We start from the raw sequence: 144,179 nt of genomic DNA, 5'->3' as shown, positions 1-144,179 counted from the left end.
GCAGACTGAGGTCTGCCCAGGTCAGTGTGCTCAGGGGCCCTGGGCACTGTGCTGAAACGCAGGGTGGGCCCGAGATCCGGCAATTCCTACAAGATCCAATGCTACGGGTGGGTGTGCCACACTGTGAATGGCAAGCTCAGAGCCTGGGGCTGCCCCCAAACCCTGCGGATCTAGGCCCCTTCCTCTCTGCCAGTGCCCCACCCCCAGCCCACTAAAGGGTGCTGCCTGCTGGAGGGCCTGCAGTGCCCGCCCATCCATCCCCAAGTAGGGGAGTGTTAAGGCTTTGGCTAAGAACCCAGCACGGGGCCTCTCTCCTGCTGAGCCACTTCCCTGGGGCGGCTGCCCTGAGCAACACAGGCTGGCTCAGAGCCCACAGGGCCGGTCCTGCTATGTGGCACCAGAACCTCACAGCCTCAGGCCCACCGCTCAACGGGCCCTCTGGCCAGGCTGGGACCTCCAGAGCCCCCACCTGCCTCCCTGGCCTCATGGGCTCCACACCCCGCCCAGAGCCCCGCAGGAACCCTGGGGCTGCTGCCGCATCTCTGGGGGCTGCCTTGGCTGCCAAGCACTGCCGGGTTGGTTAGAAACCAGGAGCAGAAGCCCCAGGGGGGAGCCGAAGCTGGCTTCCAGGGAGGCCCGCCCTCGGAGCGAGGCCCAAGTCAGTCTCAGCGCGAGAAAGAAGGCCGGTCTCTCCTCATCCGCCCGCCCGCCCGCCCCGCTGTTCTCCCCAGGCTGTGCCCACACACCTGCAGGAATGACAACTGTTCCTGTAGCGGTTCTGTCACTTGTTGGGGACTATAACATTCCCAAGGGGGGCAAGGACAGGGTCTTATGCAACTTTAAAATCCCAGGTTGCCCAGCAAAGTCCCTGGCCTCTGCAGGGGGCTTGGGAACAGTGGCAGAATGGCTCAACATTAAGTCAAGGACCACTCTTGTCTGGGAAAGAAGTAGCTGTGAATGGAGAGGCTGCCCCCTGAATACAGCCCACCCGGGAGACCACCCTGCTGATGTCTCCACCACAGCCCGAAGGTGGGATTTGCCCCAGACTCCCACGAGGCTCAGCAACCTCACGAGAAAGGCAGGGGTGGGCGGAGTCTGTGAGCACAGAACAGATTCAGCACTGAGAGCCTCCAGTTCATCCCTGGGGTGAGACTCGGGCCTGGGGCCCAGGGAGGCGGAACGTGGGGCCGGGAAGGAGCGGTCCTCACTCCAGCCTGCATGGGAAAACCCCCGGGCCACTAGCACCCACCTTGGTTACTTCGTCCCCCACAGTCCCTCACGGGGCAGCTGTTCTCCCGAAGCCTCCTGCCTGCCCAGAGATTAATGGTGAGGTCTCTTCCTCGGCCACCCAGAGCGGGGAAATGAGGGGGACCTTTGGGAGCTACATCGGGCCAGCCCACCCCACCCACAACAACTGTACCGCTGGGCCCAGCAGCACAGGTTCTGCACACATCAGAGCCGGCTGCCCAGCACAGGACGGCTGCCCGGGCCGTCCCAGTGAAACAGACGCCCGTGCCTCTGCGGCCAGCGCCCACCCTCTCCGAGGGGCTCCGTCTGCAGGGGGCCCCTTTCCTGAAGTCTGGGGAACAGCCATGACTGGGTGCCGGTACCCCGTCCCGCGGGTGGTCCAGAGACCAGTACGCGTCCCCTGTGACATGGCAGCACTCCGCAGCTCTCCTCGGCAGCCTGCGGCTTTTTTGGGCTGTGGTTTATATAATTGAACGCTAACCAGGGTTCTTTGAGACACTCTGAGACTGCAAACATTTTGTCAACACCTAATCAAAGAGCAAGTGTTGCGTTCCCCGAAAGATACCCACAAGCAAGGGAGCCAGAGGCCTCTTTGCCGGGAAGCGGTGTCTCCTTGGCTGAGCCTGGGGGTGACCTGCTTGAGGTCCCTGCAAGTGGGTGGCGAGAGAGCGGACACTTGGAGCCAATATCAGAGCCAGGGGACACCAACAGGCCTCATTTCTCCTACAGCATCCAAGCAGGGATTCCCAAACTTTCACATGCCCAGGAATCCGCTGGGACCTTGTTAAAATGCAGGTGCTGATCTGCAGGCCTGGGGCGGGGGGGTTGGACACTCTGAATTTTCAACCCGCTCCCGAGTTGATGACCATGCTGCTTGTTTGGGGGAACATCCTCCCACCCTGGACGGGGGCCTCCGAGCACACACGCAGCAGGGACTGCCTGCAAAGGATATGAATGAACCAGGATCTTCACAGCCGCTCTCCGGATGGGGTGGAAGGGGCTGAGCACATACAAGGCGTTGGTGGCACTGAACCGGAAGATGGTCTTGCCTTTGTTCAGCACGATGAAGGTCTGTGGACAGAGAGCTGCTTTAGGTCGGGGTGGCAGCCCCCGGGGCCCTCATGCAGACAGGTTTGGGGGGCAGCTGTCAGCGCAAAGCCTCAGAGCCCTGGCTCAGGGGTGGGGCGGGGAGGAGAGAGGGTCTGCGGGAGAGTGAGGGATGGGGGACGCAGTGCCTTCCGCAGGTCAGCGGACCCTCACTGGGTCGCCACAGCTGGAGCGGGATGAGGTCAAGTTTAGCAGAATGTCAAGGGCAGATGGGATTTAGTTTATGCACTTTCAGAATTAGGGGCCTCTCCCAATCCTAGCCGAGCTGCTGCCACAGCCAGGACCTAGCTAATGCACCTCCTTCTCCTCCCTTCTCACCCCTACCCCCCACCCCCTCCCTGGTGTGGCTTCCCCCCAGGCACAGGGGAGAGAGAAGACTAAGGGGTGAGGAGTAGGGGTGAGGAAGGGCAGACCCCAGCCCAGCAGAGAGCAGCATCGCCTGGGACTCTGTCTCCCGGAGCCCAGACACACGTCAGCCCCACGCCACGCCACAGCGTCTACCCCGGGGGGAACCGTGAGCAGCCCTGGGGAGACCCTTCCCCGAGTGCCCAGCTGACACTGTCCTGAGTGTTGTGTTGTGGCAGAGCCCCATGCACACGGAGTGGGCATTCAGGCGGCCCTGGGAAGGATCAGCCCATACCCCTCCCAGGCTGTTGGGCCCGCCTGGCTGAGGGGGTGTAGCTCTGGGGGCGCGCTTCGCCCAGGCTGCTGCTGCTGGTGCGACAAGGTCTGTTTAATCTGGGCCGGGCAGCCAAGCTGACCAGATCCACTGGGACCAAAAATGCGGTTGTGGGGCTTGTGTCGCCCTGCAGGGCCGTGGCAGTGTGGCCGGGGGTCAGAAAGGAGAGATGGAAGCTTGGAGACCAGACTCACACCTGGGCCCCAGTTCAAGTATCCCCAGTCCCGGGGTCAGAAGAGTGTCCCTGACTCCTTCCAGGCTCAGCTGTCCCCCGCCCCCATAAGCTTGGCCGGCCCAGCTGGGACCGCGCTGTCCACTGGGTCCCCTGCTGTCACTCCTGCCTGTCCCAGCTCACTCCGACCTTATTGCCACTCTGACTCGCCGCCAGCTGTGGTCTTAACCCCAACCTAATTCCTACTTCCCATCCTGACCAACCCTGAGCTAAGCCCACCAGTCCTGACTGACCCCCAATTCCAGTCTAACTCTGGCCCGAACTGTGGCTCCAGCCACTGACCTTAACCCCCCTGAGTCACCGGAACCGGGAGAAGCAGGACCAGGTTCAAGGTCTCCTCTCCCACCCGCGGGTGCACACGAGGCTGCTCCCCCAGTCACTCGAGCATTCACGTATGGCGCCGACCTGGAACCACACCCACCCTCAGCCCCCTGGTCTCCTAAACGTGCTCTGAGCACAGTCAGGTGCCCTGCAGCACACACACACAGCCCCTACACCTGCCACGACTCCCACCCGCCCTGGAACTCGGATCCCGTCCCCACTCTGCTGCTTCCTCGGCCCTGGCACTGACCGCAGTGATGTCAGCAGCCACTGTCCTCGGTCTCGGTCCCCGGCCTTCTGGGGCAAGGCCTCCCCCAAGTTCAAACCCATTTTCCTCCAGCTGTGAGGCCCGCAGTGAGGGCAGCTGGGTTGGGGAGCAGGCCTCCGCAGGGAGCCCGGTGTGTCTGCGGCCTGGCCCGGTGCGGGGCTGGGCGGTCAGTCTTGAGAAGTGAGGCCAGGGCAGGGGACCCAGGCGGGGACTTTATCTTCTGGATAGAAATGCATCCTGGGAGAGACCCGAACTCACCCTGCCTAGTGGACAAAAGCCACTTCTCCGCTTCCTAGACACTCAGGAGGGACAGAAGCACAGCAAGCCCCTCCCCACCCCTCTCAGATTTCCTGCGGGCTGGCCTGGTCCCCTTGCCAGCCACAAAGCCCAGGAAGCTGCGTCCGAGGTCCCCAGTTCAGGCCACCCTGGCCCAGCCGAGGCCCAGGAAGTTCTCTGAGGCAGGCTGCGGGGGGGCTGCCCCTTGTCCCTAGTTAGGAGAGGGGATCCCATGCTGTGCTTGGGGGCCCAAACCCCAATTCACACGCACCAGACAATCCCCAAAGTAGGCACTCCGCCATGAGGCAAGGTTTTAATCGTGGCTGCCCTCTCTTTCTTTACAACGCCAACCTCTGGGGCCGCACATTTCGGGCCCTTGACTCTGGAACTCCGAAATAAAGGTGATTGGAATCTAGATCGCCAATGACTCACTTCCCTACAGCCCCGAGGAGCTGGCTCCAAACAGCCCAGCGTGGCACCAAGGCCCTCTCCCCGGGCTGCGGTGCAGGCTGGGAGGCTATGTGGAAGGGTGGGCAGGGGGTGGGGGGCCGTCACCTTCTGGGTGCTATAGAAGGGGTCCAGGTCCTCCAGGGGCTCCCCGAGGAGCTCTCGGGGTGGGTTGCCGTAGACGTCCGGCAGCTTTTTGGAGGCCTGCAGGTCCAGCTGGGGCCGGAGAGCCTCCTCCTCGGGCAGTCCGTCCCGGCTCTCCTGCGAGGCGGCCGAGCCTCGGGCCTGCTTCTCCGCCATGCGCTTCTCGATGGCCGCCAGAGACTCTCGGGTGAACCTGTGGAAGGTGCCGGTGCCCCGAGGTAACAGGAAGTCTGCCATCTTCTCATCCTGCTTCTGGGGCCCAGGCTGTCCTCAGGCTGCCTGTGGGGAGGCTGCAAGAGACAAACACCAGGCCTGACGTGGTGCCCAGGGCCAGACCCGCCCGCCGGGGAGTGGCCGCACTGGCGGGCTGACTGAAGAGCAGGTTTGTGAAGATGCTCCCAGACCCCAGGTGTCCGAGTCCCCACAGGCACACCCGGTGGACGCCGGCCAGGGGGAACCCAGAGCCCTGTAGGCTGTGGCGTGTGCATGGGGGCCTGCAGGAGGGTCCCTGCTCCCTTTCCCATCCCAACGAGCAGGTCTGAATGCAAGTGGGCGAGAGTGACGGGGTCACCAAAGCCCCTTCACTCTGCCCCACGCAGCCTAAGAAGAAACACTCGCATCCGTGGATTCCTTAACCAAACACACCTTGAGACACTCTTCACGACTGCGTGACACACTGTGGACGGAGAGGGACACCCCATGGGGCGAGGACAGGGCCCGTCACCTTTTTACCCCAGGTCTCGGGCAGGGCTGGCCCCGAACAAAGGAATGAGGAGCCGAGTGAGGAGGAACACGCAGCCGAGGGGCAAGGGCAAGAGCAGGCACCCGGTGCAAGCCCTCCTCCCACACTCGTCCCTTCTGCAGGTAACCCTGGGGCCCGATGAGGACGATCAGAGGCCTCCTGAGCCAGAGCCCACACTCTGGGCTTCTTCTCCAGGTAGATTCCCCAGCCAGGGTGGTGGGGTCCCAGGGTGGGGGTCACTCTGCTGGTCTCCCCACAGCACCCCGGGCCAGCCTTGGAGAGGGGCATGGACTTCACATGGGGCCTGGGTGTGTCCTGTCTGCCGAAAGAGACCCGGGCGAACCCTGGGGGCTTCTGGGGACAGCTGGGGTTGTCCTCTGGATGTCAGCACCCTGGTGCGCACAGCTGTGGGGGAGGCCTGCCCAGGGTGCCCACAGTGAAACCCCCAGGGCGAGGCACCCCTGCAAAGGTGGGCAATGCTGAGGGTGCATCTCAGGCCTCCACTCGCCCCCCTCCTCCCCAGTCTGACGAACCGGGCCCAATCCCACGGGACAGCAGAACCGGAAAGACCGTGACCACTGATCCACCAGGTCGCCCGGCCGGCATACGCGCGTGACAACAAACTGGGAGAATGCGGCCCCCGGCGGCCCCCAGGGATCCAGGGCCTGGTGTGAACACGCTCTGCCCATGACACAGAGCCCGGGGAATGTGCTGCCGGCTGCCCCACCAAAACAGGATGTGGTCGGCACGGCTCCTGACGAGGACACCGCCGGGGCCGGGAAGCGGCGTCGCTAATTACATCAAACCCGGGGCTGGCCAGGCACCAGCTGGAGAGCGCAGGGCGGGCGGGCACCTGTCGGAGACCGCTGCCAGGGCAGAATCCCTTTCTGTCCACCGGGGGCCAGCTCTGCCTCGATCATACTCCTGCAAAACCTGTCGCCAGTGACCCCAGCGAGCTGCCGCCGCCCTGCACACAGCCTTCCTGGAGCCTGGCCCCAAGCACGGCGGATTGCCACAAATTAGGCGCCTGGCCAGGTGCCAGGTAAACGGCGAGCACACACAGCACGGGCAGGCCTCCAAAGGGCTCTCTGGTCCCCAGGAGGCGCAGGCCGAGGCGGGAGGTTCCAGGACCCCGGCTTTAAGAACCACCCTGCCCCTCGGCCTCTCGCTCGGTCGCGTTCAAGTAAAGTGAAAGAAACATCTTTGTGACAAAGAGCAGGTGCGGGAGTCGGTTCCCTTTTGTAAAAGCACGTCTCTGTCTACCTCCCGTCCGAGTCTGTGACACTCGTCACCAAACGCAAACGGTGATTTCTTTCCTTTGCTGGAGGAAATCTGGGTAAATTCCAACCTTCTTCCTTGTCCTTGTCCTCAGTGCCTGAATAAGGTACGCTGATCTCATATTATTTTTATGAAAACAGTTCATGTCATTATTCTTTTTCTTTAAAAAATAAAAAAGCCAGCCTGGAACGACAGCAGCCCCTTGCAGGGCGACCCTCTCCGCCCCGAGCAATCTCCAGGCCTGTAAGTCAGGAGGCCCCCCGTTTGCTTGCAGTTAATTCCTAAAAATAGTCTCTCCGCCCCTGCCTCACGGTATCTGTCTGCGTCCACACGCCTGCTGGGGTTCTGGAGACAGGCGCGCGCCGTGGACGTGCCGAGGCTCCCTGGCACACACCAGCGTGTGTGTGCACGTGTGTGTGCAAGCTTGCACCTGCATACACATCTGTTCTAGTAAAGGTGTTTTTAAAATTTGTATCGAAACCAACCATTCATGCGGACTGTTGCAGGGATCCTAAGGTTGCAGGCAGGTGGATTTCCACAAACGGAACACACCTGGGACCAGCATCCAGGTGAAGAAATGAATTGCTCCCCGTCCCTCAGATTGGGGGTCCCCTCCCGTCACTAACCAGTTACCCTCCCCCGCCAAGGGCGACCCCTCTGCCGACTGCTAAGAGCAGAGAACCGCTTTGCTTGTCTGTGTAGTTCAGGGGTTCCTAACAGACCTCTCGGAGGGATGGGGAGAGAATTTGGGGGGCAAGGGCCTCTCGTTCTCATTAACCTTTCACTGAAATTCGGCACTCCCTTCCATTAGGAAGGTAGGCAGCAAAAGGGACATGCTTCCCAGTACCCACAGCCAGCAGAGACTGCGGATCGGAGGGAGGTTCCCCTGTCCCACTACGGGTGCGGCAGGTATCTAGAATATCATTAACACTCATTGATACTTCCAAACTGCAGTACTCCTCAGACCTGCTGCCAGGTCTGCTTATTTGATGCATCGATAAGAGGCCCTGATGGAGGGGCCCTGGGTCTTAGGAAGGGTCTTGTCCCACCTGGCCCCCAGCAGAGCACCCAGACCCTTGGGGCTGAGTGGTCTCTGAAACCAGATTCCAGGTGAAGTTCCCTGCTCCTAGCAGCCAGGCAGCCTCGGGTTCCAAAGTAAACCAGCCCAGTGCGTCCACCCTCTGTCTCTGGGCCGCGCAGGCGCCTCAAGGAGGGCGGGCAGGACCCTTTTCTCCCTTGTTTCACACCTGGCCCTGGCCCTGCCCTTCCTGCAGGAGCTCAGGGACCATGCCCTGCCGTGGCTGAGACAGGCTGAGCCCCAGCGGCAAGGTTTCCGGTGGCGCCAGGCTCATGAGGGCTCGGGGTGGCCCGGGGACGCTCCAGGCTCAGGCCCAGCCACACCCCTCAGGCCGAGGAGGTCAAGTCCCTGGTTTCTGGGGAGGAACCACCTCCAGACAGAGAAGACCAACAAGGGGGCCTCTCTGTCTCCAACATGCGAAGGAGCCTGGACTTGATCTGATCCAAAGGCTGCAGCTGCCCTTCCAGATACCAGCACTCCAGAACACTCCTCCCTACGCCCGCCCGGAACGGCTTCTCCATCCGCACTGGCCCTGCAGCTCCCCCCCAGGCCGGGACCACTTCTTCCAGCTGACACCTCTCCCTGGGCCAGTCTTCCCTGTCCTGTCGGCGTCCCCCAAGCTCTAGGGACCACCTACTCTATCCTGTCCCAAGGCCGTCAGCTTCTGGTGAGCGGTGTGTCTCTCCGAAGTTCTGCTGGCTCCCAAGAATTAACAGAAGCAAACTCTCCTTTGCAAACCGGTTCCTCCTGACGTCCTGTCCTCGGGCACTGGCCTCGCCCCCTCCACCCCTGCCATACCTCATGGCCTCCATCCCAGGGCCGCCGCCCTGGGACAGGCCTCCCTGTCGCAGCCGGGACCACGTGGATCCCACTGCCACCCTCATCTTCCCTCTTTCCTTTCACCCCCACCCGCACCCCCACCGACCCCCTGCCTCAGACACCCCCAAACATTTCCGCTGCCCTGTATGATGACAGTCACCTCGTGTTCTCCTCGCCGCCCCACCTCCTCCAGGACCCCTCCTCTAACTGCCCATCCACACTGACTTCCCTCCTCTGGGCCAGGAGGCTGTGCCCTGCCCTCAGCCCTTGACCCCCTCCTGGCCTCCTGCTCTCTGCTGGTTTGTCAGGCGAGCCTGGCCTCCCCCGACAGCCTGAAAGCCTCTCCTGAGGACTCGACTGCCCCGCCACCTGCTTCCGAGTCACTGGCCTGTACGCATGGGTGTTCACACCAGAGCAGTGAGGCCACTGGGGGAGAATATCGACTGTCCACACCGGAAAATGGACCCCCGTGCTGTCTCCTCTTTCCGTCCCTCCCTGAAGGGAGAGTCCCCTGAACACCCGGGGCACACAGCTGGTGCTCAGTCAATGCCGGTTACTACGTCCTGACACGGAGCAGGTCGGCCTGGGTGGCTGTGGGCACCGCAGAGGTGAAGCCACACCCACTCAGGACTTCGCTAGTTTTAGCACTAAAATCCCTGCCTCGGGAGAGACCTTCAGTCCCAGGCACACCAGGGAACCTGGCCATCCCAGGCTCGAGGAGGCACCTGACTCCAGCCCAACCCCTCCTTGCAGCCCCTTCTCACCCACTCCCCTCCCCATCCTGAAAGCAGGTACAGGACTGCGTCCTGGGTCACCTTTGGTATTTTGGTTGCCTTGGAATCAAAGCCTGGAGCCATGTAAATCTATGCAAAGCACCCCGTGGAAGTGGTTCACAGGCTTCCTAGAAAATCTCAGCCAGCTTCCTAGAAGATCTCAGCTGGCTTCCTCTGCAGCCTGCCCCTCTCCTGCCCTGCAGCCTGGGGTGACCTCAGGCCAGGGCCCCGACCACCGCGAGCACTCATTCACCCGTGCCCTGGCCCGGCGGCACTGCTGTCCACTTCACCTTCTGGCAGTGGGTGTGGCCGCTCTTGAGGCAGGGGCTCACCCCACGACAGGGGGTTGGCGGTACGGGCCCAGGAGTGCCTTCAGTTCTTCCTTGAGGAGGACACATTAAAACTAATTAACATCTTGGCTTGTGGACTCATTAATTGAATAATTCATTAAACATTTAATCGGCCTCCACTGTGTAGAGGGCACTACAGATGGCGGGGTAGAACCTTTTCTTCCCAAGGTGATGGACCCCAAATCAACAGATAACAGCAGGGAGATGAGGCAAAGTCACTAGCAGAGACTCTGCCGTGGCCTGTAAGGAAATCTCCATCCGGGCTAGCTGAGCGGCAGGGAGGAAATGCCCTGGGCCCCAGAGCCCAGCCCTGTGTCCAGCTCTGTTCCCCTCCCCGACCCCAGCCCCCTCACACAGCTCCCCATCTGGAAGACTCCTGCTCCTCCATGGGACAGGGAAGTGGTCAGATCCGTGGTCTGGAAGCAAGATGGCTTGGAGATCTGGTTCCTGCCCACTGACTCGCCATGTGTTCTTGGACAAGTTAATTGATGGTTCTCTACCTCAGTTTTCTCATCTGTACAATGGGGTTAATAACAGCCCTTCCCTATTTCGCAGGGTTGTTTCCAGGCATACAGGTATTCGGGCTTGTGCGCGCCAGGCACCCAGGAACGTTCGCTGAATGGCACCTGCGATTGTGGCTGTGGTATCGTCATTATTTTTCCCCTAAGAGATCCAGCTCGGAGAACCCTTCTTTGAAAAGCCCCCATTGCCGTCCTCTCTGCCTGGCTGGCCCCTCCCTCCTCCATGGGCCTGGCATGCCCACGTTGCCACCCAAGCATCATCGCTGGGTACAGCTTACTTCCACTTCCGCCTCTCCCTTTGGCAGTCCCTGAGCTCCCCGAGCACAACCTGGCCCAGCAGAGTTGCCTACAAGGGCCTGGGGAGTGAATGAATGAATGAGTGTCAGATTAACTTCCCCACTGCCCAGCCACTAACCCACACTGTGACACTGGACAACGCCATCCTCCCCTTTCTGTCCCTCAGTTTCCTCAACCAAGAGCCGGGGGTGGGTCATCCCTGCAATCTCAGGTGCTCATTATATGCCGGGGACCGCACTAAGTGTGGGTCACCTTATTTTACTCTTTCACCAGTCCTTCAGAAAGAGGGGCGCTATTATTCCCGTTTTAGGACAGCATGAGATGCTTAGAGGTCACAAGCCCCGGTCTGTCTGCAGCCAGGCCATTGAGCCTAACCACTCACTGCACTGCCTCCCACTTCTGAGGGTACACAGAGCGGAGAAGGAAGGGTCACGCACAGCTCACCTGTGGCCCGCCCACCTGGACCAGGTATGTCAGGGATCCCCGTGGACTTCCCATAAGGCCGGTCCTCCCTCTGTGCACCCTGGCCATGCCTGCGAGTGGGCAGATGCTCCCAGGGAGACCTGGCCGGTTTCCGCCCACACCCAGAGTCGGCAGTTTCCCCGACAGAAACCACTCCCCGGCAGTCTTCTCTCTAGCTCAGGCCCCGCAGAGCTGCCCTGTCCAACCGGGCAGCCACCCAGCGCAGGTGGCTGGTGTGCCCCTGGAACGCGGCTAGAGATGATCCAGAAGTGTGGCTGGGAATCCGCACCGATTCTGAAGGCTTCGTATAATAAAGAATGTCAACTCTTTCAATAACGACGCTTAGATCTTGACTACAATGGAAACTGGTCATGTTTATGATATACTAGACTTATTAAAGAAAGTATGCTAAAAGTAATTTCATCTGGTTCTTTTTACTTTGTAAAATATGGCTACCAAAAATGAAAAATTGCACACACGGCTGGCATTGGTAACCCGCATTGTCTCTCTATTGGATGGCACTGCCACAGAGTTCCAGCCACCAGGCTCTACCGAAACCCTTACAGAACTCCACCTGCTTGGGGACTGGGTGGCCGGCTAGCCTGGAGATGGGGGGAGGCGTGAGAGGGGGACGTGGAGGGCAGGATGGGTTGAAGGAGACTTGTCCTCAGCCGACTAGAAAGTGGCCACCCTGGTTTCTGGCAGTGGCTGTGGGTGGCTCCGCAGCTCAAGCCACAGGTTGGGGTAGTGGGGGGTGGGGGTCGACAGCAGGTTTCAGACCGTCCCTCCCGCCCCGGCAATTATCTGCACAGCCCTGGCTCTCTCGGGGTAAAGGCCTGGACAAAGGCTCAGCGGGGGTGCCAGCTGGTGCTGGTGGCCTGTGCATTCAGGTCTTTGCTCCCAGATCAAAGGCGTGTCCTTGTGCGGGGCCTCAGCTAACAGGGCTCCCTGAAGCTCCACTTCTTTGAAGCTGCACCGACATTAACCCTGCCCAGTCCGGAGCCCCGTCCTCATGGAGGGGTACACCCCGAGGGGGCTTTCCTTCTCTAGTCCCCAGCCCCACCCACAGCAATCTGGAATCACCCCCAGCCCTGCCGGAGGCAAACGCCCACCCCAGAAGCCGGGGATGCCCTCATTTACATACATTTGCATCTCATGAATTCCAACGCTCAGGCTGAAGCCCTGAGAAATTCAGCTGACTGGAAAACCCCTCCCGCCTGCTCTGCCCAAGTGATTTCCCAGGCAGGAATGAAACGGGAGGTGGGGGTCCCTGAGACCAGACCCCCCCCCCAGAGTGGAAGTTGAGGAGAGCGTGCACAGGCGGGGCGGTGGGCACCTTTGGCCTGAGGCCTGGATTCAGCCCAAGACGCCTGCTTTTTCATCCCCCTCCGCTTTCCACAGTAAGGACAGGGGTGGGGGGCTTGGAAGCAGCTCATCCATCTCGCCAAACTCCCCAGGTCGTTCAGGGCCCCCTCCACAGGGCACGCGGCACCCCCATCTCCCCAAGCTTGAGTTTTCCTGTCACCCCCTTCACAGCTTCATGCAGTGGGGATCTGTCATGTGCTGAGTGGCACTGAGCTGTCAGTCAAGAACCGACACGGCCCTGGGCCCTGGGTTTCCGGGGTGTGGACCCAGATGACCGACGGAGGTCTGCCCTGATTCACCGGACATCTGTTCCAAGAGCCTCAGTGGACGCCTGACGGTACCCAGCCCCGTGTATACACTGTGCTCGCTTCTATGCATACATGCTTACGATAACGTTCAGTTTGCAGCTCGGTCACAGTAACAGATGAACGACAATGACTGGTCATAAAATAGGACCGTTACCACAACACGCCGTAATAAAGGTCATTGAACACGGCCTCCCTCTGGCTCTGATGACCGACCTGATACGGTGGCTGCCGCTGAATGACTAATGGGTGGGTGGCACACACAGCCCGGAGACGAGGGACCAAGGTGGGGCAGGGCAGGGCAGGGTGGCTCGGGATTTCATCATGCTACTCATTTTGGCGGGCGATTTAAAACTGACGAATTGCGTACTTCTGGAATTTTCCATTTAGCATTTTCGGACTGCATTTGACTGCAGGTAACGGAAACCAGGGAAAGCGAAACCTTGGGTGAGAGGGACTGCAGGACTCCTCCCAGAAGTGAGAGAGCCGGCTCTGTCACCCAGGGGCACTCCCCCCCCAGACCCGGACCCATCCAAACCCACCCAGGACACACGAGGAACTGGAAAGGTGCCCCACCTCGGTCCAGGAAATGCCCTTCCTGGCACACAGGTGCCCACGAGACAGCAACCAGCATCCTCAGTCTCTTTCTAGCCCGGTTTCTTCCAACTAATTTTAGCACTGATTTTTCAGCACTGATGCCATAGCAACCAGGGTGTTTATGGGGCACCTACTGTGTGCACTGAGGGGGGAGGGATGCCCCCAGAGAAGCCCAAGGGGCCTACTCTACAGGGTTTCTTTGCCCCCCAAGAGGGAGAGGAGCCAACCCACCGATACACAAAGTCGGCGCCACAAGTGTTCACAGCCGGAGGTGCAGCCTTTCTCCCTCCCTGCTCTTTAAACTGGGGTCTGCAATATACACAAGAAAATGCACAGATTTTAGGTGTACAGGGGGGTGAGTTTTAACAATTGTATACACCTGGGTAACTACTCCCCCAGTGAAGACAGTACACATTTCCATCATCCCAGAAAGTTCCCCACAGTCCCCTTCCAATCAACTCTTCTGACTTCTATCACCATGGGTCACTCTTGCCTGTTCCAGAACTCCACATACACGCGACCGTACCGTACAAACTCTCCTGTGCTCCTACTCAACACTACACCCTTGAAACTTTTACTTTGTGTTTGCTGGTGCGTGTCACCTCAGTCACCTGTGCAATGCCCTGCGAACATAATTTACCCATCTGGGGACAAGCCCTTAATTCAATCACAAAGGCGAGGGCTGGAAGGGACCCAAAGTCCAGCCATCTCTGGGCATGATCGGCCCCAGGGGATCCTTCAGGAGTTTTTTCTCTCCTTCCCTCAGACATTTCCTGAAACAGAAGCTCGGCAATTATCCATCTAATAGGCACCCAGGCCCAGCAAGTGAGTGGAGGCTTTCCCCGGGTTTCCAATTTTGCTAGTGGCTGGCTGCTGCGTGGTTTCACTGACAGTCTGGGCTGCGTCTGACCCAGCCCTGGAGGGTCCTGTGCTGAGCGGGCCTCTGTCCCTGGGCCTCCCTGTACCCCTACACGTCCCTTGGGTGGGCTTGGGGCCAGCAAGGAATGGACCCAGGAATGGGATCTTCCCTGGGAATAGGCCCACAGACAGTGGAGGGTGGGCGCCTGGGCTCCGAGGGGGCTTGTTTGGGCCACTTCCCAGCTATTGGCCCCGGGTCGATGAGGCTGGGGCTCTGAGGGCCATGCAGGAGGTATTGACTGAGCTGGGCTGGTCCCTCCCAGGGTCTGATTTTACCCCCCATCTTAGATGGGGGTTTGGGGCACCTCGCAGCCTGGCCCAAGTGGGGGCACCGCTAATGGTGCCCGAGAACCGGTTTGGTGCCTGCAGCCACATTACTGCTCCCTGATCTGCTGTCCCTCTGCAAACTGCCTCTTGGGCCAGGTCCTTCCTCCAAACAGGCCTTCGAGGAATCGATACCCGCCAGAAAGGCATTTACTGCCCTCCCAATGCCAGGAAGAGCCTTTCTACTGCTCAAAATCTATTCCCAGAAAGCATGGGGACTGCCTGGGCAAGACCCGGGTGGGGCCAGGCGACACAGGCCCAGGGCTTAGGGCCGCCCGCATCCCTGTGTGACCTTGAGCCTCTGGGCTGGCCAGCACTGGCCCTCCGCCTCCCAGGGCTCTAAGAGGGGATCAAAAGCCCTTGAGGTGACAACAGCGGAATCTCCAAGCAGGTGAGGGACCTTCCCTGGGACCACGGGGATGCTGTGAGAGCAGCTCCGTCCTTCCACTTGGTGATCTCCCCTGTGGGGACTCAACTTTCCACTGCCTCCCTGGGAGATTTAATCAGGGGAGGAAACTGAAGAGGAGAGGGAGAGAAAGAAGTCCAGCACCAGAGCAGAAACATACTATCCCCACAACAGGACGGCAAACGATCCCTTTCACCTTTCCAAAGCCTGTGCATCTTCCATGGCTTGGCTCCAGTCCCACCTCCTCCAGGCAGCCTCCCCTGACTGCTCTGGGCCACATTGGCCTCCCACCAGGGAGGCTGAGCTCTGGACTCCAATCCTGCATTTTCTCTGTCCTGGTCAGATTCCCTGGCCATGGGGTGAACCTGAGAGGCTCTGAGGGTCCACAGTATTCTGTCTGCTTACTCAGAGTAGTAAGCGGCACGAGGAATGGACAAGAGGGATTGACAAACTGTCCCCCTGGACTCTGGTTTCAACAACCAAAACTGAATTTTCTGCTGGGCTTGGGACACACTGGACACCACCCCACCCCGCACCCGCTGCCCCAAGGAACTGAAGGTGGAGGTGGGGACACAGCCTGTGGGCACCCAGCTCTCCAGCCCAAGTCTATGACTCTGCAGGGACGAGGTGAGGGCGGCCCGGCAGGCAGGGGAGGTGATACGAGTTTCAAAGAATCCATGAGTCAGAGGGCTCCCATGTAATGCCAGCTTCCGTGCCTGCCCCGGCACAGCCTGGCCCTGGACTCCCTCCCCCATCGGAGGGTCTCAGGCCCCAGAAATTGACGTGGGGTCTCTATAAATAGCACCCATTCCATATTGATCATCTTAAAAAGACACGGTATGTTCTAGGCCCACAGAGAGGAGAGTTGTATCTAAATATAGTCTCATCCCCAGGAATCGCTGCCAGCCTGCATTGAGTGGTGTGCATAGCCGAAGGGGCGGTCTGAAGGGGCAGATGACCAAGAAGGTGGGGGTGGAAAGGGAGGTGAGGAACCTCCCCAACCCTACCCCACCTCCTCTGCCCCGGCGTGGCCGCTAACCCTGCCTCGGGAGCTCACCCCTGCCCCAGGGCCTTTGCACGTGCAGCTCCCTCTTTATAAGACATCCTCTCCCGGGGCCTCCTCAAAACGATCCTCTCTTGCTACTTGGGTTGCAGTTCCGTCTCCTCCTTCAGGAAGGTCTCAAGTGAGTCCCGTCTCTCCCTCACGTCATCCTGCTTTACTTCCTTCATCACACCGGTCGCTATCTAAAATTATGTTCTCTCTCTATGTGTTTAGCAGCAGCCAGCCTGTCTTTCCCCAACCGTATGTAGATTCAGGAGGACAGTTATTGTATCTGAATTGTACACCTTCCAGAATCTTCCAGGGCCCAGAGTAGGTGCGGAATGCCCTACCCAGGCTCTCCCCCTCTATCCCATGCTGAACTGTGCCTCAGGGCGGTCTGGGCTGGCAGAAGGAGGGGCACCCAGTCCCAGGCTCACCCCGGAGCCCCAGCCACCACTGCGCTCCCTGCCACGTGCACAGGCTGCGCCTGGCCCCGCCCCCTCCGGTCTCCGCCACTGTGCCTGTAGCCACAGGACTTCCACCGCGGCCCCTCTGCTCCTGGACGCCTGCTCCAGGCGATCTCGTCTTGTCCCCAGACATCCCTTTCTGGAACACTTTCCTCTCCGCAGAGCGAGATCTCCCTCGCCTTGCTGATCCCACCCCCAGCAGGAACCACGGTTCCTGCCACCAAAACCTGCCGCTCAGAAATTCACCGGAAGAGGCGTTTCACCCCAGGCCTCCTGACCGGCCCACTCGCCCCCACGGGCACAGTTTTAACTCGCAGACCTCCGGTCCCTCGCCGTGAGGAACCCGGCACATGCCCCGTCAGCACTGCCCACGGATGTCCTGCATGGACACCCACGTCCTCAGGGTCCACTCCAGGCCCTTCCTACAACCCTCCCTGGACCCCACCCTCTGCCAGCTCCTCTCTATCTGTCTCCTCCCTCTTAAACCATCAAACTCCTTGAAAGAGCTGTCTACACATGCTCTCTCCACGTCCTCACCTCCTGCTCACTCCTCAACCTCTCCAAAACGGACTTCCATTCTCACCAATTCATTCATTCATTCATGCATGCATGCATGCATCCCACAATCGGTTTGTGCTGGGTGCCACATTCTGTCACCCAGACAGAAATTTCTGTTGTCAAAATCACCAGGACCTTCACTGTTGCTCAGAATGGACGATTCTTTTTTAAAATTAAGTGTTGCTTTTCTTTAAAAATTTATCCATGAACTTCTCAGAATCTACCTTTTTAACTCAGCAGAAAGAGACAGGGGACTCCTCTCCTCCGGGACCAGTGCCCTCCTTGCCTCTGTGACACCTCCACTCTGGCTCTCTTCCCACCTCGCTGACCGCTCCTGCCCAGCCTCCTGGCGGACTGCTCCCGCCTCGGTGGTGAGAACGGCTAGAACACGGAGGGCTCTGGACTCCACCCCCTTGTCTCTCCCCATCTTCACCCACTGGGGTCACCTAGGTGCTTTCCAAACTGCTGCTGCCCAGGCCTCGCCTGAATCAAATGAATTAGAATCTCTGGGGTGGAGCCTAGGCATAGGTTTGTTTTGCTTTGTTTTTTTAAAGCTTTCCAAGTGATGCTAATGTCACCAGGATTGAAAGCCACTGACCAGCACTCTTGCCGGACAACCTCACTCACTACGGTGGTTCCAACGACCGGTGTCTGCGGATGATCCCAAGTTCCCACCCCCTGCTCAGGTCTCCTTCCTGAAGGGTGGGCCCTCCTCTCCAGCTGGGCCCTCCCATCCAGCTGGGCCCTCCCCTCCAGCTGACGCTGGATGTGGGCACCCCTCCCTGGATGCGCTCCAGAGTCAAATCAGAACCCTTCCCCGCCGTTCTTCATCAAGACTGCCAACCCAGACCTCACCTGCCCATCGTCCCTGTCCCAGTGTGGCAGGGTGGTAGAGAACCTCACTCAATGAGCAACCTGAGTCAGGGACAGGAGAGGGGCATGCCCCTTAGCAGAGAAGGCAGCTGGAACACCACTTACTTGGGGTAACCTGCCCCTCGTCTTCCACTGTTAAGACTTTTGACAGCACCTCTGGTCTGCACTGGGGAGGTGGCAGAGCACACAGTAGACATGTCGACACCTGGGCTCCAACTCAAGTCCTGCTACTTAGCGAGGTTTGACGGTGAGCAAGTTACTTAAGCTTTCTGGGCTTTCGGTTTCATCAACCTGCAAAATGGTCATTATTATGGTCCCTACCTCCAGGGTTGATGCAAAGATTCAGTGAGAGGAGCCTTACAAAGTGCTTAGTGCTCCGCCTGGTTGGCAGGCAGCACTCAGTGAAAGTTCGCTATTTTTAGTACCATTACTGAGGATAAATTCCCAATTCCTGAGCAGAGCTCACAAAGGCCCCTGGGATTGTGATCTTGGCTGTAGCTGCTGCTCTTCCCCCTCCACCCCCCATCAGTCACACCATGGGGCCTAACGAGTCACCGAAGTAACAATTGTGCTGTTTCACATCTCTGGATACTGCTGGCACATTGCTAGGCCTGATGGCTAGACTGTACCTTCTTCTCCTGGAAAACTCCTATTCATCCTTCAAAACCCAGATGCAAGGTTATGTTTGTTAGATAGATGCCCTTGACTCTCTTGGCCAAAAGTAACCACTCCTCTTTTGAATGGGCCAAGGGGACACGCTTTAATCACGGCATGCTTTCACAGTGACCTTCCCAAAGGTCAGCAGGAATTAGCCTCCTGTGAACCAAACAGAACAGAAGAGAGAATGCGGCTGACCCCGCCCCAGGCTGCCCCCAGGACTCCCTCCTCCTTGGATTGCCTGGGACACCAGTCTCTCCTGTTCCCTTACTCTCAGCTGTCTCTGGTGCTTCTGACCACTCCTCTGAGCTCGAGCTTCATGCTAAGTCAGTCCATGCCGTCATTTTTCCAGGGGACTTGTGATCACCACCCAGAGACCAGGCCGAGCCCTGAGAGGCACAGCAGCTGCCCATGCCACAGCTGGGGCCGGCTCCCCTTCTGCTCAGGTCCTCCTCGGTCAGTCCTAGGTCAGCCTGGCCCTGAGAAGCAGATCTCAAGGAATCTTCACCCTAAGTGGTGCCCCGGATCCACTGACTCTTAGGTGACCTTGTGTAAGTCTTTGATAAGCCCCCAGCCTCAATTTCCCCTGTACAACGTGGTGGTGATGACAGAGTAAGATTAAACATTCAGTGAAGCTTGTTTCAGCACGGAGCTGGAAACCTAGCATGAAATCCGTGTTCCACACTCTGGCCCTCGGCTCCCCACGCTCCTGTGACTGCAGCTTCACTTGAGCCGTTGGCCTGTGCCACCCTCATTCCACCTTCCAGCTCCACCCCTGCGCACCCACCCAATTCTAACGGAAGGAGCTGAGGACAAGGGGGTGGAGTTGAAGGCAGCAGCAAGGGTCTGGGCCACGGTGGCTCCAGCCTCGCTTCTCAGGGTCCCTCTGGATGGTAAATGGGATGGTGGGAATCCTGGAGAGGGCTGAGGCGCTGTGGCATGGTAGGGTCATACAACGCGCCCATCTTTGTGGTGCTGTCCCGGATGGAGGGTCTCAGCAGGAAGCAAGGAGACAGTGGGGGAAGGGAATGCCAGCCCAGGACCCCAAGGGGAGAGGGTTGATCCCACCACCCCAAGCTGGTCTCAAGGCACTAAGGAGAGAAGATTGGCTCCTGCCGCAACCTCGGCTATGGCTTCCTGACCGGGCTCTGCGCTGTCCTCAAACAGGTGTTCCAACGCAGGCGGGCCTAGGGCCAGGGCCTTGTCCCCAGCACTCCCCCACCACCACCACTCCGTACCTCCAGCTCCCACAAGACAAGGCACCTCCATTTCCTCCTAAGGCACCGCCAAAGACGATCAAATAACACAGAGGACAAGAGCCGCCTCCCGTCAGGGCACGTGGATCGCCCGGGTCAGAGCTGGGAGGGCAGAGAGCTGCGCCCCAGTCCCAGCGCACAGAGATCTCCCCTGGTGAGAGCACACGCAGCTCTCTCCGCCTTCAGGGCGCACGGAGACCATATGCCGCCCCATTAGGGCGTCAGAGGGCGCAGAGATCTCTTAGTGGTGGGAGCGTGCGGAGATAGAACACACACACAGATCTCTCTCCCCACTCAGGACGCACAGAGATCTGTCCCTGGTCAGGACGGGCAGAGATCTCGTTCCAGAGGGGGCTCCCCGGGCAGACGGCTCCGCGGGGCCCAGGGAAAGGGGGTGTTTGGCCCCCTCCCCCATTCCCATCCCTGCTCGGTCAGCTCCCTCGCTCTCTGGAACCACACTCATTGCGCGCCTAGTCGCCGCTCTGACCTTGGGGTCTCCGGCCTCGGGAATCCGGGTCCCAATCCCAGACCTTCCCCGAGGCTGCGCCGGGGTCGGCGGGGAAGCCGGGGCCGCGGCTCCCCCTCCCCCGGCCCTCGACAGCGCACTGGGAAACCCGGAAGGAAAGGGAAGGGGAGGGGGCGCGTGGCTATTAGAGATGCCCTCCCCCCGGGGATCCCCTCCAGCCCCGCTGAGCTTCGCCCCTCCTTCTCCCCTGCCCACCCTTAGGGGCAGTGATGGGGGAGGGAGCTGCCGGGCGGACCCGGGTCAGGGAAGGGAGAGCGGAGGGGCTGGAAGCTCCGACCCTCGGGGAGGAAAGTTGGGCGGCGGCAGGCGGAGGGTGCTCGGGCCGGGCCGGGCTGCCGGGCTCAGGGACGCTCGCTCACCTGCTGGTGCCCCAGGCGGGGCCCCGGGATGGGTGGCTGCTGCTCGGCGCGGACTCTGCTCGGCGCGAGGCTCGAGGCACTGGGCGCAGGCTCAGCGGCCCCGGGGTCGCGATCCCTGCATCCCACGGGCGCCACGGCCGTCTCGGCTCCGCCGCTAGTCTCGGGCTCCGGGACTCCGCGGGCGGCGCGGGCTCGGACTGGGGGCGGGGTCGGGGGCGGGCCCCGCCTGGGCTCGGCCTGGGGCTTGGGGCCCCGGGCTGGCTCCGCCCCAGAGCGACGCGCCGGGGCTCCGCACGTGGCGCTCCGCCCGCTCAGAGGGAGAACACCTCGGCTCCCGCCGGGGCGTACACCCCCACACTGACCTGGGGGCGCCCCGCCACAAACAGCCGCCCACGCGACACGGACAGACGCACGCGGACACCGGCACACGGTGGTGTACAGCCACACCGACTTGGGGCTGCTTCGACACAGAGAGCCACCCACGCGGACGCCGACAAACATTGGCCGGAGTACACACACATATCCTCACTGGCTTGGGGACCCTACACCAGACACCCTCCCCCGCAGACACAGGCATACACTAGCACCCTGACACGCACAGACCACGGTGCCGAGACAAACATACCGGACATAGCACACGCGCACACGGACACGGACACACATTGACACACAAACACCCACAGGGACACACAGGCAGGCACATCACTGACACACACTGTCACTGAGGCAGACACTCTCACAAACTCAGTGACACCCGCATGACTCAGAGACACACATCCACTGACACACTGACACAGACACGCACACTCACGTAGAACCACATGCTCCTAGAGACACACGCACAGGTGGGGCGCAAGTCTGCACGATGGTGGACACCTATACTGCCCTGGACACACACGGACACCGCGTGCTGATGGACACCCACTCCCTGACCGGAAGAACCGCACAACCAGCAAACACGGACACCCACACTGAAACACACACTCACACTCACCACATGCAACCCACACGTTGACACGTGGGGACACGTGGCTGACACTGAGACAGACAGACAGCATCTCTCACACTGGGACACGGGATCCAGACACTGACAAACACAATCGCTCACACACCCAGGCTGACCCGTGGGGACACAGACCCGGCAACACAGCTCCTTGTGTAAACGAAACAGGCCACAAGCATCTCTTGCCCACAGAGCAGTAACATCATTGGAAGGGGTGGCAGGCGTCACCTTGCACGGGGTCCGTGGCCCAGAGCATCACAGGAGCACACCCATGCACACACGTGTGCACGCACACGGGACTCCCTTTCCCAGCAGCGTTTTACTTTCTCCTAACACATCTTCAAGGTTCCTGGAAGTAAGGGTTGTTCCTGGAGGGCAAAAGGGCATTGAGTTCTCAGAGGGCACCGCGGTGCTGTATTTGGGAGCTCAGAGGCTGTGGCCTGCCCTCCATTACTGGCATCTTGGAGAGGTCACCAGGGGACCATCCTCCCTTGGGGACCTTGGTGTGTGGAGCTCCAGGGGTCACTTAGTGCCCTGCACGTACACTGAAGAGCTGTCTGTGCTTGTGGGAGAGGCCTGAATGAGGAAGAAAATCAGTCTACAGAGAAGTTCAAGACACAGGACCCTTTCTGGCCCCGCGTCTGGTTGGGTAGCTGGGGGCTGGAGGGATGAACCACCTGCCGGCGGGCCGTTTCTAGCCCCATGGCGGGCCTCAGGTTGGCCACCATCTCCCACTAGCGGCCAAAGTGGGAAGTGCAGGCAATGTGAAATTTTCCGCCCGGGGGCGGGAACGCCTTTCCTCAGTTCACACATCCTAGGTGGGAGGAGAGGGGAGTAAAACTCACGTCCTCCCTGAGGTCTTCTACCACCGGCATCTGGGCTCCAGAATGAAGATTCAAACTTGCAAATGGAGGACATTGGTCCGAGTAGGAGACTGAGCTAGAATGGAGTCTGCTGGGGGTTAGGTGGTCAGTATTAGAGAACCCCGAGCTTCATCTACAGCTAGCAAGGATGGGCTTGTCACAGTCCCCTTCAGTGCTGAGCACTGGGATGTTGCCAGCAGGAGAGGTGGGCTGAGCCCCGCGAGTCTGCGTGCACCCAGATGGAGGAGGAACCAGAGTTCTGATCCCAGGGAGATTCAGCCAACGTATCTGTGGTCTGAGAGAGGCCTCGGGGAGGCAGGAAAGGTCAGTGGGCCTGAGACAGGGCACTTGCTGCAAGGAGCCCTGGTCAAGATCCGGGCGACTTCGTTCTCTTTGCCAGACCCCGTTCAGTGAAAGCAGGGATGTGCACGCAGCAGACTGCTCAGAGAACAGTCAAAGGTTTTTCCAACCAGTGTTTCCTTACTCCACCCTTCCCGCCCTCAGCTGCAGTCGGGCCAGGCCTGGCGTCGTTGTGCACCCATACGAGACTCCTCTGTGGTCCTCCTTTTCTTTCTTCCCCTGCCACCACAACCTACTGCCATGTCGCTCCCCACGCAGGCACCCTCTGTAACAGGTGAAGCAGGCCTTTAAATATGTACGCATCCTTGTAAAGTGTGCACAATTGCTTGTACATACGTGTTTCCTGTTTGTGCTGCCCCAGGCCTTGCCTTTTGCTTTACTTTGAACACACTATAACCTACACATGGAGAAGTGCACAGACCCCAGTGTCCCACTCATGGGTTGTCACTAGGTGAACATGTCCCAATACCCAGCACACAGGTCGAGAAACCAAATGACACCATCACCCCAGAACTCCCCTTCATGCCCTCTTCCTGTCACCACCACTTCCAGGTCTAACTACTACCGTTGCATTGAATTCCCTGTGATAGTTTTGCCTAGTTTTGACATTTATTTAAATGAAACCCTACAGTGTGAACTCTTGCATCTTTCTACCAGCTTTAGTTTCGGCAGATGCATCCATATTGCTTGTGGTTTTCGTTCTTTTGTTCTCATTGCTTTCTAGAATTTCGTTGGGTGAATATACCCTCCTTTATCCACCTATTCTACTGTCCATGGGTGTTTGGTAGTTTTAGTCTGGGGTTATATGAGTAGCACAGGTGTGAACATTCTAGCACAGGAATTTTGGTGAGCGTGTACATGCACTCCTGTCAGACACACGACCTGGGAGTGGGATGCTGGGTCATGGGAGAGAGTGTGTCTGCTTTTTAAAAAATCCTCAGCAGAGGACATTTTTTTTTTTCATTGCTTTGAGAGAGAGAGGAAGGCTAGGTGAGAGAAGAGGGAGAAACATCGTTGTGAGAGAGAAACATTGATTGGCTACCTTTTCATACGTGCCCCAACCAGGAATCAAACCTGCAACCTGGGTGCATGCTCTGACCAGGAATCTGGACCTTTCGGTCCACAAGCACATGCTGCAACCCACTGAGCCACACCAGCCAGGGCGAGAGCGTGTTTGCTTTTAGGAGGCACGGCCTAACAGTTTTCCAAAGTGGTTCTACCAACACACACTCCATCAGCAGTGACCGTGTGAGCATTCTGGTTCATCTGCGTCCTCCAGCACTGGGTATTTTTATCTTGTTCATTTTAGCTACTTGAGTAGGTGTGCCGAGGTTTCACATTGTGCCTTTAATTGGCATTTCCCTGATGACTAATGAAATCGAGCGCTCTGTCATGGTTTATTGGCCACTTGTGCGTATGTGCTTTTCATTTATGGAAATGGGTATTGTTTTAACTTTCATTCTGTTTCTTATCTTTCCCTCTCAACACTCTGCTTTTGAGCGCTGTCCATGTGGTGGTGTAGGCAGATAGTTCTTGGCTTCTGACAGCTGTAAGGTGCTCTGTGGATGCACCCACTGAAATTTATCCATTTCCCTGGATGGATGGCAGGTAGGCCTGAAGCTGGCGAGGCGATGGAAGAGTTGTAACTGGCTTGTGTTTCTGTCTTCTTTACTCTGCTCACTGCTGAGGGGGAGGCAGGTGAAGAAGCAAGCTGAATCTTCGTTCAGAACCATCAACACTCAGGGACTAGCTGTCATAGAAGGCAGCTGTGCAGGTCGGGGCCCAAAGCAGGAGGGCCCGGGAAAAGCTCCCACCAAGACCTGTAGACCCAGAGATGCTCCCTCCGGCTCTGGGAGGGGGCAGCTGGCAGGAGTGAGGGGCCTTAAGGGGATCTAGTGAGCCCCCTGCTTCCCTACCCTTGCTAGGTGCCAGAACGCTGGTGAAGGACTGGGGAATTCCACATTGAGAAAATGACCAGCCCGAGAGAAAAACCCTGTGATCCTGGGTACCCACCCACCACCACTGGAGCTTGCTCCGCATTCATTCCCACCCTCTCGCTCCTTGCCTGTCTTTCCTAGGAACGCCCCGTAAGCAGAGTTATTTGCCTCTCCAGTTTTCCCTGTGCTTTGTGCCAGCCACGTGACTCGATAATGGCCACGAGTCATAAGTACAGCTTTGCTGGGGAAGGGCGGCTTTTGGGGCAGCACTGCTTTCCCAGTCCAAGAGGGCAGGGGCAGCCGGATGTGCTCCCCTCCCTCTTCTCCTTCATTCTGTGCTGCAGGAGGGCACAATGCCTGGCGCTGAGGGTAAAGCGGGGAGGTTTGCTGATGTGGACCCCATGACGATGCGCTGCAGAAACCCCCTTCCTACTTCGCTTCCGCTCTGTAAGAATAAACGAGACGGGATTCTCTGTAACGGCAGCCAGACTGTATGTTGGGTGCGGAGGGATCTGAAAACCCAGGTACTCTTAGCATAAACCGGTTACCAGCCCTCCTGCTCTTAGCCACATCGTCCTCCCCTCTGGCGAAGGAGCCGGGTGCGGAGCCCTGGGAACCGCAGGGTTTTGAGGAGGGCGTCCTTTGCCTTCTCCAGGTGCCTCTGTGGGCACTTTGAACCCAGCCTCCGCTGCTCTGCCAAGGCAGTCACCACTCAAACTTCCAGAAGGTTCTCATCGCATTTGTTGTTGCTTTCTTTTCTACATCCATTTTGGCCCTTGAATGGTTTATGACTTTCAAAATTATGTCACTGTCATTGGATGCAATTTCAAGAGATGTCTTCAAATTTATTATATTTTGAAGAATTTCCCCTTTTTGGATTCTACCCCAGATACTTTTAAGGAGTAAGCGGGTGTGCACCCTCCTGGGTGGTCAGGGTTCTCCCAAAAAGAGACCGTGCTTTATTTTGAATGCTTGAGCAGCTGAGACCCTCTATCCTATGAGGGTTAGAGAAAAAAAGAAAAGAGAAAGAGAGGTGGATTCATGATCAAGGGCAAGGGTATGACCTGATTCCAAAGGGGGATGACCGGCCCTTCATACGTAGACGATGGTCAGGCTAATGCTCGTACTTGAGCCGGGTGCGGGGGGACGGGGGGGCTCTGCTGTCTCCTACCTGTGCCCTCAGCCTTAGTCACAAACACACCCACTCCTTGCCTTTGTCAGCTCCCCAGGAGCCCCAGTCACGCTGGTATGCAAATGAGGGAGAGCCTCTGGATCCTCAAGACTCTTGACTGCCACCTGCTGGGGAGTTGAGAGAAAATAGATATAAGTCTCCGATGACAGGAATGGGCACTATGGCCCAAGGTTGTGTGAAGCACGATAACTGCGCGATAAGTGCGCCAGGCAGCCCGCGTTCTGCCCCCACCCACCCCATCTCCTCCCTAGGAAACGTCGTCCCTTGCCCACCGGCTCTAGCTATGGCAGTGAGCTAGGGAGCTGGGCTTGGAGGGTCGGAAGGTTAGATCAGATTTACCGCCATTGTTCAGGAGACCGTGGGTTAGACATAGAACTTTTCCAGACCTTGCTTAACTCATACATAACGTGGAATAACTATATATTCACCTCGCGGAGGAGTTGAGAGGATCAAATCAAAGGACACTTGGAAATGGAGTACACAGTTTCCAGAACCCGACAGCAGCGCTCATTGAGTCGCAGCCATGCTTTGCCCCTTAGAAACAGACTCTGAGATGGAGATTGGCATGCGGGAAGTCCCCAGGGAGTGCCTGCGGGAGCAGCATCCACACCTGGAAGGATGGGAGGGAGGCAGGGCTGGGCGGAGGGAGAAGGTGTTCTTCATTGCAATTACAACGAAGACCCCCAGCTACGTCCACAGGAAGCTCTGGAGCGGGGTGACCCTTTGGGGTTGTGCCAAATTGAGGCCAGAGGAGAGTGAGCAAGCTTTTCAACTGCTTCAACCAGTCCTTGGCAGCAGGCTGCTCTGCAGGGGGGGATCACCTCCGGTGAGGCAGACCCCTGAGGCTAGGGCAATGCCTTACAGGGGCACAGCTGGGAGCCATCACCAGTCACACTCCCGGCAGCTGGAGGAACCGCAGCATGCACATCCTAGGAAGTGCACTGGGAGGCTCACCACACTGTCCCTTGTAGTCTTGGCTGTGAAGGTGGGGGCAGCGGGTATTCCTGTTGGATGCAACATGGCAGGTATAAGAAGAGCGTCAGAGACGGACTCTGGGCACTGAGGTTGGGGTCTTGCCAATGAAGAAGCACCAGACTGCTCTGGCTGGGGGGCCAGGGGGGGGGGGGACGGTTTCCCAGGCATTGTCTCTTCCATGGAGGGCTTTACCTGCATGCAGCATGTCCCAGCGCAGTCCCTAAGTCCGTATAGGGCAGCCTGCTTTCCCATGTTCCATCGCATTCTATGAAGGACACATGAGCACCCTGAGTTCTGCCACCTGATAATGGTGATGTGGCCGCCCTGTGTCCTGTCATATTTTATATCAGTGCCGTGGTGAAGTTGCGGGAGATTCAGTGTGAGAGCTTCAGAGGCTGCACACTGGGATCCCGGCATCTGAATGCAGCGCGCAGGTGTGTTTCAGAGGGGGGGGAGGGGCAGGTCCAGTGTATCTAATAGTTTATAATTCTGTGAATGTCTTTAGTGGGGCCATGCACTCTCCATTTCTCGTTGGCTTCCACTGTTCCCTGTTGCATTATGCTTATGACCAGTATCTGTGTGGCCCTGCAGGCATGTCAGTTTTTCTCCCCTGGATCAGGGCCAAGTAGCCCCCCCCCCCCGAGGACTCCGGAGCGCCCCACGGGGTCATGTGAGCCAGGACCAGAAGTGGGCAGTTGCAGCGGGAGGGCTGGGAGCGCTGGGCAGGCTGGGGGGTTGCGCTGAGCGAACAGGTCAGGGTCAGGAATGGGGCTGAGACTGGTGGGAAGGACGATGCTGGTTCTCGGGGAGCTGGCGAGCCGTGCTCGGAGCTGGAGACCCCCGCCAGATGGGCACTGAATTCCACCACAGTTTTATTGTTACACCTCGAAGAAGCATTTTTATTGATAAAACACAACCTGGATAAATCTCAAGCGTGTCATCTGAAGTGAAAGGAGCCAGCCTCGAAGATTACATACACTCTATAATTCCACTTATATGACATTCTGGAGAAGGTGAAATTAAAGGGATGGGAAACAGATCAGGCGCTGAGCGTGGAGGGAGGTGTGGGGCTGACCACGAAGCGGGGCATGGGGGAGGGGACAGTGCCGGGTGCCGGGACTGTTCTCTCTCCGCACCGTGATGGTGGTTACATGACTCTGCATTTGCCAGACCTGCTAGAAATGTACAGCAACAGGGATGAATTTTCCTGAATGTAAATTAAAGTATACACACATAAAATTTTCACCAACGGAAGGGAAGGCAGGAGTGGTACTTCCTTCAGGGATGCGTGGGCGTGCGGCGTGTGGGGGTGTGAGTGGGAGAGAAGCAGGAGGTAAGTGCGGAGCTCAGGGAGCCGGGGGGTCAGAGCTGCCATTCTGAGTCCCGGAGCCGTGGAATGGTCCCCGGATGTCAGGTATTCCATCTCCACGCTCTGTGCATGAGCTTGGACTGGAGGCTCCGGTTGCCCAGAAACAGGGGTCGTGGACTTTGAAACGGAAGGCTATTTATTTTTTCGTTTTGTTCTGTGTTGTTTTTCTGGCCCGACATTTCCTCCCCCAGGCTGCTGCGGTGGAGCTAAGGGGAGGGGGCCAGAGACCCAGTCCTCTGGGCTGTCCCCAAGCCTGCCCCTCCCTGACACCCACAGCTTTCTCAAAATGGAAACCTCACAGGTAAGAAAGAAGACTGGGTGTGTGGTCAGCAGCTGCAGTAAACTCCAACCCTAGTGCTGAGCAGGCTGACTGCCAGATTCCTCCGGGTCTCAGTTTCCCCACCTCTAAGAGAAAAGCCTTGGGATGACAAAATCTTTCTCTAACATACTGCAAGAACGTGTAGTAACAGAGGAAGGAGGCCCACAGCCCCTCAGGCACCTGAGGAGCGCCTCTGCCCGGGGCTGCCTCCCTGGTCTCTGCGTCCAAGCATGGACACGGGTCTTGAGCGGCCCTGCCTGGCAAACCGCCTACGCCGCAACCAGCTGCACGCTCCCGAGAGAAGTGGATGAACGAGGGTGCCAGACCTGACAGGAGAATTTAGAAGACTTTGTAGGGAGATTGGTTTCTGTGCTGGGAGTCAATGCTCCGGGCCAGAACATGCTCAGAACTGGCAGCGGCTGACAAAAGCTGCCTCTTGTCTGCAAGTGTATCAGCTTCCGGAGAGAGAAGAGGCAGGGGCTGGAGTGCAGGCTTCTCCAGGGAAGAGTGACAGGAGAACAGAAGAGCCGCCTCCCACTCTCACCGGCTGGGAGCTCCCAGGCTGCGGGGGCGGAGGTGGGCAGCCACTCCGGCCCCTCACTGCTCTGATGGTGGCAGACGTGCCCAGGACAAGGAGTGACCTGCCCAGGGCCCTCGAGTGGCAGCGGTTATTGCCAGGGTTCCAGGGGGAGGCTCTGGGGACCTGGCACCCCAGATGTGCACTGTGGGAGGGCAGAGCTCCCCAGGTCCCCTCTATTGAATGGAGGCGGCCTTACCGTTTCTGGAGGCTGCGGAGAGCTGGATCCCTCTGGCTCTCGTTCTGGGAAAAAAGTGTCGGGACCAGATTGGCCACACTTCCTGGGGAGCTTGGCTTCACCTTGGGATGACACCAGGGTCACACTCTTATCAATAGATCTTTTCAAAGGACTTTAAAAGTGAACACTGGTTGGCTTTTGTACTTTCAGAAGCCCCTACTACTATAAATTGCTCTCACTCATCCCCAGGGGCCAGCCCTCAGCTGAAAGACCTTTCCCTGTAACCCCGAGGCCCCAGCTGGGATGCCTCTCCCAGGCAGGTACATATCCAATAGGAATGCTTTCTCCTACCCAGGCCTCTGGGAGTGACCAGCAGGCAACGGCCCTCCATCACCACAGCAAGGAGGGAAGTAAAGCTGTTGGTGCTTCTGACACCATCCAATCTCCGCTGTGATGGACAGAGTGGGCCGGGCACGTAGCTTCCCCTCGAGCAGCCTCCTAGTGCATATTTCTGTGCCCAGGCCAAAAGGTCAGCAGCTAGATTTCCCAGACTCCTTTGCTGATAGAATTCTAGGTTTGAATTTCTGTGCCAACCATGGGATGTGTCGGCATGAGATGTGAAGAGCAGACGCCAAGTGGGTTGTCCTGTGACTTGCTTTGACCAACCGAATTTAGCAGAGGTGGTGCTGGGTAACTTCTGAGGCTGACCCTTCAGAGGTCCGCAGGTTCTGCCTTCGTTTTTTGGAGCGGTCTCTTGGACGTCCAACACCCAGACAATCACGTTACAAAACAGACAAAAGACACCAGCAGACATTTCACTGAAGCAGGATTTACAGATGGCAAGTAAGGGCATGAAAAGATGTTCAACATCATTAATCCTGAGGGAATTGCAAATTAAGATCATAATGAGATATCATGATGCATCTATTAGAATGGCTAAAATTTAAAAAGTGGTATCACCGAATGCTTACGAGATAGTGGAGAAACGGAATCTCTCGCGCATTGCTGGTGGGAATGCAAAAGGGTGGAGCCGTGCCGGAAAAGAGTTCACAATTTCTCATAAAGGTAAACGCTCACTTTCCACACAGACCGGCAATGGCCTTCGTGTTAGTTCATCTGGGCTGCTGTCATGGCGTGGCGTCGGCTGGGTGGTTTACAATCAACAGCCATTTCTTTCTCATGGTTTTGGAGGCTAGGACAGCCAAGGTCGAGGCGTCGGCAGAATTACAGTCTGGTGAGGACCTGCTTCCCGGTTCCCAGATGCCCGTCTTTGCACTGTGTCCCCCTGGGGGAGGAGCGGGGAGGCAGCTCTCTGGCATCTCTGTAATAAGGACGCTAATCCCATCCATGGGGCCTCTGCCCTAATCACCCCCCAAAGGCCCCACCTCCAAATACTGTCATGCTGGGAGTTAGATTTCCACATATAAATTTGGGGGTGGGAACACACAAATGTTTCATCTATGGTGGCATTCTAGGACATGCATGCCATAGAAATGAAAAGTCATGTCCGTACAAAACCCTGTACATACATGTTCATAGCACCTTTTTTTTTTTTTAATAGCTGAAGACTGAAAACCACCTGGACATCCTTCAGCGGGTCAGTGGTTAAACAGCCGTGGAAAGCTACTCAGCGATAACAAAGAACGAACTGTTGATACGCATGATGACTTGGATGGATCTCAAGGGAATTACAGGGAGTGAAGAAAGCCAATTACATATCAATCAAAGATTACAAACTGCATGATTCTATTTCCGTGGCCCTATTGGAATGACAAAACAAGTGAGACAGAGGGCCCGGAGAGCAGACCTGCGGCTGCCAGGGTGGAGGGGTGCAGGGAGGGGGTGGTGACGGTGCCAGCTCGAGGAAAGGGGTCCTGGTTTTGAGAGTGCCCTGTGCCTTTCCTGTGGTCGTCACACAAATCACCGTAATCAAGAAAACTGCATCAGACAAAACACACACACCCGAGTGCATAAACACCTGGTGAGATCTTAGTAAGATCAGGAGATCATATCAGTGTAAAGCTCCTGGTTGTGATATTGTGTTATAGGTGTGAAGAGTATCCATCAGGGGAAACCGGATGAAGGGCAAACAGGATTTCTCAGAGTGATTTCTTACAATTGCATGCGAAGCTATAATTATCTCACAATAAAAAGTGTTTTTTTTAAAGTGATTCAGAAGAGTCAGACTCTGTGAAGTTTTACCTTAATTATTAGTTTTGCTCACACACTCTATTTCATGTATTCATGGAAGTGACAGAAGCATATAATCCATGTCTAAAAATCTAAAAGAGCCAAAGAACATTTAAGCACGACCCATGGACATAAACAACAGTGTGGGGATTAGTTTAGGGTGGGGCCTGGGTGGGGCTGGGGGAGGGGGGAAGGGAAGAAAAGTGGGAAAACTGTATGAAAAACTGTAACAGCTTAACAATAATCAAAAATAAAATAAATAAATAAATAAAAAATTTAAAATCTAAAACAGCAATAAGTAAAAAAATTCTGAGTGATAGGAAAAAGAGGAATCACGAAAGTACAATTAAAATGCCGATGATTTACCTTTTCGTTATATTAATAAACATGAAGTTTCTGACAACAAGTAAGTGTGGATGGTGATGTGGGTGAACCTTCTACCCTTCTAGTATCATTTGGTTGGAACACTTCGGAGTATGAACAAGTCCTCAGAGTATGTACGTTAAAGAAACTCACATATATGCACAAGAATGTGTATACAAGGTTGTTCTGGGCAGCGCTGTTTTTAATATAAAAATTTGAAACGGCTCATGTTCACCAATTGGCAACGGTTTATTAAATTTGTGGTATATTCATAAGATGAAACTAATTAACAATAAAAATGAAGGATGAGTTCAAAAATAATGTTCAGTGGAAAAGATGTGGAAAAATACATGAAATAATATGCTGTTTGTGAAATTATGCAAAATACCCATGATATCGTATTCTTCATAATATAAATTGATCTAACATAAAGACAAAACCCCAGAAGGAGTATATGCACTCTCAATTTACGATAATGATTGCCTCTGGGAGGGAGGAAAGAGAATGGGATTGGGAAGGGGTGCAAAGGTCACCCAACTCATCTTTAGTGTTGTACATTTTTTCAGGAAGAAAGGAAGAGATCCGAAGCAACTGTGATGTCTAACATTTGTGAGCCACTTACAACACTCTCAGCGTAGATCTGAGCTTTGATTCAGTTTCTCCTCATTCGTAACAACGCTATGATGTAGGTACGATTATCCCTTTTTGCAGATGAGGAAGGTGAGATGTAGCAAGGTTAGATAAGACACCCAAGGCCCCACAGTGGCCAGAGTCTGGCTTTTCTTTTAAGATTTTATTTATTTATTTTTAGAGAGGGAAGGGAGAGAGAAAGAGAGAGAGAAACATCAATGTGTGGTTGCTAGGGGCCATGGCCCGCAACCCAGGCATACGCCCTTACTGGGAATCGAACCTGCGACACTTTGGTTCGCAGCCCAAGCTCAGTCCACTGAGCTACGCCAGCCAGGGCCAGAGTCTTGCTTTGAATCCAGTCAGGTTGGCTCCAGAACCCTGCCCTTCACTACTGACTCAAGGGCTGGCATTGGTTATTCAGAGAAGTGGGTAAATGGGGGGTTGTTTGTGGAATGGTTCTTTGTCCTTTTCCCTATACTTTAAAGTTAGAATAAATATTAAAAACAGAAATTCCATCCCAACCACCCACCCAACCAACCAAACAAACAAACAAGAGGTAAGTGAATGGAGTGAGCCTAGACGCACTTCAGTCAAGCTTTGCTGTGATGGTGTGCAGGGAGAGGGGGTGGCAGGTGAGGAGAGGAGGGAGAAGGGAGTGTGAGTGTTTTAAAATGGGGGGTAGACAACGTATTTGAAGGCTGATGGGAGTGATGGCATTGATGACGAAGGAGAAGGGATGCCTACAGGGCGGGTGACTTCGTATGCGATCTGGGGCAGAAACCAAGTTGATTCTAGCAGAAACCTTTTTTTTCTTCTGTTTTAAGAGGAGGAAATGCAGATGACACGCTCACAGAAGCAAACAGACTCGTCTATTGTGCCAGTGGGAAATTGTCTGATAACTTTATTCTTTCAGTGAAGTATAACAGGATGTTAAATTATAAGTGTTGATTGAGACACCGAAATATAATAGATCTGACATCCTGAAGTGAGGTGCTAGACCGAGAAGCACATTTTTGACTAAATAGTTGTATGACTCTTACTCCACCCACACCGAGGAAAGGAGGAGTAAGCCTGTCAGAACGAAGGTGGAAGGAATTTTGAAGAGGACTCTTTGATGGGAGGTGCTGCCTGAAGGAAGAGACAGTGCACAGAGACCCGTCCCCATCTCCACTGGGGAAGTGTTGTGGGTGGGTGCCTGTCTTTTACATGAATCTCGAACTTGGGGACACCCGTGGATGAGAGATGTAGTGGCTGATGTTTGACCTCTGCCTGGGACTTCAAACAGTTAAAGATGGGCTTCCCGGCTCTGACAGAGACTGACAGACATGGGCTCCCAGAATTTGTCAGGCTGAAATAAAAGATCTGTGAGTGTCATGCATCAGATTGGGTTCTGCGACAGAGAGAAAGAGAGAGACAGAGATAGAGGGAGAGAGGGAGGAGGAGACAGGCAGAGAGGGAGGGAGAAAGGGAATCATCTCTCAGGGCCCCCAGCAGACAGAACCTGGAGGTGGACCACCTCGGGGTTTCTCGGGGCTGTGGAAGGAAGTGAGTGGGCAGATGAGCTGGAGGACAGCATGTTACTCCAAATACAGGAACTGCAGATGAGAGACCTCCAGGAGTGAGGGCTTTTAGATGAACTCACGAAAGCTCCCAGAGAGTCATCTTTAAATGTTGGCCTGGTTCAGAGAGCAGGAGGATTTGCCAGTTTCCTTTGCTCTCCAACCCCCAAACTCTGCATGAGTAAGAGACAGCCTCTAGGAGAGAGGGAGAAGGCAAGCAAGTGAGAAAGCAATCGATGCCCCCTTCCCAGGAGCTGGCAGCCCAGTGTGGCAGGCCTCGACTTAAGGGAGGGGAGGCATCAGACCACCTAATGCAGCTGGAAGCTTTGGCTACTACATAGGACTGACATTCTAACTATCAAACCAACTGTGTTTTGAGATTTAAAGTGACCAGTGGTCTTCTTACTACATAAGAGCAATCAAAAAAGTTATCGGACCATCCAAGATTTCATTTAGAAGTGTTACAACTTCTATTTTGAATAAAATTGGAGGGATGGCGAATGGCAAAAATGAGGTTGCATCATCAAATAGAGAAGAAAGCAAGAGCTGAGAGCATAGGCTGAGCATGAAGGGAGGAAGGAGGCTGGGGCTGGGAGGTTTGGAGATTTGATAAGACAGGAAGAGGCACAAATATATCATTTCGGTGGGTAGGAAAATGAACTTTCTAAAGAAATGCAATAGGATCATTGGACAGTATTTAGAGCCCATCTGAGGTATGGGGTCATGATTATTAACCAATGTCACCCCCATACATCTCATAGTAAAACAATGAGGTTTGTGGTCATGAAACTGGAATGAGCCTGGTGACTGTCGGGAGCAGGAGCAGAGAAAATAGATGTTTGGGCTTAACTGGAGTAGTTCAAGGTTTTCCCAGACATGTGGGATGCAAGCAAGTGATGATGAAGAGGGACCGTGCCATCAAAGTGGGTAAAGGGAGAGTGGGAGTGATGGAAAGTCAAAGGATGGAGGACCTGCAGCATTTGGAGAATTATTTAGGCGGAGGTCACAAGTTAAGTGTACTGGAGAGTTGGCAAAATTACGAGATTGGTGTTGGTAATAGTGATGACAAGGTTCAGGATGCCCGAATGGGTAGTGCATGGAGGGTAGAAGATATGATCATTGGATTGGAGGAACCTGTGTCCTGGTTGAATCACTCTGTGAGGGAGGATAGGCATGGGGCTGGGGCCAGTCATCCAGAGGCTTTGGCATTAATGAATGGCGAAGAATAATCCGTACTCCTACGGCTGATGATACCCCAGAGTTCAACTGGTGGATTAAAAGCAGTAATCCTCAAGGCCAGAACTAAAATGAGTCAAAAAATATGCCAGGGCACAAAATTTTTTTTCTTTTTTTAAATGATTTTATTTATTTATTTTTAGAGAGAGGGGAAGGAAAGGAGAGAAGGAGAAAAACATCAATGTGTGGTTGCCTCTCACACATCCCTTACTGGGGACCTGGCCTGCAACCTAGGCATGTGCCCTGAGTAGGAATTGAACCAGCAACCCTTTGGTTTGGAGGCCCATGCTCAATCCACTGAGCTACAGCAGACAAGGCACCCTGGGTGCAAAATTTAAGAAGGCGCTCACTTTCAGGTTTATGCAAATGTAAGACAAGCACTCGAGAATGAGTTCTTCCCTACATTTATTTCATGCCCAGTTCACTTGGCTCACTCTCGTCCATGCCCTGGTAGACGGTCCTGGGAGGGAAAGCACAGTCCCTGTTAGAGGGAAGGAGGCGAGCCTCCTCCTCCAGGCAAAGGTCAAAATTATTGTGTGGGAGCTTCTTGAATGGGGGTCTTCAGGAGCACAGCTCCACGGAATTGAGGGCAGTCCATGATGCCTGTGGGCAGTCAGGGGGAGGAGGTGCTGCTAGATTTTCAACTAGAAAACAACTTCTGTGGTCCACGATGGCAAAGGATCCTCAGACAATAAGCAGTATACAATATACAGTATAATCAATACAGTGTTGCTGAGTATCTGCTCTGGGGGAGCTCCAGCTGTGGCACCAGGAGGCTCTATGGCAGTGTTCACGCAGAAGCTGCTCTCATCAGTGATGGAAGATGGGGGGGGACAAGAGCTGGGCCATTCTTGCCCAGCGAAGAGTCCTCCACTGGGCAGTCTTTATTCTGAGACTCCCTCACAGCTGCTCTGCAGCCTGAGGCCCTTCCTGCTAGCTCCTGCTCCCCCACATTTATTCCTCATAAATGTTCCCACCAGTCTGTCCCTTGCACATCTAGTTCGGACTTGACATCAATCCTTGGAGGACCAGGATGGACACAGTGGTCCTCTCCCCACCGTGGTAGGGTGTTGTGGGAGAAGTTTGTGTTGGTCTGTGGATTCTCTGCGGGACCAATCTAGGGAGGGATTTGTAGAACTGGTTGCTATAGGGAATGTTTCAACTGGCAGGATACAGACACCTAGAAGTGCTCTCTATCATCCTCAAGGAGCTCCCTGCACAGACAGATTTAGAACTTTGTAAAACATGGTGCAGGCTCTGTCCAAAGAAAGGATAGTGGGTGGGTTAGGTGGATGTTACAGTCCACACAGATGATGCCACTGGAATGAAACCACTGGTTTGACCCCTATTAATTGGTGTTCAGGAGAGAGCCTTGGATGCTCATTGGCATCTTTTATGGGGTGAACAACAAGGGGGAAGCCAGGAAGTTTCTCCCATAGTCCTTTGCTGCTCCGAGTGGCACAAATCAAGCTACTTGTTAACTGATGGCCACTTATCATGTCCCTTGTGCTGGAAAAAGGCGCCGTGACAACTTCTGGGTAAAGTCTCAATTTGGAGTTTCTTGTTGCAAACAGTGACATTCTGAAATAGCCCGATACAATAAAATGATGAAAATGGGGGCCATAGGTGGTTGTGAACTCATCAAGAATCTTATCAGCTTACAAGATGCAGCGAGAAGCTTGTAATTAACGTTTTACTCATCACAGAATAGTTCTGAAGGGGAGGCAAGTGTCCACTTGGTTCCAAAGCAGCTGCCAAGAAAAGCAAATCTCCCACAGTAATTTGAGAGCGTGAAGGGGAGGAGCCTCACCTGCCTCATCAATGAGAAGCAGGTGGGTGATGGGTAGGGAGCTAGGAGCGGAAGATGACAATACCACTTCCGAGTGGGACCCTTTGTGCACCTCCCATCAGGGGAAGTGATCCCTTCCTGCAGACCTTTATCCATCCCGGGGCGTGTATAGCAAGTCTCCAGCTGGGACGACGGGCATGTGGACAGCATGGGAAAACAGCTTCTTCATTCTGACCGGAAGGATATCTGGGAGTTTGTCTTCATTTGTGGTCCCCCAAAGCAGGAGCTGAGACAAGGGTTTGGAAGGCAAAAGTGAAGGAAGAAACAGGGAAAGTTAGCTAAGGAAGGAAGAAACTAAAAAAAAAAATAAAAGAGCTGGTTAGTGCTGTGGGCAACTCGGCATAGGATGGGCTGAGTCATGTAGGGCACAGAAGGTGAGGGGCACTTACTCTCAAGTTTGTGAAAAACTGGCCCTACCACCAGGATTCAGACCGTATAGGGATTCTCTGAGACCCTTGGCTCAGAACTGTTCCCCCAAGGCGTGGGAGGCTAGGGTATATATTTGTCTTCCAACTCCTGTCTCCCATTGGTTGAGGGTTGTCCTCAGGGGTGTCCACATCTGCCCTTCCCCTGGGACCCTTGGGCCACTGTGCCTGTGTGGAGAAAAGCCCGGGGGCTTTGGGGAAAGTTCTAAGACAGAAAAGCAGCAGAGCTGTATTCCAAGTCAGACGAAGCAAGGAATGTGGTGCGGGACACCAGACATATCTGCTACAGAGTCAGAAGGGTAGGATCCGCGCATGGCCTCCCCTCTTGCAGGGTTTTGGGGGAGGTGCCCCCATCCTGTCCACCAGTCAAAGTGCTGGCTGTGTCCAGGGGGGGCCCCTGCATGTGGTAGACGCTCCTTTGCGCTGGATGCACAGTGCGAACCACCCTACACACTGTGGCATGATGGGTCTCAAATCATCTCTCCTATCGTTCTCCCTACTTAAGTGGGCAGAGAGCACACTGGCATCTCCATCAAACTTCCTGATGGGTTCAACAGGGCTGGAATCTTTCCTCCCATTGTATAGACAAGAACAGTTGTTCGGGGAAGGTGTGACATGGGACTGACAGAAGGCCTGAAATCAAACTGGGACCTTCTACCCTCCCATCCAGAGCTTGGTGCAGAGCACCGTATTGCTGAGACTATGAGATGAGCGTTTCCGTGTGGACCATCCGCAGACATTTTCAGCTTCCAAGTGGTTCTGGGGCTCCCTGTTCCAGCTACAAGAAGCATCATCATTCAGCAGGCACACACACATGTGCCTTTATATTGCTTTCTAACGTAATTAAATCTGGAAGCAGGAGCAGCCACATGTTTAATAATCAATTAACTCAGTTCTGGTCAGAATAAAACAAAAGCAAAAAACAAGCTCTCTTCACGCATGCCCCTTTAGAATTTATTATCTTTGTGCACTGAGTCATATTGATTGAGTTTTGGTGGTGGTGTTGGTTCGATGGTCAGAACTGGTGGTCAAGAAAGTCCGTAGCATGAACTTTCTTGCTATGGATTTGATGCCCACAGGCAAATCCTGCCTTTCTCTCCCGGAACTCACTTAGATGATGATTCATCCGGGACTTCTCAGGAAAGCACACTTCAAACGGATTTCCACTTGAGGGAATGTATGAGTAATTTTCCAGAGACAGAGTGCATTGTAGATACTTGGGTCCTAGGAAGCATTTAAGTTTTTTAATTGATTTTGAGAGAGAGAGGAAGGGAGAGGAAGAGGGAAAAACGTTAATCTGTTTTTCTACCTATCCATGAATCCAGTAGTTGTTTCTTGTATGTACCCTGACTAGGGATCGAAACTGCAGCCTTGCCATATCCCAAGGACACTCCAACCAACTGAACTACCCGGCCAGATCCTAGGGAGAGTTTTATTTGGAGGAAAAGGATTTGGACTGGTCACCAGAGACAACCATGGAAGCTGGGCCCCTACTCCATGTTGTGGGGGCTCGATCTGATCAGGTTTAGTGAGTGACTTTTAGTCTATGTGCTTGAGAGACTTAAAAATACATAGTTCAGGTCCCCACTTAGTGGAACTGCCTCCCTAATCTCTCTGTCTCAATGTTAGCCTCTTGTTAATTCCTCACTATGGCCAGAGGGAGCTTTACAAAGCACAAATCCAACTCATAACTTGTAATACTTATTCAGCATTTTGCCTGCCCACCCCACTTCTTCTTTTTAGTAACAATGCCTTAACTTTTGGGGGTGGGGGTGGGGAGTGGTAGGTGGAGGTAATTAACTACAGTCTTGTTGGTGCTTTGGATTAAAATGCCCCTCCTTCTCTCGCTGGAGCTGGGCCAATCAGATGTTCTCTCTTTGGAATTTGACTCCTGACTGGACACTAGAAGGGAACAAAGCTGGAACTGATTGGTTCTAGACTCATGAAGAGATTTTTCTATTGGTGCTGCCTGCCCAGATACCCACCCAGCTTTGGCTGCTGTCCTCGCTGATTGTTCCATTCTCAGCTTCCTCATGGCCTTCCAGTAAATTCCTTTTATGCTGAAACCGGTTTCTGTTTCTTGTAACCATGTAACTCTGGCAGACATAGAAACTGATACCTGGAGTTGGGTGTCATTATTAATGCACCTCAGAGTGTGGCATTGGTCAAGTTGAGATTGGGGGGGGGGACACCAAGAGTCTCCCGTCCCCAGATCTGAATCTGGAAATTTCTGTTATGCTTTTAGCTGTGGCCTTTTGTGCCTGGAGACTCAGATGACCTGCTGCCTGCTGCATCAGCTCAAGGACCTTTGCAGGAAAACCGCTAGGATTTGGAAAGGTGTGGGCTACTTCTTGCAGGCTTAGTACAGGCACACAAAGAAAGACTCACTTTGCCCAGGCTGGCCCCGATGAGAGCAGAAAGGGAGGACTTTTCTGGCTGAGATCTTACAGTCGTGTGCTTTGGAGAGTGGAAAAATAAATTTCCATTCCAAGCTAATATCGGCACAGAAAAGGCAGGGAGGCTGGGAACAATGGTGGGCTGAAGCCAGCTCTTACTGGCTCAAGTCAACTGCATCCATGTCCTCCAATCCTGCCTTGAGGGGGCGTCACACTGCTAGCTTGACATGGGCCATGGCGGGAGCATTAACATCAGCTAAATCAGAAAATGCTATAAATCGGGATTCCCTGCCCCCCTTCTAAATAGCTCATTGTTAAACACTTGCCAATGATTGGAAACAGAGATGGAGGTGAGCGTGGGAGCTGTGGGAAGCCTGACATCCTCCCCTCCCCTTCCCTCTGCCCCAAAGGATCCTGTCTCTGTACTTCCTGTAGGGCAAAGGAGGCACACTCCAATGTGCATGGCTGGGCAATGGCAGACACACAGACACAGGGGCGGTTGAGTTGTGCCTGTATATCTAAGCTAACTGCTTTTCAACACTATTTAGGTACAGTGGCTGGCTGAGGCCAGGTTGCAGGCAATTTGGCTGAGGGGGAAAGGAGGGCAAGACCTCGATTGCTATAAGGCAGTAATATCCAGTCCCAAGTCTAGATTGAAGGGTCATACTCCAACAGGATCTAACATGTTGGTAAAATGAAAGAGATAGAAATCATACCAGTATTGTAAGGGGGTTGTATTGCTAGACAAACATCAGTCTAGGCAAATAATGGCCCGTGAGTGCTCACACCTGAAGACAATTTCCAGTGATGCCAACAGGAAGTGCAATAAGCTGTCTATCCTGCAGAAGGACTCTCTTCCCAGTGCTCCTTTCTCATGAGAAAGTGGGATGGTGGGTGAGGAAATCTCCCAGGAGCAGGATATCCCTTTGCTGTCAGGTCAGGCAGTCCAAGCTCCAGGGACACCGTGAATTGCCACTTCTGAGTGTTGTCTCTCCTTTTCTAAATAGGCATCTTTATGGAAGCTAACATGTTTATGCTATCTATTGTGTAATTGGATGGCTAGCCTTTGGGTACTGAGCCATGAGGAGCTACCCCAGAGGGTGCTAAAGGCTATGGATATGGCTGTTAATCAGATAGATTGGTCAGGGAAGAACTAAAGAAAGGGTGACAGTGAGCTGTGGGGATATGGCAGCTGAGGCAAGAATGCGCCTTGCATGTGTAAAAACAGTGAGGAGGACAGTATGGCTGAAGCACACAGAAGGGGTAGGGGGACATGAGGTCAGAGAAGAGTGAGAGCCAGATTATGTGAAACCATTGTAACGACTCCTACTCAGAGTACCATTGGGCCATGGATGGATTTGGAGCTCTGGCTGCTGTTGGAGAAAAACAGACAGTTGGGGACAAAGGTCAAAATGGGAAAACAAAGGGGAACTATTGAAGTAGATGATGGTGACTTTGATCAAGTTGATGGTGGTCAAGGTGGTGAGCAGTGGTCAAATCCTGGGTTTATTTTGAAAGTAGAGTTGACAGAGTTTGCTGATTCCAACATCCTTGGCTTGGAGCTAGATGCTAACAGTTGGGCAGGGCTCTGGACTGTCTCCTCCTGGGAAAGGGGAGTGCACCTTGGTGTGGGACAGCAACATTATGTCGGGAAGGTACTTGGACATTGCATGTCTAGAAAATAGAATGTGTGTTGATATGGAGCAGCTAAGGGGTGGAATAGAGCGGGTGGCTATTGGTTTAGCCTATTCATCATCCATTCCCTCTTCTTATGATACCAAACTCTTTTATTTAGGAACTGCTCTCAGCTCCTGGCTCCCAGGGTGAGCATGTGATCCGGAAATGGCCAACGTGCTGCACGTTCTGGACACAGTGTTTGCTTAGGGAAAGGAATGTGATATGACCTGGGCTAGTGATATGCCTCGCTGGGAGTTTTCGCTAGAATTATTGGGGAAGACTCAAGGTTTTCTTCAGAGGTTGCAGATGTAAAGGTCTTCCAGAGTAATCTTGCCACCACATGGGGAGAGACTGTCTGAGAACTTACAGAAGGAAGCAGAGCCAAGAGGAGGAGAGATGGTATCCCAATGACACCGTTTGAGCACCTGAATCCAACTGCATCTCTGGGCTTCCTGTTCAGTAGATGAAAACGCTCTCCTTTCTCTTTCCTATACACTAATTTGGGTTGGATTTCTATCACTGGCAACCAGAGCTAATATCCAGTGTATTGAAATCTTTTTGCACTGAATTGTATTATAGAACTGTATCTACAATTGTACTGTAGATAGCTGCTACCTCAAGTGTTCCCCATGCCACTCAGCTGCCCTGGTTCCTCCTTTGGGACTTTCCTTTAGATTTCTGCAGGATCCAACAGCTTCAGTTAGTACCCGGTGCATCCAGGGGGCCTCCAGAAGCTGCTTTAGCAATATAGTCTGTCCTGGTTGGTGCCCTGTTCTAGGCAGGTTGTTCAACATTTTAATATCACCTGTGATACCATCCACGAAAATTCAGAGAGATATAAAACTTTGTTCCCACCATGATTATATTCTACTCACTCCCCACTCCCTGCCATGCTCGCTTCAAAATCATTTGGTTAAATTTCCTCAAGCTCTTCACCCACTCACACATCTTCTGTGTCTATTGCAGTTGCTATTCCTTTCTCTAGAATTTCCTTTTCTGTTACTCTGTGTTGAACTCCTCCTTTTACAACTCAGCTCAGAGAACCAAGTCCAAGACAGAAATGCCACAAGTCAGAGTGCAGATAGTAACTACTTCTATGAAGAGGGTGGAGAATCTAAGCTAAGCCATTAAATTTTTTTAAATTGTGAGACATACACACAGAAAAGCACATTAGATATATATGTTTAGCTCAACCCATAGTTGCGAAGGCAACATTCATAAAGAGAACCACTGAGGTGAGGAATCGGAACATTGCCAAAGACCCAGGCATAAATGCTGCTTTCCCCTAGTGGTAGCCCGTTCCCCAACTTTTATGGTAACCATTCCCTACTTTTCTTTATGCATCCTTAAACAGTATATTTAATTTTGTCTGTCTTTGAGCCTCGTGAAATCATATAGTATATATAGTCTTGTGTCTGGATTCTTTCACTCAATGTTATGTGTCTAAGAATCATCCATAGACTTCTATAAGGCTACATCTATCCATTCTCATTACTGCATAAAATTACATTAAAGAATGTATCATAATTGAATTTATCCTGCTGCTGATGGATATTAGGTTGTTTCTAATTTAGGTTCATTATGAGCAATGTTGATAAGAAACCTTGTACATGTCTCCTAGAGCATGTGTGTATTGATTTCTCTAGGTTTCGTACCTAAAGGTGGAAAACCGGCATCAGAGGAATATGTGTGTTCAATGGTTCTAGTCAAGTTACACTGTTTTCCAATGTGGCTGTGCCAATGCATGCAATCCAGCAGTGTATTGGAGTTCCTGTTGCTTTGCCTTTGCCCATACTTCACAATTGTTAGACTCTCCAAGTTTTGCAAATGTAAGGTGGACCATATAAGTTGCATCAGCAGATGGAAGGTGGTCCATGTGAGGTGAACCAGCTCTAGTTTTGTAATTGTATAAATGGGAAATCGTACAAGTGATCAAATATATATCAAAGAATTGACTTGATCCTTGTCATTACTGCAGGGCATGTCCTAAGAATTCATAGAAGGTCAAGGCTATCTCTAAGACACTTTATGTTCTCTGTTGTCATACAAACTCCTTGCTCTCCTTCATCTTAAGACCTGCCATGTCCCTGTGGCCCATTTACTCCATTTGCTGCCTAAATTCAATGACTCTTTTGGGGCTTAATTCCCAATATCTCTTGTGCTTAGACAAGTGCCTGTCATATGATAGGTACTTAATAACATTTGCAGGTTGAACTAAAGAAAATGTTGGCCATAGCTTTTATCTCCCAGATCATCTTAAGATTCTCAAAATATCTCTTTTCCTTTGATTATACTAATTATGAAGTCCTTGTCCAAGCAGAGCATGAAAACCTTCCTCCTTAAAGTCTATCTGTGAGATTTGGTGGAACAGGCTCTAAAATATATCCCAAAACTGCCAGCTTCAGAAGATTGTTTTCCTCCTCTAAACTGACAGGCACCTCTGCATTCTACAACATGAAATGCAAGGGATCAGAGAGAGTGTCCCTTCTGCCCCCCCCCTCCCTTCCACCAATTTTACAAGTGGGGAAATTAAAGTTCAGAGGTGAGAGAGGTTGGCCCAGGCCAGCTGGGCAGTCAATCAGTGGAGGAGTCAGGATTAGAGTAAACTCTCAGGACAATGCTCCTTCTCCCTTACCCCACCCCCAAGCCTCAAGCTCAAACTTCAAAATATCAGAAACCCTGGAAGTGAAGAAATGATATGACACATCAGTATCACATACTTTAAAAAATGATGCTTTAAGATATAACATTGGTCTTGACATACCTTTAAAAATATTAATTATTTTAATGGCTATCTCAAAGAACTCTGATGACATAGAGCCCAGGAGTTACCCTGGGCTGGAGCAGTTGTCTGCAGTTCTCAACATGCAGCCATGCAAAATCCTAAATAACATTGTCAGTCTCTATGTGGTGTTTCACAGAAGACTACCTTGAACCTTCAGCAATATCCTTGTTGTAGGTCTTTGGGAGTTCTGGTCCTGAGAAGTTTGCTCAATAAATGGAAGCTCTGGTCACGACTGGAATAAAAGGACCAGAGATAATTTCTGGAAAGTGAAGGAATCCATCATCTGACATTAAAATTCAAAAGGAGAGTTGCAGTAAAGATGCGACTTCTGGCGTCTGACTCTTGTTAGTGAATGGGAGCTTCTCCAAAGGCGGGTACCAACTGCATTTCCTTTCCCAGCTCTCACATTGTGATCGGTGACATGCATTGGTGAGGTGGAAGCTGGGTGCCACTTGTAGTGGGAAAGAGTTATCACAGAGCAGCAGGACACATCAGAACTGGGCGTGTCCATGCTGGAGTGTCCTCACTTGGGTGCAGGGGTAGTGGCTTCCTTACTGGTAGCTTCGCCTTCATTTTGTATTGAGCTAGATGTGCTCATGTTGACTTGATCACTGAGGCCTCTAGTGACACTGTCATAGGATGGTGGGAAAGATGTGGCAGATGCAGTTTCAGATTTGTCTGGAAACGCACACTTCTCATTTTCCATGAATGCATCATCTGTGAGTGACACAGCCTCCTCCTCAGCCCTGGGCACACCTGGGGGTTTGGCAATTGTCCAGGAGCGATGCAGCACATAGCTACGGTAGGCCTTTTGAATGACAGTGGCTGAAATGTCTTCTTGCTTCCACCGGAGGGTGGTGGCTATTGGTTCATAAGATGCTTTTGAAAGATTAGTTGCCATAAACTTCTCTTCCATATTTGCCTTCAGAGAATCCAACTCCCCAGATTCTCCCAGAACATTCTTGGTGAAGGCAAAAAGGATGTCCAAACAGTGGATCTTATCTCCAGGGACCAGTGGCAGGTCCATCCGGATTAATATATTCTGATTGGGTTTTGGGATTCGCAAGGGGCCAGAGAGTGTGTCTGCAAAGTCTGAGAGGGCAGAAAAGGTTATAAACTGGGTGGCCTCGGGGTCAAACTTCTCCCAAGTCTCATAGAACATGTCAAAGTCATCCTCACTCAGAGGCTCGGTGCTCTCCTCTGTGGCCACATTGAAGTTCTCTAGAATTACTGCTATGTACATGTTGACCACGATGAGGAAGGAGATGATGATGTAGGTGGTGAAGAAGATGATGCCCACGGCTGGGTTTCCACAGTTCCCCCGGGAGCCATTGCTGTTGGGCAGATTGGGGTCGCAGTAGGGGGGCCCCGTGTTGAGGATGGGGCTGAGGAGACCATCCCAGCCAGCTGACGTGGTGATCTGGAAGAGGCACAGCATGCTGTTGGCGAAGGTCTGGAAGTTGAACATATCATCGATGCCAGCTTCCCACTTGACATTGGGGAAGGTGGCCATGCCGAAGATGGAGTAGATGAACATGACGAGGAAGAGCAGCAGCCCGATGTTGAAGAGGGCAGGCAGGGACATCATGAGGGCAAAGAGCAGCGTGCGGATCCCCTTGGCCGCTCGGATCAGCCTGAGGATGCGGCCAATTCGGGCCAGGCGGATGACTCGGAAGAGCGTTGGGGAGAAGTAACTTTCAAGGGACGTGAGAATTGCAGAAAACACCAGGCCTTTCAAAGAGAGAGGAAATGATCTAATTAGTACTCCCAACCATGAGCCCTGACAGAGTTGGCTGTGATCACACTCCCTTATCTTGGCTCCAGATGAACCTCCACATGAGCAGCTGTATTTAAGGACTCTGAACCCTCTGAGCCTGGCACAGGGGGTGGCATAGAGTAGGGGCTCAGTAAGTGCTCATTGCATAAATCTTCTCTCTCTCTTGAGTAAGGCTCGCCTTTCCCACCATGTTCTTGTTTTTCCTTCTACCCAGAATATTTTCTTAGTCAACCTCCATGGTCAAAACCCTATCTTCTGCAGCATAGTTCAGTTGGAAGGGATTGCACCATATTCCACATGCACACAGTCCTTTGTCTGTTTCTGTTTATGACACAGACTCTGCTCTTCCCTGAGAATTTAGCCTTTGGGTCATGCCTTTTCCTCTACCCTGGTCCTGTTCTCTGTGAAGGCCAGGACCCCCCTGTGATTCATCTCCCTATCTCCTACTGAGAAGACTGACTAAGTTTCTGGCACATGGTCCTGTGGATAATTGTACAGAGCCTGGAATTAATTATAAGGGGGCCTGAGGAGTTTGGCAACTTGCTGACAGCTACAGCAGAATGGCTTTGAATGACCAGCTGTCTGCATAATGGTTTTTATTTGTTTCTTTCCTTTCCAGCTGAGTTTGAACTCCCTGTTAGGGTCTGGAGATGGGGGGTCAGTTACAGCTCCCCACCCCAACTAGGAACAAGGCTGGAAAGATGAAGAATGCATATGTCTTCCTATCTGGTAACTAACTTGAAGATTTGTAAAGCCTGGTTTTGGGGACCCATGGGGCCTATTGGGACTACCAAAGATTATGCAAGGCCGTTAGGTAAGACATGATTCAAAATCTCTTAGGACAAATGGTGAGGTGTGTGGTAGCAAGTTCTCCCTCCTTGCCAGGGTTCCCTCTTCTCCTACTTGCCTTTCATCATATGAACATGGGTAGTCACAATACATGTTAGAAGGAGGAAGAAAATGGGAGGAGACTTGGGAAATAATTATATATATTTTTATTATAAAGCCTTAATGAAAGCCCCTCTCCTAAAATCCACTTTAACTGGGACATTTCCCCATACATAGCATGGGGTACATTGTATATCTATATAATTTCCTAAGATTCTGCCAGCCAACTGGTCTACCTCTACTTTAAGGGAGAATGAGTGTTCATACCTGTAACATTTAGATACTAATACATGTCTTGCTGGTGGGAAGGAAAACAGGAAGAGGGAGGGAGAGCAGAAGGATTGACAGGTAAAATCTGTCTTTCACTTATTTTCTAGCTGTCTCTCTGAGTGATTTCTGCCCAATGACTGGTGTTGCCATGCAGGTCATAGGAACTGGTAATTACAGTATCCACCCACATTACAGAATTGAGTATTTAAGTATATTTTATTTCCATAATGCTGATATGAGAAGTCATATAAGCAAGCTGCCTTCTCTAATATAAAGTCAAAATGGACTTTAGAGTCTGTCACTTTGGAAGGCAAATAAAACAAACCTCCCATAAAACCTAGCAGCAACAAGAAAATAAAACAAAATGAAAAACAAAAATACATTAAACTCCCCTCCCCCTCAAACAACCAAACACAACCCACAGCTGTATTTCAGCACCAGGGTAGGGAGACTGGTTAAGTGCTGCCAAGTTGTACTTAGATACTATTAGCCTTTGACGGTAAATCAATGGAAAATTAAATCTACAACTATGCCCTCATGCAAAAAGTAAACAGGTCATGGTATAATAGGTCAGAATGATTTTATAATGCAATACAAAGTTGGTGTGCTGGGATTTGGCCTTCAGAGGGCCACACTTTGGCTCAACCACACAAAGGTCAGGGATAGTCTCTTGGTTGTTGGTGAGAAACTGCTAGTTCATTAGGACATTAGCCTGGTCTAAATCAGCTCCACCATTTTACCAACTGTATAACTTTGCATAACTTTCTTAATCTCTGAGGCTCAATGTTCAATGTATGAAATAAGGATAATAATATGCCTTTCACAGGGCTACTGTGAAGATTCATAAAGCCCAGCCTAGTGCTCAGAACTCAGCAAGCAGTCAATTATGGCGGCTCCATTTTCCACTTTAGCCTCTCATTCTATTCATTTTCTCTGAACACCTTTGGCCCCACAATACTGTGCCTGTCATTCAACAATATCCAGACTAGACCATAATAACACTGATCTCTTCACATTGATCCCTTGACTTTTCTATCATCATATTCCTTAAGTGGAGAGTTATATAGAGATTTCATTCCAGACCCTTGACTTAAGAATCTCCTTTGAACAATCTCCTCCTTGACTTTCCTCACTCAGTTGGCAACCCACCTCCTTTTCCAAAAACTATTTTGTGACTCACTTCACATCACACCACCCACTCTCTGATTTGAAGATCATAAAAATAAGGCCCCCTGGAAACTCTGTCTCTCTGTAGGAACAATAGTTCCCTCTCAGCCCCCAAAGTTCTGGTGATGGCTGTGTTGCAGTAGGTGCCTGAAGACAGAGAGAGCATGGAGCAGGCCAATGGAACCTCTCCATGTGCCTGAGAGGCCCAGGGCCATTTTAAATCCGCTGCCCTTGGAAGGCAGAAAATACTGGGCTCCTCTAACATATAATGTGCTTTGAAATTTTATTGGTTGTCCCCTTGGTTACAGCTAAAACAACCCCAAGCAGAGGCTGGGCTTCCCCACCACATGTGATACCCACTTACTCCCAATGGAGAGGATGACAACAATGAAGTCAAACACATTCCAGCCGTTGGTGAAGAAGTACTGCCTCAAGGCGAACATCTTCATGACACACTCTCCCGTGAAGACGGCCACAAAGAACTGGTTGATTCTGTTAAGGACTTTTGTCTTTTCTGCACTCTGATCATCCGTCTCCACCATCATGGTGATCATGTTGAGACAGATGAGGACCATGATGATGATGTCAAAAGTTTGTTTGGTCACGATGTCAAAGACGAAGCCCTGGTACTTGTTCTGAAAAATCAAGAGATAATAGGTCAGGGCCTTTTGGCCAACATAAACTAGGCATCTGGAGAGGCTATGTTCTCCATAGATGGGTTTTTGAGGTCTTCCTCTTTTGTCTTCCTCACACTCCGCATCCAAACAGAAGCCAAGCCCTGTCCAAAATCTCATTCTTAGTTAATTCTACCTCATCGCTTCAATTCAAGTCCTCATTGCCTCTCCTGGGCCCATAAAGTCACCAGGCACTTTGTCTATGACCATATTCTTCCCTCCATTTGCCATGCCCTTCCAGCCTGTTTCTTGGCTACCTAAATCCCAATAGTCTTGAGTGATCCATCTTAAACCCTACTTCCTCCAGAGAGTTTTCCCACATCATTCTGTTCCTTCGTGTTCCCACATCCTTTACAGTCAGTCTCCAGTTCTAGCATTTCATGTATGCTTCTCTTCTTCTCTACTAGACAATGATCTTAATATAGAGGCCATATCTTATTTAACTTAGTGTTCCTTCAGTGCCTTGCACAGAGCAAGAGTTCAAGAACTGCTTGCAAAATTATTGATTCAAAGGTAAAGTTAGTGTGATGGTGCAACTTATACTTGCAAATGTTTTCTTTATTCCTGGGGCTGTGCAGATGTCTAAGCAAATGCATGGGGTCAGATCTTGATTGTTTGCATTCTTGGAAAGAGGCAGAATGTCCTGGATAACAAAGAGATCATCTATGCTTGGATTTTTTTTTTAAAAAGCTCCTACTATGGCCCTCTAGTGTTCCCTGAGCTGTTAACATCATACTGTTCTGGGACTGCTTGATCTGAATTCCATTCTCCACCCCTGACCTTCTCCTGAGCCCTGCGGAGCTCACCTGCCTTGATCTGCAAACACCTCCTCTTGTTCAGTGGCTGCCAATTTTTTCCCCACCCCATGTACTCCAGGGCTAGGAGGCAGACCTGAGATCCTTCTTGTCCCCACTGTCACTTCTAGACATTTGCTCCTCCTGTGTCTGGTAAAGTCCTTCCTCCTTAAAGCTTGTGTCATCCAGCTAGCTCACCTTCACCTTGTCATAATTGCTGCCATTTACCAACCTCCTGGTTCCTCTGCTTCACTACTGATGAGTGAAGCTCTTGGCCACACTTGACCACTCTTAGCTATTATGTCTTGGTTCCTTAGCTAAATATCCAATGACCTAGTTTTTTTCTAATTTAAAGAAAAATCTCCCTGAACCTCACTGTATTCTCTCTCCATTTTCACAGCAAAATTTCTTGAAAGAGTCGTGTGCAATCAATATTTCTCATTCGCTCCTCAATCCACTCCAACATAGTTCTTGTTCCTGTCCTGCTGCTGACATGGTTCTTTCTAATCATCAGTGACTTCTGTAATGCTAATTCTGAGGACACTTTTTTTGGCATTGCTTACCAACCCTTTCTTGCTTTTCATTATGCCTTATTTTCCTGGTCCATTTCTTGACCTTCTGGCTGTTCTATTTGAGTCTTCTTTACCCAACCTTTAGGTGTGAGAGTTCCTCAAGTCTTAGTCCTAGGTACCCTTTGCTTTTCACCCATTATTTTTCCCATGGCAATCTCTTAAGCCTGTGAATTATTATGTGCATGGTTTGGGCTGGTTATTTTCCTGAGTCACTGGACTGCATTCTCTGTGAGGGCAGGAGCTTTGTCTTTCTCACTTACTGCTCTGTCCCCAGTATCTGCACACTACCTGGCACATGATAGATGTTCATACATAGATAAATGAATGGATGACAGAAAAGATATCATGTTACCCACACCTTCAATAAAATCATAAAGCCACTTCATTAGGGTTTCATTAAATTTGATTCTGCACAACAGGCACTTAATATGTGTACTATGTGCAGGGCTCTGCATGAGTGGCTGTGAGGGAGGAAGAGAGGAAGCTCTTAGGAGTCTCACCAGGGAGCTCCCAGGAGCTACAAAGCAAGCAGACAGAAGGGCTGTGAAAGAGGCTGCTTCCTACTTTCCTCTTCAGGGTGGGGATGGGTTGCTACCCTATTGGGTTAGAGCAAAGAATCAAACCCAAGTAGGCCTGGGTCCAGCACACTGCTGGCTCAGATCTTTTCTGGAGTGGGAGGGGTATTGCTGAGCCAACAACAGCTCCCATTTCATCACTGAAAATGTCGAAGAAAAAAAAACCCCACAGAGCCCATTCATGGTCACATAACTTCTAATTAAACAGAACAGGCGAGAACATTGCTAAGTTCCAGGCATCAAGTTTGCTCTGGATATTCGGGTGCTGGGGAATGCAGCAGCTTGCTGGCTGCTCTTGGCTTAGTCTGTGGGCAGGGATCACACCTTTGCAACCCTCAGTGCTCTCAGAGATGATGAAGTAGGTGACTGATGGTGTGATATTATAGAGCCTATTATTTTCCTATAAAGTGGAGTATGTGAAACCTGCTTTTAGTGGTTTTTCTAGCAAAGAATGTTATAGAATAAAATCTCTCAGTCTCGTGGAAACCTTCATCTTTGTTATGGTTGAAGCATAAGGTTTAGAATCTGGGCTTCACCAGAGATGGTGAGAGGCATGCATGTGCATGTGTGGGAGGTCCATGTGTCATCCAGGTTGGCTATGCTATGTACGACCTGGTACCCGTGCAGCTGTGGGGTGGAACGGTGGTGCCAATGCTCTGCGTATCTGACCAGCTGGACTTGTGGGGATTCCTATGGGAAGAAGGTGAGCATTCTAGTGCTAATCATCTGTTGCCAAGGAAGCTAGACCTGGGAAGGTGGGCCTTATATGCCAGAGGGAATTTCTCTTTTGCTTTGAGTTTCTTTCCTGGTTCTGGACTTTGAGGAGGACAGGTGACCAGGCTTGTGCCACTGGGTGGTGAACACAAAGATGTTCCCTGACAGATGGATGCCAGCCAGGAGCTGGGATGGGCCAAGGCCTCTGAGCCCTGGATGGAGGGCAGCCACATACACTTGTTGCTGAGACCCTGCAAAGTCTTGTTTGAATGTCCCAGCTTTGCCTCAGTTATGCTGAGGGGACCAAGGAAAGAGTACTTGCCATTCTTGGGTGAGAATACTAAGGAGAGAGCCATGCTCCTACACTAAAGCTAGTATAGTATTGATAGTTAGTTAATGATCCCTTCTCTCCTCACCACTCCCTGCCCTATCCTAAGGGATGGTGAATCTCAGGAACACAGCTGGGCTATGGTCTCACTTCCCTTATCTGTGTGAAGAACCTCCCCCCACTGCCAACCTTGGATGATCTTGGTTGTGGCTTAATTAGGAAAATGATAATTTTGTTGCAGGCCTTCCTGTCCAACCATCACCTTCCACCCCTATTGTAGTGCCTGGAGTCCAGCATTAGATTCCTACCTTTGTGTTACGATAGTGTTCTCTCCACGGTCCCTTTTTGGCATGCAGCCCACCCTGTCCCAGGGAAATCATCCTCCTTCAGAGGAGGAAGCTAGAGTGGCTTGTGAGATTGGTTGATGAGAGGGGAGGAGCTGAGATGTTATCAAGAAACTGAGTAATTTGTAGGGGAAGGTTCTAGAAACCATCATGATTTTTCCAGGGGTGGTCCCTAGCATAGAACTCCTTGGTGTCTGGTTCAAATGTGGACCCAACTTCAGTCTAGCCCCCACTAAAGGTCAGTTGCTTGTTTCTCAGTCAGTCTGAGGATTCTCCTCCCGCAGCCCTACCTTGACTTTGATTGGCTGGGTTCAGCCTTTCACCTATATATTCTAATTTTGAGCCTGTTCCTGTCCACTGACCTGGTTGACAGGGGTACTCAATGGACTCTGAGCACTTTCTCTCAGGCTCATCCAAGCCCAGTCATAGCGATCTTAGGGGGGATTTGGGAGGAAACTCTGCCCCTGCAATGGTCTGGACATCTCATTACTCCCCATTGTAACACTTCGCATCAGAATAGAGAACACTAATACATTTATGAGCAGTGTTCCCAAGTAAAGTGTGTCAAAGGTCACCACACTCTTTTCCTCCATAAATGTTTTTAAAGACTCTGTGCTCATACATATTTTAGTACCTTACGCAAATCCCATGCCTTGATTTAGACATCCTAATGTATGTCTTTCTAGTTCATTTAGGGAAAGGCCTGACTCTTTGCTGAAGGTCCTTAGGCTCTGCCCTTGTGTGGGGAAGGGTTACTGGGATCATGCCATGGGCAGTGCCTGTAGTTTTCTTCATAAATGTTGCATCGTCACCACAGAAAGGTTTTATAAAGGGACAAGATGCCAATTCTATTCACTGGAGTAGATGGCTCAGAAAATCTTTGAAGAGATTCAGTTGTACATTCTAACACAGCAACATCCCCACTCCCAGACCTGCTCCTCAGCCTCCATCAGGGGCCAGCCAGGGGCCTGGCGCATCTTCTGGCTGAGGCCTGAGAAGAACTTAGATGAGAAATTTCATGTATGCTTCGGATGATGCATTGGACAGGAGGATGAAAGGGCCTGTCTCTTAGGGTCTTTGCAGATAAAGGAATCAAAGTGGAGTACAGCCCTACATTTTGGTCAACTTTTAAATGCTAGAGTGGGTTAATTTTTGGTTTCTCTTGTGCCCCCTGATCATGATCTTCACCAGCCCAGGATCCAAGGCAGGTTGGGTTTGGGCCATTTCCTCTCTGTCTAGCTGAAATGTAGGGTAAGGCTAGAGATCCGTTACAACATAGATTATAATGCATAATCACACAAATATTTCATCTCCGGGCTCTAATCCCCCTTACCATCACTTAACCTAGTCTACTCTCAGTCCTGTGCTTGAACCCTAAAACTGTACTTCCTTAAGTAGTTCTATCTGGAGTAACTGCAGAAGATGTGTTCACACCATAAGTTACTTTTTTTAGACTTCTCATTCCAAAGACCTGGGAATCGTCATTAGCTTCATCCCTAAACTCAACCCAAACCCCCTCCTCCACAGAGGGCACTGCCTGGGCCTCTACTCAGTACAAACATAGGCCATCAGGTTGGATTCACAGACACACTCTGCTAGAGAGAAGCTCTGGGGCTCACCAGGGGCCGGGGGATGGGCTTCTGCGGCTTCTTGGAGCCCAGCTTCTTCATGGCGTTGTAGTACTTCTTCTGTTCCTCCGTCATGAAGATGTCCTGGCCCCCTAAGTGCAGGAGAGGATAACACACAACACTGTTATTAAACCGACAGGAACCCCCAGGGATACCAAAGTTATGCTGGAGGGGAAAGACATCTCAATTCCCTCCCCTTTCTGCAGAAAGGCACACCAAAGTTAAGCTGTGTGCTGCCCAGGTGCCACAACCAGGGGAAGAGAGGATGGGACTGAGCCCCAGCTCTGACCCACTCTGCCTGGGTCTCTGGAACAAAGCTTGGTTCTTGTCTCCAGGAACCCAGGGATTCTGCATGGATGCAGGTGGGGAGTGTTTGGGAACGGGACCCAAGGAGAAGGTACAGGTTGGTTCAAACCTGAGCCTTGAATCCAGCCTGCTCATGCCAGTCAAATCCACTGGTTTCTAGAATCATACTCCCTGCCAGGGGCCAGGGCTTCCCTCAGGGCCTTCAGGAACAAAGACCCTGGGACCCAACCCCCCCAGCCCCTTCCTAGAGAGGAGGAGTTGAGGCCAGTTACTGCCTTATCCCAGGGTCCTTGAAGAATCTTTGGTTGGTTCTCTGAAGGCCCTGCCAGCTGCACCTCCCCGTGCTGTCTCAGTGCCGGGAATCCCACCATTGAAGAATCCTGCCTGCCTTAGGATTGGCTGTTAGTTTTCTTTTAAACCTCCTTCCTTTAACTCCTCGCCTTTCACAGTCTGACATCATTTTAAAGCCTCCCGTTTCAAGAGCATGTTTGTGTACATTAGTCCCTGCAAATGCTGGGGAAAGGGGCTGAGGTCCGTGGGGTCTGGGAAGAGATTTTGGAAACTTTACAGACACAGAGGGCTTCCTGGGAAGATTGGTGTGTCCTGGGTGGGACCACTCTGAGATGTCTGGACAAAGAGTCAGCAAATAATAGAGTTTCTCGCCCCGGCTTGACCGCTGGCTGACCTCACTCTATTCTCTGACACGGCCATCTCCATGCCTGGGCTGGGTTCCGAGGCCGTAAGGAGAGAGCATTGTGCAGATGACTGCAAAGCTCCTGGGGCACCGAGGACACTGAGCAGCGCTCCACAGCTGTCTTGCTGAGTCCCTCTAGGGCTCCCACAGACCTGTCTTGCCCCTTCTCATCCTCAGAACCCCTGCCAAGGACTTCCTGCAGGTGGGATGCCTGCCCCACTAGATACATATTCTAAATGGTAACAGCGACACTTTTCCTCTAGTGCCCATTGTGTGCTCAGCCCTAAACACGGTGCTTTTTGTACAGGATTTTATTTACCTCTCCCCAAAATCAAATAGCAAATAGGTATCATTAACCCCAAGGATGGGATGAAAGGATGAGGAAACCAAGGCTCAGAGAGGTTTAAAAAATTACCAGGGTCAGCCATCCAGCAAGTGGTTGAGCTGGGAATGCAGATCCAGGCTTGGAGGGTGTTAGAGCTAATGCCGTGCTCTCCGATCTGTGCCATGATTTCTCCATGGGACCCACCCCCATTTTTCTCTGGACTTTGGTTTGCACAAATCTAAATGGTGCCCTATCTACCTCAGGGGTCTACAGGATATTAAATGAAAGAGAAGCATGAATACATTTTATATGTTTAATAAAAACATGAGAGGTTGTCTGGGATTGGGCTCCCATTCACCGGAGTCAGTGCCCATGGAGGCGGGTTGGGATTCTGCCAACACGGGTGTTCTGGCCCTTCCTGAGGCCTCCTGACTCAGTGCTCTGGGTGTCAGGACTCCAGACAGAGGCAGCGCTGGAGCCCTTTCTTTCCTTGTCGATTTCCCCAAGGGGTCACCTGGGGCACATCCAACACAGCTGGTTCCAGCTAGGAGGACCATGGCACTCTGGGAGAGAAGATGGGGACCCCAGGCAAGGTTGGCAGGGCAATACTGACACAGAGAAATGCAACTCTTTCCACAGCAGCCCAGACGGCAAACAGGTGAGGACTGAAACCAGAGGGCAAAGGTTGATGTTGGTATTAAAGGTCAAAACTGGCCTCCCGGTCAGTCAGGAAGGGCTGTGAATAGTGTTGGCTTTAGTCACGAGGCCAGGGGACACTACAGAAACACCCGAACCCCACTTATCTTTTTTTTCTGTTGATTAAAGTTGTCAATTATGACCCCAACGAAGAGATTGAGTGTGAAGAAGCCGCCAAAAATGATGAAGACGACGAAGTACAAGTACATGTACTTGCTGCTCTCCCACTTGGGCTGCAAGGTCACCTGTGAGCAGACAAGGTGGGGCACAGGGAGGAGGGGGTGTCTTAGTTTTTGTTTACCCCAAAAGCCAACCTTGAGACAAGGGCCTGGGTGCAAGTGGTTTATTTGGGAGGCAATCCTTGGAAGTAGGAGTGAAGGAAGGGGGGGCGGTAAGCAGGAACAGGAGAAAAGCATTCACTGTGGGCAGCTGGGACTCCATCCTGAGGGGGCCGTCTAAGGAATCATGTAAAACACATCTCAGGACTTGAGCTCCGAGGGACAGGGAAACTGGAGTGTTTATCCAGAGACTCCCAAAACTTATCTGTGAGGGTTGCCCTTGGGGACATGAAACCCCTCGCCCTTGGGGGAGGGGCTGCTGAGCCAGCTCTGAGGCATGGGAGAAAGCCAAGTCTCAGAGGATAGCGGGTGAACTCAGAGGTGGACCAAGAAGATGGCAGGGCATGTGCAGTGTCAGCCACAGTGGTAATGATGAGGCATGGGTCTTGTCTCATCATCCTCCTCCACCTGGCTGCCATAGCAGCACTTGAAATTCCATCTCATCCCTTTGTTCTAGCCCCCACCCCTGCCCAGGGAGTGCCCTCAGCCATAGTTCTTTATCTATTACTTTCTTGGAGCAGAAGAAGAGCTTCAGAAGCCTGAGGAAGGTACATGGTGGGAGAGCAGGCTAGCATCAGCTTAAATAGCCAGCAGTGAGCCAGTTTGCCACTGCTCCAGAGAGGGACAGTGCCAGGCTGCTGGGTGGTACCAAGGCCACCTTCACTCCAATTCAATTGGACTGATGTGGGCAGGACACCCGGAAGGGAAGCCAGTAGACACGGTGGTCTGAGACTCACCCCTCGGGCATCAACAGCAGCATACATGATGTCCATCCAGCCTTTAAAGGTTGCCTAGAAACAAGGAGCAGAAGTCACTCAGTCTCTGTCCATCCATCTACACTGGGCTCTGTTTTGATTTACTTATTTGTTTTTCTATTCGAGCATTGGCTCCCCTGGAGCCAGTTCTGACGTGTCTCTGTATCTCCCAGGGCAGAGCACAATGCTTGGCTCACCATAGCTACTCAGGGATTGTGTGTCAGATGAATGCATGAACAAATAGTGGAATGCAGGGACTCGTCGGTAACTGTGTGACAAATGTATAAGCAATTACATTAACCCTTGAATGGATGGAGCACTGAATGAACAAGTGGATTAAGGCAAGGGATGCAGAAGGAAGGAAGGAAGGAGGGAGAGAAGGAAGGAAGGAAGGAAGGAAGGAAGGGAGGAAGATGTGAGTGTGGTTGACTGTCATCATCACCAGCATTATCTATCACCACAACCTGGAACATAATTTATTACCCACCAGGGGTAATTTGCAAAAGACTGAACATGTGGTTCTACTATATCTACTTTGTACAAGTAGTGAATTCTATCTCATTACCTGATATGATCCCATAGCAGGCTCATTCCTTTATTCTAGTCTATTTCCCACATTGGTCAAATTGCAACACTGGGAGATCACACTCATTGGTAAGGCCCTCTGGCCTCATGCTTAGACTGAATGCTACCCCCTACATAGCATCTTCTGAAAGACCCTAGTCCCTCCATGTTACAGAGCAGCTAAAGGACTCACCACCTGTAGAAGTGCGAGGTAACCCATTGCAACATTATCAAAGTTGACCTTCGTGTTGACCCAAAACAACTTGCCAGTGTAGTTTTGAAGTATACAGTCAGATTCGTTATTCACATAAGTAGAAGACGCAAGAGAAAAGCCTGCATTGGTGGTGTTGATGCACCTCCAAAACGTCCCTGAAAAGAAGTTCATGCCCATGATGCTGAAGATGAGCCAGAAGATGAGGCAGACGAGCAGCACGTTCATGATGGACGGGATGGCGCCCACCAGGGCATCCACCACCACCTGAGGGGAAATGCAAAAGGACCTGGAACCCCACCAATGCTCCACCCCTCTTGGCTGGATCCAACTGCTTCCTACACTCACTCAGGCTGCTGCATGAGCCAGTGGCCTTTGGAAACCAGAGAAGTGGGTTAATGCAGACTCAGAAGACTGAGAGACACTGAAAGGCTGCAGGTCGGTGTAAACCTTCTCTAAGCTTCCTTCAGGGCAACTTACAGGATCTTCCCTCGAGACTGAGGAGGTGGGTGAGTTTATAAGTACACACATGCTCATTTAAGTGTATGAGGTATACATTGTGCTAGCACATACAGACTTCCAGCAACTCGCTTTATTTTCCTTAAATACAGCACACTGACCTGGTGTATAGTGACACCAGTGACAATCAGTGACAATCTGCCCTGGCTGGTGTAGCTCAGTGGATTGAGTATGGGCTGTGAACCAGAGTTGCCAGTTTGATTCCTAGTCCAGGAATCAGAGCTCAGGGTCAGGGGTATGGAGGGCATAAAGTGGGGAGGGCTACCAAATGTTACAGACCAGAGCAATTTGGAAACAGGTCTTACCCGCATGCCTTCAAATCGAGATAGAGCCCGCAGCGGCCGCAGGGCGCGGAGGGTCCGAAGGGCTTTGATGGGTGCTATATCAGAATACTTCAGGATCTTCGCTATGAGGCTTGTCAGAGAGATCTGAGGGCAAGCAGAGAGCAAAAGCATCACTCCAGGACTCCAAAGGGGCAGTCCTGGTGGAAGGATGCAGGGAATCCCTCCCAACCCTACTCTACCCAAGCCATTGTCCTGACTCCCACGTTATTCTGGATCCCAGTGAGAGTTCTGGAGAGGGTCCTTTCCTTTTATTAAAGACTCCATTCATCACGCACCTGAAACTTTGCAAAAGAAAAACCCAGTCTCCCACATTGCCAGCCCGTGGTATGTAGGTGGCCAAGCTCCCAGAATATCGAATCCACCTTCCCATCTCCTTCTAGGGGTACCAATTGGGCCCAAACATCCTTGGAACTTTGACTTGCAGAGATTTGGAATGGTGATGTCTCTTCATAAGGGTTATGTCAAATTTTATTTTGGGAAATATAAGGTAAGTTCCATTATATTCGTTCAGAAAAGCAAGATGGAAAGTGTCCTGGTCTGAGTGGGATCTAGTTCTCCCTTGACCCCTGATTGTTTTTTGACCTTGAGTCAGTACCTTGTTAGTCCAGGTTGAACTTTCACCTTTGTAAAATGAGAGAGTCAGACTAAGAGAGCTCCAGCGCCCTATGGGTATGTTCTTCAGTCAAAGGAGCGGGCACGTGTCCATGAGATCCAGCGTTGAGAGACAGCTGAGCCATAATGGCTGAGTTCTGAGTCTCTGTTGGTCTCTTAGTTTTTCAAAGGATTGCAAAGTACACCAACTGACATGGGAAAATGACACCTTCCAGAAACTCTGAAGGTGCTGGGGATGTACCATATGTGTAGGCTTGAGCGACTGTGAACCAATGCTAGGAGACCCCAGCTCTACCATGACTGGTGGGCTGAACTCAGGCTTAGCTAATCCAGGCAGCAAGGTGGGGATGTACATTGGAACTTCAGAAGAGGAGGGTTTTATGCTTGAGTTCTAGCATCTCAAAAGATGCCTGTGCTCAGGTGGCATATTGCACCAAGATAAAGAACTGTCATGAAAAGGAACCCCTTCCTCCATCCATGAGAAGCTCCAGACACCAGCAGGTGGCACCCAACTGCATGGCTGACAGAGGGCAGGGAGGTTTGAGGCCAGTTCCACACTGGGCCCTATTTAGTATTTTGCTCAGCACCCTAGGAAGGGTGACTCATGTGCACCACCTGCAGCTAGGGCTGGGGCCTCTCCATCAGAGCCCATCCACCCAAGCCCAGCTCCATTCCCACCACTCAGGTGACTTAGCTTCTCTGATCTCTGGGCTCCAGTATTGTACCCATCTCATCCTTTCTCTACTGCACATCTGATTACAATCATGTCTCTCTCTGACTCCGAATCTGCACTGGTGCTTAGGATAAGCTCCATACTGTGGCCAGTATGACAGCCACAGCCCACTTTTCCAATCATATTTCACCCATATTTTCTACCCAAATAAAATTGTTCCCTAAATGCAGCTGTGTCTGTGCCTTTGCTCAGGTCATTTTTAATTAAGATCACCTCCCCCACAGTCCTCTTGGCATCTCAGTGTTCCTGTCCATTTTAAGCCCTCTACTTAATGCCACCTCTTAAATGAAGACTCCTTAACCACACACTGCCCTGGGTGGAAACAGGCTCATGTCTCTGTGCCTATAAAATACTAATTATTTCCAGCAGTGCTCACTATGTACCCCCTTATAATATGTTTGTTTCTCCCTGTGTGTCTTATTTGCTAGAATATTGAAGCATAATCTCCTGGAGATAGGGATTTTTAATTTATTGGCTTTTATCTATCCAACAGCAATTCATAAGTCAATCCTATTTTCAATAGTTATAAATAAATGTTTGATGAATTGAAGAAAAGACAGAAGCATGTTGGGATGAATGGCAGTAAGGAAGAAGAACAGCTGGATGGAGAGTTGAGGATGATTGTATAGAAAAATGGATTAAAGGATGCAAAGATGAATAGTATAGATGGTTGAAAGGAAGGGTGGAAGAAAGAAAGCAAAGAGTAGATGGATGGGATGGATGGATGGAGGAAGGATAATGACTGGATAAAATAACTCGTGGATGAATGGAAAGGTGGAGAGTTGGATAGAATAGGTAAATAAGAGAGACTAGCAAATGGATGGAAGGTTGACTGGATGCATTAATGGGTGGATGGATGGGTAAATGGATGGATGAATGAGGGATAAATGGACAGATAGGTGGAAAAAAGGATCGATGGACTGGCTAAGTAAAGAATAGAAAGATAGAAGAATGGATGGATAGAAGGATACTGGCATAGGAGGGGCATGAATGAGTAAAATGAAGGTTACATGATTGAATAATTAGAAGGATGGATCAAAAGATAGGAAGACAGAAGGACTGAGGACCAGTGGGTAGATGGATGGAAGGAAGGTTAAGACGAATGGATGGGCAGAGCGGAAGAAGAAAGAATTTTGAGAATGGGTGGATGGCAGGAGAGAACTGGTGGAGAGAATAAATGGAAGCAGTTAATGTGAGTGGATGTTTTGAAGGAAGAAAACAGAAAGGATGAGTGGTTGGACAGATGGAAGGAGAGATGTATAGAAGAAAGGATGGGTGGTCAGATGATCACATTTAAAGCAATCAAGACTGAAGCTAGTGAACCTTCTTAGGTTGGAGTGACTGTGCCCCTAAAAGGGTTGGGTAGCCAACCTAAAACATTTTCCATTCATCCATGAATAATTATTTCATATGCACAAAATCAGCACCTGTTACTCAGATTTCAAGCCTTACAGCTAATCGCTGTGGTAGAGTGGCCTGATGCTGCTAGCGCACTGGTATCAGGAAAGAAGAGAACTGAGTGCCCAGACCCGCTATGGAGGACCTGCCAACACGGGAGGTGGACAGAATGTTCTGTACTGGACCCTATCCAGCTTCAGGAGGCAAGCACCAAATACAGACACATTTCCTGACACCTCTGATGAGCAGAACTTGGTGCTGGTGGCTGTTGAAGTGGGGGAGGCAGAGACAAACACAACACGTGTCTCCCCCTGCCTGCAGGCCCCTCAGCTATGCACCAGTGCACAAACAACACAGGCAGCCATCTTGCAGAGCCAAGAGGGCAAAGGCCTGGACAGAGATAGAGAATTGTAGTGGTTAAGATAAGGGAGAGAGCACTCCTAGCTTTGGGTGGGTAGGAAGGCTCTTAGGAGACTTTATGGAGGATGATTTTATCACAGCGTTGAGAAAACACAAGTCTAATGTGCAGGAGGCACTTGGTAAATTCCCTCACATGGGGGTTAGTGGCCACAGGTTAGTGTAAGTCAGACATATGAGCTTCGGCTCATCTAAAAGGGACCCTCTTTCCCGTTTAGTGCCACTAAGAAGAAGCCAGTGGTGTTAGTTAGCTCAGTGTGGCTCTCAATACTGGCTGCACATTGGACATATCCAAGAGTTTTACAAAATACTGATGCCTGCTGCCCCAACCCCACCTGTACCCCAGGACCAGGGAGATTAGAAGCTCTGGGAATAGTAGTGTTTGTTCATTGTATTTTTGTGAGATGCCCAGGCACCACCAGAGCGTAGCCAGGGCTGAGGACTGAGCCAGCAGGTGGATAGGTTCTCTGTGCTGTGCTGTCCTCAGCTCCTTAAGTCCAGAGCCCTGTGCATGCATGCGGGGTCACAAGACCTTTGAGAGCCTCATGTGCCATCTTGCTTTAAATGTAAAACACAGAGGATGGTAAGTGGTCTTTCTGGATGGAGACCTAAGAACAGAGGACTCACCTGAGGGTCACCATGGTGCCCAAACCATGTACTGCCTGGATCTTACCATTCACAGGGGTGCAGGGATATTCTGAGACCCCTTGCTATGTGCTCAAGGCTTTTCCTGGGCATAGCCCTTGAGGGCCAGGCCCCCGAGCTTTCTTGGGCAACAATAGCCATTTGTCAGAAGCGAGGCCCCCAGACCCCATGCGTGCCCACTAACTACTCACGTTCACAATGAGGAAGTCGAGCCAGCACCAGGCGTTGGTGAAATAGTTTTTGAAGCCATAGGCCACCCACTTGAGCAGCATCTCAAACACAAAGATAAAGGTGAACACCCTGTCGGTATATTCCAGCAAGGCCTTCACCGTGGGCTTCTGGTCAAGGTAATAGTCTTCGAAGATCTAGAAGGAAGGGAACAGAATGGCAGGCTGCCTGGAACCACAGCACCGGGGGCCAGTGGTGGGGAAGGACCCTGTCGGGCCTGCCCTCGGGCCCTGGGACGGTTCTGGCGACCAGCTTGTCGGTATTGTTTTGAGTTCTCTGCTCTGGAGCCGTGGGGTAGTGGAGGAGACACTGGGAGACACAAACCAGGCCTTCCTGAGCCAGCGGGGATGTGTGAGCCTGCTCGTCCTTTGCAGGGGAGCTGAAGGCAAGGGAGAAAGGAAAACTTCTCCAATTGGATTTTGGAAGTGAACCAAAGGGATGCTTACTGTGACTTAAAAATAAAAGCTTCCAAGGGTGTTCATGGCAGTTCACTGAAATGACAGTAGGAATGGCCACTGAACCTCTGAAAAACAATGCTGTACCTCACTGGGAATCAAGGAAATATAAATGAAAAGAGGATGCCATTTTTCTTTGATCAGCCTGGGGGAGATAAAAAAGAACAGGGAACCCCAAGGTCAGTTGTGTGTGGCCGTGGGGAAGAGGCTAGTTATTCTCCCCAAAGGCCCGTGGGAAAGGAAAGTGAGTTCAGTCTTTTGGAAAGCCAACTTGGTAACATGTCTCCAAGGTTGTAGAAACCTAGCAATTCTGACTTAAGGACATTCTATGTCCTGGTGTCCCACCCAGATCCGGTTCAAGGGGCCAGTGGGCCCATCCCTCACCTGCTGTGAAGGTGGGCTGCTAATAGCTCCTGGGTGTCCTCCTTTCCTGGAGATGTCCCTGGCTGAAGGAAATAGCCTCCCCCTTACGAGGTTATGTGCTCCCTGGGTGGGAGGAGGGGGACAGGTGTCGGGCAGCACAAAGCCAGTGACTGACTGTAGATTTTAAAGGGCCTCAAGTGGGCCACCTCTGTGGCACCTTTGATGCTTGGGAACTCCTATGGGATCGGGATAAGGCTGGGCTTCATGGAAACCCTCATCTTTTCCTAGCTTGTTTCCCTGTTCTCTCCTGCTTCTCTCCCAGTTCCCCCTCAGCAGGCCCCCCAACAAACTGCACCAGAGTCCCTGCTTCTGGTTCTGCCTCTAAACCAGACCTAAGACATAATTCAAATGCATAATTCCATAGACTCTCCAGTGCTCATTAGAAGTGATCACAGAGCCCTGGCTGGTCAGTGTACTGAGCACCAGCTCGCAAATCAAAGGGTTGCCAGTTTGATTCCCAGTCAGGGCACATGCCTGGGTTGCAGGCCAGGTCCCTAGTAGGGGGCATGCAAGAGGCAACCACACACTGATGTTTCTCTCCCTCTCTTGTCTCCCTCCCTTCCCCTCTGTAAAAAAAATAAATAAAATCTTAAAAAAAAAAGAAGTGGTCATAGAGATGACTTAGGTCAATAATGACATGTTCCTGGCATAGACAACCTGGCCACCAGTCCGGGAGACAGCAGGGGTATATTGGCCGAGAAATTACAAGATGCATACGTGTGGTTTCAGTTTTGAAATGTGTGTGCATTACATGCTTAAGAAAGATGGGAAGGAAGGGCACCAAATGTTTTCAAAGTGAGATTCTCTTTCAGTGATAGGAAAATGGGTGATATTTTTTCTTTGCATTTCCCATAATTTCCAAGTGGGTTGTGTGTTGTTTTTTTTTTTTTTTTTGCACTTTACTTTGTCAGATGAAAACTCATATTATTTTTTCAGAAGTACTCAAAGTAAAAGCATAAGGAAAACTAAATTTGGTGCCAGCCTGTTCCATCCCTTGGGGAAGGAGCCGGGGAGGTGAGTGGAGAGCTGCCATTCCGTGCTCAGTAGGAGGAGCTGGGGTAGCTGGGGCGTGTGGAGAAGACAGCAGAGAGAGGGAAGGGGTGAGGGAGAGTGGAGAGAAACCAGGAGAGAAGGTGCGTAGGAAAGACACGAGCCAAAGAGGTGGTGATAAAAGCACCTAGGCAACAGCAAATGTGGTTATTATTGTCACCAGGGAGGACAGAACGGAGGGGAGGGTCGGTGCGGAGAAAGCACTGCCCAGCGTCCCCTTGGCCTGCAATGCAGCCTCTGTACCCAGCCCTGGGCTGAGACTGCTATTCCAGGGGGACAGTCACTGCCCTGTGCTGGGACAGTGGGCACCTCCAGACCCTACCACACCTTCTTCCAAGATGGTGGACCGGCCCTACTCCAGGAAGCACTCCTCTGTCTGCTCGCAGGCCTCATTTTCCTCCCACCTCTCAGATCACGCCTTCTCATCTGCCGTTGCTCCTCCCTGAGGCCGAGGCCAGGCGCTAATCTGTTTGGGCACCCTTCCTGGGAAACCTGGCATTTCAGTGGGTGCCCAGTCAGCAGGCTGTTTTCCGGGGGGTGAATGGCACACGAGGAGCAAGGCAAGTGAAAACACTTGGAGCTATGAGCCGGGAGAGTGGGGTTCTAGTCCCCCCTTTAACTCACTAGCTGGGCCCCTGAGCAGGGCTCTTCACGTCTTTGGACTGTGATTTCCTCATCCATAAACTACGGACAACTGGGGATGATGAGTCCCTTCCTGTGTGGACATCTACCTTGGTCCTTTGGGAAGATCAGCTGAGATTGTACAGTGACATTAAGCCATGGTAGAAAGAGAAGCATTCTTCCTTGTCCTACAAAGCTGGGGATTCAGCAAAGGGCTTGGAAAGCATCTCCTAACTCAGGGTCTCTTTTCCTGCAAGGCTTAGTTATTCGAAGTGTGGACCAGCACAGCGTCAGCCTCACCTGGGAGCTTGCTGGACATGCAGATTCTCAGGCCCCGGCCCAGATCTACTGAATCAGGGCCTGCACTTTAACGAGCTCCCCAGGTGATCGCATTTTGAGAAGAGCTTTGAACACATAGGAGTAATATTTACAAGTGGCTCGACAAGACAAGGAAGGATGATGTTCTTTGTACTCGTCCTGCAGAAAAGGCCAGTGTGTTCAGGCATCAGAAAATGGCAAGTCCACGGCTTTGGGATCAAATGAGGGCAAAGTCAGGTTTTGCTACTGACAAGCTGCGTAACCTTGGACAAGTCCCTTAAGCCCTTTGAGTGTCAGTGTCCCCGACTATGAAGTGGGAGGCACACGCTCACTGCTTGGAATACTTGCAGCCGGGTGTAGCACATCATACCACGGACACCTCAAGCACCTGCCATGCCCTGCTGCTGAGAGGAGCCCACAGGCTGGGCCACAGACCTCCTTCTAGCCACAGGATGCAGACCTGCACCCCAGGAGTCAACGGACCCCACCCGCTCCAGGGCTCTTGGGTCATGGAGACCCATCTGGAGGCACTGGGGCAGGGACACTGCCTTCCCTTACCAGAGACCCGCTGCTGAGCAGGATCATGAAGATGATGAAGCTCTCAAACCAGCTGTGCTCCACAATGCGGTAGCAGGTCTTGCGCACCTGCCAGCCCACGTCCCATGGGAACTTGGCGGTATTCACTTTGCACCAGGGACAGCGGCGAATGCAGCCTGTGGGGGAGAGGTGACTGATGGCAACTGACGTTCCACTGGGAAAGGAGGAGTATTTTTATCCCAGCCCTGCAGGGAGACCAGTCTGCTGGGAAACCCACTCACCACCCTCTTTGGAAAAGAATTCTTTCCCTGGATATGAGAGAAGTGGGGTCCCTTACAGGCATCTCTCAGTCCTGCCCTCTGGTGTTGCTCCCTACCATCGGTCTTGCCCACTCTCATCTCCTCCCCTACCTTCTTCCTCCTCACAGACCATGCCGTGGTCCTTGTGCTTATGGCTGCCTGTCTCCCAAAGCCTGATGAGCTGTGTGGCCTGGGCCCAGTGGGGTCCGAGGGGCTATGCACTGAGCCTGTGCTGACCTGAGGGGCCACCACCCGGCTGGGATGTGACATGGGTGCAGCTTAGCCCAGGGTCACATGGAACTGCAAACTGGAAGAGTTTTCTTTTCTTCTTTTAATGTTAATGTTTTTATTATCGAGGCCATAATTTCATAGTATATGTATTCATTTATTGCATGAATATCTATTGAGGACATGATCTGCCTCCTTGTTCTAGACATTGAGGAAAACAGCGTAAGATGCCATCTCTGCCTTCAAATGCTACACAAAGGATTGGCCCTCCTCTGGGTTCTTGATGTCCCAAACCAAGAGCATTATGGTAGTGACTCCTTTTCCCTGCTCATCCTCAAGAGGGCTGATTTATAACTGAGTGCGGTGCTTTCCAGGGCGATGAGGTGCGCACGGCACCCCTCGGTCCTGTCTGACGTGGCCTGAGATGCAGATCCCGCCCCTGGGCCTGCGAGCTGTGGCAGGTGTGTCCCATGCCCATCCTTCAAGCCTGGGAGTGCGGCAGCAAGGGACCCTGGCTCCTGAGGACCCCAGGTCCTCAGAACACAGAGGCACCCGGATGACTGTTGAGATGGATTCTGGCCCTAATTAACATCAGTCTGAGGAGGCCTGTGTCCCCCACTTTACCCTCGGTGAAGCAGTCATCTGGCTCCTCAAGGTCATCCGCCAGCTCAGGGATCTTCTTCAGGATCTCCTCAGGGTCCAGGAAGTCCACGGTGCTGCCTTCTGAGGGACTTCTGTCACCCGCTCCCTGCAGTGCACAAGTCTAGGGCCATGAACTCAGCTCTCTGAGGGGCCCGGGGAATCTGCCCTGTGGGTCCCTCCCCGGCCAAGAGCTCTGAGATGCAGGGGACTCCCCTCAGGACCGGACCCACCATGGTGTCCCTTGCGTGTTTGGTACCCTGCCAGCTGAGGCCCTGACAGTGATGCCTTCTGTTAGCGATGTGAGGCTTTAAACCTCCAGGCCCCTGATGGAGTGCTGGCAATGGCCCGAGACACCGTAATTACACCCATAAAGACTCTGAGCGTTTGCTGGGCTTGAATATTTAACCACGGAGCAATGCCGCAGGGGCACGGCGGCCCTCCGGCAGCTCCAGCCCCGTAATGTCTCTCGATGAATTCAATTAGGAGCTGAAGCTGCTCTCCTGTTAGTAAACCCGATAGCTCAGCTAATGGACCCAAATGGTGGGGTGTGCCCCCATCTGTCACTGTCAGGCTCCTCCCTGCCTGGCTGGAGTTGAGGACAAAACACAAACAATACAAAACCAACGCCCACCAGCTGTGTCCTGAAAACAGCAAGTAGAGAAAATCAGCCAGGGGAGCCCTGAGCAGGCCTGGTAGGAAATAGGATGTCCGTGTGTAGAAGGTGGCAACCCTCACCCAGCTGGAACCGAGTGTCTCATGTTCCTCCAGGGACCCCGGATCCCAGGTCAGCCCACCCTCTTATCTTCCCCTGCTGTGGTCAGCCTTGCCCAGGGGCACACGGCCAGTAGCTGACATTCCTCGAGCTGAAGGACTTGATAACTTTGGGGATGAACAATGTCTTCCTTATCTTTGTCGAGCCCAGGGCCTGTCACAGTGTCAGCACTCAGCGGCTAGGTGTCGAGTGAAATTCCTGATTTTTAATACGGCGGTATTCAAGACGCCAAATCTTTACAGATACCTCTTTCCCCTGGAGCTTGCTTTCTTCCAAGAGTTGTACGGAAACCACCAAGTGTATGTGCACCTCTAACAAGACATTCCTAAACCCTGATTCCTCTTACTGCTCCGTCTGGGTGAGGCAGCTGTCAGGGGACGGCTCAGCACAGTGGGCCTCTCCAGAGCCCCAGAATGTGTGTGGCTGGAGAAACCCGTGTGGACAAAGGCGAGTGGAGGTGGGGAGTCAGCGGGAGGACGGCTTCACCCACGAGCGAGAGACTCTGACTTTCATCTGCTGGCTTTCCCTAACTTCCCCGGTGCATTTGTCTTTTGTCTCCTTGTCTCTCGGCTGTCACTTTCTGGGCACTTATTCCATTTCAGGGAAGAGCTAAACACTTGACAAGGAGCATCTCATTTAAACATCAAAAGAATCCTACCATGGTTACCATGCGGTTTTGCAGATGAAGACACGGAGGCTCAGAGAGGTTGAGGAACTGGTCCTCCACCCCCTCCCTCCGCCGCCCCCCCTCCCTTGTGGAGCCTCACTCTTCCTGTGAAATTATGTTGAGTAGCCCAGGGTCTAGGAGGGACTTGAGAAATCCCCGGGATGTGACACGAGGTTAGGAGGTTGAGTGCGGGCTGCAACGCCTTACCTCTCCAGGAAGCTCACATACCTACCTCTGCAGGGGCCTGAGCAGCTGCCTCTCCTCTCCGCTGCTCACCCAGGTATGGAGCCAGGTCCTCCGAGGATGAGCCCGAGCCTGGGCACCTGGATGCCAGGTGGTCCTCCGACCTCCCGAGTTGCTGCGGCTGCTCCTGCTAATGAGAGAAGATCCCAACTGAAATCTATCCATCCACCCACCCATCCACTGTGAAGACCCTATCGCCTGATAGATCTGTTTAAGTCTTGGCTTGATTACTTATAAGCTGTGGGACCTTAGACAAGTTATTTAACTTCTCTGATCTTCACTTTTCCCAACTGCAAAATTGAGAAGGCTAGGTCTACTTTATTTGGTTATTTTATATTTTTAAAGATTTTATTTATTTATTTTTAGACAGAGGGGAAGGGAGGAGGGGAAGGGAGGGAGAAAGAGAGGGAGAGAAACATCAATGTGGGGTTGCCTCTCACACCCCCCTTACTGGGGACCTGGCTCACAACCCACACATGTGCTCTGGCTGGGAATCGAACTGGCAACCTTTTGGTTCACAGGCCCATGCTCAGTCCACTGAGCCACACCAGCCAGGGCTATTTAGTTATTTTGATGACTAAATATGATCCTGCTTATAAAACACTTTGAAGAAAGTGCTTGGCTCCACAGATATTAGACATGACCATTATTAATTGTCCAAAAGTCAGACCGGTAGTGAACTTGGCCATCTGGAGTCCCCCAAGGACCCCAAAGTAACGAAAAATGCTCTGAGTGGAGACAGCCATGGCACAGTTCATGTCCTTTACTCTGGGGATGGTGACGCCCTGCCCTTGGCTGTTACCCAGACAAAAGCATGTAAAATATAGCAGCTGATAGCAGCTGCTGGAACACAACAGAAGTGACAGCTGCAGGGGAAGAAGGCTATGGAAGAGCCACAGACTCAAAGCACAGCTGTCCAAGGCCATTTAGTGGGGTGGCCAGCAGCTCTGCCTGCCCCTGGGCCCCACGGGGATCCCTGCCTTCCCATATTGTGCAGAAGAGCATGCCACCAGTCATTGGGAAGAGGTTAATGAGGGTTGCTACATCTGCTTAAAGTAGTAGGGAACTGTGCAAAGTATTCAAAAAAAATAACAATCCCAAAAGGCTAAAATGCGCTTTAAATGCTTTGGTGCCAAAAGGAACAAGTGTCATTTCCCTGTAACATCCCTTGTTGAGAAGAGCTGGGTAAATGAGTCACGTAACGATCAGGACTCCTCAGGCTTCCGGTGAAGATTGGAGGAGACTTGCTCTTGGGCAGCACCCTGTTCCCAGAGGAGGCTCATTAGCAGCTCACGCACAGAGTGTGGGTTTGGCAGAGTGAATGGAGCAGCTGGGTGAAAGGTGGCCCCAGGCAAGGTCTGGGGCTCAGGGCTGCCCCTGCTCCCTGCTTGGTTAGGGAATCCTGACCTTTCTTCCAGGTGCTCAAACGCCACTCCCTCCAGAGAGTGTGGCATGTCTTGAGCTCTCTTATGTCAAGGGCTCTTTTGCCTGGCTTTCCTGGAGCTCTTCAGGGCTGTGCCAGCCCTAATGTTGAAAACTCTCTGTATCCTAATTCCCCCTCTGCCCTTGGTGCTCCCTCCTTAAGACCTCTCCGTGCTTCCTGTGGTTGTCCAATGGGAGAACTCTCACCTGCTCCTGGGGGAGCACTTCCTGCCGGGAGCTCTGAGCATCCTCTTCCTCCTCTTCCTCCTCCTCCAAGTCATCAAGGTCAGATTCACCCTCAGCTATGGGCACAGAGACCCATATGTTAGGATTAGTGATGAAGTCACTGTGGTTGTCCCTGGGGTCTCTGGAACCCGAAAGCCCTCCGGGGCTCTCTGTGGCCACATCAGCAGCAATGTGGTTCTCGGCTTTGGAGCTGGACAACGGGATCTTCACCACCATCTGGGGCTCAGGCTTGGTCCGGGGCAGCAGGCAGGGTCTGCAGAAGAAGCCTCGGAGGGCCTTCATGGTGCGATGGCCAAATGCCTGGAGCCTCGCCAGGGCCACCTGCAGGTTGTTCATCTCCCCATCCTCCTCTGGGGCTGTGAGGTTGTCGGCGCTGAAGGAGTTCAGCAGCAGGGCGATGAACAGGTTGAGCATCTGGGGAGAAGTAGAAGGGAAGGGCGCTCAATCAATGAGCTGAGCCCCTCCACGGCCCCATAGGAGGGCAGCTGGATGGCAGGATACCCACACCTAGGCCTTTCCCCGCATGCCTGGGATGCTTTCTCTCTCAGGGGAATGATCATCTGAGAGCAACCGAGGAGAGCCTTGGGGATGTCGTAAGTGACCTGCTCGTGTGGATAAGGCTGGCAAGCATGTTCTCCGCTGCAGAGGAGGGTCACCCCTGCTGAACCAAGGGACAATGAGGGACAGTAGAGAGGAGTAGCCACGGGCCTGCCCAGGGACCACCTTCATCTGCCAAAGCCCTGGGTTCTAGTCCTCACTCTGGAATCCTAGGCACGTGCCCTCACTGCTTCCCACTTCACGCTCTTCACCTGTACACAGGGAGTGGGGATCCCTGCCTCTCAGAGTGGTATGAAGAGGAAGTGACACAAGGATGTAGAGGATGTAGAGTGCTCAGAGAGGCAACCCTCCTGCCTGTGGGTTTGGGCCTGTGGCTCTGCAGGGATGGAAGTCAGCCTGGAAGAAAGGAGGTTCAGCCAGCCCCCCACGCGGGAACGTGGGTGGAAGGCGTCTCTGGCTCAGCGACCTGGGTGGGGAAGACTGTGAAGAGTCTGGATTTGTTGTTTCCTCCATTTTCTTGATTCAGCTTTCTTCTGTCTGCAAACCCTTATGGGAAAGAATCTAAGTTGATTGGCTTCCACAGCAAGAAGAAAAGAGCTCCTGAAAGTCCACTTCCCCCCCTGCAGCCAGCCAGGGCTGGGAGACTCGGGGCGCTCAGAACTAGCACGGGCAGAGACAGGCTGAGGGTGAGGAGCCAGGCCGGGATGGAGGCGGGGTGCTGGGGCCGACTGGCAGGGAGGTCTCCAGAGAGGCCTCCCCCAAACCTAGGAGTGGACTGTGTCATTGCCACCATGGCATTGGATGTTTCTCATGATCCGGCATCCCTAATCCCTCTTGTCCCCTTGTGCCTGCTCCCTGCTCCTAGCTTGGACCTGTGCAGCTTGGAGAAACCAGCCAGCTTTTACTCCCCTGGAGAACAATGTTTTCCAAAACTCCCTGGAGCAGCAAAGGAAATTTTTCCTTTAACAACTAACAGCTATCATTTATTGAGTTCCTGCCATAGCCCAGACACTGCACTAGGCAATTTGCATATGTCATCTCCTGTAATTTAATTCTCCCAGTAAGCCCATGAGTGAGCACTATTTTCTTGATTTTAAGGAAATAAGAGCTCAGGGAGATTGTCTTTTGTGCTGGGTCAGCCATCTTTCCTAGCAGTAGAGCCAGGTCTTTCTTTTCCATCATATGTTCTCATTCCCCCAAGTCAGGCAGCCTCCCAGGGGACAATGTTTTTTTAATCCTCACCTGAGGACATTTTTTTTCATTGCTTTTAGAGAGAGAGGAAGGGAAAGAGAGAGAGAGAGCAAGAGGGAGAGTGGAAGAGAGAGAGAGAGAGAGAGAGAGAGGGAGAGAAACACTGATTGGTTGCCTCTTTGTATGCACCCCAACTGGGGATCAAACCCACAACCTGGGTATGTGCCCTGACCAAGGATCAAACCCTGATGGGGAATCAAATCTGCAACCTTTCAGTATATGGGATGATGCTCCAACCAACTGAGCCACACCAGCAAGGTCAAGGGACAGTTCTTATAATGTGACTTATAAATGACTTTGAAAAGTTTGAATGCCTTTCAATCCGGGAGATTCAATGTGGGCATACAAATGGGCAAAGTCAAAGCTTTTCACGATAACGTGGAAGTCTCCTCTGTTGCCCAGGAGACGGTCCCAGGGAAGGCTCTGTACTCACCACCAGGTTCCCCAGCACCATCACTGTCAAGAAGAGGACAAGGCATATGGATTTCTGGCCAACTTCCATGCAGGCCCACATGTTCTCAATCCACTCCCCACAGAGAATCCGGAAGATGATGAGGAAAGAGTGGAAGAAGTCCTCCATGTGCCAGCGAGGCATCTCGTCACCTGGCTGAATGATGCGCTCCCGATTTGTGCGGTAGCCTTCCTCGAGGAGCTGCATGCCAACCAGAGCGAAGATAAAGATGATGATGGCCAGGATGATGGTGAGGTTCCCCAGCGCCCCCACTGAGTTTCCGATGATCTTGATGAGGGTGTTTAAGGTTGGCCAGGACTTGGCCAGCTTGAGGACCCGCAGCTGCAGAGGAACGAAGACTGTGTCAGGTCTTGGAGGCTGTTCCCATCACCTTTCATCTCAAATCCTGGCCCGAAACCAAAGGCCCGGGGAATACACAAGGCAGCTCATTCCATTAAGATGAGTGCTCCCAGGGAGGTACTTTCAGGGACCTTTCTTCCTATGTCATCAGTTACTCAAAAATATTACCAGTCTTCTCCAGTCCCTATTCAATATGCTTCATTGACTATGACCAAGCCAGAGGTCTTATACTGGGGGGTGGTCTCACCATAGGTACTCTCTGTAGCTCCTGGACCCCTGATGTGAGCTTATTCTATGGGGGTGGAGTAGGGTTTGATGGCACTCACGTGTAAGTGAGAATGGCCCCCTTATAAGTGAGAACTGACCTAAAGACAGGCTAGCCTCCCGTGGGTAGGGCATGACCCATCATTGCACTTGAGAGGTATTGACTAACTGTCTTAGGGCATTACTCACCTTGGGCCATGGATATTTGTTGGCCCCACCAGCTATGATATTGCAAGTATCTATAGTTTCATGGACCCAGCATTAAATAGGCCATATGTTCATTTAATTGACCAACCAAACTGCCCACCTTATTGAACGCCAACCACACATGTGCATGGTACTGTGCTAGCCTGACAGGTACGTGGAAAGAGGCTTCTGCCCTCATGGAACAAATGGTTTCATTAGTGAAGAAAAGGCAAAGACCCCTGAAGTCTTCACTGTGCACCCAAGTGGGCTAAGTCCCACAAGAGAGCAAAAGCACTGTGCGTAAACATGTATCAACAGTTAAAAAATACATTTGTGTGACTCTCTGTTAGAAAGAGATATCTGGACTCAGCAGTCATGGGGTATTTCTGGAGCCCCTACCAAAAGCCAGGTTCTGGCTCAGCTGTCAGGATACAGTGCTGAACAGAGCGGGGCGGCAAGTTCTGCCACCCACACAGCAGTGACGCAGTCCCAAGAGAGGAGGTTTATCATCTCACACAGGAAGCTCCACATCCACTTTTCTACGCGAGGGGGGAGGAGGCAGTGGGGGACTCATGGTTTACCTGAGACCTAGTCTGGAGGCTATTCTCCTCACCCTGGAAGCAGAATGTGAAACACCAGCTCTGTGGACGGGATGTAGAGGCAGCTGACAAATGCTTATAAAGACTGAGTATTAGTAACTACATGGAAACTTAGCAGCCGTTCTCACAGTAAACTCTGGACAAGAGCAAAAGCAGAGGCTGGAGTAGGTCCCTGACACAGGGTGACAGCCACCCACCACAACACAGAATCTGTGGGGCCTGACTTGGGACAGGGAGAGACACTAGGGCATGCTCATTGGCCCCTGGGCACAAATACCAGGCACCGGCTCTTGCCTTCATTGCACCTGGCTAATGGTTTCCACTGGTTCCTCAGTTAGTTGGGGTGCAGGTGGGGGTGGAGAGTTTAGAAATTAATATAATTGACCCTCGAACAACATGGGGGCTATGGGCATGGGCCTCCCATGCAGTCAAAAATCCATGCATAGCTTTTGAATCCCTCAAAACTTAACTATTAACTGCCTACTGTTGACTAGAAGCCTTACTGATAACATAAGATGAGTCAATTAGCACATATTTTATGTTATGTGTATTATGTACTGCATTCTTACAATCAAGTCAGTTAGAGAAAAGAAAGTCATTAAGAAAGTCATAAGAGAAAATACATTTACAGGATTTACTGAAAAAACTTAACCCTGGCTGGCATAGCTCAGTGGATTGAGCGCGGGCTGTGAACCAAAGCATCGCAGGTTTGATTCCCAGTCAGGGTACATGCCTGGGTTGCAGGCCATGACCCCCAGCAACTGTACATTGATGTTTCTCTCTCTCTCTCTCTGTCTCCCTCCCTTCCCTGTCTAAAAATAAATAAATAAAATCTTAAAAAAAAAAAGAAAAAACCTTTGGCTCTGGCTGGGTGGCTCAGTTGATTAGAGCATCATCTCAATATGCTAAGGATGCAGGTTTGATCCCCAGTCAGGCCACATACAAGAAGCAACCAATGAATGCATAAATAAGTGGAACAACAAATCGATGTTTCTCTCTCTCAAGAAAAGAAAAATCCTTCTTTTTTTTTAAAAAAAAAGTGGACCCATGCAGTTCAAATCCATGTTGTCCAAGGGTCAACTGTATTAGAATCCCCTTAGATAGCAGTTTATCATCCATAATTAAATTCATACTAAACCATAAGCAAGTTATGGATAATTCTCATTTAGGACATGAATTGAATCATCCTCTATTAATTCTTTTGTTATCTTTATAAAGGGCAGGGAAACAGGATCTCTCCACTTTCTATTCCAGAGATATCTGGGCTTGGGGGCCCCTACTGTTAGCCAGTCAGTCAACACACATTACAGGTGCCTGCTGCTGGGCTGTGATGCCCCTCCCCGCAACCACCTGGCTGGCTCCCACGGACACCCAGAATGAGTGGTTCAGGAACGCAGCCCCACCAGCATCCACATTCCCCATGACCTTCACCTCCACCGCCATCTAGTTGCTCTCTGCAGTCTTTGCCCAGCTTAGCATTACATCAAAAGGATTATTTCTTATTATCATGGAAAAATTTTAAACTATTGCTTTTAATAGCTGCTGCATATTCCTTCATACTTAATTAACCATCTCTCTGGCTAATCTCATAATTAATATAAAATTTTCTGTTTAGAGGGGAAAAAGTACACTGCTTCATTTCCCAATCAATAAGCACTGGGAATAAGTCTCCAAGTGTTGAAGACCCGTTACATTTTTCAATGAAATGAAGTGACTCTTAGCAAAGATTGTATTAATGGTGTGGCCACCACGGAGTTGAGAGAGGAAGGCATGGGGGCAAGAAAGCGAAGAAATACAGCCGTGCTGAGAACTCGGTCAGAGAAAGCACAGTGGGCATGCTGTACTCACAGCGTCTGGAGCTAAGTTTTAAAGGAAGGGCTCACAGAAGGAACCGCAAGTCCTGACTGAAAAGCCTTTGACTGTTTAAAACTTAAAAATGAGCCTTGGTTTCTCATGTTCCATAAGCTGGAGGCAAGCTCTGAAGGCCGCGTAGGCCTGGCTGGCATCATAACTATGACATGGGTGAGAAATAAACCTTTTTTGGGTTAAGATCCTGAGTTTCGGGGACTGTTGACACAACAGCTAGAATTGTGTATTGTTAGTTAAGTGACAGATTTTGAAAAGCAAAATAAAATGAAAACACTTAACAGAACTGTGAGATGGGAAAGGGTAACAAATGAAAATGTGTCTTGGAGGAAGGTAAAGATGTTAGCTAACGTTTACTTTGATTAAGTTAACTATGCATGCCGGAATTACTAAGGTAACCGCTCGAATAAAAACAGAGTATTTAGTTTCCAAACCATTAAAGGGGAAAATAGAACAAGGAAAAACAAACAATCCAAAATAAACCAAGAAGGGGTCGGGGAGAAGAGAGACAGAAGACACACACACGTGAGAAGTAAAGCAAATAGAAAACCCAAAATAAAATGATGGACACATATCCAGATCTACCAGTATTTACAGAATAAGTGGACAATGTGCTTTGGTTAAAAGACAAAGATTAGATTGTCAGAACTGAATAAGAATCTAAAACCAGACTATGCTGTTTATAAGAGACAAATAAAAGTCCTAAGGATGCACAAAGGCTAGAAGAAAAAGGATGGATAAAGATATTAAGCAAATTCTAAACCACTCCCCTGCAAAATTATTGAATTAACATCGGGCAAGGAGATTTTTAAGCAAAAAGAATTTCTAGGGGTAAAGAAGGTTGACCCTTAATGATAAAAGTTTCACTTTACTGGGAATATGTACACATTTGTACAACTTGAAATATGTACAACTTGAATTATGTACGCATTTACTAACAGCCTCAAGATAGAACCATAAAGAGAAACAGGCGTCGCCATAATCATAGTGGGAGATATTTTTACACACTACTCTCTCGGTAATTACTAGACCAAGCAGACAAAAATCAGCAGGCATATAGAATACTTGGACCATACCATGAGCTTTCTGTACTCAGTGATTATGCAGTGCATTGCTCCCTACAACTGCAGGAGACACATTCTTTTCAAGCATGTAAGGAGCCTTTTCAATATACTGAACCAAAAGAAAATCATCAATAAATTTCAAAGCATTAAAATCATACACTATATGTTCTTGGACTATAAGACAGTTATAGAGCTCCGTGGCATAAAGATAACTACAAATACCACATATGGTTTGACACTGAGAACCATGCTTCTAATTAACCTCTGAGTCAAAGAATAAATAAAAAAATAATTTATTTATTTGTTAAAGATTCCATCTATTTATTTTTAGAGAGAGGGGAAGGGAGAGAGGGAGAGAAAGGGAGGGGGAGAAACATTGATGTGCAAGAGATACATCAATCGGATGGCTGCCTCTCACATGCCCCCAACTGTGGACGTGGTCCGCAACCCAGGCAGGCATGTGTCCTGACTGGGAATCCAACTGGTGACCTTTAGGTTCACAGGCTGGCACTCAATCCACTGAGCCACAGCAGCCAGAGCAGAATAAATCAAATTTAAAATTGAAAACTACTTAGAACCAAACAATAAAAAAATTCTACACATTAAATAGTTCTTAGAAGGAAACTGAAGTCTTAAACGAATTTATTAGATTGAAAATTCCATCTTAAGATGGAATTTCTAACTTCTTAAGATTGAAAATTCCATCTTAAGAAGTTAGAGAAGAATAAAATACGTAGAACAGAGGATGTAATTAAGACAAGATACAGGGTTAATTGAAACAGAAAATATCAGTGAAGTAGGATCAACAAGGAAAAAGTTGGTTCTTTGAAAAGACTGATTGCCCTGGCTGGTGTAGCTCAGTGGATTGAGCATGGGCTGGGAACCAAGGTGTCCCAGGTTTGATTGCCAGCCAGGGTACATGCCTGGGTTGCAGGCCATGACTCCCAGCAACCGCACATTGATGTTTCTCTCTCTCTCTCTCTCTATCTCCCTCCCTTCCCTCTCTAAATATAAATAAATAAAATCTTAAAAAAAAGACTGATTAAACTGATGATTTTGTTCCAAGACTAATAAAAAAGGATGAGAGAAAGCATAAACCATGATTTTTTTGAAAAAGGAGAAGGTAGTACAAGCACAGGTGATACAGACCCTAAAAGATAACAGCATAGCACACACAACTTTATGCCGATACGCTTGAAAATTTAGATAAGAAGGGAAATTTTAGAAAAATGTAACTTAACCAAAACCACTTTGAGAAACAGAAAACCTGACTAGTTCCACAGCCATTAAGAAAATTAAATCAGGGGAGAGAAGAAGGAATTTCAGAGAATGGGAAGGGTTTACAGGAACAAATTTAAAGGACACATGGACAAAAGCTAGGGAGAGGGTGGTAATGGGAGGGAAGTGGGGAGGGTTGGGTGGGTGGTCTGGAATGGGAGTAAAAGGGAGAAAACTGTACTTGAACAATGATTAAAAAAAATTTAAAAAATTAAATCAGTGATGAAAAGTCTTAACCTCCAAGGCTTCATTGATGAATTCACCAAACCTATTAGGAGCAAACAATTCCAAACTTACCCAAAGTTTGGGTGTAGAAGAAGAATGTTTTTTCACCTCTTTTTGTAAAGATTAGCATAACCTGGCAATTAGCATACTGAAACCTGGCAAAGGACAATGCAAGTAGAGAAAATTACAGGGCACATATTACTCATCAATACAGATGCAAAAATTTCCAGCAGACTCTTAGAAAGCTGGATCTTCCAAAGTATAAAATTTGTATCATGATCAAGTTGGGCTTATCCCAGGAATACAAGGTTGATGTCACATTAGAGAAATCAATTAACATAATGTACTACTGTAATCCATTAAAAGAGAAAAATCTTGTGATTATCTTAGTGCCTGAAGAACAATTGCCTGATAAAATTAAACATCCATTCTTGATTAATATTTCTAGCAAAAAAATTCCTAAACTGATGAAGTTTTTTTTTTAATCTTTCAAAAAAGTGTCTCAAATATCAGACTTAGTGAAATGTTGAAAGCAGGAAAAAATACAATAAAAATTTTTTAAAAAAGGAAATACTGAAAGCATTCCCTCTGAGATCAGGAAGACAGCAAGGATGTTGGCTATGAGAGCCTCATGCCAATAGGGTACTGGATGTCCTTTCTAATCAGCACAAGGAGGTGATGACAGGAACCAATCGTATACGGGTTAAAAGAGAAGAAACAAAACTCATTATTTCCATGATATGACTGTGTTAAAACATTTAAGAGATTAGGTAGATAAATTATTAGAGAGATTTCTGAATACAAAAAAATTAAGTAGCAAAATGGTAGCAAAAAAAAGAGGAAATCTTAAAAAGGAATTTTATTTAGACTAGTATAGTGAACTATCTGGGAATAAACCTAACAAAAGATACGGAGAAAAGTCCTTTATGGAGAAAATTATAAAGCTTTATGCAGAAATTATAAAACTATGGAAAGATGAAAATAAATGGAGAGCATGCTATTGTCATAGATCAGAAGAGCATATAATATAAAGCTTCCACTCCTCCCCAAATTGAACTACAAAGTATTGTAATCCCAACAGAAACAAACAAAGTAAGTTTGGTGTGTATGTGGGTATGTAACTTGGCAAGTTGCTTCTAAAATGAATATGGAAGCACAGGGGCCATGATGATCCCGAAGAAGTCAAACAAGGTGGTTGGCTTGCCCTGCAGACACATATTCAAAGGCAATTGCAGTAATTAAGACGGTGTGGTATAGGTACGAGGAAAAGCCAATAGACACGTTAATGGAAGAAGACTCTCTATCAGCGGTGTCCAACCTGCAGCCCATGGGCCACGTGCAGCCCAGGATGGCTGTGAGTGTGGCCCAACCCAAACTTGTAAATTTATTTAAAACATTATGAGATTTTCTTGTGATTACATGTTGTGATGTATTCAATGTGTGGCGCAAGACAACTCTTCTTCTTCCAGTGTGGCACAGAGATGCCAAAAGGTGGGACATCCCTGTTTATTTTGAGAAGGAAGAAAAAGCAATGATGACACAATCGTCATTTCTTCCTTCTTTCCTTCCTTTTTTCTATCCTTCTTTTAATTAACAGGTGCTTATTGAGTTCCTACTATATGTTGGGTCTTGTGCTAGATCCTTGGGATAAAATGATAAAACAGAAAACTCTGTTTTTTGTCTCATGGACTACTAGGATGATTGTAAAGTGTGAACATTAAAAAGAAACAGGTTAATTTGATGAGGGAACCCAACTTTAGATAATGTGGTTGCGGAGGACACCTCTGAGTAGGTGATGTGTGTGTTAAGCCAGGAAAGAGGAGAATGAATGTGCTAAGTAAAGACTTGGGGAATAAATGTGCCAAGGTTCAGCAGCAGGAACAGTTCTGTTACATGCCAGGAAGAGAAACGAGGCCTCTCTGGCTGGAGCGAAATGCGCAACAGGAGACTGGATAGGTAGACAGGCCCTGATGATGCTCAACTCTGTAGACCGGGGGTTCCAACCCCTGGGCCATGGACGGCCACACAGCAGGAGGTGAGCTTGAATGTAACGCACTTGAATCTCTCCACACCATCCCTTCCCTGTCCTCTTGTCCCCCATCCGTGGAAAAATTGTCTTCCATCAAATCGGTCCCTGGTGCCAAAAAGGTTGGGGACTGATGCTGTAGGCCATGCCAAGGACTGTGGATTTCACTCTCAGAGTCTTGGGGAACCATGGAGAGTTACTCGTAAGAAATGTGCCCTTCTAATGTAAGATGATGATAATAGAGGAAACTGCATGCATGTGTGTGGGGCAGGGAGTACAGAAACTCTGCACAATCTGCCTTTGTTTCTGAAACCTAAAACTGCTGTAAAAAGTAAAGCCCACTAATAACAAATATGAAACTGGTGATCTGGGCTATGTGAATTTTCTGCAGTGAAACCCACGGCTCGGGTGTGGGCACAGCAGAGTCAGACACTTGGCTTTAACTCCAGGATAGGCTTTTGCCAAACACAAAATGTGAAGTGGCAGAGGAAAAAGGTGGTTGAGTTTATTTGGGGGGGCATGATAATATTAATGGACCATGACATCTCAGCCGGATAATGAGGGAAGAGAAGATGGTGGAGAGGAGGCCTAAAAGACCCCCAGAAAATATGGCTTCCTCCAGATGGCCTGGAAAACTGGGAGACCACCAGTGACCCCAGACTCTCCTGGCAATCTGACAGGTCTGACAGATGTGGCTCTTATAAGAGTGGGTGGCCTGTGAACAATGGGCCACAAGCGACTTGGACAGAACTCCTGCAGAGCTCAGTTTGGAGAAGAGCCAGGCCATGAGGCTAGAAGGTGGCAGTTTTGAGGTGTGTGAGACACGGGAGCTGTGATCTGGGGGCACTAGGGGAACCGAGGATGAGCTGTGAGGTGGCAGGAGCTGGGACCTGGAAATCAAGCATCCTGACTTTGAAAAACAGGTCTGCTACCTGCTCGACAGCTGGGAGCCTTTGGGTCCTTGTCTAACTATTCTGCATCTCAGTCATCCTCACCTATCCATGAGCAAAGCAACTCGCTCTCTGAGGGTTGTTATTGTAAGTATAAAACAAGGTATGTTATGTCAAGTGATGAGCACTGTGCCGAACACATAGTTAGTGTTCGAGAAACAGAAGCTGCTATAATTACCATCGTTACTGTTGTTCTCTAAGAGAACAGAAGGGTGCTGGGTAAGTCTCTTAGTGCAGATGAGGGGGCCGAGGCCCAGAGAGAAGAAGGAACATCCCCACTTTGAGTAAGTGAGAAGTACCAAGTCTAGCTTCCAGGAGCCATGCCCTGCCTGCCTCCCACAGAGACAGGAAAAGAAGAGGGAGCTGGCTGGTGGGGTCCCCAAAGGACAATGTCTGTTCTCAGGGGTTAGCCTCCCAGATGTGGGGGCAGTTTTCCCAAGCCACCGAGAGACATTACCAGGCGGAAGGACCGCAGCACCGCCATGCTGCCCTTCTTGGCTGTGCCCAGCTCCACCAGGCTCACGGTGACGATGATGCAGTCGAAAATGTTCCACTTCTTCTGGAAGTAATTGTAGGGGTCGAAGGCAATGATTTTGAAGACCATTTCAGCGGTAAAAAATGTGGTGAAGACCTGAGGGTGGAAACGAGGATTCATCTCAGCAAGGGTCTATGGGGTGAAGGGGGGCACCAGGACAAACAGGGCAGCAGAGAAATCTCTTTTTTTATAAATTAGCAAATCCTTTTACATTGTTCTTAGTCAGCTTCTGTATTACCTGGGGGCTCCTGAAGGACTGGGGATGGGAACACTCAATGTGGCGGCAGAGAGCAATCTCTGGACCAGCGCTGAGGGCGCATGCATCAGAGCCCATGCTTCGGTGTTTCCATAGGAATGGTGGCAGAAGGGGAGTAAGTGGATAATCACGAGGATAATAATTGCTACATAATTACATAAATGAGGAGTCAATCTGGTTCAGTAGTTTAAAAGCATGGATTATGGGGCCACATTGGACCCTGATAAAAATCCCAACTCAGTCACTTCCTAGCTCGTGTACACCTGGACAAGCACTGGGCCCTCTCTGGGGCCCAATTTCCTCATCTGTATAATGGACATAAAAATTCGATAACGCCCCTGAAGGTCTCAGCAAAGGTGCTGGCAGAGAGTAATTAACTAATAAATAATAGCCATCAGCAAGCACAGAAATGATGCACTGTCTCTAAGAGTCTAACGGTCCCAAGAAAGAATTCTGACATTAAAAGAGGCCAGGGCCAGGCTCAGATCTCACAACAACCAGCTGGGAAGGGAGACAGGTAAGAAGAAAGCAGAGACCAGGGTCAGGGGCTTTTCTCATTTGTTCTCATCAAAGCCTGTTGCGAGCCTGGGGAAGGACAGTGTTGAGAGTTCAAGGGACATGGCTGATGCCCCAGACTGCAACTGTGTTATTCAAAGAGCATCTGTGGAGCGCCCTCTGTAGGCAAGTCAGTGTGCTGCTGTGGGGGATAGGGTTAAGGAACCTGGGTCCACTCTTGCTCCAACTTCCCCAGCTTTGCCACCCTGGGCAGGACACTTAACCCCTCTAAGTCTTAGTGCTCGCTTTTGGGCTGTGAGGGTGATGACAACCTCATAGCATAGTGACTCTGAGATGACGCTTATAAAGTACCTGACTCATGGTAGACACCAAAAAAAATGCCTGCCTTTCCTTTCTTTTTAAAAAGGGTGCCCCATCACCATGGTAAAGACCTTTCTCTCATGTGCCTCAACTTCCCCAACTGTAAAATGGGGGTGTGGACTCCAAGGTCTCTTCCACAAAGCCCTCTGTGGTCTACGCTGACTTCTTAGAACTAAGCTCTCCCTTCTCTTTCCACTTCTCCTTTTTTGGAAGGACACAGACATGTCCATAATGGTCTTTATGTAGGAAAGTGACATTTATGCTTACTTCAAGGTAGACACATCTGAAATCGGGTGGGTTCAAGGGGCTGTCCTGAGTCTGTAAAGAGGGACCTCACTGCCCCCAGGTCAGGACCTTCTCACTCCACTTCCCTGTGCTCATTCATCCCAAAGCAATTCCTATCCACTCAGCCTGGTCCTCAGGACTTGACTTTCTGGACTCAGCAACCACACATCCCCCACACTGCTCTCCGCTAGCTAGACCGACACTCTGACCAGCGAGGGCGTGCTGCTATCCCAGCCAGAGCTCTCAGCCGCGGTGGCACGGGTGGTGGCTGCCAGGCACTCACAATGTTGCCTATCTGGAACATGGTTTCGAAGGTGTAGCTCATGCCGTGGTGCTCCATGGCCATGAAGACGGTGTTCACCACAATGCACAAGGTGATGGTGAGCTCCGCAAAGGGGTCCGTCACAATCTTAAACAGAAGCGTCTTGAGCTTCACCCACTTGGGGCAGCACTCCCAGATCAGATACTTCTGAGCCAAGCTGATCAAGCAGGGCGGGCACTTCTGTTCCGATTCCTCAAGCTCTGCATCACAGGTGAATTCAATGACAGCTGTCAGCCAGGTGTCACCTCAGACCCCTGTCCCGTGGCCACCCCCTAGGTCTTGTCATTACTAATAACCACCATCTCCACTCTCCACATCAGCCCTCCCTTTCTCTGATGATTATTTCCTGCTTTCTGAATTCCCTTCAGTCCAGCAACTCCAATCCAGTCTCTGTCCGCACTCAGTGGTCCAAAACATGGATCCGACACTTTTTAACTGCTAATCACCCATGACATATCTTTACTTCTCAACTTAGAGTTCATGACCATCCCTCCATCTGTCCCTTTGCAGACACCCTCAGTTCCCTTGCCCCTCTCCCCCTCCATTGTACTGGCCTGGCAGAACCCCAACCCGGAATAAACCCAATGTGTAGACTTCTCTGCACCTGCACCCAACCAGCTGAACTTGGTTGGAAAAAGTACACAACTATGCTGACTGGCCGCACTAGGGATTCATGAGCCCCAGCTGGTTGCTGCCCAGATATCCTGCCATGCTTCTCTATTTCAGTCCACTCTTTCAGCATTGCAGATTGCTATGCTGATTTCCTCCTCTCTCCTCCCACCTCCATTGCCTACTAGCCACGCCTCTGGAGCTGAGAAGAAGCACAGGAAGTAGTGCTGAGTGAGGAATCTTGCAGAGACTCCATTGTGGCAGGAAGCAACCTATCTGTGAGGCAGGACAGGCAGAGACTCAGCCTTGTAAACAGCCTTCACTTTGCTGATGTTGATTGTCTGGGGAGATACAGAGGCTAAAAGAATCGTGCACTTACTAGCTTACAGCACAATTACAGTTCCTCCCCCAAAAAGCCTTCTGCAAAAAACTACTCCAGAAAGAATAGGAACCCTTTCCTTAGGTTACAATTAAAGAGGGGTCCCCTGCTCCTCTTAACAGCCAGTGTCTCCCTTTGTGCATTCTCTCGTGCTGACAATGTGAAGAATCTACAGAACATTCCCTCTTTTATTTATGTTCCATCTCTCCCAGTCTCACAGAGCCTCCCCATTAGCATGGAAATGTCCTTTTAAAAAAGCCACATACAGCCCTGGCTGGCATAGCTCAGTGGATTGTGTGCGGGCTGTGAACCAAAGTGTCGCAGGTTCGATTCCCAGTAAGGGCATATGCCTGGGTTGCAGGCCACGGCCCCCAGCAACCGCACCTTAGTGTTTCTCTCTCTCTTTCTTTCTCCCTTCCCTCTCTAAAAATAAATAAATAAATAAAAATCTTTTTAAAAAGCCACATACAAAAACCAAAAAAAAAAACCCTTCCTTTAGCTTTACTTACACCATAATATCATTTTACTATCTCTTCCTCTTCACAGAAAAGCCTCTTGGAAAAGTTGTCTATATATAATATCTCCACCTTCTTACCTCTCGTTTATTCTTCAATCCCCTCCAGTGCAGCTCTGTGTAATCTCCCACTCCACCAACCCCTGCTTGCTCAATCACCAAACACATCCACGTGACTAGAGCCCTGGACTTTCTTTAGACTCGATCTTACTTGATGTTTCTATAGCATTGCCTCTTTTGACCTTTCTGTACTTCTTGAAGGAATTTAGACCCTTGGTTCTGTGGAGTATTCTCAGTCTTCTATTTCTGGGCATTTCTTCTTACCCTCCTCTGTTCACTCTGTTTCTTCTGTTCAATCATTAGATGTTGTTTTTGAGAACCCTGTCCCGGAACTGCTCATTTTATTTGATTCCCTCAATGTCATCTACCCACTTGCACCATTTCAAAGTCACCATCTATATTCAAACTGCTTCCAATGCTCTATCTCTAGGGCACTCTTAACTTCTGAGCTCTAGACCCATTTATTATAAAACCAACTTCCTACTGGGCACCTCTACCTAGATGTCTCAGGGACTCCTGAAACCCAGGATGTCCCAGACTCAGCTCAGAGTCTTTCCCCAGTGACTCCCCTGGCTCCCCGACAGTGTTCCCTGTATGTCACTGCACCAGCATCCTTTCAGTTGCTTATGCCAGAACCATGTGAAATGCCAAGTCTCGAATCTTCTGCCCCAAGAGAGCACTCAGATCCGTGCATTTCCCGTCTTCCCCACCGCCACCACGCTGGAGTCCAGGCACTGCCACCTTTCTGCTGGTTACCTCCTAACTGGTTCCCCTGCCAACACCTTTCCCCTCTTAATTCCATTCTCTACATGTATCCAGAGTAACCTTTATAAAATGCAAATGTAGCTCCTCTCCCTCCAATCTTTTAGTGGCACCTCGCTGCTCTTAGGATGAAGTCCAAAATCATTAATATGGTCTAGGAAGTTCTGTGGGTCTGGCCTCAGTCCATCCTTCTAGCCTTATTTCAACCCCCTCCCTTCCTGGCTCTCTATGCTCTGACTCCAGCGGGCTTTTTCATTTCTTTAAGCGTCAGGCTCTCTTCCACTTCAGGGATTTTGCTCTTATTTGTGTCTGGAATACATCCCTAACCACCGGCTAACCTCGCCATATCTCACTTAGCACCCTGCACTTTTCCTTCAAGACACTCAGCACCCCAGTGGTACCTTGTTCCGTGTCCTTCTCTCCCACTCAGCACGAGGGCAGAGACTGGGCTGTACTCCTGCTTCTGGTCTCTGGCTTGCACAATGGTCAAGTCTTAGTTTGCACACCCAGCATAGATGGTCCATGTGCCCCGACTGCAGGGAACTGCCAAGTGCTTATTGGCTTGGGCCAAACCTTCCCAAGCACAATCACCCCAACGTGGTGGCCTTTGTAAATCCTATCACAATTCTGACAGCATCAAGTGTCCTCCGTGGATGCCATGGGTATAGAGGATATAATGTTCAACCAGAGCAGATCACAGCTTATCTGCCCTATGCTCAAAAACCTTTGACCTCTTTGACCTCATCTAAGGTCACCTTTAGCCATAATTCTCACGAAAATGTCATTGTTTCTCGTGCCTTTCCCCATGTACTCTTACAGCATCTTCCTTGGGGGGAAATCAGTCCTGTCTCAGGATATCTGACAATGCCTGTTCATTGGTTCTGGTCATTATAAATTAGCATCACCCCCCACCCTCTTATCACATTTGTACATCACACTCATTTACCATTCATTTAACAACTGTTTGTTGAGTACCTACTATGTGCCGTGCACTTCTCTTCTAGGTACTGGCATTCCAGCTGTGAGTCAAACACATACCTCTCTGCTCCTGTGGAATTTATAACCCACTGTATATTTTCATGCTTTACAGTGGAGAAGACTGAGGCACAGGGCAATTACTGGAGCCCCGAGATGGCACAGATCACTGTCAGTGGCAGAGCCCGGGTGCAAATGCTGACGGCCAGCCTCCAGGACCTGTGATCTCTACTGCTCTCATCCAGCTGAAATTGCCTTCGTTCTTACCTAAACTGGGATGGGTTTGGGACACATGTTTTGTTCATTCTCATCTCATTGCTGCAAAATGCATTGCATTTGCTGTTCATCTGTCTGTAACTCCCTCAGGTCCTCACAAGCCTGATTCCCTTACTCCATTTAGATTTCTGGTCCTCTTTTCTGGTCTCCTTCGGGAAAAGATCCTTCTCCAACCCTCCCATCTAAAACAGCCCCTTCTGTTAGCCCTCACTCTCCATCTTCCTCCTTACTTAATTTTTTTTTCTGTTACTTCTTATCACTCCCTGAATATCTATTTGTGCTTATTATCTGTGTTCCCCAGCCCCTAAGATGCAGATTCTCCAGGGCAGGCTTCTGTCTTGTTCACTGAATTCTCAGCAGCTGGAACAATGCCAGGCACATAGCAGGTGCTCAACAAACTTTTGTTGATGAGTGAATACATTAAAAAGGAGGGAAGGAGGCAGCTTGACATTTCTGGGGAATAAATGAAAAAGCAAGCTGTTTGTATTTAATGTTTGCTGCTTGATGACTAATAGCAAAAAAAAAAAATTCCCAGGAACCTACCTGGCTAACAAAAAAATCATGGGCATAGCAGCAGGGTGAAATTCTTTGAAGCCACAAAAAAATGGTGTGCAGACACTATTACAATGAGAAGTAATTATTAAGTAATTACCAAAGAGGGAAAATAACATATGAGTCTGTATACATTGTTATTACTGGAATGTGTACCTATTTCTCTGAAGACAAGCTCAGGTATGCAAGAAATGCAACTTAGGGTTTTCTCCCCTCCCCACCCCCAATAATTGCATTCAGTTTACACTTCAACGAGCCATCCTGGGGAGTTTGTTTCAGTCATTTCAATGTCTGCTACTACTTCATTGTCTGAGGCTGTATCTGAGTTCTGGGGGCGCTCCAGGTGGAGGGCTGAGCTGGTCCTTAGTCATTGCCAAGTGCATTTTGCTTGAGTTGCCATGGCTCCCAACCTGGTTTCCGACAGGAGGGCCATGGAGATGGCTGTTCCCTCTTTGCATCTCCAGGTTTCTTATGTGGCTCTCACTCATTTCCTTCCATTGCTTCCAGTGAGGGTGAGGTCATCATCCTGACACTGTCCTCCTGGGGCCACAGAGCACCCTCCAAGTCTGCCCCAGGCCTTCCCTACTCAGGTATTTTACTGGCTCATTCTATACCACAATTTCTTTCCCATGCCAGGCATGGGGGTCCCTCTCTGAAGCCTGCCACCTCTGGCTTCACCGAAAAGGTAAGGCACATGTTGGTTCTGTTTGCAAATCCCTCGCACATTTTTTGGTTCATATTGTCTACTGTTAATTCCCCTGGAGTAAGGATAAAGCCCAGGGCTGGGAGGAGAGCACACCAGACATCTTCTCGGGAGCACACCTACATCCAGGCTCCCTTCTCCAGTGCAGGGCATTTTAAATGAGTCTAGGGGGGATGGATAACTGGATAGGATGAAGGCCATACTTTCCATAGCCTGAGGCAAAACAAAGGCTGGCTCAGAAGACAGGCCTCGTCCTCAGGGGAAGGAGGCTGCAGCCCTGATGTTTGGGAACCTGAGTGTCAGGTGGCCTTGTCCAGAGCCAGTCCCTTGGCTTGGTGTAAGCAACTGGAACTTAGATGCATCCCTGTGGAAACTGAGTAGATTCCCACTCAAATGATGAAACCCTGAATCGACAAGAATTTGGTTAAATTGGCTAATTTATTTAAATGGTTTTTCCCAAGATCAGCATGATTGGGCTTGAGACAGAAATTAAGTTAGAACCATAAAAATTCTAGCCAGGAAAACATTAGGATAATTTTGCCATGTGTGAAAATTAATGACTTAAATTTCTTGCATACCTGAGTGGTAGCTTGATGTTCTCTGGTGCCTGCCAGAGACCTTTTTAAAACCTAGTTTTGTGGGTACATGTGAACAAGAGAGGGATTTGGGCATTTCAGCCTTTGGAGTTTATTGGTTTTGAAAGATTATCCACATAAAAAAAAAACCCCACATCAATTAAGGGTGTTGGGGCCAAAGGCACAAAATAAGGGCAGGATATCAGGACACAGAGATGGATGCTTTTTAACATGGGTTTGGGGCATCCCCTCTGCTGCTTACATGGGGACTCAGGACAGTGACCTTCCACTAAGTAGCACTTACCCTCCAGGACGGAAGTCATGATACTGACCACACTCATTGCCCTTTGGGCTCGGAAAGGTTCATTCAAGTATTCTGCTGATAAGAAAGTCTTCTTTTGTCCTGCTTCCAATGCCTGCAGGGACACAAACAGAGTCAGGACACTCCTTCAACCTGAAGTTTTCAGTGGCAGAGTGGTTGCTCAGCCTCTCATTGGCCAGTCTCATGCAGTTGCCAGTTGCTCAGTGAAGCTGTGATCCTCAGTAGCCATGCTTGGTGGAGTGCGGGCTGCTGTTGAACTTGGGGTAAGAGCTCAAGCATGAAGACCAGGACAAAGAGCTGGCATACAATCAGAGCCCAGGTCTGCAGCTAATAGAGTATCTGGGGCTCCCCTGAGGCTCTGCAAACTCTTGCCCTGGGACAGGGACCTGGGCACCAGGGTGGGGGCAGGCTACCTCAAGGGTCTCTGAGGTTTCTGCCAAAGGGAGAAGGAGCAGCGGGCCAGGCAGTCATTATGAGACATCCTCTGGCCTACACATAGGACATTTATGCATACTTCCTACTCCTCGTTAGACTTTCTGGACCCCCTTTCTCACTGGCCCACTTCGATCCCCAACATACAACCCGGGTTCTAATTCCACACCATCTCTTTCTTTCTCAGGGGACATTTGTGTGTCTTGACTGACTGACACCATCCTTTCGATGCTTCCCTCTTTGGGCCTTCAATCCGAAGTTCTATCTGGGTTTTGGACCAGGCCCCTAACTCTAGCCACACACACACACACACACACACACACACACACACACTCGACATGGGGAATCTGAGGCCCACAGCAGCTGGTTCAGCCCCATACAAAACATTCAGAATCCAAATTCAACAATGATTTATCGAGCCTCTACCATAGGTGAAGCTCACAGGTATGCAGCAGGTGCTTAATAAATATGAAGCATGTTTAGAAAGTTTTTAACCATGAGGACTCAACCAAAGATATTAGTTGTTATTTGTCAGACACATATCTATAATTGTGGGCACTTTAGCCCTGACTGGTGTGGCTCAGTGGACTGAGCACCGGCTTGTGAACCAAAGGGTCGCTGGTTCGAATCCCAGTAAGAACACAAGCCCGGGTTGTGGGCCAGGTCCCTGGTGGGGGCCACGTGAGAGGCAACCACACAGTGACATTTCTCTCCCTCTCTTCCCCCTCCTCCTCTGTCTAAAAATAAATAAATAAAATCTTTTAAAAAATGTAGGCACTTTATTCTTCCATTTAACCTTTTCGCTATTTAGAAGACTTTTTACAAGGGGAGACACAGAGGCTTGAAGAGTTTAAGGAAATGAAACCCAGGTTTGTGTGACACAGAAGGGCTTAAAGACTTAATCTTGCACAGGCCAAATAATTTAATGAAAGTGCACTGATGTTGCGATATCTAGGGAAGTGGTAATGTAGGGATCAATAATAAGGTTTCTTGAATAAGGCATTTTCTAGAATATTAAATCACCTCCAAGGAGGCCCTGTAGACTAGCTTTGACTTTAGGACTCTGTTGGTCCTTGGAGACCTACTCTCCCTTCTTTGCCCAGCTCTGTACCCAGGAAGAGTGACTTGTACAAACTGCATCACCCTCACCCTCTGCCCTGGTTGGGTTTGGTCAATGGGAAGTGCAGATAGAAGATTAGAGGCTGGGAGGGTACCCCCTGTTTCTCCTCTGCTGGCCTGTGGCTGGGTGCTGACTGCAGTTCTACACCTGAAATTACAAGTTCTATCAGGCCACCTCGAACACACAGTGGCTGTTCTTGCCACGTCCTGGTTCTGGTCCTTTCCCTCACCTCTCCAGCCTAGGCACACACAGCTTCCCACCGTGCTGGTCTCTAAGGGCTTCATTGTCCTTTCTTAGCCCCCAGAGCTCCACCCACTCTCTGTAAATACTCCACTCAACTCTTTCCAGTTGCCTGTTGGAGTGGTTCATCTGTCTCTTGCTGGCATCCCATCGGAGATGGAGCTGAGCTAATCCTGCAAGACTCATCCTAATCAGGGGAGCCCTGTAATACATGGTCTGTTCCCAAGTCTGTTTGCAAACTGCTCTGTGTCTGTGGCTAGCCAGAGAGGGCAACTGAAATACACTCATAGCATCATTACCACAACTGGACAGAGAGCTCACATCATGCCATGGCTCCCAATCCAATGAGGAGTCCCTGGTTTGGCATTACATTCTGTGATTATTCTATTAAGAGTGCTGGCCAGTTAGTCACTTCTGCTTACACTGTGCATCTAGCAAGTTATTGCTTCTCTGAAGAAAGCAAGGGATATGTTGAGTTCAGTCCATGGCACCTCCCAGGATTTCTCTGGGTCCCATTTGCCAAGCCCAGAGTAGCTTGAGTTCAGTCCATGGCACCTCTCAGGATTTCTCTGGGTCCCATTTGCCAAGCCCAGAGTAGCTTGCACAGAGCCACAGGTAGGGAGAGAACCTTCCATTTTTCTCATACTTATCCAGAGAGCAAGCAGATCTATCCCTAAAGCAGTGGTAGTGAGTGGGGACAGAGAAACACTGAAGAAACTGTGGAATCGACTGGAAAAGAATCTGTATCAGTGTACAGAGTAAACCAGAAAACCTGTTGGACCCAGGTAAACCCAGTCTTTCTCTGGGTCTCACTTGCCCTGTTGGTAAAATGCGGGTAGATGGAGGTGTTGGGCAGCATGATATCCAAAGGGTCCATCCACATGTGACACTCTGGACTTCTTGGCCCAAGGCCTCTAGCTGGAGGGCATCCCCAAAGAGTCTAGAACATTCACAAACTCACCAAGACTTCTGTGACTCCAGGCCCATGCTCACCAGTGGGCGGTGTGAGGTACCCATCTTCTCCATGCCTTGGTCCAGGGTGGGCAGGTTGAGGCACTGGGCTCCTAGAGGGAGGGCCTGGCTGGCGGGTACTCCCACCCAGCAGCAGGGAGTCTCGACGGCTATCACGGTCTCCGAGAAAGACCGCATCATCGGTGACCCCATCAGGGAATGAACCCTCCTGGGGAGGGGCCCGGAAATGAAACACACTGCCGTGGCTGGCCCGGCGTCGCCCAGAGGTGAGACCTAGGAAAGACTGGGCATTGCCCCAGAGGACAGGAAAGAGGGAGGCTAGGAGCTCATCCTGCAGGAAAATCTGGAGCTCAGCACTTCCCTCCACTCACTCCCATTTCCCTGCTCTTATTCTCATGACCTCCTATCAGCAAATGAAGGACACAGATCTAAGGGGTTTCCCAGTAAACCAAGAGAATAGGGGGAGAATAGAGAGAGAATTGGGGAAAAAATATTCTTGACACAACCTGGGGAAAAGCCAAGAGGAATGAGAAACTACAGGGTGGTTAAGATCAGCAAATAGGTCCTCACGGCCAAGGACACGTTAAAGGACAAACTTGTGGTTCAATGGGACGTGTCAGCTATTTGCCATCCTTTGGCCACTGGGCTGCTCCACCCAGCAAAGTTGTGACCTAAGGAGACTCTATTATGCACATCAGTTCTGGAACATGCTTGGTAAATGGTTGTTGAATGACTGAGTGCACTTTATTGCCTGAAAATTAGGTTCTACAATTCATTAGATTCAGCCTGCTTGGGTGTGAGAGTTTGTGCTGCAAAGGAGCAGACAAGGGCTCAGTAATGTAATGAGCTTCCAGGATCCCTTGAGGCAAACTTTGAACCGTCAACAATGGGGAGATTGAAGGGAGAGTTACAGCCTAATTTCCTGGAAGAATAATGATATTCCTCCAAATCAATAAACATTTCCCATCAAAATCCTCCTCTGAGAAAACTGTGTGGCTTACCGTTGCCAGAGAAAAGGAGAGAATTCATAGGCCCAGAGCCCCTGGAGTCAGTTGGCTGGGTCAGCTAGTGCCGACGACCACTGTGGGAGGCTGACCCTAACGAGTTATCAATTATGGCTGGCACTCCCACCCAGGAATAGGTCATATAAAGTATTTCTAAAACCTAAACATTGACTGCCTACCGAACTCTGATCATACTGCTGAAAATTTCCCCCTCCGTTAATTCTGTGGACAAAAAAGGGGCCACATACTAAACCTGACAAGCTCAGGGGAGGCCTGCATGGCGGGCCTTACAAACACATAAGAGGGTCTGAAGTTCAAACTTCCCAACTAAAGGTGAGTGACGGCAGGTAGTCATGTCCTAGGTTCCTTGACAAAAGTTAATCTGTACTTTAACTGAGCTTGCCCATTGTCTTTTTGCATCTAGGAATGTTCATGTTCCAGTAATCCCCTTTTCCCAAACCCCTCAGGGCACAATCTCCCACCAGAACACAAGACCCTGAAACCCCTCATTGGTATCTTGTTCTTCCACTTATCATCTCTATGTGCTGTAAATGTTAATTGTTATTAACATTTACTATGTTAATTTACTATGTTACTAATTTACTATGTTACTATGCTATATCCACCAATGTAAATTTTACTTTTTATCCAATCTCAGCGATTTCCCTGCTTTCCTTTCTCCTGCCTCTCTAATCCCTCACCCAGGTAACCCCCTTACATCTCCCACTTTGATTCTGATGTATAAAATAAGTGGTAAAACTGCCATTTTTCAGGAGCATTTTCTCAATCCATTGAGATTTTCATTTCTAGCAACTGTCATCAATTTGGCTCAGATAAACTCAGAAAAATTATCTACAGGTTTGGATTATTTTTACACTGACAATTCCTTTTATTCACTAAACTACTGAAGTTGGGACACCTCTTGTCAGTTTGAGTTCTTACTTATCCCCTTAGCCAACCAAACTGAAGTTTCCTTTTTGGATATTTTGAGCCCAATGCTGTTCTGCAACCGTCATGGCCATCCTGAAACTATAAACAGAGTACTCTTTTGCCTAGTAGAGATGTCCAAGGACTATGGAACTCATAAAATCCCACAAATCCTTCTTACCTTTGAAGCAAAGGTACAGAGTCAGTAAACCTTTATTAAAGGTTGGACAAGTGAGTTATTTGTACTGGGCAATAGGCAAATCAGGGAAGAAATTAGGAGAAAAATTTTGGTCCCATATGAGACAGGCAGTGCCCCCTTAGCCACCAATTAAATACTTCAGAGTTAACCTATTGTAGGCAATGATTTCTGAACATAAGTATTAGACTTGCCTCAAAATGCATCACTCAAGAGGGCTAACTCATGTCCTGTGGATTGCCCGAAACCCTGGCTGTGTCTCTCCTAACTACTCCCACCCATTCTCTCATTTCTGATGATAAGAAAATGGCTTTATGTAAAAACTGCCTGTGGTCTATTTACCACAAGAATATACCTGGGAAAAGAGGAAAGGGATGCCTTCTTGAACAGACTGCAATTAATCAATTAGCATTTAAAAACTATCCAAATGGCACCTTTCTGTCTTTGCTCATAACACGATCTTCTTTGTGCCTGGAAAATATGCCTCCCAAGCCCTCCCAGTCCTCAATAACTGGAGGACCCCCTACTCACTATTAACTATTCACTTCCATTATTCCCTCCTCCAGTGATGCTTTTCTGGATACACTCCCACACCCCTAAGAGTCATGTTTCCTCTTCTATTTCCCAAACACCACGCCTGTGTCCCTAATGTAGTGTAGAACACATGGCTGTTTTTCTCTCTGCCTCCTCCATCCAAATGGGAAGTCCTTGAGAAAGGGACCATGTTTTAGTCATCTCTTTACATCAAACATCTAGTATTGTTGAATTAACAACATAGAGTTCCTCTCTTTTTCCCTTTGAAGGTGAGCCTAGCTGGAGAGACAACCACATACACCGAACAGTTATTGGACATCCAGGTGCTGATTTATGTGGGGCTGAGTGAATGGAGGAAATTAAAGCCCAATTCAGAGTGTCATTGACATTGCCATGGAAGCTGTGATTCATCCTGTTCTGTGATTGTCAAAGCCCTAGTCAAATCCCCTTTGAAACATCTTCTGAACTGTGCCCTGTGCATGCTGGGTGTTGCTCAAGAGGCAGAGCAAGAAAAAGAAGGGCACAAACTCTGATAGATGCTGAAGTGTGGGTGTCTCTGAGGCCAGTGTGCACGTGAGCATGTCTGTGTACTTATATGCACACATAGGTTTGAGGGTTGGAGAGACAGTATTCCAAAAAGTAGAATATCCTTCAGAAGAGCACAGGAAAAGAGATAGAGAAGGAAGTGGGGGTCAGAAGGCCTGAAAAATAGCCATTTTAATCCTCTTTCCCATACTATGAGAGTGGGAACTATTGTTCTACAAAGGGCTTATTATCTCTTAGGCTTGTGGAAGAGGCAATATGTGGGGTACACAGGACTTTGAAGGGAGGAGGTGGTGGGAGGAAACTTGGTGAGTACAGTGAATCTTAGATTGGGAAGTAGAGGTTATGGGGGAGGCAGAATTGCTGCAGAATCTGAAGTGAGGCTCTAAGGTAATTCCTAGGCTGGACTGTATCACAGAGATGGGGGCTCGGATCTTCTGTGCTAACAATAGGTGGGAATTTGAGCTGCAGGGGCTGAGGCATGAGGTCAGAAAGAAGTAGGCAAATGATTTCAGAACCATGGACAAGAACTGCCCTCCCGGATCCAGAATCACAGATCAGTGTGTCAGAAGGAAGCTAACCCTTGATGTCCACAGGTCCACAGACACCTCAAAATCATGCCAAATATGTGTTCACTGCCTTTCCTGCACACCTGGCTTCTTCCTGCAGTGCTCCTCTCTTAGAATCACCACCCATCTAATTGCTCAGTCTGGAAACCTGGGAGTCATTTTGGATTCCTTTTTACCACATTCCACAGTCCCAGTCTTGTTGATTCCATGCCTACCCATAAAAGTCTTTATAATCTACCTCCTTTACCCATCCACAATGACCTTGTCCTAGTATAGGTCACAATTTGTGGGCAGTCTGAATTACTAACACAACCTCCTAATATCTGTGCCTCCAGCTACCTCCCAGTTGCAAACCACTTCCCACTTTAATCTACTATCCACAACAGCTGCAAAGGTGGGTGATCTTTACAGCATAAACCTGAGCCCCTTACCATCCTGCGTTGGTTGTAAGGCTCAGATTGGAGTGATTTGTTGTCATCTGCAGAGCCCTCTGATACTCTTGACTTCATTCTGTGCCTTTTTTCATGGACACTTTTGGAGGCTAAAGGTGACCCAATGTGGGAGTGGAGAGAGGCTGTGTCAATCCCCATCGTTGCCAGCACCTGAGGAGAGAGAAGAGCAGCTGCAGCCAACAGTATCTGGTTGAACTTAGCATAAATGTGTCCCCCAGACACAGGGTGTCCCAGAGGTGAGGACATCTGGAACAGAGGAGGCCAAGATTAGGACCTGGGTGGAAATGGGATTGAGACATGGCGGGAAGAGCTACTTCTAGGTCACCTCCCTCATTCACACAGTGGAGGAGAACCTGTTGATGACCTGCCCAGATCCCTTTTACCAGGCCAGTACACTCATCCCCAGCTGCCTGAGTGTTAGCTGCTAATGGCTCATAGCTGAGGCATTCTGCAAAGTTTCCTTTGACTGTACATTTGGCTGGGGCAAGTATGGGGGTGCAAAAGGCCAGCCCTCTTGCCTCAAGTTAGATGGGCTGACTCTGTAGTACTAGTCACATCCAGAGCTCCCAAGGGATCATGCTGAATGTTGTCTCTGGCTGAGGCCACATTCTCATTTAATTCTTCCCCTCCCCCATTCTGCTTTCTTCACTCTCCTTCTTCTGGGAGCACATCTCAGTAAATCACTTGCCTAACATCTTCACTTGGGTTCTTATTTTTTGTTGTTGTTGTTGTTGCTGTTGAGAAAACCTGACTTAAGATGATCCCTGAGGTAAGATAAACCTTCCTAAACTTCCAGAGAATGACAGCCTTAATCTAAGTGACTTGTCCAGACCTCTCCCCAAGAATGTACAGCCTGCAACAGGCTTCACAAAGCTTTCACTCCTCACAGACCTCCTCCTCCTTCCGCAGCATCTCGAGGGCCTCCTGAAACTTCCTCTCCTTGGCTTCAATTTCATCAATGGTTGCCTGGTTCTGCTCCTCATAGGCCATGGTGACCACAGCCAAAATCAAGTTGACCAGGTAAAAAGATCCCAGGAAGATGACAAGCACAAAAAAGATCATATAGATTTTCCCAGAAGCCCTCAGGGTCTGCAGATTCAAGAGAAAGGAAAGAGACATGTACTCAGAGTAGACGGGCCCCTGACATTGTCAGGCTCCTCCAGGAAAAATGTAGCGATGTTGAAGCCCACCCCTTAGCCTTCAGCCAAGTCTCTATGGGGACATGCAGATCAATACCTGCTGGTAGAGGCGTTCCCAGGAATCCTGTGTCATGAGGCGGAACAGTGAGAGGAAAGCCCAAGCGAAGGAATCAAAGCTGGTGTAGTTAAAATCAGGGTTGTCAGATGTCTTCATGCAGAAATAACCTTCAGGGCAGTGGCTGCAGCAAGAAGAAAGAAGGTTGTCAATTACACAGCTGACTTGGGGACAAGTCAGCCCAGGGCTGTGGAAAGATTGGAGTTCAAGGCCTGGACTTCCTCTTAGGAGCTGGATGACCTTGGACACTTAGTTTCTTTAGGTCTCAGTTTCTCTTGCCCATAAAATGGGGATGATAATAGTCACTTCAGAGTTTCACACAGAAGGGAGTGGCCTGGGGAAACTCAGCTCAGACATGACCCCACAAGGCTACAAACTTTTTGCAAGTTCACACCAGGGGAGGGAGAGTCACTACAAATAGCACAGACTTAAAACCTGAGCCTGCTGGATCACCTGCAGAATTGCCTATTGAAGGAGGACTCACATTAGCCAAGTTCAGTGACCAAGCATAGGTAACAATGAAAACATTTCCCACTGACTGAGCACTTACTGCGTTCCCCTCTCTCACCTAAATGCTTTGCAAATGCTCTAATTTAACCATCTCCACATCCTTTTTACAGATGTGGAAGTTGAGATTCAGAGAGAAGTCAGTTCCTAAACCCATACAGATTCAATGTATTTATTTAAAAGGAGAAATATAACTGTCCAGAAGCCTATGAAAACTGACCAGTAAAGGAAGGTCAAATCAAAGATGATTGCTTGGTGAGCACTGGGGTGGGAGTGCTGGATTCCTCTCTCTCAATAAGTGGGTAAACTGATGTTGAGAAATGTACCTCTGAGCCCAGGGTATGTGGAGTGCTCTCATCCACCTCAGTGGGATGACCTGGTCAAGGATGGAGTGATGCTGTGTTTGTATTCTGGATTCTACTCTTCTAGGATTTCCCCACTAACACCAGCCTCTGGGGCTCTCCTTGTTTCAGATATCAGTGTGAACCCTCACTCCTAGAATCCATACCATTGATTAGAGTCCCAGCATCTTGATAATAATCAATCCCAATTCTATCTTCCACCTTGCTTTCCAGACATTGTAGACCCACATTTAAACCAAGACCAAATTTTGGTTTGCTGTCCCAAGGAGCAAGTCAACCCATCACCTGTAGGTTTGCTAGTGAACACTGAAGGCAGCCTTATCTCTAGGTCTGCCATAGAACACTGTGTGGCTGCTACACATCAACAGCTAACTGCTCTGAGAATTACATGAAACCATGGTGCAAGGCCTTTTGCATGCTGCCTTCAGCATAGTAACTGTGATATATAAAATGCAAATTTAAATTCCTGCTGCTTTTAATCTGAAGCTACCAGTAGGATGGACTGAGACAATGCATGTGACGGAATGCTGAAAATCATCAAGTATTTCCTAGTATGTGTTCTCCACCTCAACACCCCAGGCTTTCCTCCCACAGTAGCACTGGTCAGTGTGGGCCTTTGCTCAGGGCTCTGCTTCTCAGAAGCCCAGCATAGCCTCAAGGTTTTGTGGTCACAGCATGCCATTCAGGACTTACTCTGCCCATTGTCCTGAGATGGCCTCTACTCACCATCCCAGCCCTATCCACTTCTTCAATACCTGGCCAGGACCTGCCTAGCAGGAGGTCTGGCCTCTCTTGGAGCTTGACAGGGTGCTCATGGATAGACCCCATAAATTTACCACCAGTTGGGCTTGGCTACTGTGGAGCCACTGCCATGAGAAGTCCCATTATTCAGATGGGAAATGGTCATGATGGGCCTTTGGTCTAAATTTAAGTCAAGGACAAATGAAAGCTGACATTGGAAAAATCTTCTCCCTGAGTCAAAGAACCAAATGCCAATTTAATTTGTGAAGAAAAGAAGCCAAGAAGCCTATGTTGATCAAGTTCTCCTGTTTGTCCCACCCCTTAGCTCTATCTGAGATTATTTCTCTAGTGAGCTGGTTAAAGCAGAGCTCTACCAGTTCCATTTGGGGCTGTCAGCTACTCAGGGAGTGGGGTTGTGCGGGCTCTGGTCTACCAGGCCCCCAGCCATGGACGTGGGAGTGGTAAGCCTTTCTGATCTGTTGCCTGAACTCTCTCTGCTCACATCTGCTCCAGTGGTAAAAGCAGCAGGCATCCCTGAGGGCCCCCCTACCTCCTTGCTTGTCTGTTCTGCCACCTGGAGTGGCCTCCATCCAAACCATCCCTTGATTACCCAGCTTGGAGGCATACTGCCTGCCCCTCAACTCTCATCTCAACTACCACCTCCAAGAAACCCTCCCTGACCTCCTCCCCAGCCTCGCATTATCACCTCTCTGTGCTGCCCCCGCCCTCAGAGCCTCCAGCACAGCAATGGCTCTCCACAGGGGAGCATCTTGATGTATATGTCTCAGAGCTCACAAAGTGACAGCTTGCATGCTGCATTTGGCTTGCAGAAATATTTTGCTCGGTTCACAACATATAGACATTTTATGGAATTGGTAGCCAATGTTAATAGTTGGGAGATTTCACATAAAAATCTAAGTTTTCTATTTCTCTTTTAAAAGTTGGAAGAGTTGGAAGCAGTGGACCCAACATTTCCACGTAGCAACCAAAGGCTGGACAGTGGTTGCCCCCTTTTGTTGGGGTGTGCACTCTCATTGCCATGGCCCCTACCCAGCCTGCTCCTCTCATTTGTCATGTGTCTGGATTCTGTGAGGATTTGAAATTATAAAATCTGATGCCTGTGCTTTTTACTCTGTTATGTGAGGATAATGAAACTCATGGGATGGAGCTGTGATGATTGAATGTGGAGCATTTGACACAAAACATATTTAACAAATATTAGCTCTTTCCTAGGGTAGATTTCTTGCAAAAATGGACACAATTATTCTCCTCCCTGTATCCTCACCCCTTTGTGATATGATGTTGCACCTCCTTCTATCAAAAGGTGAGGTCTGTTTTTCCACCCCTGGAATCTGGACTGACCTGGGACTTGCTTTGGTCAATAGAATGCAGTAGAGTTACCTTGTACCAGTTCTAAGCCTCAAGAGACCTTGCACACTTTCACTCTTTTTTCTTGGAACCCTGCCTCTGCCATGGGAACAAGCCCAGGCTAGCCTGCTGGGGAATGAGAGAGCACAAGGCCATCCTAGATCAGCCAGCCTCCAGCTAATCTGTCCCTGAGATGCATGAGTGAACACAGGCAATGCCAGAAGAACACCACACTGATCTCAGCCCAACATGCTGATGTGTAGAATCTTGAGCTAAATAAATGGCTGGTGTTTTAAGCCACAAAAGCTTGGGGCTGTTTGTTACAAAGCAGAAGCTAACTCATACACTCCCTCCCCAAAGGCCTAGGCTGGCAGAAGCCACAGCTTATGCATTTCTCCATTTTATTCAGGACCAACAGCCTAGTCTCTGCCCAAAAAATGTTGATGACAAGAAGGAGAAAGGACTGCTGGGCATTGGAGCTATGTCATGGGTTGGGCACTCACCCTGCATCAGATCCATTGCCACAGAGTAGGCGGTCAGAAGTGCCTGGTTTATCAATGTAGAAGTCTGCAAAAGAAAGGCAGAAATAAAAGCTCTGCATATGGTTCTGAACTCAAGCCTTGGGTGGTGAAGGCAGCGCCTTTTAAGTCATCTTCCCCAGTGAGGTGAGTTACCTCAGCTATGTGGACTCAGTGGGCATACACAGGACACTCAGAACAGAAAAAGCCCCTCCTGAGAACAGAAAAGCTGAGCCCTGATTTTGGCTCCAAGCCTCTCCCAGCACAGGCAAGATGACTTGCCCCAGGATTTATAGCTCATTTCCTTGTAAAGGGGACATTTAATAACAAAAATGGGAGGTCCAAAAGTAAAATGCAACTCAGGAAAAGCATTAAAGCAGGAAAGAGGAATCAAAATATAAGTCTATGTGGGTACACAGGGGCTCCACACCCCTTGCCAACCAGACCTTCATCCTTATGGCAGAAATTCCACTCGTGTGTTTTATAAGAAGAGTAATTGGCTGTCTCGTTGAGAGCTGTGCAATTCTTGACACATTTGTTCTTGAGGTTACCCTTGAAGAGCTGCAGGCCCACCAGGGCAAAGACACTCAGACAGAAGACAGTGAGGATGGTCACATCAGCCAGCTTCTTCACTGAGTGGATCAGGGCCCCAACGATGACCTTCAGCCCTGTGGGAAGATGGCAGCAATATTCCCACATGGATGAGGTACTGCACACAGCACACACGTGAGCCTGGCATGCTTGCATTTTAGCCATCCTACCCTCTCACTACATACAGGTGTGAGGCATTTTACAAACTCTAGAGTAGTTCTAAGCCTAGTTCCTTGCATGAACCCAGGAAAGATGCTTGCCCCGTTTAAAGATGAGGTCACTGAGACCCAGGCAATGCATTGCTCATCATCTTAATGCTAATATGTTCCTGACAATAGCAATTCGATTTTAAAAAAGAATTGTTGAGTACCTGCTGTGTTCCAGGCATTGTGCTAATCAAGAGGCTACTAAATCATTCCAGTCCTTTTGGCATCTGTCTTTCTGCACTCAGCTCAGTTCTGGGAGAAGTTTGAGGCTGGGGGCACATGAATCTCACTGTGTGTGTGTGTGTGTGAGAGAGAGAGAGACACACACACACACAGATGCAAGAAAGTAGAATGAGACAGAAAAGAGAGACTAGACACAAAAGCACAGAGACATGAGCACAGCAATAGTGTAAAACCACGAGAGACACTGGGGACAGAGAGCATCTGAGAGGATGCTATGCCAGAGCTAAGCCCAGCCGGCAGCAAAGATGGGGCCCCTGCTTGTTTAAGGAAGAATGAGTTGCTGCTGCAACAAAGGAATTCACCGTCTTTGGGAGAGCAGCTTCAAGGGCAGCATAGCAGGAAGGCCCCTGACCGGGGAAACAGTCTGGGATTGATCTTTGCCTTTTCCTTTTGGTCAACAAATCACCCCCTGAGGACCACACTGTCTGTGTTAGTCCCTGTGCAGGGAGTTGGCATATGATGGAGTTGTGTGACAACTGAGCGGGATCTCCATAGCAAGTGGGTAGCCCCTAACCAAAGCCTGGGGATGGCGTGGGGTGGGGTGGAATGTGGGGAAGGTGGGAAAGACCAGGAAGTCTCCTCTAGGCTACTGGTGACATCAGAGATCATGGAGGTCCAATGAGATGAGCTCTGGTGAACTACTTTTGTTTCTGATTTCTCTGTAACCAAGGGCTCCCTGATTCTTTTCCTCTCTATGTGTCTAAAGGAGCTGAGGCTCGAGCTTTCAGATCTATGGAAATGGTGAAGACACTCACCTGAGCCCTGGGATACCTTTGGCTTAAGGTATAAATGAAAGTCTGACTAGATGGAGGCTTGCCTGACTTCCACAATAAGAACGTAAAATGAGGACATGACCTTCTTCTTGTCAGTTATCAATGGTGAGACCACGAGGTACTGTGGACAGGGCATCGGTGGAGGAATCAAAGTCATTAGGTTTCCAGGTCACATGTTGCCTCTTACTAGTGATGAGGACTTTTGACTGTGTTTTCTACTCTCTGGGCATTGGTTTCTTTTGCTCATAACTGGGGGCAAGAGTCCATGCCCTGCAACCTTATAGGGCTCTTGTGAAAAATCAAAGGGGCACGTTAGGCTGTGAACACCAATACATGGTCTATGAATAATAAATGTGCTGGCTAAAGTAGCTCACCTGGGATCACAGAAACTGTTTTCAAAGCTCTAAGAACTCTGAATGTCCGCAGGCCAGAGAATCCTGGGAGAGATGTTGTTGTGCCGATGTATCTGTAGGACCAGAAGTCAGTCAGCACCTCTGCAAGGAAAGGGTCCCAGAAATGCATGCAGCATAGAGAAGGACAATTTGGGGTGACATGAGCCTAGGAAGGACCCAGAATAGACAGAGAATCTAATGGCACTTCCATTTCTAAACTGACACTAACGCAGATTGAATTGTCCCAATATCTTTCCGAATGGCCCCTTTGAGAAGATGCATTGTGGGCTAGAGGCCCCCTGTGCTACATGTCTGGGTGGATATTCAGGCATGTGGGCTTGGCCAACCATCTTTGCAGACACCGTTACTCAGGGAAAGACCTTCATGTCAGCTGGGTGCAAGGCTGCACCTTGTTGGATCTACTTTGACATGCTAGTTATCAGCTCAGATTTGAGGCCTCTGACCTCTCCCTAAGGATGCAGGACCAACACTGTAAAGTGACTGGGAAAGCTATGCACTTTCAGATGAGGAAGCTGGACGGAGGTAAGGAAGCCCCGAAGAGCATGTGCATGGGCATGCCAATAGGCCCCATGCACACACACACACACACACACACACACACACAAATCAGCAAGGAGAAATACTCACGCCAGCGTAATGACGCCGAAATCCAGCCAGTTCCAAGGATCTCGCAGATAAGTGAACTCATTTAGAAAAAATCCTCTTGCCAGTATCTTTATCAAGGCTTCAAAGGTGTAAATGACAGTGAAGATATACCTGGGAGGGAGGGAGGGTGGGGAAAGAGAATTAACTGTGCCCTGGAAGGAGCTTAGAGGGAGAGCTGCTGGGATTATTCCAAAGGAAAATGCATGAAGATCATCCCCAAGGTGGGGACCCGGAAGAAGGCAGGATGAGGAGACGTGACTCAGACTGAGGAACTCTGAGGAGTGGGCGGGGCAGAGTGGGATGTGTGTGGTTGAGATAATTGGCAGCATTGGCTGCTCTGAGGGTAGGCAAAGGGCAATGCCAGGTGAAGAACCACCCTGAAGTTCAGAACAAGGATTATCCTGCTGCGTCCAGACTTCACAGGAAGTCTGAGGTTCCCAGAGATGTCCTGAGTTTGAGCTGGAGGCTCCTCTTCCAACCTGCTGATGACTGAAGACGTGGAAGACGGACCAGGCCCTGTGACATTCCTCTACCCCAGACTTTTCTATTCCAATTGCCTTTTCTTCTCACACCACGCTGAGTCTCAGGAATCCCTAAGAGCCATATGAGGCAGGAAACTGCTAGGTGTCATGGAAGAAAGAGCATCTGTTTGCTCAAGAGGATGGACCCTGTTAGAGGATGACATCTCAAACTGCTGTTTTAACCTGCTGGGCACTTGGTGGTTTCCATCTGAAGGGACGGGTCTGGAGCTCAGGTTGAGAGGAGGGCGGTGTTTCTCAAATGCTCAGAACCCCTGCCTCACCTGCAGTAGTGGTTCTCAGGCTCTAGCAAGCATCTGAACCACCTGGAGGGCTTGTTCAAACATGGATTTCTAGGCTTTCCCCCCAGAGCTTCTCAGTCAGTAAATCTGGGGTGGGGCCCAGAATTAGTCTTTTTAACAAGTTCCCAGTTGATGTTAATGCTGCCAGAGGGGAAACTACCCTTTTATAACCACTGACCAAGGGGCTCCAAATGCACGCATAAATCACACAACTTTGGGTACACTACCACTTTTAAGTGATAAATTATAAACATAAACACGGGTCTTAGAAATGGGAAGACTCCTGATTAAATGTGGCAGTTTGAACATACTGTATGTATTTACTTCTGTCTTTTCTGAAATTCTTCTTAAATGACAGTAAAAAGATGTTTTAACACATAAACGCACTAGGACAAAGATAGTAGAGGACACAACATCATTTTGGAAATGAGAGTGAAGACAGATGAGTGGCCCCTGACAGAGCAGCCCCGAGAAAGCAGAAGCCTTAGCTGGCAGCAGGGAGTCCCCAGAAGCAAGCCAATCCACACTGCAGAGCCGCTTGGAACTTAGAGATGCTAAGTACTTCTGAAAGTGGGGCTTGTGGGAGGATGGCAAAAGGGATTGAAATAGTCTGAAGGTCTTCACAGGAAGCAGCTGGGCTTTTGAGATCCTCCCCTACACCACCCATTCCATGAGGAACTGGCTCCGGAAATGGATTGGTTTTTCATCTCTTCAAGAGGTAAACCAGAGGGGGAGCACTGCATACTGAAACAGGAAACACTGACATCCTAAAAGGCAGATAAACCTGCCCCACACCTGCTTCTTCCCCTCAGAAAGTTCTTACATGCCTGGCAGTCAGGGTAATAGCCCAAGGCACTATGATGTTAATATGGACAGCCTGCAACAAGCATCAGGAATTTGAAAGATGCTTCTAATACCAAAGATAAAGAAACCAAATAGGAAATGAAAAAGAGGCAATGCAGGGAGGAGAAAAGAAGTTAGGAAAAAACCCTGTTGTTAATATTTTTAGAGTTAAGAGATGAGAAGAAACTGAATACATAAAATAAGAACAGAAGGTTATAAGTAAGAATATTCGAAGAAGAAACAGAACTTTTGAAAATAAAAATATGGTAGCAAAAGTAAAATATTCAGAGGAGGGCTAAAGATACAATTGAGGAAATCTCACAGAAAGTGGAACAAAAAGAAATGGATAAGAGGTGATAAAAAGTATAAAAATTAGATAATTAGACCAATAGTTACAGTGCCTAATAGAAAATCTAGAAAGAGATAGAAAAAATTACCAAAGAAATTACACAAAAAATTTTTGCCAAACTGAAGGATGTAAGTATTCAGTTATAAACACATACAAGTGTTTAAGAAAATTAATGAGAAGTCTCATATCAAGGCATAACATCACAGACTTTCAGAGCATTTGCACAAAGACAGGAGCCTAACTCTTTTTGAAGGTGTGACAACCACAGGTCATGGACAAAGGAATGAGAATCAAAATATCAGCAGATGTCTCAGTTGCAGCCTCGGAGGTTATAAAACAGTGGAACAATGCCTTCAAAATTTTTAGAAAAATGATTTCCAGTGTAGAATTTCTTCTACACCTAAAGTGTTAAGAATGAAGACAATTATAGATATGCAAAGTCTCAGAAAATTTCCTTCCTATCTACCCTTCTAAGAAGGTTACTAGAGGATGTGCTCCACCAAAACAAGGAAGTAACCAGTAAAGAGGAAGCTATGGGATACAGGGAAAAGACAAATGGAATCCAATAGAGGATGGAGAAGAAAAAAATCTCCAGAAAAGAGGTGTGCATCAGGCCTAGAGAACATCTAGGCCAGATTGAGGCAGGAGACAGGGGCTCCAAGAGTGATTTCCCCAAGAAAATTTGAAACTGGTGGATAACCTGATGCATTTGAATAAATTGAAGCAATAATCAAACTTCTGAAGAAGGGTTTGGGAACAAATTAGTGGGCAAATGAAGAAATAAAATCCTTATTAACTCCAGAGGAAGCAAAAACATTGTGCGAAAGGAAATGTGATCAAAATGCACTGCATGACTCAGCTGTGAATGGAATTTGCTTAGCAACACTATTATATAATTGCATGTGTAGTCAGACAATTACATATTGTCTGGTTAGCTAACTAAAATTAGTGATGTAACTAATGGGAAGATGAGTGTGAGAGGAAATGAGTTTGTTGTATATGGGCCTTATCCTTTTTTCTTTTCCATAACAGAAAGTCAATGGATAATATCTAAAATGGAAAAATTAAAAAAAAATAGTGGTATAAGTATATTATTAGAGATAAGGAGGTAGAAGAAGAAAGAGGTAAAAAAGCTGAGAGTGTTTGCCTTTGGAGATAAGGAACTAAAGGTGAGAAGATGAGAAACATGAAATTGCTGTTTTTGTTAGGATCTTTATGGAACTCTGACCTTTTAAACCATAAACCTGTATATTGTATATAAAAGTAAAAATCAAATTAAGAAGTGAGAGGAGAAATAGTGTTTGAAATCATAGCTGCTTGTGCAGTCCGCTTTCATATCTTCTTGGTTCTCCCTACCCCCACTTTTGTGTTTTCTAATCGGAAAATATTAACCCACAATTATAGGTTGTTGTGAAGCTTCCATGGATAGTTCTGGCTTCTCAGATCAAACGCAGACCCAGAAATTATGGAGAGAGTTCCTTCTAAAGACAACTTCCAGTGTGCACCAGAGGATGGAGGTCCCAGCCTAGTGCCCTGAGAGCTGGAAGGTGGGAGGTCTCAGCTTGGGGGACAGCATCCTCTCTTTCTGATGGCATTTGGCTTGTAAGATAATTTCTTCATGTTCAGTTGCAGCATTTGGACGTGATTTGTAATACACAAAAGATATATCCTAAGTGTTCTTTTTTTTTCTGTTGAATGAAGAAAATCATCTGGTATTGGGAAAAAGTCAAACTCTCAGGCACTGTGGTCATGGCCAACTCTCAACCATTGTTCAGTTTTAAGAAATTCCAATGTTTGATTGTTTAAAGACCCTGATATCTTGGCCCCAAAGGCAAAGATCCGTACTATTCAAAATCTCAAGTGTATTACTGAGACACAGCACACAATTTGACAGAAATGATCATTTAAAAAAGGTTTCTTTCCTTATTTTAAAACATGGTAAACCTTTTTTGTTCTGTTTTTGTTGTTGTTGTTGTTTTGCCAGCCGGAGCAATTCAGTGTGGGAAAGCAGCATCCTGTACTCACTCTTCACTTCCGCCCTGAGCCACCACAGTCAGTTTGTAGCCACAGTTTTCACTCTGTCCCTCAACAGCAAATCAGGGTCTGGAGGCACGCGATGGGCACCTCACTGCTTTCCACGAACAAGGAATGGACCACATCAGCAACACCTTTCATTTGTACAGTGATGCCTTTCCTTGCTGACCTTGTGGCTGGAGCTTCTTCAGTACCAATTCAATAAATCTGAGTGAATTTTTTTCAACTGTGACAGAATATACATAACATAAAATTTCCTACTTTGATCATTTTTTAAAGATTTTATTTTATTTATTTTTAGAGAGAGGGGAAGGGAGGGAGGGAGAGGAACATCAGTGTGTGGTTGCTTCTCACGTGGTCCCCACTGGGGACCTGCCCCACAACCAAGGCATGTGCCCTGACTGGGAATTGAACTGGTGACCCTTTGGTTCGCAGCCCATGTTCAATCCACTGAGCTACATCAGCGAGGGTCTACTTTGACCATTTTAAAGTGTACAATTCAGTGACATTGAGTACATTCACAGTGTGGTGCAACCATCACCACTATCTATCTCTGGAGTTTTTTCATCATCCTGAATTGAAATTCTACTCCTGAAACAACTCCCCATTCTTCCCTTCCTTCCTCCCTGGCAACCTCGTTCTACTTTCTGTCTCCATAAATTTGCCTATTCTGGGTATTTCATATAAGTATGGTCATACAATTTTTGTGTTTTGAGTCTGGCTTATTTTACTTAATATGTTTTAAAGGGTCATCCATGTTGCAGCATGTATCACAATCTCATTTCTTTTTTTTTACGATTTATTTATTTATTTTTAGAGAGGAGAAGGGAGGGAGAAAGAGAAAGAGAGAAACATCAATGTGTGGTTGCCTCTCACATGGCCCACAGCCCAGGCATGTGCCCTGACTGGGAATCGAACCTGCGATGCTTTGGTTCGCAGCCTGAGCTCAGTCCACTGAGCTATGCTAGCCAGGGCTTTCATTTCTTTTTAAGGCTAAGAGTCCATTGTATATGGCCATGCCACATTTTGTTTATTCATTCATCTATTGATGGACATTTGCATTGTTCCCAACTTTTGGCTATTATAAATAATGCTGCTATGAACATTCATGTACAACATACCTTTTAAAGTCTATTTCGTAGCTTACAAACTAATCATTAATTAATTCAGAAATCTCTTTTAAAATTATCTTTTTGTTCATTTTAAATAAGAAAAAAATCATTGAGCACTACTTTCTCATATATATGGTCAATATATACTGACATTTGATTTGTTCATAGTTTTGTTAAATTTTAAAGTGAAATCTCTGGTTGTTTACATACATAATAGTCATTGATTTTTAAATGCCAATCACATTATAAGAAAAAGTTCTGATAAAAGAATTCTACCAATTGTTTTCTGCTTTATTTCCAACTACAATATTTGTTATTGATTTTGAAGCTGGCTTCATATTTTACCAGCAAGAATATAATTTACTTGTTTTTGCTAAAAGGGTGACTACAGTTTTTCATGTTTTTCTAGACTTTAGCATCAAATTTTGACAGTTTGGTACTGGGAAGCCTTTTTGTTTGTACTAGAGAAAGTCAGTTGGTTTAAGAATGAGGTTGGCAAGTTTTATTGGAAAATAATGTGGAAGTTTTGGTAGGTTTATATTATTATTTGATAAAAGTGTTAAGGGTAATAAACTGGGTACTAGGACAAAAGGGTCATTAATTTGATACACTTTGATTATCATTTTTCATTGTCATGCTTTCTGTTTTCTCAATTATTTTTTATCTGCCTTTGTGAGATTATCTGTTGGGAACTGCCCTGCCTGGTTTCAGAAGCTGTAACCCTCTGTGGCTAAGGCTGAGTGAAAAAACCTTGGGACCATAAGCCATTAAGGAGACAAAGCTTATTTTTCTTGCAGGGGTGCTGCCCCTGCCCTCTTTTCACCTCACCCTGCTTGGCCCTGGTGGATGACTGGTTAGCCAATGATGGGTAAGATTCCTCAAAGGAGGGATGACCTAAGACAGGCATGGTCACAAAGGGGCCCTCAGGGAAGGACTTGGGGGGCTATAGAAAAAGGGGGTGATAGACCCTTGCCCATCAGCTTTGACATAGCCTGAGTCCTCATTCTGTCTGCAAGAAGTCTCCTGATCTCTTGGCTGCTTTACTTTCCCTGCCTGACTTAAGCCTGAAACAATGCCGGAGGTGGGTGTGGCCCTGTGCTGGAAAGGTGGGTTCCCTGGGTGATCAGGCCTAGGAAAGAATGCAAAAAGTCTTATGAAACTTACTTTGCTAATACCCTCAATTTAAATGATAAGGGTCCAAGCATGAAATGAGTTTGTTCCCCACAGTTTTATGGCCATTTAACTACCTGACCCTGACTCAGAATAAGCCCTCAGAGTTCTCTGAATGTTATCTATTGTTTAATCATTTCTATCTGATAATGACTGATGAGCTTTACATATATACCCTGTATTCCTATGCAAATTAAAGCCAATAGAATTCTGTCCAGGCAAGGGTCATGGCGCTCTCCTCTTGAGAGAGTCACCAAGCCATCCCTTTTCCTCCACAGGACTTCGGTGGTCTATGTGAATTTGTCTCATCTTATCCACAATGCTGCAGACATTGCGGGCCGGTGTTCGCATCAATTATCCACATCCATTGTCTGTTTGTTGCATGACATACAGATCCAAGCTTCTGTTATAAATATAACAGAGTCCATTTATTATATTTGTGACCTTATGTCACATTGTAGGATTTATTTTCCTACTTTTGTCACTATTGCTATAGTTCTACAAACCACTTCTGAAATGCTGATTCATTTTATGACTTGAGATATTCTACAATGCAACAGCAACAGTGACAAATGCAAGTTTAACAAATGTAAGCAATTACTGTCAGGTGACAAGAAAATACATTATTTAAAATAAATGCACCATGTTAACCAGTACAAACTCTAAGTTCTTGAATATACTGCTTTTAAGAACATAAAAAGTGAAAAATTCTATAAAAATTATGATTAATCTTACATTTCAGATTTTTAAATTATTGGTGCATAAATCATTGCATAGCTACTTCTTCTGAATCTGAAATGATTTAGAGGCTATTGTGAGACTTCCAGTGATCAACAGAGGTCTGTACTTAGATCACTTATTGAGAAACTTGTAGGGGACAGAAGGGGCTGAACTGCTCTGCAAAGCAGAGGGAGCAGAGTTTGCATTCCCAGGGACAACGCAGAAAGAAGACAGGGAAGCAGCAAGCTGGAAAAGCAACTCAAAGGGCCATTTTGTGAGAGAAGATTTGTCAGACTCACTTACCAGGATAGATGAATTGAAATACTGGCAAACTGAATCAAGCAGTGATCAAATTAGAATCATTAAATATAGATTAGCAAATGTATTAATGTAACCTACTATATTAACACATGAAAGAATACATGATAATCTTAACAAATACAGAAATGTTGATAAAGACTAACACCCATTCATTATGAAACTCTTAACAAACCAGGAGTGGTAAGAAATTTCCATAACTTGATGAGGGGTAATTATGACTCCCATAATCATTGTAACAGTAGTGAAATAGAACTATACTCTATAAAACAAGAGCAGAAAACTGCTCACTCTTATAGCTTCAGCATTGTGCTGAAGGTCCTGGCCAGTTCAATAAGACAAGAAAAGCAAACAAGGAGCACAAGAGTCATAAAGAAAGGAACATGTTTATCATCATTTACAGATGATATAATTGTTTAAACAGAAAACTGAGAATCTATTGTTATCCCTTGTTAAAGGGCTCAGGAAGGTTGCTGGATGCAAAACCAATACATAGAAGTTAAAAACATGAATAGATTTTAGCAATAAAAATAAATATTCAAAAGGACAACCAAAGTGGTAATGTAAGATAAGAAGTATAGGAACTACATAAGACATTATAGTCCTGGCTGGCATGGCTCAGTGGATCAAGCACTGGTCTGCAAACCAGAAGGTGGCTGGTTTGATTCCCCATCAGGGCACATGCCTGGGTTGTAGGCCAGGTCCCTGGTTGGGGGAAACCAATCAATGTATCTCTCCCTCTCATTCTACCCCTTCCTCTCTCTCTGAAAATAAATAAATAAAATCTTTAAAAAAGACATTATAAGATGTTATGGGAGAATATAAAAGAAGGCCAGTATAAATTGGAATACACAGCATGCTGATGTGCAGAAGGTTCAATATTATACATGCAGCAATTTTTCCTGTGGCAATAAATAAATTCAATGTATTTACAATCAAAGTTTCAATAAAGTTGTAAGAAAAGAGCTTAAAAATCTGACTCTTAAATTGACATGAAATAAAGAAGCAGGAAGAACCAAGATAAGTTTCAAGAAGACAGAAGGAAGGGCTGCTACCACCAACCAGGCCACATCTTACCATAAAAATGTAGGGAGTGACAAATACCTTACTGGGGGGAGCAGACCTGAGCACGGGTGGGAATCTGGCGCATGACTGAGGTAGCAGAAGGATTCACTTGGGAAATGAGGACCTGTGAAAAGTGGTGCTGGAATAATCTGAATGGAAAAATATTAGAAGCCTATTTCATGCACACAGGTACACACAAGTCTAGAAGGGTGAAATATCTAATCAGAGGATGAAATACAGGGTGGGGCAAAAGTAGGTTTATAGTTGTGAGTACTCAAAACTTGGAGTTTATTCTTGCATCATTATTTATTAATTATTGCATTATTTCCCATATGAACAACTGTAAACCTACTTTTGCCCCACCCTGTATTATGGCTTTTAGAAGAAAATACAGGAGACATTTTATAGAATAGCAGTAAAAAAAAAAGTGAGTGAAATAAGACAAGATATAGCCATTTAGACAAGCACAAAAACACCATATTGGTTTGTTAAAAAGCATCAGCTGAAGCATGCATACAACATGGTATCACTCCTGTAACTCTGCAAAGACACAAAGCACATGTTGTTATGTGTGCAGTGCCAGGTACCCATTTCCCAGCTGCTGTAGCTTCAGCTTCATTTCACCTGTTCTTTTCCAGGCGAGAAAACAATTCTTTCCTTTGTGCTTTTCCCTGCAACCAAATCGCTGTATTTTGTCAGGTGTTTCTGCAAATTCTCAGTACGGTTGGTGCTGAGTGTCCTAGAAACATCCAAGGGCCCCGTCACTGACTCTCTGTGAACTCAGGGCATGGGGAAAGTTCTGCTCTGGTCACTGCTGATACTTGATTATGCATTCCCCGGTACTTCACATATCCTCCTGGGGCCAAATATGACATATTCTTCCTCACTTTGGCCCCAGTAAATCTCCAGTTTCTTTCTGAGCATAAGAAGGGATTAAAACATAGACTATAAATACATTTATTATATAGTATAAATATATAAAGTCTTCCCACAAGCAGACTGATAGGCAGGCAGGCAGGCTGGGGTGCGGGGAGCTGCCTTTAACAGCAGGTAACAGTGCAAAGCTAACATTTCAGGGAGGTTTAATGTCAGGAAGCAGAGATAAGGGATGGGAACCACTTGTGCCCAAAAGACTGTATCAGGAACATGGTGATAGGATCAGCTTCTGATTCCTCACTGGCTACGGTTTAATTTCTACTGGAAAATACACAGCATGGCCTCGTAGCCCCAGTCTCTCCTAAGGACGTGTATTTTTTTCCTTTGGGCTCCCAGCAACACAGTACACCACCAAGAGCTGTTATCAGTTTTGCATTTAAAAAAAAAATTTGGAGTCTGATGATTTTCATGAGGCTGAGGAGATGGAAAATCACCCCATACCTGTCACACAAATTTCTAGAACTAGGACCAGAGAGAGAGATTTTTATCTGTTTCATTTTTTCAAAGTGTATTTATAAAGAAAACTGTGTCAACTATTTAGTTAATACAAAATTTGATAAAGGATGAATTTAATAATTAGTGGGAATGGAAATTGGTACAACTTTGAAAAACAATTTGGCTGTATCTCAAAAATTAAAATGGCACCTTCCTTTGATTCAGCATTTCCACGTTTAGGAATTCATCCCTCGCATTCATTCATCCATGTTACATGTACAAAGATATGTGTGTAGGGTTATTACCTGAACAATTGAGATGGCAAAATATTAGAATTAGGTTGACTAAAATCAACATAAGGACCTATCAGTAGAATGATAGATAAATAAATTTTGCTTTATCCATGTAAGTGAAATCTATTCAGTCAATTTCTACAAAATATCTGCTGCTGGGATTTTTCTTAGGATTTCATTGAATCTGCAAATTAATTTGGACAGTACTAACATGAGCTATACTTACATTTATTTAGATACTTTAAGTTTTCTCTCAATAATGTTTTGTCATTTTTCAGTATAAAGGTTTGGGCAGGTTTCTTACAATAGCTTTTGGGTTTATTAGTTTGACTTTTTTTTTCTAACTAATTTGTCCTAAATTATTGATTTATTTCTGTTTTCCTTTCATTTAGTTTCTTGTTCTTTGTGTAGCATTATGTTAAGTATTAAATAATTCTTTTCATTTTTTACTGATCAGAATGTTCTATGCTTCATTGCCATAAATTACTTCCTGAGCACATCTTTGACCACACCATACAGGTTGAGATTAAAGTGTGTGTTTTTGTTTTTCTTCCCTAGAAATTCTATAATTTTAGTTTGTAGTTTTTCTTTTATCTAAGAGTTCTTTAAGAGAGATTTTTGTACTCCATTTTATTCAATGTTATAAAAATATTTTTCCTATATCATTAAAATTGTTATGAATATTAACTATAATGGATATTGTTTATGCTCTGTAAGAGAGGTTTTTTTAAAAAAAGTCAAATGGAAAGGCCTCTCTTTTTCTGATTTTGTCATTATTTTCTAATTGTATTACAATGTAGTCAAAGAATGTTTTCTTTATTATTTCTACTTTTTGGAGCTTATTGAGGTTTTGTTGTGGTTTAATATTTGGTCAACTTGTATGGTCATTTGAAAAGGCAGTATATTTACTTTGCAGAGAATAGAGTTTAACATGTTAATCATATCTAACTTATTAATTGCATTACTAAGGTCACGTATATTTTTTATACATTTGACCTGTGATAGGCTGAAATGCATTAATCAAACTTCCCTATCTTTATGATGCTTTTGTCTATTTACTGTTATATGCTTACATTTTTGACTGATGGGCATCGTTGCCACATTATTTGTTACAAAGATGTGCATTGCTAGAGTAAATTACTTGGCATTCCATTGTGTCATTTTTGTTCTGTTTGATATTTTTTGGTCTAAAGTCCACCTTCTCTGATATAAAGATCATGCCTCCTACTCTCTTTTATTTGACTTGGCTTGTATCTGAGCCCATTCTTTAATTTTGACCTTTCTGTATCATCTTGAGCAGCATATTTTTCATTGAAGTTGGGTATTACACTGTTTTATATATATGAATTTTTTAAACAGATGCTTCAAACCCATTTATATTTATTAACATGACAGATTTGTTTGATTTTAATTTACTTATGTTATGCATTTCATAGCTTTTCAAATATTTCATTTCAGGTATGTTTGATTGGCTTTATATTTTGTGCATGATTCCAAATTTAGTACAGTTTTTATTTTAGTTCTAGTGGTTGCCTTTGCCAGTATAAATTTATAATTACAATTAAAGCTATGTAACACACTGTCCTTGGTATGCTATCTCTAAACAATATCTTATTTCCATTTAGCAATTCTCTTTCCTTTCCCCTCTGCTTTGTCCATCATCTGATTGTATGCATATTGAATAATGTGTTTCTCATGCTCACCTTTGTATTATTAAATATAATTATTTTCCATTCCTTGATTTGTCACCTTTAAAGAATATTCTTTAACATCTTGTTAGTAAAGAGGCAGCAATAAGTGAGCATACTATTCTCCCACATTCTTTCCTCTTTCTACTCCTGAGTTTTGCTATTTGTATCATGTCAACATTTTCAGGACCTCTGATTTACAGTTTTCAGTATTCTGCATTTTATGTAATGGTCATTTTAAAAATTATTTTATTTTTCAGTTTTTTATTATGATATGCAATGTACATGAGGAACACGCACGTGAAATATACATTAGTTCTATAAATCAATTGCATGAGTCAGCTTGGGCTGCCATCACAGAATGCCATAGATGGAGTGGTTAAACAAAAAAATTTAATTTTTCTCCCAGTTCCAAAAGTTAGAGACCAGGGTGCCAGCAGGGCCAGGTGCTAGTGAGGGCCTTCTTCCCAGCTGGTTGAGGTCCTATTTCTTGCTGTGTCCTCACATGGCAGAGGCAGCTCTGGTGCCCATTTGTCTTCTCATAAGGGTACCAGTTTTATTGGGTCACAGCTCTGCCCTTTGACCTCATTTAACTTGAATCACCTCCTTAAAGTTTCCTTCTCCAATACGGTCACATGGTGGGGGTGGTTAGGGCTTTGGGGGGAGACATAATTCAGTGCATAGCAGCTGTGTGACGAACTATTCACATCCAAAATAAACACGATGAGCATCCCACAAGCCCCCTCCTAATTATGTCCTCTCTTCTCTGCCTAGAGGTTACTGACTACCTTAATTTTTGCTAATTTTTGTGCCTTTTTATTTGTTTTCACCTCATAAGTATGTATCCCTAAACAAAATAGTAAAGTTTTGCTTTTTAAAAAAATTCTGTCTAAATAGAGTCATATTTATGTAATCTTTTGTATCTGTCTTATTTCTTTCAATATTATATTCCTAAGACTCACTCTTGTTGTGTGGATCTATAGTTTATTCATTGTCATTGCTGTACATCATTCTATTTTAAGAACGCAATGGTGATATTTAATGTATTCAATAATTTATGAATGTTAGGTTGTTTCTAATTTTTGGCTTTTATAGGCAATGTTCATAAACTTTCTTGTAGCTGTATCCTGGGGCCCATAAGTACATATTTCTATTGAGCATATGTTCCTAATAGTATAATTAGAAGGTGACAGTGTGTGTGTGTTCTCACCTTTGCTTGATTACATCCACTTCTTTCCAAAAAGGCCATACAAATTTGCGTTCCCACCAGCAGTACATGAGTTTCTGTTGCTTCATCTATTTCTCAATCCTTGAATTGTCACAATTTAAAAATTTCCTCATCCGATGAGCAAATGATAAATAATCTCTCAGCGTGATTTTAGTTCACATTTCCTTAATTAAGGAGGTTAAGAATATTTTCATATGTTTATTGATCATTTGGATTTCTACTTTTGAGAAGCAATTATTTAAATTTTTGCTCACTTTAAAATTGGTTGCTTTGATCACAAGGATGGAGAGAGGGGAACCCTCATGCACTGCTGGGGGGAGTGCAGACTGGCTCAACCGCTGTGGAAAACAGGGTGGAGGCTCCTTAGAAAATTCAAAATGGAAGTGCCTTTTGACCCAGATTTCACTTCTGGAAATATATCTGAAGAAACCTGAAATGCTAATTTGAAAGAATATGTGTCCCACTATGTTCATTGCAGTGTCATTTACAATATCCAAGATGTGGAAGCAGCCCAAGTGTCCATCAGTAAGTGAGTGGATAAAAAGGCTGTGGTACAGCTAACAAATGGAATACTACTTGGCCATAAAAAAGAAGAAAAATCTTGCCTTTTGCAACATCTTGGATGGACCTGGAGAATATTATGCTAAGTGAATTAAGCCAATTAGAGAAATGCAAATACTTAATGATCTCACTTATATGTAGAAGCTAGTGAACAAAATAATTTAACAAAAAAAAGGTGCATAAATACATAGAACAGACTGACAGCTGTCAGAGGGGAGAAGGGTTAAAGGGCTGGGTGAAAAAAGGTGAAGGAATTAAAGTGAGAGCCAGAGAGAAAGGGGAGTGAGGGGAGGTAGAAGAGGACAATGGGCAGATAAGTGGGGAGAGGAAGAGACTACTTTGTGTGATGGGCACATGATGCAGAAGATGATTTTTAAGTTGTACACTTGAGCTCTGTATAGTTTTCTTAACCAGTGTCACCCCAATAAATTCAATAATATGAAATAGGTTGCTCTGACATATTTCTAGTTCATTCGTATAGGCTCATTATTCGGGATATAAACACTTTTTAGGTATACATGTTGCAAATATTTTCTACTTAGTGGGTCTGCTTTTTCACTCTCAAAAAGTTATCTTCTGATGAATAGAAATTCTTAAGTTTAATATACCAAAATTATGCTGTTCGCTGCTTTTTAAAAAGTGGTTACCTTTTATGGAAGTATAGCAATTCCCTAGTCCTCACTTTTCTAAGAGCTTTAAATCATAAGCAGATATCAAATTTTAGCAAATAACTTTCAGCATCAATTCAGATGATCACACGATTTTTTACCTTTATTAATAGAAAAAGAACATATTTCTTATTGTGCATGTTTTAATGTTATAGTCAGCAAAATAAATTTAAAGTTGGAAAAGAGAAAGCTTTACAGAGCTCCTGTTATTGTACACAGGCATGTCCAGCTTGACCTGGGGCAGAAACACCTCTCCCAGATGAATCAGCGAAGGATATTTTTTGAAAGTTCCTACATTCAGAAACTGCAGAGGTTCCATTTGCTAACTCAGGGAGATAGCATGATCTCAGAAATATTAAGGTTACTATGCAGTGTATGAGTCATGATAACTTACCAGTTTCATTGATGGGTTATTTTCTGAATATGCTTCAGAACCATTTGTTTTTAATTCTGTCTCAATTTTATTCCTGCCTCCCTTCCCTGAAGTGCCTTCATGGGTGCAACTAGCAGGTGAGCGGGTGCATACATGGCAGGAATTCACCTGAGAGACCATGGAAACTGGATCCTCTGGGACTGAGACCCCAGCATCATTATTTTTAAAACCTCCCCAGGAGATACCAATGCACAGCCAAGGTTGAGAACCACTAATCTATAGCTCTTTAAGCCTGAAAATCCTATATGTGTCTGTGAAACAAATTCTACAGAAAAGACATATGACCATTACAAAGTGAGATAAACAATAGGATTGCAGCCCTGGCTGGTGTAGCTCAGTGGTTGAGTGCCGGCCTGTGAATCAAAGGGTCGCTGGTTCAATTCCCAGTGTAGGACACATGCCTGGGTTGTGGGCCAGGTCCCTAGTAGGGGATGTGCGAGAGACAACCACACATTGATGTTTCTCTCCTTCTCTTTCTCTCTCCCCCTCTCTAAAAAAGTAAATAAATAAAATCTTTAAAAAAACAATAAGATTCCACACAACCCAAATGAGACCCTGCAGAACAAAAAAAGGAAAAAACGCTGCCAAGTGGGGGAAGAGAAGAGGACAAGAAGGGAAGGCTCAGAATGGCAGCAAATCTACTCACTCGATTTTCTCTGGAATGTCGTTTTGGGTCATGCACACACAGTTGACCACAATAGTGACCGTAATAAATGTACTGAACCACCTGAGAGGCTGTGTTAAGGAAAAGCTCAGAGTCACCACGTTTCCCTGGTGGCATCTGTGATCACCTTGAATGATTAATTTCATCACTCTTAGCTGGGATCACCTTTATAATCTCGTCACTTAATAACCAGTAACATTTACTGAGTGCCTACTGTGGGCAGCATGCTTTGTCCACATTATTTCTAATACAATTACCCTACAGGTGGATATTATTATCTACATTTTGGGCCTAACAACACAGGCTGACAAAGCTTATGTAACATTTCCCTGGTCACACAGCTAGCCAACCACGATGCTGGGGTGTGAACTCAGATCCTTTGATAACAGAACCTTGGCAGAAGGAAACAGAGTCCCTCCTCCAAAACATCCTTCTGCCCTGAGGACTTCATTTCACTATATATACAATATGGCCTGAAATTTCATCTATAAATGTCCCTTTTTTCCTAAAAGACAAAGGAAACACTCCCAGAAAGTTAGAAGGAAAGGGAGGGCTGTAAGCTTTTATGGGAATTAGTTTAGGCAGATTGCTTCCCTAACTTAGCTGAGGTTAGTTACACTGAGCAAGTGGACTTCTGGCCAGAAATGATGGAGGCAGGACCAGGAAGCAAAATGCTGGTTCAAGGTGAAGATTCCAAATAGGACTAGGTGAGAACTCTGAATAGCCAGAATGGAGAGCCTTAGAGGAGAGGTTGAGTAAGGGATTTATTTACCAAAAGTGGAAGGACACTGAATAGGAAGGCAAATGGAAGAGGGTAAATATATGGGAAAAAAATGTTGATGGGGAAAATCCAGTCATAATTTTCTCTTGTTGGACATTTTTCTCAGAACTAGCTGGATTCTGAACAATTACTTCCTGAAGAAGAATAAAGCCTGCAGATGAGCTTGACCTACAGAGAGCGAACCACTCATCTTTCTTAATTTCAACCTGAGCAGAAGCATTTAAATCTATTTTAGTTTTTGTAAATGCCTTTAATGTTCCCTGTTTTATAGTTACTTAGGAACAAATCTATTTTAAAAAGGGAAATTCTACTAATTAATCCCCATTTTTCTGTTGACTTGCAACTAAAGTAAGAAATGTGTTCACATGGTGGGGGGATGTTAACCCAAGGCTCAACTTAAAATAATATTTTCAATTCCACAAATGTATAAAAGTAATGTGATATATTGTGTATGATGTTACTTATGACAGCATTCATAGTAAGTTTTACTTGAATTATAATTTTGATGAAAAAGTAATACTAGGATGCTGAGAATCTCATACCTTAAAGAGTATCTTTTGAGGCTAGAGTTATGAAGTTCATGAGATTTAAATATGGAGATGTAGATTTTGATACGTCTGTGACAAAGAGACCCTCAACAGCTTTTTCTGCCCTGCTGTAAGTCCACTACACAATTATTTACTTATAAAGTCTCAAGATAAAAAGACTATTCACTGGTCACTTGGTTCTTTAAAGGGATTTTATTTCTAATGAGCTATTTCTGACTTATCTCTGTGTAATTCAACTAGAAAGCATAGAAAGGAGTTTGAATATTTGCTGTTTTGCCTTATTTTTAACTGTATGTAATTGCACATATATTTAAAAATCTAAGGAGAGATGACATACTGATAGAATAAGTTACCCAAATTCATTTTCATCAACTGCTTTCTTCCTTGTCACTGATACTGTTCTAAGCAGGATGCAAGCTGGACATTTTAACCAGCAGGTGACCTTGGACACTTTACTTAATGCTTCTGTGTGTCAGTTTTATTATCTGTAAAGTATGGATGTTAGTCCCTTCTTCAAGGGTTTCTGTACCTATGAAAGTGTTGACACTTAGAAGGTATTTAGCAAATGGAAGCCTACTATTATCATGAAAATCCTCTGTAGAATCACAAAATTCAAGATTCAATTAAGAAAATATACTTTCCACTGGTTAGCCATAAAGTAAGAAAAAGGAAATGTCAACACAACTTTCCCAGGCAGCAGTTTCATGTTGAGAGGACGGACCCTGGCAGGGCGACCAGCTCCCTGGGAGGTGTCCAGCAATCCAGCAAGCTGAGCAAGGATGCGGGGAGAGTCTCCTTACTAGGAGACTCCTAAGAAGAGGATGGCTACCATCTGCCAGGCAGCTGAGGCAAGGCTGTTCTTGCAAATCAACCCCCTGGAAGCCAGAGCTGAATTTGTCATTAGGAACTTCCAACTTGGACAGTCACCAGAGAAAATCCTTGGAAACGAAGCCAAAGCCTCTTCTTTGTGCTAGTTTGGCTGGCCTTGGAGAAAACAAACCCCCCGCTTGGTAGTAAAATCCCCAAGCTGAAGCCAGCTTCTGAAGCTACCTAAAGCAATTAAGCAATTAATATAATACAGATATTTGACCAATGCATCTCTAATCATTATATTACCCAATGGCATGAACCTCAGGCTATTGACATTTTTAACCTGCTGGTAGTTTGGGGGTAACTCAGTATCCAGTAACCCCACTGGTTATGGGGTCCCACTGAAACAATGTACTCTCTGCCTGTTGTGGTCTGTTCTCTTGGCCCTCTGGGAGATGCTGCTCTTTTGCCCAATAAGCAGCCACTCCCCGGCATAGCCAGGGCACAGATATACTATGCCTATTTCATTAACCCAAAGAAGGCTTGGGGTCCCATTAGTCATCTTTATGTTGTAGGAAGAGCAGACCACATATGGTGAGAATGTGCCTGGAATGTCAGCAAAGCTCCCCTCACAAAGAAAGCATTTCTGAACACATGCATCCATAGATATGTCCACACTAGTCTAGGTGAGCTCAATCCCATCTCTGTGTCACACAAAGACATCTTCTGTCTTGGGACTGCCTTCAGGTGTTGGATACTTTAAAGCCACTAACACCTTTTTCAATTTAATGATTGAAAAAAGAGTTCAATTGGAGGGAGACTCTATTGTTAACCTCTGAAGAATGTACTGGACACAGTGGGCAAGGCCTGATTCTAACATGTGGAAGAATCAATCACATAAAGGATATGAGTGGACAGACACTTTAATGGCTGTTCTTCTGATCCGGTTGAAAGGACTGAATAGGCCCAGGGCCCGAGTGGCACTAAACCGGGAAATGGTCCTTGTTTTGTTCAGCACCATAAATGTCTAAAACAAAACAAAAGAGAAAGGGGACCTCTAGTGAGAAACATGCATCCTCACACAATCATGGTTCTTTTTAAAGGTTTTATTTAATTTATTTTTTAGAGAAGGGAAGGGAGAGAGATAGGGAGAGAAGCGTCAATGTGTGGTTGCCTCTTGAGTGTGGACCTGGCCTGCAACCCAAGCACGTGCCCTAAACTGGGAATTGAACCAGCGACCCCTTGATTCACAGGCTGGCACTCAACCGCCAAGCCACACCAGCCAGGATGCAATGACCATGTTTTTGAGCATGAGTGGCATCATCTCGGGGTCATGAGCAAGAGGGTTCTGGGAACCATGGGTCAATGGGAGCCAAATGGAGAAGCAGAGAGTTAGGGAGGGTCAGGGACTAATAGCCATATCCCTTCCTTCACAGCAAGACCTCAGGCCCAGTGGCTGACTGTGCATCACAATGAGCCCACCACAAGTACCCAATGGACAGGTGGCTGACCATGGGGTAGCTAAGAAGCATTATGCCCAGGGCTGGAGGATGGAGTTCTGGCGGCATTTAATTTCTCTTCTAATTAGTGGATCATCCCTGGTCCTGCAATGTTTCTTCTGTTTTTCACCTCCCATGTCTTCCCTTTTAAATCCTCCTCTGAGCATCTCGGAGGGTGAGAGTTCTTGGCAGATTAGAGGAGGGAGGAAGACATTCTAGTGCCATTATTTTCTCTATAAACCATATCGGAGATGGCTGATTCCTGCCTCTCCCAACTCCAAAACCTGCATACACCATTTTTTTAAGCTGTGGAGAGTACCTAAATTGATATACAAACTGGATAATTGTCATGGAACAGCTCTTGTTCAAACTAGTGGTTCTCAAACTTTCTGATTTTGGGACATTTTCATACTATCACAAATTACTGAGGACCCCAAAGAGCTTTTGGTAATGTTTATACCTTTTTGCCTATACCATATGTATATGTATGTATGCATCTGTGCCTGTGTTTATACATGTATGTGTATAAATACATGTTTGTGTATATATTATATTAGAAATTTAAAATGTAGAAAATTTGAAGACACAGGAATATACAAGCATAATCCCAGTAGCTGTTAGACTAATGGTGTCATCTCCATCAATTCCTCTACATTTACTACTATACATTCACAAAGAGTGTGAGTGAAAAAGACAAATGACATCTAAGTATCATCATCTAATAGTTTTGACCTGCTGAACTCAATAAAAGAGTTGTGAGAAGCCCAGGGGTTCTGAGATCATACTTTGAGAACCACTGGTTTAAATCATCCTCATTTCTTTTCCCTTTACCTACTCTACATCCCCACTTGCCAAAAAAGCCCCCTGCAACCCCCGCAAGATCCCTGCTCCCCAATTGCCAGAAAAACCAACACCTCTGGAGATCCTTGGTCACAACTCATCCAAAAGAACAGCCAACTTCCTTTGAACACTACACAATAGCTCTCACTGCTTTTGAAGATTGGGGTTCAATTAGCCTCTCCCATAAATACCATAAAGACTCAAAGAGAATGTCAAAGAGATAAGTTAAATATTTCTCATTGACTGAGTCTAGCTGACAACCATACCACCCAAGGTGCAGGAGGACTCTCTGGGCTGGGTGGGGACAGAGGCTTCCTCTCCCAGAGCTGAGAACAGCCATCCCAGCCAGCAGTCCTTACCTAGTTGAGCTCTTACCCGGTGTGTACTGTAGAAGGGGTCCAGATCCTCTAGGGGCTCTCCAACCAGCTCTGTGGGGAGCTCACCATAGAACTTGGGTAGCTGGTTGCAGGCTTTCAAGTCCAGCTGGGGCCGAGTCTTCTCCTCTTCAACCTTCTGCTTCTTCTCACTCTGCTTACCTTTGGCTTTCTTGGCTGCCTGCTGGGCAGCAATTCTCTTTTCAATCTCCACCAGGGACTCTGGAGTGAATCGACGGAAGTTGGTAGTTTCCAGGGACCCAAAGGGCAATTCCATCTTCTCATTCTTCTTTAGGAAGAATTTATACTCTTATGAGAGTGGACATAACCACAGAGAAGTAACAGCCAACCCACTGCCCTCTTCCTCATATCTTTCCCAACTTTCTCGCTAGAACATCTCCCCTACCCACTTTTCCTAGTCCTTAACTCACACTAAGCTCTCCCTGGGACCCCACAACCCCTGCACCACTCAGGAGAGGCTGTAAATTCCATCCTACTCCAGGTACTGCAGGGTCATGTCTATGCTCTCCATGAGCTTCTAAGTCACTGCTCCTTCATCATTTTGTAGTCTACCACCACCGCTACCACCACCACCACCACCACCACCACCACCACCACCACCACCACTGCTACCACCACCACCACCACCACCAGATTTAGCCATGCTGCCCTCTCTCCTCATTTCTATGACCACTGAGCAACAGGCACTCTCTCATATTTGCCAAAGACTTTGGTTCCTGATCCACTTTATCTTTAGTCTCATCCTACTTTCTGACCACCTTTTATGTATTGACCTCTTCAATGTTTCACCCCCTCCCTACATTCCATTTGGGACTCTAGGCTACTTTTTTTTTGTCTGTGGCTGAAGACTTTTTTCCATGTCCAGATTAGACTTTATAGGCCACCATTTTTACCACTCCCTTGTCCTTATCCTAAATACCAAGCCTGCATCAATCTACATGAGTCTAATTCAGGTTTCTGGGTGATGGAGAACATCATGCTGCTTGGAAATCATATGGTTTCCTTAGACCTCAGTTTCTTCTAGTCTGATATTTCAAATCCTATTCATTTTTTTCTGATTATTTCCTATTTCTTCTTGTGGTAAGACAATGACCATGTTCTCTACTTCATGAAGAAAACAGAAATCCTTCACTTTTGTGCCCCAAACCTCCTACTTACCTGTAGCCACACTCTCCCTGCTTCCTTCCCTCCTGTCACAATTAGGAGAGTATCATCCCTCATCCAGGCTAAGGCCAATCTTTTCTTTCTGTTTTGGATCTTATTCCCTCACTGCCTCACTTCTCTGTCCCCACTTGTCTACTGGCTCCTTCCTATCAACATTCAGAGATTCTCAAGTCTTTTCCAACGTTAAATCCTCCTTGCAAAAACATCAAAGACCTTCTATAGCTAAAGTCAGAGAGAGATCTCTGTCAGTTCTTATCTTGATCCCATTGGCTGTTTTGACCACTTCTGCTTCTTGAAACACAGTCTCTCTTCAACTTCTGTGACACACTCTCTTGGTTTGCTTAACATTCTGTCTGCTCCTCCTCAGCCTTTTCTTCCTCATATCCTCCCACACATGGTTATGAATCTTAGGGTTTTATGTTATGTGTTTTGAATTTTTGAATAATGACAATAGTAATAACACCAACAGCACTGATAATAGCTAGCACTTTCAGAGATCTCACTATGTATTAAGCAATTTTCATGCATTATCATATGTACCACACTGTGTTATTCTATAAGGTATTATCTCTAATATATAAATGAGAAACCGTAGTGGCAAAGTTAACTTCATCAAGATCACATTACTAATAAGTGGTAGGTCAAATACTCAATCCCAGGCCTGTCTGATACAACCTTCTGAGAGCATCTCATCCATTCCCATGGCTTCAATCCTCATCTACATGCAGAGTCTTTATCTCATCTATATCCTGAACCTTTATCTAAAGCTCTCATTATGTCCTTGGGCTCCAACCATTTGTCTTCTCCACGTGAATGTCTAATGGGCACCTCAAACTCAACATGCCCCACACTAAGCTCATTATCATCTCTCCACCCCTTTCTAATACTTGTTTCTCTCTAAGGCTTTCTCCCTCTGTTAATGACCCCAAGTAGCCTATTTCTGTGCTTACCCTCTACCTGGATATTGTTGTTATGTCCCTTCTCCTATATTCCCACATCCAGTCAGACATCTGGTACTGTTGATGCTCTCTCCTTAGAGTCTTATCTCCACGTATCTTAAACCTCTTTATCATACTAGTAGTCCAGCCACTGTCATCCCAATGACCTCTTGTGTGTCTTTTCGCTTCCCCCCGCAGTCCTTTCTAAGCTATTCTCCAATTGTAACCAAATGTTTTTCTAAAATTCAAAACTGGTTATATTATTCTTATTTAAAATCCTTCTAAAGTTCCCCACAGCACTCAAGAGAACCCAGACTGTGTGCTTACCTCTCCAGCACTGTGGCTGCTGCCCACGCTATTTTTATTAGTTTCTCCTTGAATCTGACCCATTATTTCTTTTAATCATAAGGCCTTTACATGTTCCCTTTCCTTTGCCTGAAATTATTCCCCCACCTTGTTTAACCTGACCAACCCCCTATTACTTTTTAACTCTTAAATTTGAGGTAACTCCTCCTTTTCTGATGCTACATGAAGTCAGTGTTAATATTCTCATTTCATGGTCCCACAATTCATTGCCTTTTCTCTATAAACCTCTCATTTGTAATTGCAGTTTGCTCTCTATTTCTCTCACTAAGACCTGTAAGCTCAGTGAGGGCCAGGAACACCTCTATCCTGTTTGGCATTGATTCTGCAGGCCGTAGCACAGTGCCTGGCATTTAGGTACTTGTTAAATCAATAGTGGTAACTAAAAAATTCAGAAACTGAAAAACCAAAGGAAATTTTGTTTGGAAAAGTGCAGCAAAAACCCAAATTTAATCATAGGAATATAAGGAACCAATGAAATTATTTGGTCTAGTGACTTTTTTAGGCTGGCATAACCCAAAGTCAAGCAGATGGTCATAGAGGCAGCCCTTGAATCCAATACCCCAATGATGAAGACCCTGCTTACTGTCACCAGTTCTCTCAGGGTCCTGGGAGGAGCCCTCACCCCTCTGATATCACCCTTCCTTAATGCCCTCCATGACTTTCTCCTGGAAACTTTCCCTGCCTCATTCCCATTTCTCTGCCTTCTGTCCATTTGTACTTGATCTGTCTCTTAGAGAACCCTTCAGTGTTAATCTATATGACAGGACTCAACATCTGTATTCTACCTGCTTCTATCTTAGAAGTTCTATGTGCTAGGTGCCCATGTCCTGATTAACATGGTGTTTTTATGAAGTGGTCACTCAAACACTGTTGACTTGGTTGAATCCAATCAATGCCTTTAATTCTTCCCTTTTGAATAACAAGAATGAAGTTAGCTCTTTCTTTTCTTTGTCTGGAGGAGAAGAACTACTTACATGTTGGAACCTTATTTTAGACTCAGGACTTGGTTACAGAGGAACAAAGCAAGGATTCTCTCAGTGACACTGAACTGATCACAGTGTTGAGAACAGGATGAAGCCAGAATTGCAGGTGCTAGACCTGAAGTTTGAGGTCAAAGCAGGTTTGATGCCACATGTCCACAATAAGTCTGCTAGGCCAAGGACAGAGTTGTTGTCAGGGTTGAGTAGGGAGATTATGCTCACAGGGGGAAATCTGTAGTGATGTCATATAGGTACAAGGGCCTAGATCTTCTTCTAAGACTTTCCAGTCAGGAGAGAGTGCTAGACTTGTGGCCCCTTGATCAAAGTGGTCTCCCTTTTCCCATCTATCACCCAGTGATTTTTCCATGGTAGCCGAGACAAACATCTGAATGCAAGTAGTCTATTTGAGAGCTAATTCTAAGAAACTCCGAGAAGAGTGAAAATGTAAGATAGAAAGAAGAAAGCCAGTACTGTTTCTATGATCAGATTACCCTTGTGGGCAATCAGAACTTAGAACAATTTCACTGAAAGATAAGGACATTGAGGTTTAATCCACCAGTCCCAGTCTCACTGGCTGAAGGTCATTCCAGAGATGTTAACTCTCTAGAATTTACAGCAGTAACCAGAGAAAGTCCTAGGCAGAGAGAGATGTGGGAAGTGTCTGCAGGTGCCCTCTGGGCCCCTGGGAGACATGGGCAAAGTGCAGATAGTGACTGCTCCATCCCTGGGCTGTGCACAGCTGCTTGTAGTCCTAATTAGGACTCCTTATTTCTCAGTCAATTTAAATACAGCGGTGGGGTTGGGGGGGCGGTATGCTTCCTGTGAAGCAGGCAGGTTGTGCCCATGTATTATATGGAATTAATTTGGACTTGGGATTCACTTCATGGATTGATGGCTGGGGAGGAGCCAATTCAAGATACTTCTATCCTGCTTCATTCCCAAGCTCAGCCTTGGTTTTGAAATAGTCCACCCGAGTGTTTGTGGGTATATTCCCTCTAGCCCACTAGCTGTTCCTGATAACCAGCCTCCCTATTTGGTGGACATTCAGCCCTCTCCAGATGAGTCAAAAGGGTGATTTGGTTCCCTTGCCCCATTTAATGTCAAACAAGAGAGGGCCTTTCTCTATTGCTCATCTAAGGAGCCTATATCATCCAGAGCCTGCAGGACTCTCTGGAGGAAGATTAAGCAACCCTAGTACTAAACTCAGTGGTGGGCAGAGATTAGCTACAGGGCCAGTGCTTTCTTCTCTGTAGTGGGATTCCCCTCTGGTTCCAACTCCCGTGAGCCAGACCCAGACCTGCAGATATTCCTCTCACAGCAGCTCCCATCACTCACATTGCACCATCAGTCACAGGGGTTTCAGCTCAGAGCCTTCAGAGAGGATTTATCTAACCCTGCATTTCCGCCAATGCCTTCTGCAGAATTTAGTGCACTGTAAATAGGAGGTCTGGGGGATAAACAATGCTGACCAAACTTCCCCCTTGAAATGCATTTGTCAAAAAGCATGAAAGACACTAACATGTTTTACTGTCTGTTTTATTCTGTAATGGAGTGTTTTTAGGGAGTGTCAGTTATTTCTGGACATGGCAGGCAGGTGAAGGAGAATGTCCGGCTTGTGGCACACACGGCTGCACTTGGCAGCAGAGACTGTGCTATCTGCATCCTGCTCTCCAGCTTGCAACCTGCTTGTCCATTTTTGTCCTAAGTAAAGAAATTCTTTAATTTTTCTAGTTGGTTGCCTTTCCTTCTAATGTAAAGTTTTTCTTTAAAAATCACATGAATAGATTTTGATTGTTTCTTTAGGTGATTGATTTGTGAGCCCATGTTTACTGTTTATATTAATCTAAATGCTGCAACATCTCCTGAGAGCTTAGTGATGACTTGGCAGGTCCTGATGACTTTAAAATTGTTCTCTGGTCCTGAAAGTTTGCAAAATCCTGACCTAACACACAGTTTCTTTTTCTTTTTTTTTTTAAAGATTTTATTTATTTATTTTTAGAGAGAAGGGAAAGGAGGGAGAAAGAGAGGGGGAGAAACATCAATGTGTGATTGCCTCTCATGTGCCCCCTGCTGGGGAACTGACCTGCAACCCAGGCATGTGCCCTGACTGGGAATTGAACTGGAGACCCTTTGGTTTGCAGGCCAGCACTCAGTCCACTGAGCCACACCAGCCAGGGCTTAACACATGGTTTCTAAGGCAGCCAGGTCTCTAGGACTCTGGTCCATTACGGTCCATGCAAAGCCTGGAAGGCACTCCAATGACTCTAGGTTTTCTGAGGACTATAATGTTCTCAGGAAGTCTGCCACCCCCAGGACTCGTCTCGGAGTAAACAAGATAGCTTGCGTCACAGGTGTGTAGAGAAGTATCTGTGGGGCATTTTCTCTACTTGCTTTAGAGACACTAGGCCTGAAGCTTTTACAACAAGCATCTGTCCTCTTGTCTCTCTGCAGTAACCATAGGCTCTGAGGAGTGAGTTTGAAGATGCAGATTCCAGGACCCCACCTATTAAGATTCTAATTCAATAGGCCTGATGTGAGGCCCAGAAAGCTGCATTTTGTTCAAGTTCATGGTTGAAGCTGCTGAAGGCATTTTACCTTTGAGAGGCACCAGAAGCCTGTGCAACTGTGGATGTAAGAAAGAGTGCAGGTCAGGGCTATGGGATCAGGGTAGAATCTTATGACCTACTTCCACAGTTTTAGAGCTTTGGTGAAACTCTTAGTGGATTCTGGAGACAGGTCAGAAGTTAATGTTGGGTGTGTTAGGGAAGAAGAGATCTAGCACCAAGTAGTGGGATGTTCTTGTCAAGTGACCATCCCGAGAAACTCTGACTCTTCAGAGGTTTTGGTTGGGCACTCCTTAAGACCTCCTTCCTTATGTTGTCAGAGTTAGGGCAACTGCTGGTCCACAACTGAAGGGACCTTACACTCATGGGGTGGGAACAAAGAGTGGAATTTGGTTGTTCTAAGAATCAAGTTTCTGTAGGTATTTACCTTGTATCTAGGGATTCTGGGATATAAGAAAACCTACTGAATCTCCTCTTGATGGGCCATCTAGGCATCTTAACATGGATTACTGAACCCTGGTAAATAAGTAGTTTTTAAGAAATGATCAAGTCAACTTAAGATGATTGAAAAGATAAAAGGTGTTCCACATTGGTCATTTCACTGGTGATGAAAATAGCTTTGACTGGTCCTTAGTCCGGACCTATGGTCCAGGAGGTCAGAGGACTCAGGGCCGGTAAATGGAGCTGGATATGAATAAGGGTGGAAGTGAGGGTCTCCCTGAGATTACAGTAAGCAGCACAGGTGTGATACTATAATTTATAGTGAGAAATATTTGTTCTTCAGTCCCCTATTTGTGGCACAGAGCTCCTAAAATCCTTGGAATTTTCTAAGTAATGAGAGCCATAAATGTATCTTTTGTTATGTTTATGAAGTGGCTTTTGGGACTCACTGCGGAATGGGGGCTGGTTGCCAGTGGAGCCAACCATGTGATTAGAGAGTTGGAACTTTCATTACCACATGCTGACCTTAAGGAAAGGGAGAGGGGCACGATAATTCATGCCCATATGAAAAATCCTCCATAAAAACCCAAGAAGGCAGAGCTCAAACAGCTTTTGCATTGGTAAACATGTGGGATTTGGGGAGAGTGGTACCCTGGAGAAGACAAAGAAGCCCCACACCCTCTCATACCCTGTGCTATGCATTTCTTCCACCTGACTGTTATATCCTTTCCTAATAAGCCAGTAATATGGCAAGTAAAATCTTTCTCTGAGTTCTGTGAGTCCCTCTGGAAAATTAATTGAATGCAAGGAGGGGGTCATGGAAACCTTTGATCTTATAGCCCATAGGGAACAACCTGTGCTTGCGATTGGTGTCTGAAATGTGTGTGTGGGGAGTGTGGCGGGGGGCACAGTCTTGTGGGATTGAGACCTTAATCTGTGGGGCTTGATGCTATCTCCAGGTAGGTAGTGTCAGAATTGAGTTGCACTGTAGGACACACAGCTGGTGTATGGAGAACTGCTCCCTGGTGGAATAGGGAACACGACTCCCCTCCCCCCCACACACACCACACTCACATTGGAATGGGGTATTAGATCATATTAGCAGGATGGAGGATCCTTTCTTTCAGCTTATGTTGTTCTTACTAGGAAAAATGTTTCTCTAGTCATGCAATAAGTCTGAGTTGATCCCAAAGATGGCTGAGCCCCATGAGAAGAACTACTTAATTCATCAATCCACAGCAACAGCAGAATTAGGCATAACCAGCTCTTGTAATCCCCACAGAAATGCTGTAGATTGGGTAGAAGGTATTTTCTTACATATAAGAAAATTAGGAACCCTCAGCTTCTGCGCTTACTGTAGGCTATAAACATATGATTGGACTACACAAGCTTGTCTACGAATCTTTTGATTCCATACCTAGTGCTCTCCCATTTCTAGGATGGGTCTGGCTGGCTGGAGCAGTTCTGGAACCTACTGATGGGGGCATCGTGGCAGGACTCTGGGGCTTGAGAGAAGCAGAGACTGAACTGAATACAATTCAATCTGGTGAGGTCTCAAGAGGCCTCAGAGAACAGCCTCTTTGTTCTAAAATATATAGCTCATTGAGACTCAGAATCCAAGAGAACATTTTCCCCACTAATGTGGCAGATATGATGTGAGCAAACAGGTAATTATTGTGTTTCTAGAGCCTGATTAGTAGATGCAAGTGTCAGCCCCCACCCCATATTGGATGACATCTTCTCATGCTTCTCACGGTTGCTCTCATCTATTTATAGACAACCAAAACAATAATTTTCATGCAGGTGATCCTAAATCTGGGCCTTTCCTCTGAGCTCCAGACCCACTAATCCAATGCCTTTGTACATGTCCTCTTGAATGCTCCACAGACACCTCAAAATCATCATCTCCCACGATCACTCCATCTTCTCCCCTCCCCCAACTTCTCCTCCTTCCAGATGTTCCCTGTTTCAGTAAATGATTGAATAATCGTTTTTTCTAAGCTGGAAACTTAGGGATCCTCCTTTATGCCTCTTTCTACCACAAGTTTCTTCCCTTATTCCAGACATTGTTTTAGACTGTGGCTACAGCAGTAAACAGGCTATAAACTCATAACTTTTGGGAGCTTAAATGTAGCTCTGGGTCGCAGCCAACTTTCTGGCCAGCATTCCAGGCAGACACCTTCCAGAGGAGAAAAAGACTAAAGTTATGATGACAACATGAATAGTCTGGAGTCACATTTGAAATGCAAATTTAAATTTATACCTCCAACCTAGGCCTTTCAACTACATTCTAAATTCTTATAGTCAACTGTCTACTCATTATCCCTCACCTGGATGTCTGGTAGATCTATAAAGCCTATTAATTTCTTTAACCCAGATGTACTCTTCCCTTAGTCATCTTCATTTCAATAAATCAAAACTTCATCCTTCCCGTAATTCAGGCCCAAGATCTTGAATGTTTGGAACTAGCCATCACTTCTCCCTCTCAAATCTCACATTTGTCCCTCAGAAAATTCTAATGACCTATCTTCTAAAGTCTAGCTGTCTGCTTATCATCACAGCTACTGCCATCACCATTGAAAAATGCACCACCATCTCTTGGCCTAGATGTAATTCATATATGTTCTGAGTGTGTCTCATGGGTACCATTCTCTCAAATCCTTGCAGTCTATATTTTTTAAAGCAGCAAGAATGATCTTTTAAAAACAAGCTTTGAAGCATGTTCCCATAAATTTCATCTTTGAGCTCATCTCATCTCCTTCTCTCTGTTGCTCACTGGGACCCAGACCCAGAGGGACCACCTTGCTGTTTCTTGGACACACCAAACACAGTCTTGCCTTAAGCTTCTTGAACTTGTTATCACTGCCTGGTATTCCCTTCCCATGTATAACCATATGGCTCATTCAAATATCAACTTGTTAGAGAAGCCTCCCTTGATCATTCTTTCTATAACAACAGCCCTTGGCCATTCTCTATCCCTTTATCTGTCTTTTCTTTTCCTCATAGCTCTTTCAACTAACTAATATTAGCATTTTATTTGTTTACTATCTCCTTCAACTAGAGTTTTTGCTCTTTGAAATTATGGATTTGGTCTGTCTGGTTAACCGTTGAACTCTTAACGTGAAAACAGTGCTTGGCACATACTAGGTGAGCCACATATAATTGTGGGATAAACTCAAGGGATTCTGAACGTGTATATATCAGATAGTTATGGAACATTACTAGAGCTTTTAACCTGCTGGGAGGGTAGGGTTTGGAGGAAACAGGACAAAGAAAGCACAGGTACCTGAATTATGATACCAGGATGGGTAGAAACTGACCACATTCCATGTTACTAAAGAAAAAAAAGCACCTTCTGTTCAATAGCAGCTTAAGACTTAGGGTTCCCAAATCCACCCTGATTTGGATAAATGTTGCTCTGCAAGGTAAAAGGAGAGTATGGCTAGACTCTCTAGTTCATGGAATGAGCAAGCAAACTAGCTTTAGCACGGGGGTTACTGAAGGGCTCTCCATGCTAATGAATTTAATATCCCTGTTTTGGAGGGTGTGACAAGACTAGGTAAGACTTAGGTTCAGCCAAGATGGAGGCATAGGTAGAAACCCTTCACTTCCCCACACAACCAAAAGGAGGATAACAACCAATCTAAAATCAATAAACAACCAAAAATGTCAGAAAATCAAACTGTGTGGAACTCTGACAACCAAGGAATTAAATAAACAGTCAACCAGACGGGTAAGACAGGTGGATGGACAGGACCGACAGCAAGGTGTCAGACCACATGGGTAGGGTTGACTGAATGGGAAACTGAGACTCAGAGCTGATGGTGGGCTGCAGTGGCGGTTGCCACAGTGGGAGAGACTCCCAGTCTCACATGAGAGTTTGTTGGAAAGTGGGGCTAAAGCCGAGCCAGCGAGCTGCATTGTTCCCTCTGCAGCCCCTCCCCGACAAGCAGTGACACAGCAGTGCAGCAAGGGGGGTTGCCCTGCCCTGGTGAATACCTAAGGCCCCAGTCCTTACAACTTAACAGGTGCACCAAGACAAAGAAATACGGCCCAAATGAAAGATCAAAACTGCAGAAAGAAAGCTAAGTGATGAGGAGATAGCCAACCTATCTGATGGAGAGTTTAAAGCCTGGTAATCAAAATGCTCACAGAACTGACTGAACTTGGTCCAAAAATGAAAAAACAAATGAAAGATACACAAAATGAAATAAAGTAAAATATTCAGGGAACCAACAGTGACAGGAAGAAAACCAGGACTCAAAGCAATAATTTGGAACAAAAGAAAGAAATAAACATCCAACCAGGACAGAATGAAGAAATAAGAATCCCCAAAAACGAAGAGGCTGAGGAATCTCTGGGACAGCCCAAAACATTCCAATATGAGAATTATAGGGGTGCCAGAAGGGGAAGAAGAGCAACAAATTAAAAACTTATTTGAACAAATAACGAAGGAAAACTTCCCCAATCTGGCAAAGGAAATAGACTTCCAGGAAGTCCAGGAAGCCTAGAGAGTCCCAAAGAAGTTGGACCCAAGGAGGAACACACCAAGGCACATCATAATTACATTATCCAAGATAAAAATGAAGGAGAGGACTTCGGGCCAAGATGGAAGCATAGGTAGATGTACTGTGCCTCCTCACACAACCAAGATAGGGACAACAACAATTTAGAAACAGAATAACAACCAGAACTGACAGAAAATTGAACTGTATGGAAGTCGGACAACCAAGAAGTTAAAATAGACCCATTTATCCAGACTGGTAGGAGGGGCAGAGTCAGGCAGCCGGGTGTGGGTCAAGGCACAGAGAACAGAGAATATTGAGACCGGACATGTAAGGCATCCAGGGCACGCAAGACCACAGCAGGTGGACCCAGAGCATGCAAGCGGCAGCTGGCAGACCCCAGCTGAGGGGTGGCAAATGGCAGACACAGCAAGGTGGGAATCGTGAAGCAAGGCACTGTGCGCAACCCAGGATCACAGCACTGGGAAATAGAGCCTTGGGGCACTGATTGAAAACACCTGGTGCAGGGAGGCGCAGGGAGAGACTCCCAGCCTCACAGGAGAGATCCTTGGAAAGTCCCACAGAGTGCACAAATCCACCCAAATGGGAACTGGCACCAGAGGGTCCCAGTTTGCTTGGCGGAAGCGGTGGAAGGGACTGAGGTCTGACTGAGGGTGAAGCAAGCGCCATTGTTCCTTCTCAGACCCCACCCCCACATATGTCACAACCCAGCGACTGGGGTGCCTGCCCTGGTGAACACCTAAGGCTCTGCCCCTCATATGTAACAGGCACAACCAGACGAAAGGAAAAAAAAAGATGGTTCAAACAGAATTGAAAGCCCCTAAGCCAGTACTTTTAAGCAAGTGAGAGATAGCCAACCTATCAGATGCATAGTTCAAAGCACTGGTGATCAGGATGCTCACAGAACTGGTTGATTTTGGTTGCAAATTAGATGAAAAAATGAAGGCTACAATAGGTGAAATGAAGAAAAAATGCACAGGGAACCAATAGTGATGGGAAGGAAACTGGACTCAAAACAATAGAGTGGACCAGAAGGAAGAAAGACACAACCAAACAGAAAAGAATGGAGAAATAAGAATTCAAAAAAATGAGGAGAAGCTTAGGAACCTCCAGGACATCTTTAAACATTCCAACACCCAAATTATAGGGGTACCTAAAAGAGAAGAGGAAGAGCAACAAGTGGAAAAGTTATTTGAACAAATAATAAAGGAGAACTTCCCCCAACCTGGCAAAGAAAATAGACTTCCAGGAAGTCCAGGAAACTCAGAGAGTCCCGAAGAAGTTGGACCCAAGAAGCAACACACCAAGGCACATAATAATTACTTAGCTAAGGTAAAAATGAAGGAGAGAATCCTAGAAGCAGCAAGAGATAAGGAGACAGTAACCTACAAAGGAGTTCCCATCAGACTGTCAGCTGATTTCTCAGAAGAGACCTTATAGGCAAGAAGGGGCTGGAAAGAAGTATTCCAAGTCATGAAAGGCAAGGACCTACATACAAGATTACTCTATCCAGCAAAGCTTTCACTTAGAATGGAAGGGCAGATAAAGTGCTTCTCAGATAAGGTCAAGTTAAAGGAGTTCATCATCACCAAGTCCTTATTTTATGAAAAGTTAAAGGGACTTATCTAAGAAAAAGATAAAAAACATGCATAGTAAAATGAAAGCAAACTCACAATTATTAACAACCACACCTAAAACAAAACAAAAGGAAACTAAGCAAACAACTAGAACAGGAACAGACCCAGAGAAATGAAGAAGACATAGAGAGTTAGGAACAGGGGAGTGGGAGGAGGAGAGAGGGGGAAAAGGTATGGAGAATAAGTAGCATAGATGGTAGGTAGAAAATAGACAGGGGGAGAGTAAGAAGAGTATGGGAAATGTAGAAGCTAAAGAATTTATGACACAGGGACATGAACTAAAGGGGGGAATGTGGGTGGGAGAGAGTGTGCAGGGTGGAGGGGAATGAAGGGGGTAATGGGACAACTGTAATAGCATAATCAATACAATATATTTTAAAAAATGAAGGAAAGAATCCTAGAAACAGCAAGAGAAAAGGAGGTAGTTACCTACAAAGGAGTTCTCATAAGACTGTCAGCTGATATCTCAAAAGAGACTTTACAGGCAAGAAGGGCTGGAAAGAAGTATTCCAAGTCATTAAAGGCAAGGACCTACATCCAAGATTGCTCTATCCAGCAAAGCTATCAGTTAGAATGGAAGGGCAGATAAAGCGCTTCTCAGATAAGGTCAAGTTAAAGGAGTTCATCATCACCAAGCCTTTATTACATGAAATATTAAAGGGGCTTATCTAAGAAAAAGAAGATCAAAAACTACGAACAGTAAAATGACAACAAACTCAAAACTATCAACAAATGAACCTAAAAATGAAAAAAAAAAGAAAAACAACAAAAACAAAAACTAAGCAAACAACTAGAACAGAAACAGAATCAGAGAAATGAACATCACGTGGAGGGTTTTCAGTGGGGAGGGGAGGGAAAGAACAGAGAGGAAAAGGTATAGGGAAGAAGAAGCATAATTGGTAGGCACAAAATAGATGGGGAGAGGTCAAAATGGTATAGAAAACAGAGAATTCAAAGAACTTACATGTACAACCCCTGAATGTGAACTAAGGGGGGATGCTGGGGGGTTGGCGGAGGGGAGATAAGGAGGAAAAAATGGGAAAACTGTAATAGCATAATCAATAAAATACACTTAAAAAAAGACTAGTCAAGACTTCGGATTTTAGATAGCCAGTGATGATATGTCAAGCTGAGCTGTCCATTGTCCAGAAGCAACAGGGCACTGGACATGTGAGTAAGCTGGCCAGGGAAGAGATGGAATCTGAAGTAGCTATGCCACTGGGAAAGTGTAATGCGCTGTTTGTGGTGATGAAAATGAGACCACACTAATCCTGCCCAGTAGTCAGAGACTGAGCCTTAGCTATCTGTAGAACCAGAAAAATATTGCTGAGCCATCTTTGAAGTCGAATAGCCCTGATCTGCCTTTGGTGCTAAAGGAATGGAACTAGGGGGATCCTTGGTGAACATAATTTACCTCTGAATGATCCAGAGATAATAGCTAGCTAACCCGTTGTCCAGGGGTGGAGTACAAGGTATCTACAGTGTGGAGGAAAGTGAGTGCTCTCTCTGTGGTTCTGAAAGAGCCAGGCTGTGTCTGGAACGGCCTTGAGCTGTCCGTGGTGCTGAACAAAAGCTGCAGGGAATGGATGAGAGCTAAATGGGAATAGTGTTTTTGTTCATTTGCTTGCTTGTTTACTCTATTACAGTTGTCCCATTTTTTTTCCTTTTGCCCCTCTCCATCCGGCCCACAGTCAATCCCCTCTCCACTGTCCATGCCCACGCATCATCCATACATGTTCTTTGATTAGTCCCTTCCCCTTTCTTCCACCATTCCCCCCTCCCTCTTCCCCTCCTACAGCTATTCGTCTGTTCCATGTTTCCATGTCTCTGGTTCCATTTGTCTCATTAGTTCATTTCATTCATTAGATTCCAGTTACAAGTGAGGTCATATGGTATTTGTCTTTTGCCAGCTGGCTTATTTCACTTAGCATAATAGTCTCCAGTTTCATCTATGCTGTCGCAAAAGGTAGGAGAGGAGTTGATCTGCTTGTGGTGCTGAATGAATGTGCCAGGTCAAAGTGCTAAGAATAACTGAGTTTCTGTAGGGGCTACAGTAGGATAAAGAAGTAATTCAAGAGAGAAAAGGATTTGTGAGTTTGGGAATGTGCCTAAAATACATGTAATCAAAACATCTCTGCCCACCAGAATGGAGATACAAATGAAGTCAAAGAGGAGGAAGACATTTGTTTCTCAAGGGTCTTTGCTTTCCCACCATTTCTGTGAACCCACTGAAAATGAGATCATAAGGAGGGAAAACGTTTTTGCCATTTAGAAGAAAGCAAGTTCCTCGCCATATGATCTGAGAATGTTGTGAACCCAGAAACTCAGGATGGTTGATTGAGTCAGATATAGAGACTTTGAGTTATAATCATTCAAAAAACCTGGAGAGGTAGTATGGTTTTATCAGAGTAGTACTGGGTTTGGTGACAGGAAGCTTGAATTCTGACAGTAACAAGGTTTTTGAATTATCTGATCCTCACTTCTATGATTTGTAAACTGGAGATGATAACATCAGCCCTGCTAATCTGACACTGTTGTTGGGAGAATCAAATAATGTACATAAAAGCATTTTGTAAGCTAAGTGCTGTACAAATGCACAATATAGACTTTAATATTTCCCATTACGCATGCGATTTAATAGCCAGTAGCCACTTAGCCCATTTCAATTCCACATCACTAACTCTCAGCATATAAACTAAATAAACATATGAGATCATTTACAATTAAACACAGCACAAAAAGCTCATAATGTTTCCACTTTCTTTCTCCATCCCCCATTGTGTGAATACTTTTGAATATGGTTCAGCAGCTCAAAATAAAAGTGCTTATTTAATGAGGTAATATGAATTATAATAGTTTCAGGAATTTGAATGGGATTCATGCTGTTAATAAGAGTTATTTAAAACATATAGAATCTACTTTCTTTCTCCTATTTCTAATAGTCTCTTCCAACAGAATTCCTGTCGTATTCAATAGGACCCTATCAAAATATATTATTAACAGACCTCCAGAATTCTTGGGGGAGGGGGCCTGGCAAGCACGGTGAGTTATAATTTTTAAAACTGTGGTTTAACATGCCCAGGTATATTTGAGTAAGCCCAAGGTTTTGTAAGGATTAAGTGTAAGCTTGATTCAATGAGAATATTGAAATCACCATATAGACAATTCTTTGCCATTAGTAAAGTCTTGGTGGACAGTAGAATTTAAGAAATTTCATAATGTAATTAAGGTTTTTTGGAGATGCTTGGGTCCCCTAGCATCAGGCTTAACTAGATGACATAATAGCACAAAGAACAAGCATGACAAATGTACCCTTTAATATGTGTCTTAACTCCTTAACATATGCTAACATGTCTCCCCCAGCCCCTTTCACTAAAGATTTTATGATGTTGTAAATGACCTCTAGGATGCCAAATACAGATGAACTTTTAAATCTTGACTTCTTTAATTAACAGCGGGGTTTGACACAGTTGACTATTATATTTTTATTGAAATTCTCTCCCTTTGTTCCATCTGAAACTTCATTGCAGGCTTTTTTTGGGGGATGGTCTGGCCATTAAATATTGGTACTTCTTGGAGTTCTGTCCTAACCTTCTTCTACATCCCTTTTCATGGAAATCCAATCTTCTCTCATGGCTTTAACTTCCACTCAAACCTCTCTTCTGTGCCAATCTTGCCTACTTCCCTATTCTTTTTTGATTTATCCTCCACCTAAATTAGCTTTCCCCTTGTTCCCTATTTTGTTAAATTGCACCATCAAGCACCTAGAAAAACCTCACATGAAAAACCCATAGATTCTCTCTCCCTTACTCTTGTGCTCCAACCACTAAGCCATAGCCCTCTCTTACCTGGCTGGCTTCTATGCTTGCTTGTTGACTAGTCTCTTGCATACTCTGTTTTGTCTACATACACAGCAATCAACATGATCTTTTAAAAATGTAAATCTAATCATATCGCTCTTCTGACTATACCTTTCAAAGGCTTCCCAAACTCTTCAGACAATGTCTAAATTCATTCACATGGTGCATGAGGCATGGCATGATCTGGTCTCTGTCCATCACTTCCTCCTACATCACTCTTTCCCTGTTTTGCTCCCAGTAGTGACCCTCATCCTCCTTTAGTTACTCAAATCCACCAAGTTCCTTTCCACTTTGGTAGATTCACAAATGCATTTTTTGTTCAATAGTGCTTTTCCCATCCCTTTCTTTGACTGGCTTCTATTTTTCTTCCAGCTTACTTTAAATATCCCTTCTTCAGAGCAGCATTTCCTGGATGGATTAGTTTTCTTTGTAACTTACTTGCACAGCAGCCTGTACTTTTGTGGTGGCCATTTATTTCAGCAATTATCTCTTCAGTGGCTGCTCCTGTGCTAGAAATAAGCTCCCTGATGCCAGGAACTACATCCATCTTTTTCCCTGTGGTATCCTTAGCACCTAGGACAATGTGACACATGCAAGTGTTCAATAAATATTTGCTGAGAAAAGGAATAAGAGTAGGAATGATGGTGGCCCTCTCAGAGACAGGCTGTTTTAGAAGGAATACCATGGATGTGACCTGTAATTATCAATATTTAGCCCAGAGTTTCTGTTGTCAATGTGTCTGATTTGACCCTAGCATGAAAAAGATGGTCCTCACTTCCCCAAGATGCTAAGCAAGATGGTGTCTATATGGAGTAGAAAGAGAAGCCCAGAGCTGTACATGGAGAAGAGAAAGCTGAAATGGGGGAGATGATGCTGAAGGAGAATTTGGTGACATTTACTAAGGGAGAGTCATTGCAATGCAATGAAAAGAACTATGATTTGGGAGTGAGGAGACCTGGTTCAACCCCGGACCTTCTGTTGACTTGTTTTCTGATGTTAAGCTGTTGATTTTTTGTCTCCGAGAAGCAGTTAGCACACAGGAAGCTGAGAAAGAACTCTAAGATGACATTTGTAATTTCTGGTTCCTTGGGAGTCTGGAAGTGATGCTACAGTTTTGACTCCCTCTGAATCTGCTCTTGTGAGGCAACTAGGGATTTGTCTAATTAAGGGCTAAGGAGGTTCCCTGAAGACAGGCTGACTTTGCAAACAGCAAACATCAGGATTGTGCACCTGACAGAAGGATTTCTCTCTAACATGATTGGACAGTTGCCTTCTGGATACAATAAGAGGATTGAAGACGAAGAGGATTGGCCTTCATATGTATTTTGGTTCTTGACTCCCTAGGAAATGAGAAGAGATCTGTGTTCTCTGGGCCACAAGGTCAAATGTAAGCATGGCCTGTGTATTTAAGGTTCAAGGGCTTCTCCCTTAAAATGCTGCAGCCTGGAAGTGCCCAGCTGAGTTGCCCGTGGTTGCAGGGTGAGCCCAGAGAATCTTCCTGTTCAGTCAACTACTCAAAAATGCTTTCATTCTCAGTCATCACTGAAGGTCTCCTGTGTATTAACACCATCAGCCCCAGGTCTGTGATAAACCATGCTCAGTCTTTGGGTATCCCCTTTCTCTGGATTTTAGTGACATCATCTGCACAATGAGGGAGCTGGTCTGGGTGAGACTGAGGTCCTTCCATCTTGACAGGAAGCCATATTTCTTGATTTGGAGACCTTCACATCTTCTCAGGAACTTACTACCTTACTACCAAAATATAATGAGAAAAATAAGAACTAAATTATGCGATTCTGACCATGGAGTGTTTAGCAGTAAAGACAAATGCCTCAAGGTACCGAAGGAGCCAGGGGCCAACGTAGATGAGGGAAGCTGGTAAAGTCTTCCTGGAGGAAGCTGTCTGTAAAGTATTCCCAGTCACTGTCTGCATCGCAATGTGAATGCCACATACTCAGGGCTTGGAGAGGCACAGTGCACCCTGGGCTCTGGGACCCTAAAGGATCCTAAAGCAGACCCACACCCTAAAGCAGACACACACCCAGGATGAAGGCTTCCACCAAGGCTCTCTCTCTGTGTTTGACCTTGGTTGAAAACCTCCTAAAAGCAGGGGCACCTCTATGGGGCCCCTTTCCATGAGGCCATTCTATGGCTGTTAATCTTCTTACACATTCATTATTTTAGAACCAAATAGGTTTCTCAGGAACAATAGCCCCTCTTTTTCTTTTTTAAGTTTCTCAAGGAAAATATGCAAATTCTGACAGATAGAAAAGAGTTTTGGACAAGGTTTTAAGGCAACAGCACTGTGAATATTATGTAAATGCCAAGCAATATAATGCAGCCCATCAGTTTATGCCAGGGAAGCAAAGGGTACTCGGAAAATCTGGGGCTGCCGTGCGGCTCCTGACGTTGAAAGAATCTGTCTTTTGTCCACATATCACACGCTGATTTGGTCCTCAAATTCTGCTTCCAAGTGGCAAATTCTGACAAAAATAGTATCACCTTGTAGGCCACAGTTGACATGTCACTTCCTCAGAGAGGGCTTTCTTGATCTTGCCTTTCTAAATTAGGTGCTTCCAAGATGGTTTCCCAAAGAATCCTTTTCTTTCTTGACAGGCATCACAGTTTATAATCCTGTTTATCTGTCTGTTTGTTTAATGTCTGTCTGCCTCACTAGATTGTAAGGCCCGTGAGGGCAGGAAAAAATTTATCCTGTCCACAGGCCTGAGCACCCCCGCCCCCACCTCCGGTTGCCACAACCCCATATCTGGCAGTGTATAGCATGGA

At 47.7% G+C, this 144,179-nt stretch overlaps 1 protein-coding gene across 3 annotated transcripts; it reads right to left on the bottom strand.

Annotated features, from left to right (window-relative positions):
* Positions 1-44,592: 44,592 nt before the first annotated feature.
* SCN10A (sodium voltage-gated channel alpha subunit 10) lies at positions 44,593-125,172 on the bottom strand. Of its 3 annotated transcripts, none has more exons than XM_028518825.2 (27): positions 124,897-125,172; positions 123,091-123,209; positions 120,026-120,106; positions 104,689-104,817; positions 104,023-104,114; positions 102,312-102,503; positions 101,821-101,887; positions 98,322-98,463; positions 97,977-98,174; positions 97,065-97,235; positions 92,850-93,143; positions 90,079-90,190; positions 84,331-84,569; positions 82,553-82,726; positions 73,260-73,619; positions 70,979-71,431; positions 69,339-69,479; positions 67,650-67,773; positions 66,520-66,674; positions 63,058-63,231; positions 59,023-59,145; positions 58,181-58,465; positions 57,406-57,459; positions 56,438-56,575; positions 54,301-54,405; positions 49,045-49,315; positions 44,593-46,309 (listed from the first exon to the last, which is right to left on the bottom strand). In XM_028518825.2, exons 1-27 carry the CDS (start codon positions 125,170-125,172, stop codon positions 45,102-45,104), a joined length of 5,877 nt encoding a protein of 1,958 aa, XP_028374626.1. In that variant the 3' UTR covers positions 44,593-45,101. The 3 variants fall into 3 exon arrangements, with proteins under 3 accessions (XP_028374626.1, XP_028374627.1, XP_028374628.1); XM_028518826.2 differs by having other exon boundaries at positions 69,339-69,476; XM_028518827.2 differs by lacking the exon at positions 92,850-93,143.
* Positions 125,173-144,179: the final 19,007 nt, after the last annotated feature.

The sequence above is a fragment of the Phyllostomus discolor genome, chromosome 7, assembly GCF_004126475.2.
Source record: "Phyllostomus discolor isolate MPI-MPIP mPhyDis1 chromosome 7, mPhyDis1.pri.v3, whole genome shotgun sequence".
In the NCBI taxonomy this organism is placed as follows: domain Eukaryota; kingdom Metazoa; phylum Chordata; class Mammalia; order Chiroptera; family Phyllostomidae; genus Phyllostomus; species Phyllostomus discolor.
This window is presented reverse-complemented; position numbering and strand designations above follow the sequence as displayed.

Excerpts from the sequence above, each read along its gene's own strand:
- SCN10A (XM_028518825.2), bottom strand. The coding sequence starts at position 125,172 with ATGGAATTGCCCTTTGGGTCCCTGGAAACTACCAACTTCCGTCGATTC. Across the intron at positions 59,146-63,057 it reads TCGACTTCCTCATTGTGAAC|ATCTCTCTGACAAGCCTCAT; the intron begins GTGAGTAGTTAG and ends GCTTGCCCTCAG. Across the intron at positions 58,466-59,022 it reads CTCGATTTGAAGGCATGCGG|GTGGTGGTGGATGCCCTGGT; the intron begins GTAAGACCTGTT and ends ATTTCCCCTCAG.